The sequence below is a fragment of the Nicotiana tomentosiformis genome, chromosome 10 (genome assembly GCF_000390325.3).
Source record: "Nicotiana tomentosiformis chromosome 10, ASM39032v3, whole genome shotgun sequence".
NCBI classification, from domain to species: domain Eukaryota; kingdom Viridiplantae; phylum Streptophyta; class Magnoliopsida; order Solanales; family Solanaceae; genus Nicotiana; species Nicotiana tomentosiformis.
In genome coordinates this window covers 78,981,866-79,090,479 of record NC_090821.1, presented here as the reverse complement: position 1 = coordinate 79,090,479, position 108,614 = coordinate 78,981,866, and the positions used below count along the sequence as shown (strand labels likewise).

The 108,614-nt window shown below is 38.4% G+C and overlaps 3 protein-coding genes, 1 non-coding gene and 2 pseudogenes across 8 annotated transcripts; 5 read left to right on the top strand and 1 right to left on the bottom strand.

Moving 5' to 3' along the window:
* The first annotated feature begins 20,086 nt into the window (after positions 1-20,086).
* LOC117278066 (small nucleolar RNA R71) lies at positions 20,087-20,193 on the top strand. Its single transcript, XR_004508370.1, has one exon. It is a non-coding gene; the product is annotated as a small nucleolar RNA R71 (small nucleolar RNA).
* A 9,936-nt stretch (positions 20,194-30,129) lies between these two features.
* LOC104101636 (serine carboxypeptidase-like 50) lies at positions 30,130-31,509 on the top strand. Its single transcript, XM_009609116.1, has one exon. The coding sequence runs from the start codon at positions 30,130-30,132 to the stop codon at positions 31,507-31,509; it is 1,380 nt and encodes a 459-aa protein (XP_009607411.1).
* A 3,021-nt stretch (positions 31,510-34,530) lies between these two features.
* LOC104101635 (serine carboxypeptidase-like 50) lies at positions 34,531-36,444 on the top strand (annotated as a pseudogene).
* A 2,709-nt stretch (positions 36,445-39,153) lies between these two features.
* LOC138900444 (uncharacterized) lies at positions 39,154-43,496 on the bottom strand. Its single transcript, XM_070187188.1, has 6 exons — positions 43,375-43,496; positions 43,243-43,284; positions 41,765-42,010; positions 41,490-41,701; positions 40,729-41,329; positions 39,154-39,865 (listed from the first exon to the last, which is right to left on the bottom strand). The coding sequence occupies exons 1-6, from the start codon at positions 43,494-43,496 to the stop codon at positions 39,154-39,156; spliced, it is 1,935 nt and encodes a 644-aa protein (XP_070043289.1).
* Positions 43,343-45,804, top strand: LOC104101634 (serine carboxypeptidase-like 50; annotated as a pseudogene).
* A 12,142-nt stretch (positions 45,805-57,946) lies between these two features.
* LOC104092979 (ATP-dependent DNA helicase homolog RECG, chloroplastic) lies at positions 57,947-100,401 on the top strand. 5 transcript variants are annotated; one of them, XM_070187634.1, is made up of 18 exons: positions 57,947-58,046; positions 58,131-58,304; positions 59,235-59,317; positions 59,404-59,539; positions 60,846-61,373; positions 61,453-61,565; positions 63,196-63,451; positions 70,187-70,350; positions 72,348-72,429; positions 75,266-75,355; positions 76,801-77,034; positions 80,876-80,947; positions 81,175-81,327; positions 82,895-83,038; positions 84,288-84,446; positions 85,123-85,206; positions 85,582-86,154; positions 100,012-100,401. In XM_070187634.1, the coding sequence occupies exons 2-18, from the start codon at positions 58,263-58,265 to the stop codon at positions 100,102-100,104; spliced, it is 3,006 nt and encodes a 1,001-aa protein (XP_070043735.1). In that variant the 5' UTR covers positions 57,947-58,046; positions 58,131-58,262; the 3' UTR covers positions 100,105-100,401. The 5 variants fall into 5 exon arrangements, with proteins under 5 accessions (XP_070043735.1, XP_070043736.1, XP_070043734.1 ...); XM_070187635.1 differs by lacking the exon at positions 57,947-58,046 and having other exon boundaries at positions 58,066-58,304; positions 60,846-61,095; positions 61,204-61,373; XM_070187633.1 differs by lacking the exon at positions 57,947-58,046 and having other exon boundaries at positions 58,066-58,304.
* The last annotated feature ends 8,213 nt before the right edge of the window (positions 100,402-108,614 follow it).

Sequence of the window (108,614 nt, the reverse complement as noted above, 5' to 3'; positions counted from 1 at the left end):
CATCAACTACCTCAACTAGCGAACAATTTGCAAATTCTTTGGGCCTCTTCATAGATTGATGAACGTTAAATATTATTTATTCATTATTCAACCTCATTTTCAACTCTCTAGTCTCACAGTCAATATATGCTCTCCCAGCAGCTAAAAATGGCCTTCCCAAAATTATGGGCATTTCTTCGTCAACCTGGCAGTCAAGAATAACAAAATCAGAAGGAAATATAAACTTTCCCACTTGAACGAGTACATCATCCAAAATTCATGTTGGACTTTTCACTATGCGATCAGCCAGTTACAGCAACATTGAGGCTAGTCTAGCTCTACCAATGCCTAACTTTGTGTAGATTTCTAAGGGCATCAAGTTAATACCGGCTCCCAAGTCACACAATACTTTAGCAAAAGCATAACTTCAAATTATGCATGGGATAGTGAAACTACCAAGATCAGGCAACTTTTGAGCCATAAGCCTTATCACTACAACACTACAAGTTTGAGTTAGAGTCACAGTAGACAAATCCTGGAAGTCAAACTTTCGAGATATCAAATCCTTCATCATCTTAGCGTAGCCTGGCATTTCTCTCAAATCATCCATCAGAGGAATATTTAATTGAATCTACCTTAGCATTTCCATAAATTTCCTGTATTAATCATCTTTCTTTTGCTTTGCAAACCTTTGAGGGAATGGTGCTAGAGGTCGCTTCTGCCCGCTGCTCTGTGTTCTTTCCTGATTAGAAGTATTTTCTACTACTTGTTCTGGGAACTATTCAATTTCTTTCTCCTTACCTTTGTCAACTTGTACTTGTTCAATTACAACCTCTGTGAGCTTCGTCGACTCATCGATCTCAAATGGCACTGGGGTAGGTGGCACTGTCTCACTATTAGATTGAGCAAATCCTTTCTCTCTGCCCAAATCCCTTAGACCTACTGCCATTAACTCGTTCTGGTTCTGCTCTTTTGGATTGATGTGTGTGTCTGCAGGCAATGTTCCTTGTGGGTGATTGTTCAAAGCCATGGACAACTGTCCTAACTGAGTTTCAATGCATTTAATAGCCGAGTCATGTGCCACTAACTTTTCTTGCATCTTTCCATTAGTCCCAATGATTTGTTGCAGCATGCGCTTTATTTCTATCATATTGCTATCTTCCTGTCAAGTCACCTGATGTTGATGAGGTTGTTGGTAAGCCAATTGTTGTTGGTGCTGCTGATTGTAACCCGGTTGCCTTTGATAGGGCATAACTTGGCCATGTGGTCGTGCTCCACCAGGATTGGTATTGTGCTATTGCTGGGCTGGTCTGTACTGCTAATTCTGAGGTCCCCATTACTATCCACCTTGCTTCTGACCCCCAAAATTATTTACGTAATTCATATCTTCTCTGAAGCCTTGTTTATCATTTTCTCCACTCCATGAGCAAACATACGGTTGATTGATGCAGGGAGTGCATAGGCGGAGTACATAGGCCTCTATTTTTGTGTCAACAATATGAACCTGTTTTGTGTCCATCTCGTCAATCTTCTTTGTCAACAAACTCATCTGGGTCATTAGATTGGCTATGTTTTCTGCATTTGAATTGTTTGGGTCAAGAGAAACAGAATTCACTATTGGAGTGAGTGTTGTATCCCTCATCATCCAGTCTGAATTTTGAGCCTTCTTGTCAAGAAGAATATTACACTCTGTGAATGATTTGCTCAAGAATGCACTCCTGGCTGAAGCATCTATATTAGCCTTCAGACTGTCAGCCAAACCCATATAGAACCTCTATCCTAGCATCTGATCTGGGATGCCATGGTGTGGACACTTCACCAACATACCCTTAAACCTCTCTCAGGTTTCTTGTAAAGTTTCAGTTGGTTAAACTGCAATATCTCATCAATTTGCCTTGCAGTCTTGTTGGGTAGATAAAACTTGTTTAAGAACTGCTTGACTAGTTCATCCCAAGTAGCAATGGAGTTTATTGGGAGTGAATTCAGTCAAGTTTGAGCCTCCCCGGTCACTGAGAATGGAAACAGTAACAATCTGATTGCTTCGGTTGTCACATTCGGTTGTCTTTGAGTAACACAAATTGATAGAAAATTCTTCAGATGTTGTTGTGAGTCTTCGATGTAAGATGCGTAGAACATTCCTTTGTTCTGCAGCAGCAACATGTTATTTGTAATTTGAAAAGCTTTCGCTTGTATCGGAGGGACAGCATGAAGCTAAATGCAGACAAATAAAAGTAAACTTAATGAAGCTAACGTAAAAATCTGATTTAATAAAGATAAACAATCCCAAATCCCCATCCCCTTGAGTTTCTCACCTCACGTTGCACACACACAACACTCCTCACGTCCCAACCTCAATCCCTCATTTCCCTAACTCCCTCACTTCCACTCTCCCTCACATCTCCCTTCAAAAATCTTCCCACGTACCCACTATTCCTCTCCATCAACATTCAACACACACACACACAGACATGATCAGATTCTAGGATTTTAATATAAAAAGCACAAACTTTGAACAGAAGAAAGGGGACGAAAAAGAAAGGCTAGCAATTGTCTTCTTCTTCTTCAATACAGAGCCACATCAAGAGGAAGATTTCTGTATTTTTCTCTATTTTTACGCTAAAAATTAGCAAACCAATTCTATTTTTTTTACCCACGTAAATAATATGAATATCAGTTGATACAAAGTCTTCTTCTAAGAACAAAGACAGCCATGAACCACCTCCAAAAATACCATTTTTTGCACCTTTTAACCACCAAAATTAGAAGCAAAAGCACCCCAAAAACAAGACCTGAGATAGCTATCGTAAACGCTGCTCAATCACCCTCAAACCACCAGCGAGAACCAGCCCTAGATCCACCCTAAACTACCTCATTTTCTTCCAAAAAATGCAACCTAAAGATGCTGCAATAAATAGCACTAACATCACCCATAAACCCAACTTCCAAACATCACATAAGGTCACAAAAGGCCACTAATTTCACGCTCGAAAATATGTCAGAGTCGAGCTAAGGAATACGCGGAGTTACGAGATTTCCAACAAAGTTTCCTTTAGAGAGGTCCGTTGAAGTTTCCGATCTAGTTTCAGTCAAAGTTGTCATCTTTCTCGGTTCGAGCTCATCCGCCGTTGATTTTAGATGCTGTAAATTTTAAATCAATTGAAAGAATTTTCGCTCGAAGGTTCATTTTCTTCCCCTTATGCTATGAATTTCTATTTCTTAATTGTTGTTATTTCTCTTTAGTTAGATATTTTCTTTTGTGATTTGTTAAAATATTGTTTCTCTGGTTATTCTCCTTGAATTGCTTTGTTTGTCCTTTTGATTTACTTAGTTTATTTGAAGCTAGATTAATGAATGCTTAAAAATGTGAGTTGTTCACTTACACGCTAAATATGAGCATGATATTTTGATAGCTTAATAAGTCTCTTTTCTAACCCATTTGATGTTATCTTGTCTTATCTAGGGGTGGGCATAAAATTCGAAAAATCGAATTCCGAATCCGACCGAATTAATTCGATATTTCGGTATCGGTTTATTTGGTATTTCGGTTCTACTTCGGTATAAAATTTTCAGTTTTTCGGTATTTAGATACGGTCCTCGGTATTAAAGTTTGGATATTTCGGTATACCGAATACCGAATTATTTAAGTACACCTTCCTTCACTGCTAGCCCAAGTTATCAATTTTCAACCCAACATTTCTAACTTGTTAGCTCTTACCTTTAGCCTGTAACCCACTGAAACTAAGCCCAACTCACCAACCTAACATTAGAAAATATTAGAAAAGTAAAGGAACGTCTCACATCTGTTGCTGCTGTTATGCTCATTTATCACTTCATTAGAAATTTTCTAATGATGTGATTTCTAGTATAAATTATTAGAAGTAAAGAAATTAAGAAACTACTCACATTCTACTGTTATGCTCATGTAGTGATTTCTATTAGAAATTATTAGAAGAAGTGAAAGTACTGCTCACATTTTGTTGTTGTTATACTCATTATCACGTAATTAGAAATTTTTAATGAATTAGCTTAGCACTGTTTAGTTAACAAAGATATGGTATGATACCGAACCGTACCGAACCAAACAAAAAAATACCGAACTGTACCGAACTATTTTAGTATGGTATTTGATATTCACAATTGATATACCGAAATACCGAATTGAAATTTTTAAATACCGAACGCCCACCCTAGTCTGATCAATTGTGTTGATAGGGCTACTATGTTATTTTGATATTTGGGAGAAAATAATAATGGGGGATTTTCATTTAGTTTGGGAAATAGGATGGGTTGTACTCTTTTAAGACAATCTGTTAGGTTTTAGGTAAATTAGAAAAGGATTTGAGCTTAAGTCACTTTAGTTGGTTAACGTTTACATGGGCTTCTAGGCATGGACTTTTAAATTAAAAACTAGTCCCTTTCCTCCATAACAAATAAGTAGTTCCAAATAGCTAAAGGGAAAAAAACATAAATAGCCATCCGGCTGTCTCCCTTTTCCCTGTTTAGCCGTAAACTTTCATCCACAAAAAATAGCCAATCGGTTGATGCCCTCTTCTATCATCAACTAAAATAAATAAAAAAATAAAAAAATAACCTTCCTTTTATACGTTGCCTTATCTTCTGCAAATATCCATCAGAAAATTATCATAATCTCGTCCTTATTTGCCCAAAATGTATTTCGATCTACATTCGGTAATAATTACTGAAAAAGAATCTCCATCAACAACCAACAAAATTAGAAAATACAGATTATCATCAGAAGGTGGAAGAAAAAACAAATATACCAATTGCAACTCTTAAATACCATTATCTTTGCCGCCCTCATTAACCACTAGTGTATAAACTATGTAATCATTGTATGCTCATTGCTTACTTGGTGTATATGTCACGACTCAAAAATCTAACCTGTCGTGATGGCGCCTATCGTGAGACTAGGTAAACCGACTCATTCCAAAACAAACCGATATTTTCATTTCAAGGATAATTTCAAGGCTATTTAGCGTAAAAACCTTCGTAAATGAGTTCAAATCAAAACAAAAGTACGGAAAAGAGAAGCCCGGCATCGGGGTGTCACTAGTCATGAGCATCTACTATAATCTGTCTAACAATATCAAGACTAACTTAGCCTGAAAAATAGCTAAATACAGCTAAAGAAAGATAAGAGGGAGAAGAGTAAGAATGCGATTGCCAGGCAGCTACCTTGCTATCCCCGGGAAAATCTGTAACCGGAATAGTCAACAGCTGCTACCGTGTCCAAATAAGTCTGAATCAGCACACAAGGTACAGGGAGTAACGTGAGTACGCCAACTCAGTAAGTAGCAATAGTAAATAAAGACTGAGCAGTAGTGACGAGCAATAAGCATATAAAGTTCATATCATGAAATCTCAGTAAAATACCACATGCTTTAAAAATCAGGGTTTGAATCACAATATCTCATTTAAATCTAGTTCCAGTAAAATCATTTAAAGATATTTTTCAAAAAATTTCAAACAAAGTCTCAATGCAAGGTAAGCAAAAAAATGATGAAATCATAAACAACTCCTCGGCAAAACATCACTCATATACATCCCCTCGGGCAAACCTCACAGTCACTCGTATACAGCCCCTCCGGCATACCTCACAATCACTCGTAAACAGCCCCTCAGGCATACCTCACCATCGTGCATGCCTCCTAGTCACTAGACACTCGCACTCAGTAGCTACATGCGCTCACTAGGGGTGTGTACAGACTCCGGAGAGGCTCCTTCATCCCAAGCGCTATAATCTGCATGGACAACTCACGTGCTATAATATCATATCAGAATCCACACGGACAGCTCACGTTCCATAATAAGCCAATAAGGTCTGCTGCAGGCGGGCAGCCCCGATCCATATAATAGTAATGATATATATAAAGCTAATATGGCCTACTGCGGCGTGCAGTCCGATCCCAAAAATATCCTCACAACCAGGCCCTCGGCCTCACTCAGTCATAAACCTCTCAAGCTACTCGGGCTCTCAGTAAAACAGGGTATTCAACCCAAAACAACTTTTATATGCATCAAAACAGAGTAATGAAAACTGAGTTATGCAGTAAACAGGTATAACCATGACTGAGTATAGATTTTCAATCGAAAACAGTGAGAGAATAGTAAGAAAAGGCCTCTAATGGTCCAAACAGCGCTGTCACAAGGCCCAAATATAGCATTCGGCCCAATTTACAGAAACTCTTTCTAGAACACATAAGTATCATATAGTTTCAACAAAATATACAACTTTACAGTTGCTAGGGGACGGACCAAGTCACAATCCCCAACGATGCACGCCCACACGCCCGTCACCTAGCATGTGCATCACCTCAAAATAGTAAAATAATACGAAATTTGGGGTTTCATACCCTCAAGACTAGATTTACAATCGTTACTTGCCTCAAACCGGTCAAATCTCTACCCCGCGATACTCTTGTCTCTCCACTCGGCCTCGAAATGATCTAAATCTATTCACAATCTGTACAATACCATCAATATACGCTAATGGAATAAATTCCACAAGAAAAACTACCAATTCTGATCTCCCACTTCGCGGTCAGCGAAATTTTGAGCGCGGTCGCGCCCCGGGTCCCGCAGTCGCGAAAATATGGTGCGGTCCGCAAACTTCTTGGGGTTGCACTGCTAGGCTTTAGTTTTTTAGGCATAGCCCTTTCTACAGATGTCCAAATGATGATTTTTTTACCTTTCTGGAAACTAGACACGAAGGGCTACAACTTTCGAATTATCTCAAAATTCCTTGTAGATCAAAAGATATAGGCTTACGAAGTCGGACCAGTGGATCTGCAGAACCTTCCCCGGAGTGCGGCCACGGCAGAATTATGCGGTCCGCAAAATTCCAAGCGCGGCCGCGAAATTCTGCTCAGGTCTGCGAAATTTAAAGCACCAGAACTATACCTGAGTTCCGGAAATGCTCAGACTCGCTCAAAACTCACCTTGAAACACACCTGAGGCCCCCGGGACCTCAACCAAACATACAAACCAATCCTAAAATACCATACAAACTTAGTCGAACCTTCGAATCACTCAAAACAACATCAAAACATCAAATTACCCTCGGATTCAAGCCTAAGAACTTCTAAACTTACGAATTCTACAACTGATGCCGAAACATATCAAACCACGTCCGAATGACCTCACATTTTGCACAAACATCAAAAATGACACTACGAACCTACTCCAACTTTCGGAATTCCATTCCGACCCCGATATCAAATTTTCCACTGTCGACCGAAATCGCTGAATTTCTAACTTTCGTCAATTCAAGCCTAATTCCACTACGACCTCCAAATCACATTCCGGACGTGCTCCTAAGTCCAAAAGCACCTAACGGAGCTAATGGAACCATCAGAATTCCAATCCGAGGTCAAATGCTAAAAAGTCAAACTTGGTCAACTCTCCCAATTTAAAGCTTCAATAATAAAATTCTTTCTTCCAATTCGATTTCGAAATACCCGCAAACTAAAAACGACGATTCACACAAGTTAAAGTATATCATACGGAACTACTCATGCACTCAAACAACCGAGTGAAGTACAAATGTTCAAAATGACCGGTCGGGTCGTTACAGTATATTCCTAAATTATGCACTGAATATATGTTACTTATAATTATACACATGTTATACAAAGTGTATACATAAGTACATCATTGATATACAATGTTAATTTCACTGTTACACAATGTTTATTTTACTGTTGTACAATGTATAAACAATTTCTATACAAAAATTCTTACTCACAAGCACCATTAGGACGAGAAAAGAGAAAAAAAATCGGTTTGAGGCGAGATAAAGGAGGGAAGAAACGGGTGGATTTTAGGAAGGAAGAGAGAGACGAAAGAGAAAGAAAAAAAAAAGGCCAGCAAAATTGTGAAGAAGAGAGAAGATGGGGACGATGCTGAGAGAGAGAGAGAGGAGAGATGTGGGGAGCGATTATGTTTACTGGGGAAAGTGAGAGTAGGGTTAAAAAAAAAAGTAAAATACGGCTATTTAAAGTTTTTATCTTATATGGGCTGCTATTTCAGTTACAAATTCATAGCTAAATCACATTGTGGCCTCCAACTATACCATGTCCATAATTTGAACCTCCACATGCAATCCCAAACATAGAAAAATAAACCTTTTATGAACATAAGCTAGTTGCTTTAAGCGCGACTAATAATAAATCACTGTGACTATGGGTACGATTTTCATGGCATAGTCATAATAAATAATCCCAAACTCAAGTGCATGTCTGCGTGCTTTGACCCCAATTTCAAAGTAATAAATAATAATAAATATTTTGTAGATCGCGGGTGCATTTCACGTGACGCGTTTTGCAATGTGTACAAAACGACAAGTGTACGACATCGTAACTTGTTTTAAATAAATTCCATAGGTGTTTGAAATATAGAATCAAAAGTGGTAAAAGGTAAAAAGCACATAAGTCTTAAAACACGTGATAATCGGATAATTATGCCAGGTGTAATTGTAAAGAGACAGTGCTACAACCACGGAATCCGGGAGTGCCTCACACCTTCTCCTGGGTTAACAGAATTCCTTACCCAGGTCGTCTATGTTTCGCAGACTTATACGGAGTCAAACTTTCCTAATTTGGGATTCATAAATAATTGGTGACTCGGAAATCCATTAATTATATAATTCTGAGTGACACTCTTAAAATTAATCCATTTTCAATAATGTTACTTTCATTGGAAAAAACTCTTTTCCCCATAAAAATGAAGTGCGACACCCGTTGATGTTCTCAACGTCACCCATTTCAATTTTGATTTGTTCATTCTGTTTTAGTTGTTTGCCCTTCTTGTTAGCCCGATAAAATGTCCTGAATGCTTTCTCGGGATCTGAGATACCTTCAAATAGCTCACCAATTTTCAAGGAGCTTCTAGGCATGCACCAGAGTCACAGAAGAGTTCAAACGTAAGAATTTCAATGGAAATATTTTTAGCATCACGAAAAATTGATCTAAACTAAAACTCTTAGCAATTCTTTCAAGTTGTAATGAATAACACCATTAGTTTCCCGGCAACGGCGCCAAAATTTGATCACCCCAACTATGCCTTATAAAAAGGACTAAGCGGTCGCTACAAAAATAATCTGGTTCTAGAGTCCAGAGTCGAATCCCATAGAGAACCAACTTATTTGCTACAACTTTTTAGTATCACTAATGATAAGCTCAGACAACTTTCAGAGTTTATGACTTGATTTATGAATTAACTAAAATTACTTAACTAAGAAAACAAAATTTTAAAAAATAATAAAAACTATCAAATAGCAAGAATGAGTTTGAATCAAGGATAAAAAGTCTAGGGTTTATGATTTTCCCAATTGTCAGATTAATTCCTGACACGCTAGCTATAATCTCGATGCATCGCTCTCTAAAGATGATGAGTTCTTGTTTATCGCAATTATCTCTCGATCAATTACGATAATTTACTAGAAGTATTCTCTCGAATTACTCTAGCCGACAATTCCTACAACTCATAAAGATCACGCCAAAGCTTTGTTATCTTTAATCTCGCTTTTAAGTCCAAGTAATTAATCTCTTAACTTACTCGAAAGTGGCGTTGTTCAACAACAATCCAATAAAGTGTTCTCTCTCAAGCAACACAAGATAACTAGATACGATTAATCAATGTCCCTTCAATTAACCACAAGAAGCACATAGTTGAACAATTAGAGAGTAAATCCGGCTCAATTATATCAATACGCAATTAAGAATTCATCCAACAATTGGTTTCATGAACCCTAGATGACGGATTTAGCTACTCATAATACTACTCAAAAATACATAAACTATTGTCAAACCAATATTCATAGAAATAAAGATAGAAAAGTAGAGAGAAACTCGTCGATTCGTCTTCTTGAATGAACTTGAGATCTTTCGGGCACAACTTTGCTTCAACAATGGTGTTTTTTGCCTTCTTAGATCAAGTGTGTCGCTTAAATAAGGGTTGGAAGCTTTTATATCACGTCCCTAAGCCAATTGACTAAGTTTCCCATCAAGATAAAATGCAGGCAAATTTGCCCTTGTGCTACAGTTGTGCTTCGCACAGGGCCTGGTTGTGTTTTCCAGATTTTTCTGTGCTTTTCGAAGTTACTTCACTGCCTGGTTCAATTTTTCTTTCTTCAAAAATTGTCTTTTAGCTTCATTATTACTCAAATCACCTCTATCCTTCACTCTTGGTTTCCTTCATAACAAACTTCAACAATTAAGCTCAATCGGTCATCTTTCAACATTCAAAACACACACCAAAGTAGGGGTAAAATATATCCAATTACATGTAATTCTAGCATATTATTAGGAACTTTTGGATAATTTCTTAACTTGGTGTAGATTTAGACAATTCGTATTTGTGACTTGTGAGTTACTTAGTATTAATTTCATGTTATACCATTTATTATTTAAGCTTTGGATGTTCAAATAATCGTGTAAGTAGTCTCCTTAAAACTTGTTTTGGACAGTTTGGTCTGTCTTAACTTTTTCAATCTCTCACTCTCTCTCTCTCTCTCTCTCTCTCTCTCTCTCTCTCTCTCTCTCTCTCATATATATATATATATATATATATATATATATATATATAATTTGTTTTGATTTCCTTCATCTGCCACATCATTTTGTAACACTGAACGTTCAGCTTCCAATTTCCTTATTTGGAATTAAGCCCTTAGCTAATTTGATGGCTGAAACTTACTTTGCCCTTACTTGTATTAGTTATTTTCTATGTTATTTTTTTCCTATCAACTATTTATATAAGTCTTTATATATATATATATATATATATATATATATATATATCAATATAACTGACACTTCTTACTCAATGAATAAATATTTTATTAAAAGGATTAATCACAATATGTATTTCATTACTCATTAACATAATTATATGAGAATAAAATAATATCGTCCGCAAAAAGCAGGTGTGAGATGGGTGATCCAGATCTGCTAATCTTGACTGCGTCCAGTCTCCGTTGACTGTTGCATGGTCAATTAGGTAGGATAAAGACTGCATACATATGATGAAGATATAGGGAGAGAGGGGATCTCCTTGGCGTATTCCTCTCGATGGTTCAAAGAATTTTGTGGGCTTGCCATTTATCATGATAGAAATGGAGGAAGAAGAGATACAATTCATGATTAGGTTGATAAAGTTGGTGGGGAAGCCTAAGTTGTGGAGTGATTTGCGGATGAAGGGGCATTCAAGTCTTTCAAAAGTTTTTTCTAGATCTAGTTTGACCATCATGTTGCCCATGCGACCGGACATGCGTTTGAAAGAGTGTATTTCTTCTTGCACTATGATTTCATTATCAACAGCCCTTCTTCCTGGAAGGAAACTACACTGGTTAGACTAATTAGATGTTTAAGGACTGGACGAATCATATTAACAATAATCTTCGTTATGATTTTATAAACAGTATTGCAGAGGCTAATTGGTCTATATTGAGATATGTGCTCAGGGTTTTTATATTTTGGAATGAGCGTGATAAATATGGTATTTATCTCATATAGAATAACTGAGGATTCAAAATCATTTTACAAATTTGAATTACAGCAGACCTAATGGCATTCCAGTATTTTTGAAAGAATATTGGATGTAACCCATATGTCCCAGGGACTTTAAGAGGTTTGAAGGAGTTAATGGCCCGATTTATTTCTACTTCTAAAATGGGCGTGGATAGTTGAATCTTGTCTTGTTCTGAGCATTCTCATAACGTTCGTGATCTATATTGTTGCTATAAGTAAGCTCAGTTGAGTAAATAGCATTGTAGTGATTTAAAATTATTGAATTTATTTTTTTGATGTCGTAAGTCTAGTTACCTACATAATTATTTAATCCTAGTATCCTATTACGTCTTTTCCTCTGGATAGTAGAAGTGTGGAAGAACTTAGTGTTAGTGTCGCCCTCATTTAGCCATTTCACGCGAGATTTTAGTTTCTAAAAATCTTCTTCATTTTTCAGGACTAAACTATATTAGGCGCGAAGGTCATTTTCTAGATTTTGGTGGAAGTACAATTTGGTGGTATTGTCCATTTTTTGAAGACCTACTAGCCTTGCTAGTAGTACTTTTTTGTGTGTAATATATTTTTAAAAGTAGACTTGTTCCATTCCTTGACGTGATTTGTAAATTTTTTAGAGCGTTATAGTATATGGAGGAATGGTACCAGTGGTGGTTAACAATGTTATTAAAATCCGGGCGGCTAAACCACATGGTTTCCAGCCTAAATAAATTATTAGGTCTGGTTGTTTTTGAAAGGGATAGCAATAGTGGACAATGATCTGAATGAGTTTGAGGGAAGTGTGTGATTGTGGAGTCGGGGTGTAGGCTAAGCCATAAGGGGTTTGCACAGAAGCGGCCTAATCTTTCCAGAATTAAGTTGCTTCTAATGCTCCTTAGATTTGACCAGGTGAATCTGTATCCCGTAAAGCCACGATCAACCATATTGATATTTTGGAGGTAAGTTAACAGTGCATTGGCAGGATTATTATTAATAGGGTTACCACCGAATTTGTCAGCGGCAGAAATTATTTCATTAAAATTCCCACATAAAATTCAAGGTTATGGATGGGAAACAGATAGTAGCTCTAAAATTTCCCACAATATTTTCCTATTGTTAAACCTAGTACTATCATAAACCATTGAAAGAATCTAGGGTTGGCTTGATGGATTTACTTGGACATTTGCATGTATCTCCTAGTTGGTGATAGCAATGGAGTCCACTAGAGCAATTTCATGTTCCCTCCACACCATAATCATTCCACCTGAGTAGGCAATAACATCTACATGGAGCATGTTAGTGAACTCTAACTCCAGTATTAGTGCCTCGTGGGATGGCTCCATAATTTTTATCTCAGTGAGATAGACTATAGTTGGGTTGTTCCATGAGAGGACTGCTTTGAGCTTTCTCCGAAAGTTATCTCCATTAGCTCCTCTATAATTCCATAAGAGTATCTTCATTAAAGGACTACTTTAGGTTGTTGATCTCTCTCTATGAGGCCTCATAGGGTTCAGAGCAAGAGATAATTCCTGGCATTTAGGGTCTTCTGGTGGTGGTGTTTCCTCCCTCATGGTTGGAACCATCACAATCGAGTAAGATAAGGGATCTATGGGATAGATCCTCATGTTTATACCCAGCTTCATAACCAGTGGTGGAACACTTACGAGGAATTTTATTTCGGAGTTTTGGGGCAGGCTGAGAGTCAGAGGCTCCATTATTGTGATGTTTAGGATAACTTGATCGAGGATGCTTGCCTGAAAGGGGCCTATACATGTTGTCCCCGATGGTGGTTGTGGTGTTTTCAGTCATTGTAACTCCTCTAGGAGAAACTGTGGGAAGAGTATCATAACTTGTTTTTCCTCATGTGGTTGTTGGAGGACCTTAGTTGGTGATGATCTCCAAGAGTTGGGTAGTGGGAGTGTACTCTATCATTGTGGCAGATATGTTGCATGTTGGGTGGTCGTCGCTACTTGCATGTCTAGAATATGGTTATTGAGTTCCAGGGCAATAATATCTTGGACTTGCAGTAGTTGGTGTGCATGTTGCATCCTCATATTGGAATGTAGCCCTTGGGATACATAGTGGGACAAGGTGGTCGTGTTCTCCATCAACAATGTCACTTGTTGTATCATGAAGTCGTAGTTCTAGTGTTGTGGGAGGTTTTGAGGTGGGGCTTCCTCCTGTGGTTAGGGTAGTGGTGCTTGAAGTGTTTGGTTGTAGTACTGCTGGTGGAGTAGGTGGAGATTATTTTAGTAGGCCAGTGGGAATTGATAGGGGTTGTAATAGTTGCTCAGAAGGTGGTTGTACCCCATCGAAACAAATAGGGCTTGAAGGCAAAACGTTTGAGTGACAGAGTGAATTTGGGTGTCCGTTGTACGAGGGAGGTGATGAGTTGGGAAGGGTTCCTGCTGGTAATTAGCTCCGTTCCTGAAATTTCTCATGTTGGATTCCCCATAGCTCCGGCGTGCTTTGTTTCTTAGCGGTGAGCGAGGCAATTTTCTAGTTAGGGGGTTGAAGAATTTCTGCTTTGGTTTGTGGTATGAGGTGGTTTGAAGTAATGGTGATATAGTGGAGGTGGGATGAGGGTTTGAGTATAGGCAATGGTAGGGGGTCATCATTTTGATGGGGGTTGATGGAAGTTTACCGACCTGCGTTTGAGTGTTGTGAATCCAAATGGAGCAGAGGTAGATTTGGAGTTACAGTAGGCACTTGCTGTGCATTTAATGCACTGGTAGTGGTGATCATTCTTGCCCTAGTTGGGGAGCGGGTATTTATTATCTAGGTTTGAATTCTTTGGGTAGATTTATCCGGGTTGGATATATTTGAAAGAGTTATTTCACTAATATTCTGTGGGGTTAGGTGTATTGTTTTGGAGAAATCTTTTGGTGAAACTTTAGTTTCAATAGGGATATTTATTTCAGGTGGTGTCGTAATAGTAGTTGGGCCATTTGAATTTTATTTGCGGGAAAGGTGGTTTTGGATTGTAGGGGTGATTGGATTGTTTGGGGGGTGTAGGTGTGCGTATAGGGTTTACTTGATTTGGGAGTCTGATAGGTGTGGTTTAGGGTAAGTTCAAAGGTTAGTGGGTCTGATAGGATAATAAAGGGGTTGTGTGAGGGGATGTGAAATGTGGTCTGTGTTTTGGTGGTGCTTTTTCCATATTTGTTTGTTGAGTCATCTCCAGCCACGTCAGGGGATGACGTGGATCCCTTACTTACAGGTGTATTCCTGTACTCGTTTTGTGGAGGTGTAGATTCCACATGGCTATTTGGACTTAAATGGCGTGACTTGAAATTAAAGGGAGATATTGACTGAGGTGTCTGGTTACTGTGTAATTATTTTGGGGACTGGGATTGAGTAATCACGTTAGTTAATTGTGTTGGTGTTGTAGATGTATATTCTACTCCGATGGTTTGATTTTCCCGATCTTTCTTGGCTGTAGAGTTTTCTTCTTCACATTTTTTGATGATGTTGGTAGGAGTATTGGTGTTTGGCTTTTTTCTTTTTTTCTGTTTCCTCGTTTTCATCGTTTCTGTTATTTTCTCTTTCTTCATTGTAGTCGACGACTGGTACTGGGAAGGGTTGTTGATGGCCGACCTGCTCTTTTCCCTTTTTGGGGGTATACCACTATTTTTCAAGGTCTTTCTTATGTGCCTGGTTGTGTGCTTTCTACATTTCTTGGGGTTGTTGCTTGTGTTCCCTTCTTTGTTGTACATTAATTTTGTTTATGCCCTAAGCATCCACACAGTGTGCATAGTGAGTTTTGTGTTTTCATAGTGTATTTGTTGGAGATGGGTGCCCAGTAGCACTGATGTTGGTAGCGTTTGGCCTATAGGTGCCAGGATACAGAGCCTTGCATACCGACCTCTGCTAGCTTGGGTCGTGCAGTTATTGATTTTTAGGAGTGTTCCCAGCATCTGACCAATTCTTATTAGAATTGTTATGTCATAAAACTCAGTCGGTAAGTTTTGAAATCATATCCATATTGTGGCAATAAGTGGTTTTGCCTCGTATGGGTTGAATTTTGGCTCTCATTGTCTTATCGATAAATATTGCGAACCAATAAACCATGGCCCCTATTTCAGAGCTTTAGTGAAATTATCTTGTGAACTTAATTTTATAAGATAGAAATCATTACCCATATCTATTAGATTTAAAGCTTCAAATGACCTCCATAGCCTATGTATTTTGTCCTTTAGTTGATCATATCCTAACCTTCTCCCAAGCAACTTAATGATAATGGATTGCTTCCATGGTTGATATAGTCTTTCTTTGTCCTGTGCTGAAATGGGAATGAAGTTTGGGTGATTTTTCGGATTTGTGTTTTCATCATCAAGAGATATGTTGCTGAAAGACTTGTAGTCAAAGTCCAATGGTGTACTAGTGTTAACATAAGAGATCAATTTTTCCTTGAAGCTGTCTTTTCCGTTTGTCTCTTCCTTTGGCTTGTTTATGTTGCGTAGTAGTTGGTCTGCTTCTTCATCATTCATAACTGTATCGTTCATTTCTTGGGAGAAATTCAAAAATAGTCAGATTTACAAGTGGTAATTAAAAAATAATCACAGTTTCAAAAGTAATAAAAATTTAGCCATTTTTCATATAAAGATAAATCTGAACGAAAATATTGTTCAAAATTCGGAAAATATTCCAACATAATATACTGAAGTTCCAGTATAATATACCGGTCCACCATAATATGTTGAAAGTTCATACACAAGTGCTCCAATCTCGAGTATATTATGCTGGAACTTTCCGCGTATTCGAGTTCTAGCATAATATGCTGGAAGTTCATACACAGGTGCACCAATCTCCAGTATATTATGTTGGACCGGTCCGGGTTGTAGCAAAATAGTGATTATTTTTTAATGACTTTGCAAACGCTGGATATTTTTGAATTACCAGCCCGAAAACTAGCTAGCCCGTTCTATTTTTACTCATTTCTTCCATTTGATTTTATTTGTTTATCTCTCTCTACTTTTTTAGAGAGAAGGCAGAGAAAATAAACTGCATAACAAACTTACATTCGTAGTGCATTACATTGATCGATAATGTGCTGACCTACATAAAGCCAGCACTATTATAAATATATTCAATTCCCTACACCTCCAGTCAGGGCAAAAAATTAACTTCTCTAAATCCAAAGTATTCTTCTCCAAATATGTTCCCATAAACACATAAGATTGTTTAACTAGTGCTCTAAACATCTGCCAGTCCACCAATTTTGGTAAATAGCTTGGCTTTCACCTATCAAACCACTTCCCCAAAGGCAAGGATTACCAATTCATCATCAATAAAATGAACAACAAACTATCAGGCTGGAAAGAAAAAACTCTCAACAGAAGAAATACCTTTATACACTCAGTCCTGGCCACCATCTCTAACTAATCCATGCAAAACAATCTCCTACCAACCTCCACTAGGAATCACATAAACCGTATCCAACGAAATTTTCTTTGGGGATCAACTCCGGAAAAAAGAAAATCCACCTTGTTAACTGGGAGATAGTAACCATACCAGAATTACTTGGGGGACTGGGACTATATAAAACTAATGATAAAAATTATGCAATGCTAGCAGGGTTACTATGGCGTTTCCATATGAGTGCAAACTCCTTGTGGACAAAAATTCTTCAAGAAAAATATGCATAGACGACTAGGGTGCCATCTAATTCATACTTATGGAAAAGTATGACCAAAGCCACTAGCCTCTTCCAATCAAGCTTCTCTTGGAACATATGAGATGGAACAAACATCAAACTTTGGAATGATAATTGGATGCCAAATCATAACTGTCTCCGCAACTCGATTAAGGGTCTCTTACACCACATAGAGGAACAATTAACAATATCATCAATTATATCTAACCATTCCCGGTTTCTCGACAGATTATGTTTGTCCTTACATCCTGATACAATAGAACAAATTAACCATATTTACATCCCATTCTTAACCCACAAACCAGACCAATCATTCTGAAACCAAAGACGACCCGAAGACTGAAAATTCATCCATGAACATCTCCACAAATTTCCCCATCATGTCAGTGAAGATGGCCATCATACACGTTTGAAAAGTCGTTTGTGCATTACATAACCCGAATGGCATCCTTTTAAAGGCAAAGGTGCCACAGACGCAAGTAAATGTAGTATTTTCCTGGTCTTCTAGCGCTATCACTATCTGATTTTAACCGGAGTAACCATCAAGAAAGCAATTATGGTCATGCTCGGCTAGCCTGTCCAACATCTGATCAATGAGAGGGAGGGGGAAGTGGTCATTGCGTGCAGCCTTGTTGAGTTTCATGTAATCAATGCATACCCTACAACCCGTCACCGTTATGGTAGGTATCAACTCATTTTGCTCGTTTTCCACAACTGCCATGCCTCCTCTTCTCAGCACGCACTGCACAGGACTCACCCAATTACTGTCAGAAATAGGTAATATGATCCTCGCGTCCAGCCATTTGATAATCTCCCTTTTTACCACCTCCTTCATAATAGGATTCAATCATCTATGTTGCTCCACACTTGGTCTGTGTCCATCCTCCATGAATATTTTATGCATGCAAAATGATAGACTAATTCCCTTGATATCGGCAATAGTCCAACCAATGGCTCTTTTGAGTTCCCTCAGAACCCGCAATAACTTGTCCTCTTGCACATGTGATAATAAAGATGAGATGATCACATGTAAGGATTCTGACACACCTAAGTATGCGTATCGCAGATGAGAAGGTAAAGGCTTGATATCCAACCTTGGAGCCTCCTCAATCGATGGTTTAGGTGGTGTCAATGTCAATGGCCTGTCGATTTCCTCAAATGTCGTCAACCCCTTGACGTATTGGCATGTCATGTTCAAAACTTGTACAATTTCTTCCACTAGCTCATCCTACTTTTCTTCTTCGTCAATTAAAACGCTTCCCAAAGGATCTTCAGATACCAAGTATGGTGTTGTGCCTGCCAATTCATCATCTACAACAGTGATAATTGCCAAATCTTCCTAGTGTGCTGGAAATTTTAAGTGCTCGGTATACATTGAAGACCTTCATATTGTCACCCACTCTCAGGGTTATTTGTCATTCACATACATGATTAATTGCGCGCCCATGGCTAGAAATGGTCGTACCAAAATAAATAGGACTTCCTGATCAGGCTCGTAATCCAGGATGACAAAATCATCTGGGAATATGAGTGTGCCCAATTGGACCGGAACATCTTCAATGACGCCCTCGGGGTTGACTAATGATCTATCGGCCAATAGCAATACCATCATAGTCGGTCGAGGATCTCCCAACCCTAGCTGTCGAAATACAGACAACGACATCAGGTTTATGCTTGCTCCAAGATCACACATGCTCGCCCAACCACATGTTTCATAATTGAAATTTGAATTGTGAAGCTTCATGGGTCCTTCAATTTAGGAGGCAACTTATTCTGAATTCTGGAACTACACTCCTTAGTAAGTGCTACAGTCTCGAACTCAGTTAGTTTGCGCTTGTTTGCCACAATTTCCTTGATATACTTTGCATACTTTGGGACTTCTTGCAGAATATCCACCAATGGAATGTTAATCTGTACTTGTTTCAAAATATCAAGGAACTTCTTGTACACTGCATTATCTTTCACTTTCTGCAATCTCTGAGGGAATGGAAGGGGTGGCTTCGCAACTATTGGTTGTGGTTGCTTTGCCATGGCCTCTTCAATTGGCTTCCCTAACTCCTTTGCAGTTTCCGATTCGACTTCTGTGGTGGGCTGTTTTTCACTAAATGTCATTTGCTTTCTCTTCTTCAATGGGACGTCTTATAATTCTCTCTCATTCCTCAATGACACAACATTAATAGTGGCAGTAGGATTAGCCGCAGTGTCGCTGGGTAATGCTCTCACTGGTCTGGTGTTCTAGGCACTGGCGAGTTGCCCTATCTGTCGCTCTAAATTCTGAATAGCAGTAGCTTGATTCTGATTATCAGCCATAATCTTCTTTAGCATCTCCTCAATATTACCCATCGGATTTGCGAACTAATCTGCTTTTGATGGGCGAAACTGCTGGTATTGGCCCTGTGGTTTGAACTGATTCTGATTACCCTGATTTCCTCCCCATGAGAAATTTGGGTGGTTCCTCCAATTTGGATTATAAGTATTACCATACTGATTCTGATTATCTTGGCCTCTATTTGCATTCCCCATAAAGTATACTGACTTTGGATTCGCTGGACAGGCATCACTGGTATGACCCTCGCCGCAGACATCACAAAACACCTACACTTGTTGTACTAGTTGGACATGTTGCATTGGTGTGGACTATTGTTGGTTCTGGGTCACATTCATCTTGCTGATTTGATTTGCTAAAGATTCTACTTGTGTAGATAGTACTGATACAACATCCAATTCAAGTACCCCGGCAGCTTTATGGGTTGTGTGTCTACTTGCTTCCCCTTGCCAATCTGCGTTGCTTTTGGAAAACTTGTTCAACGGCGCGTAAATATCATCAAAGCTCTTTTCCAATTCTTGACCACCAGCTACTGCGTCTACCACTATTTTTGTTTCAGGGTGCAGACCTTCAATAAAGGTGTGAGCTAGTACTTCGTTGGTTTGGTTATCATGTGGACAGTCTCTTAGTAGCCCCTTCAATCGCTCCCAAGTTGCATAAAGTGATTCACCTTCTCTTTGTTTGAATGCAACTATCTCACTTCTTATCTTTGCGATTTTACCAGAGGGAAAGAACCTAGCTAGGAATTTGCGAGCCAAATCATTCCACGATGTAATAAAGTTAGCTGGCTTAGACTTCAGCCATCTCTTGGCCCCTCCCAACAGAGAAAAAGGAAATAATGTGAGCCTGCCATAATCAGATGTGACCCCGTTAGTGATATAGGTATCACTAATCTCCAGAAAATTCAGAATATGTTGTTGGGGGTCTTCGTGTGGCAGTCCTATGAACTGTCCATTTGCATGAAGTAGCTGGATCATGCTCTGCTTAAACTCAAAATACCCAGTGATCCTAGGCTTAACAATACTTGAGGTGACATTAGCAATGTTGGGCATAACTACCTCTTGTACCTCCAATGGGTGTTCTTCCGCCATTTCCACAGGAAGTTGGATGAGTGCTTGTAGATTATTTGTTTCTCGAGCTTCTCTCAACTTTTTACGAAATGCTCTCTCAAGTTCTGGGTCAAAATCTTGTAGTCTATCATGACTTCTAACTCGTCGCATTCAAGCAAAGTACCTGAGATCGAACACCCAGTCAAAAAGAAGATTAAAAAAATACTAAACTCGATGAGTAGTAAAATTTTAATGAAGTAAGATAATCAATTTCTAAGTCCTTGGCAACGGCGCCAAATATTTGTTGCCCAAAATCGCACACGCAAGTATACACGGTCAATCAAGTAATAAAGAGTGAGAAGAGTATCGTTCCCACGATGACTTGTAATTAATTATCAACTAAATCAAGCGAATTCTAATTTATCGAGTCAAGAACAATTTCAAGGTGGTTTTTGTTTGATTAATTCTACTAATTATAATTGCAAGTAAACGAAAAACTAATGAACTGGCACACTCAACACGAAGGATTTTAATTCAATGAGAAATAATATTCCAGGGTCATGGTTATGTAAAAATCCTGTTGAATTCTTCAATCAACTCGACTTATTAATTTATCTGGGTTATTAACCTGCAAGAAAAATAATACTTGTACAAATTTGATAACTTCTACTCGCCTATTCAATTTATTCTAAACCCTATATTTCTATGAGATTAGAGATAAAAAAAAACGCTTTAACAATCTCTTGCACAATTGGCTAAACACGGCAAATAGGTATAGTTCTATTTGTATTCGTAAATCAATTCCCCAATGACCAGGTTCAAGATCGCGCTCTATTCACTCCTATTGTAATCAAGAATTACCTCTTTCAAGTTCGACTCAAGATTCATATATAGTATTTCACTGTTAGCTGCGCAGTAAAATAATTAAACTTAAGATATGAATAAACAATCCAATATGATAAATTAACTTGTCAAATCAATATTCGAATATCAACATTCATGTAAAACCATAACCCCAGAACAAACGAGTTTAGCCACGCATAGTCATGGTAGCAATCTCAATTAATTCCCAAGAATACATAAAAATTAATAAAAGAAGAGAAAAGTAAGAACTCAAGACGAATTTTGTGGTTTCCAAACTTTGTGATGGCTTTTCTCCGCTTTCTCGTGTGTTAGATGACCAAAAAGAGATGTTTTGACTTATATATTGCGTACAAAAGTCGTGGGCCAAAGTTTTTCTTTTCCTAGTCCAAATCAGCTTCAGGGATTGATGTTGGGATGGATGCTTCGCGTCCGCCTCAGCTTCAACTTCTCATCATCGCATGCTAGGGTGGATGTTTCGCATCCACCCGTTGTTCCTTCATCTCTGTTGTGCCTGGGTGCGGATGCCTTAGCCCGACTTCACTGCTAAGGGTGCACCAAATATAATTTTTCTTAGGTTGGATACAACGCATCCACCCTCTTCTCATATAGCTGGAGCATATTTTCTTTATATTTTTGCACTCCAAACACCCTAAATCATCACATACAACTCAATTAGTCATAAAACCAATAATTAATACATGTTGGCATTTTTAACACCAAATAGCACCAAAAATTAGTTAAAACATGGGTAAAATAATATTAAAATATATAGAAATATGCCCAACATCAATACCCATTAATAATTAATTACTATTGCAACACCTAGTCCGCTTAAGAACTCTGTGAGATCAAGATAGAGCCCGCAATATGGGACTAAGTTTGAAAATGTAGTAGTGCTTGATATTACATAGTACTTTTTTTTTTTTGAATAATAATAGTATAGTAATTTTACTTTTGAATGTACTTGTCATTTGGGAAAAATGCTCTAGGAAAAAAAATGTAGAAAAGAGCTCGCATTTTTGTGATGAATTTCAAAAATAGCAATAAGTTATGTAAATGGAACCAAGAAATAATATAACCACTTTTAATAAATGTTTCTCAAACACAGTGTAATGTACCATTGCTTGCTTCATTAATGCAAACTAAATCTCCTAGTCAAAATCACACGATAATTATACATATCCTAGCAAAAAAAAACTTTATTATAGTATAATTTCTTTGATTTAAAAGCAATATATTTAAAATATTAGAACTCTACAGTACCAAGAATACCAATGAGAGTATGAGGTATAGAACTAATTACGGGACTTGCTCCCGATAATGAGTCTAGTAAAACATCTAATATTAAGCTTGATATCTGTTTAGCATGACGGAACTAATTCTACGAAAAATATTATCCTCGAGAAATAAATCATTTTCTTGAAAATATTCATGAGAAAATATTTTCAGGTGTTGGTTGGTGAATTAAACATATCCATCTAACCCGTGTTTATCTTTGTATTTTACGCGTATTATTTGCATAAGATTATTAATTATAGACTCCTCATGCCTTAGAATATTTTGCATGTAAAGGTTAAGGAATTATATTGCAAGATTAGCAAACAAAGCATTTCCATTCACAAAAACTTGTTCCAAAAAATTCATCGCACAGACTAGCTGAACTATTAGTGCTTCTGTAAAATAACAATTAGTATTAGCGAGGAGGGAAAGATGATTAATGTAAATGCGAAGCAAATGAATTAATTCTCACGTGAAATGCTTTCAATATTCTCACATGCATTATTTTGAAAATAACTTGCCGCGTTTACCTTTAATTAAACTTGTGTAACTTTATTACCCAAGCTTGTAGAATAAGTAATTAACAAGTGGTTATCTCATTAATTGAATCATGTGCCAGTAGGAATATAACAAGAAGAATAATGTTAGGATTTCCATGGTATCAGCTACGACGAAGCAACAATATAAAGATAAACCACAATAGTGTTCAAAAATGTACATTTCAAACATTAATTCAACACATAGAATACTAATGAGAAAATTTACAAAGTTCAACTAAAGCTTTATTTGATTGTAAATCCTAGCTACTAGCCAGCTGAAATCCTAACAACTTGAGAAAGTGTACAATTAAAAAGAAAATATGTGCTGATTTTTCAAGAAGTGAACTATTATATTTCAAATACTATTGATCAGGTTGACATTCTTATATCACATGCATCTTACGAAAATATTAGTGGATCCAAAATCAGGTGCAATTTTATTTAGAACAACTAGCGAGCACAATTCATGATATGGTACTATCTTATGGCAAGATATTTGAGTAAACAAAAAAAAAAGGCAGTCTAATACACAAGGTATCCCGTGTTCATGTAAGGCTAGGGAAAGGGCCACACCCCAAAGAGTACGATGTAGACAACTTACCTTAATAAAAATATTAATCGTTAATTCTACGGTTTGACCCCACTAATAGTTGCATTAGGATATTTGAGTGCATTCAAGAGTTTAGGGAGGTGTGGGGGTGAAAGGAACTTTAAATAGGTTGTATTATTTAAGAAAAGGTCAACAGCAGCAAGCCTTGAACATAAAAAATAAATTACTGTAAAATTTAATAAAGGAGAAAAACAAAAGAAAAAACAACTACAGCACATGTTGGAGAGGAGTTCACAATTAATGTGAGGCCTATAAATTATGGCTATTGGAAAGCAAAGAAATGTTCACACACAAAAATTCTGAAAGCGAAGGATTATTCCTATTATGGCGTTGCTTAAGCTTTGTTCTATCTTCGCTATTCTTTTCATGGCAATCACTAGTTAGTATCTATTTCTACTTGTTTCTAAATTCTTATTCTACATTATTATGCTTGCAATTATGTGTTTATATACATACATATAGAATGAAAATAACGTCACGTGTTTTTTTTTATGTTATACCAGTCATAATTTGATAATTATTATTATGATGATGACATATTTCAGTCAATATGTCGTGGATCTCAAAGACACAAGTCCTAGCTACACTGGATATTAATCATGAGCTCAAGAGGAGACTATTCCCTAAAATTAATAGTATTCTGACTTGCTATAGTCGTTGTACTTTGGATAGTGATTGCAGTGATTGTTGGGTGTGTTGTAGTTGTGCATATGACATTGTGGATAATATATATATATATATATATATATATATATATATATATATATATGTGTGTGTGTGTGTGTGTGTGTGTGTGTGTGTGTGTGTAAGATACGCGTGTGATTTCGTCTTTGCTTATTTCTTCGTCAACATACTTTGTACGAATAATGAAGAAAAACTAGCTAGTAAGTAGCTTTCTATTCAAGAACACTAATGTATTCCACTGCAAAGGCTGGTTGGACTGCCTTTTTTGTACTTGTATGATTCATCATACATTTACTGAATTTATTTATCAAAACTTATCTATGTTAAGTTCCTTCTCCTTGCTCCTTATTACGTATTATACTGAGTCCTTTTAAATTATCAGCTGAATTAAGCAAATTTAGTCGATTTATGCTGAGTCAATTAAACAGACTAATTCAGCAATTGCACAGAGTTGGTAATGCAGATTTAAACAAGTGTAAAGTACAAAAAATAATAAATTGCATTTAATGTTAATAAGGATAAATTTTTATAATCGGCAAGCCAGTGTCTGAGTCTTCTTAAATTACAAGGGAGTTGTATTATGAGCTCCCAGCGTTGGAATCAGGACTTTCACTGAAAGGGTCATGATATAAAGAAGTAAATTCATGAAAAAGTTAATGGATGTCAATACATAGTATATGTATACATTGCAAAAAAGAATTACCTACATATACAGTGAAATTTTTCAAAGAAGGAATGTCGGTTGAGTGTTTGACTCCCCTTGAATACATGTGGCTCCGCCACTGACTATAGCTGATGGTTTTCTAGAGTTCACCACTAACACTTCGGTGTTGGTCTTTCCTCTCACCAATTACAAGGATCAAATTAGTTTTCACTCATCCACCAACAACGATTTTGCACAGTTGTTTTTCCCTCGTTATATATCAGCAATAATACCACAATTCTTCTTCCTTATAACTTGTTCTAACAAAGAGGTAAACTCTTACTTGAATATAGTACAATGAAGTAATTTTTGAGAGCTGTGTTTGAGTCTTGGGTTCTTTACTTTCTAAGATATTTGTGAGGAAGGATAAAAGTTTGGTAGACAAATGATTGCAAAACATATGCAAAAAGGCAAAAGGTTATGAACATCATTCTTCATACCCAATTCCTTACATGCCAAAAGTAGCCACTCTAATTTCCATGGAGACTTGTTTAATTTCATTGTCTTTCAAGTTCAGAAAGCAAAAAAAAACTATTTTTAGGTTCAAGATAGGAGAGTATAATCCAGCCTTGAGTTCACATTACTGCAACAATAAATAAATAACTAAATAATTGTCCAATAAATAGTTCACGCGGATTAATGTAGCTAGTATGACTCTATAAATGAGTAGCAAATGCATCAATTCTCGAATAAAATGCTTTCGAAAATAACATGCCGTGTTTACCTCTAATGTAACTTTATTATCCAGACTTGTAGAATAAGTGAAACAAGAGTGAGTTGCTCTAGTGATGAGCATCCTCAACTTTCAACCAAGAGGTTGAGTTCGAGTCACTCAAAGAGCAAGGTGGGAGTTCTTGGACGGAGGGAGCCGAGTTTCTATTGAAAATAGTCTTTCTACCCCAGAGCATGGGTAAAGATTAACAAGTAGTTAATTCATTAATTGAATCATGTGCAAATTGTGATTAGGAACTAACAATCATATGTATACTATATACAATATATATATATATATGTTCTAGAAAATTCTCAACATTATTATACTGAATTACTGATGCAGCTAGTTCACAATTAAAGGAGGGGGTGGGGTGGGGGCTATAAATTATATGACCATTGGAAAGCAAAGAGATGTTCAAAAAAAAAAAAAGGCAAATAGTTTACCCACTGACCTCTCCACCACAGATAACTGTTTATGCACCCAACTTTTATAGAGTGTGTCTAAGACACACCACTTTACCCGTGTGGTCAGTGTGTATCTTTACCGTTAAATGAAGCCTGTGAGCAAGAGAATTTTTGTATCAGATTTTAATTTTTTAGTCTTTTTTTAAAATTTTAAATAGGGTCACTTCTTCCTTGTTTAAAAATCACTACCAAACCTACCATGGCTGCTCCTTGACACTTAGACTCACTTCTCTCCGCCCGATCTACTCTTCTCAAATAGATCTACCAAGATTTTTCATATCTCTTCTTGTTGATCATTAGTATTTAGTTTTGTAGATTTTTTTGTTAAGAAATTTGAATTAGAATTCAACAATTAAAACTCATTGTAGCTCCACCAACCATTAAAGCATGGCTCAAGAGTATGTACAGAAAATTATTTTCTTTTCTAGAAAAGCTTAGCTTGAGCTTTTGTCATGGCTAAGTTAAATTTTTCCAAAGGGTGAATTTTTCGAAAATATCCTCAGTCATTAAAGCTTGCTTACCTCAAGCTTTTGCAGATAAGCATATTCTTTAAATTTGTTAATGGGTAAATTTACAAATAATTAAATTGTAAAATTCTTAATCTTCTTCGCAAAGAAATGCACATTCCTCTTTATTATTATGTACTACCACGTTGCTTCAGTTGAGGAAATCAAAAGAGAACGAACAAAAATTGAAAGCATGGTGATGGCAGTTATGGTGGACATGGCGGACAGGATGAAGAAGATATGGATATAATTGTAATTGTATATGCTATCTTTTTAATATTAGTCAGTGACACGTGTCACGGTTTTATTAGGACGTGACAATACACATGCTTTGAAAATCTTGTGAAGAAAAAAGTAGTGTGTCTTAGACACACTCGATAAAGGTTGGGTGTGTAAAAGGTTGTCCGTGGTGAAGAGGTGTGTAACAGGGATTTGGATGCAAGGTCGATGGGTAAACTATATATTTTGACAACAAAAAAAAAAACTTTTCTAACGTGTGGAGTATCATTCCTATTATGGCATCCCTAAAGCTTTGTTTTGTTCTCACTATTCTCCTTATGGCAATCACTTGTCAGCATCTATTTAGACATATCTCTAGATTCTAATCATACACTATTGTGCTTGCCTTACATTATAATCTGGTAGTGTGTTTTTATAATGTTGCATTAATCAGAATTTGATTTTTATAATTATAATGATGAAATGTTTCAGTCAATGTGCCGTGGATTTCAAAGACACAAGTCATAACTTCACTGGATGTAGATCATGATCTCTTTATAATCAAGAAGAGGCTATTCCCTCAAATTAGTTGGTGTTTTAGTGCTTGTACTTCCGATAGTGACTAATGGATATGTTGTACTCGTTCGTACAACATTGTATACGATCAATCTTCATATAGAATTTAAGATTTTTGTTGGATTTTCACGTGATTCGTTAATCGTTACGCTTCACTCTTTGATACATTATGTAGAGTGAGGCCATATAAGAGGCTTTCTTTGCCTGCAAACCAAGAGAGAAGGCAACGCGAATGAGGGAACTAATGACTATAACAATTATGCAATAAACAATAGTCATTTTAACTACAAGAAAAAAAGTCTTAATATAGTCAAAATCATACATTTGTATGTTTACGCTTACTACAAGTCTAACGTCGAACCTTTCAATAGAAACTTATCCAACAAATACATCATATTCAATAAGGTAATAAATTGAACGCTACAACTAAGGCTTTACACTAGCAAAGGCCTAAAATATGTTCACAATAGCTAAAAAGCAACTTGAAGTGAGTACCTTTTTTATAATAGTATCATTCATCTTCTTCATTTCATTTGAATCACGAACATAATGATACTACCTCCCCTCAAGAGTAATACACTATAGTTTAAAGTGACAAAAAATAGTTTATTGACTTTTGTACAAATAATTACAAGTTGAATGACGATCATTTGAAAAATTAGCCTTGCGTTCCTACTCCTTTTAAATTTTAATAAAATACAGATTACGCTAATCCTACTAGCTTAGGATTTTTGCCTGAAACCTGGAAAAGTTTTTGCATCCTGAACCTTATGAGCATCTCTTACACACACAAGAAAAATAAAGAATAAAAAAAATAAGCATAAATACAAACAAAAATAAACGAAGGGAAAAACTTTAGTTTGTGAAAGCAACGTTTCAAAGAAATACATCAAACTGAACAGAAGCAAAATGACAATCGTTTCCATTAACCCAGCGAAATCTTGTATTTTGAATTATAGAAGAGAATGTAATGATGCAAGTGTTAATTAGTGCATGAAGCGGCAAAAGAGAGGGAGAAGGAAGAGGGGGTGGGAATTTAATAGGGAAAATTGGATGAGACGTACAAAATTGTGACTTATAAATCACATTTAATGAGACTTATAAATCTCTGAAAATGATATTGCTGGATGAGACTTATAAATTTCACTGATGAATACGACTTATAAGTCGCATTAAGTGACTTCAATTATAAGTCGCATTGGCAGAATGCGACTTATATAACGCATTCATCTATTGCGATTTCTTTATCAAATTAATAGTCCTTCAAGTTTCAGCATTGGATCAAAATCATCATTTATGTTTACATAGAGAATTAATAGTCCACTTACTATTTAAAACAGGCGCACATGCAATCCAAATGCGATTTTATATTTCACTGACTTAATCAATTGTAATTTGAATAACATTGATTTTATGGAAAAGTGAGTGAATGAAGAATAAAGACAAAAATAAAAGCGAACTATGGTTGTTATTTCTATTTTTGATTTTTCTGTTATGCTTATCGACATATATTGGACAAGGTCTAATTTTCTCAGCTTTACAAGTGTTTTTAGGAACAAAGCTTGATTTACATCTCAATTATGTCAACTCAACAATCTTAACAAATACAGATTTTTTATGACTTTCATAAATTAAAAACAAAGAAAAGAAAGAGATTAATTCGTTCAAATTTGTATGTGATGTTTATGTAGTATTAATATAATGTGTTTTGTCCCGTCCAAACAAGAGAAAATATTTTCTTGTTTAACCCAAAAGCAGAATTGCTCTCTTGACTCAAGATTCAACTTTGGGATTCTCAACATGTGCACTGATTGGCAATTTTATTTCCTGCAGCTGCAAGTTCTGCTACCACGTTTGGAACTCTCAACATGTGCACTCATTTAAGAAATGGTAGTAAAATACTTTGTACTCTACTCCTTCACTATCGGTATACTTTTGAAGGATATTCATACTAGTGCGCATTTGGATTGATTTACCATATATTTTCTACATTTCCGCTAATACACGTAGCTAAATAGATGAAAAGACTTTGGCCAGTGTGTCTTTTGCTGGATTCAAACCTTAGTGCTAAACAAGTTTTACTTAGACTTAGAAAGATAAAAAGAATTTGCCTCGAAACAGCATCATTATCTTTGAGTACACTGCTCTACTCAAACCTCACTTTGTGAGATTATACTGGCTTCTTGTTGTTGTATTCTATTGTAATTTCAACCTTAGTTTAAAAAATAAATGTTACTTTAGCCCTTGAAGGGGAGTCAGGAGTCTTGGCGTAACTGGTAAAAATGATGCTCTGTGATCGGGAGGCTACGGGTTCGAGCAGTAAAAACAGTAGACCGGGTACGATAGACCTTTGTTATGTAGCTCATTCCCAATTACTTTAGCCTACTTCATCACTCAATACTGGTGAATGCCTTCTAGTTTCATTTCCATCTACCACTAATGGAGTGCAGACTAGGACAATGTCTCCTCCTTTTGCTCCTCTTATTCAACATCTTCTATTGCTTCCTCCCCTGCTCATCAGCAGCAATTCTACACTCTTCATTTCCTAAAGAAGCCCTCCCTACCAACTCTGGCTACCTCACTGTCAACTCGACCACCGGCTCCGCCATTTTCTACACTTACTATGAAGCTCAGAAGCCTATCAACCCTCTTTCTCAAACCCCAATTGTTATTTGGCTCCAAGGTGGTCCTGGCTGCTCTTCCATGCTCGGAAACTTTTACGAGCTTGGCCCTTGGCGTGTGTCCTCTTCTCTGAGACATAACGTCGAACACATTTCACTTGAGCCCAATCCGGGCTCTTGGAATCGGATTTTTGGCCTCCTGTTTCTTGATAATCCTATAGGAACTGGATTTAGCATTGCTGCAAGTCCAGAAGAGATCCCTAGGAACCAAAATGACATTGCCAAACACCTTTTTGTAGCAACAAGGAAATTTCTTTCGCTGGATCGGTCGTTCAAAACTCGGCCTATTTACTTCACTGGTGAGAGTTATGCTGGCAAATATGTACCAGCATTTGGATATTATATACTGAAAAGGAATGCGTGTTTGCCTGAATCAAGCCGGGTGAATTTAGCTGGTATTGCCATTGGAAATGGACTGACTGATCCAGTAACTCAAGTGGGGACTCATGCTCTGAATGCTTACTATTCTGGTTTGATCAATGAAAAGGAAAAGATACAATTGGAGAAACTTCAAGATGAGGCTATTATGCTAACCAAAAATGATAATTGGAGTGAGGCGACAGAAGCTAGATCAAGGGTCTTGAGGACATTGGTGAACATGACAGGACTCGCGGATATACATGACTTTAGGAGGCTCAAACCATATGAAGATGAATTGATAGTAAAATTTCTAAGCAATGTAGATTTTAAGAAGGTTTTAAAAGCAAAGGAAACGATAGTTTTCGACGAGTGTAGTGAGTTGGTAGGCAATGTGTTGCATGATGATATGATGAAGAGTGTGAAATACATGGTCGAATTCTTGGTTAAGAACACTAGAGTGTTGTTGTACCAGGGGCAGTGTGATTTTCAAGACGGAGTGGTGTCAACTGAGGCGTGGATGAAGAAGATGAAGTGGGAAGGAATTGGCAAGTTTTTGGAGGCGAAACGTAAGGTTTGGAGAGTGAATGAAGAGTTAGCTGGATATGTGCAGAAATGGGGGAGTTTGAGCCATGTTGTTGTGTCAAATGCTGGACATCTTGTAGCTACTGATCAGGCAGTGAATTCTCAGATAATGATTGAAGATTGGATATCAGAAAGGGGACTATTTGCCACTGATCAGATTAAGCAAAAGCCAACTACTTTGAGGAATGTACTATGAGTTCTTTGTTCTATATGCTATTCGGCGGTTGTACTCTGAATATTCAATTTTTCGACTAGTTGGATATATGCCATGTACACAAAGGTTGCCAATTTACTCCTAGGAATACGATTTAAGAAAAGATTCCGATAGCTGCAAGTGAATTTGATCATTGACTGGTATTTCTTGTCTCCCTCAGTAATTCTTTCTTCATCTGCTACTTTGTATCCCAAAACTTAGCAGCAGAATACCTCAGAGGAAATAAGAGGCTTATAGAGAAGAGTTTTCTGTGTTAGCTACTTCTATTGAAGTTGTCAAAGAGAGTTAATAGGATAGTGCTCTTTCCCAACTTCTTTTACTCCTTCTCCAGACCAAACAAACAAAAACTTTAGTTTTGCTCCTAACCAAAATAAAATAAAAGACAAAACAAGGAAAACAAAGCTAAGGTACTTTCTTGTTTAATTTTATACCATCTTTATGTTGTCATTTTTCCGTATTCAAAACGAGAACGTTAGTTTAAGGAAAAAACAAAGCAGAGAAAATTCTGACCCCACAAGTTTCTTATATTTTTTTAAGGAATTTAATCCTCTCACAATGCCCAAGGTTGCGGATTAATTCCTCCCATGATAAAACAGAATAACTATTCTGTGATAGCGGCACTTCAAATTACAGAATTTGGGCGAACTCAAATGGCGGAGCAAATCACACAAAATGCTTATATTTTGCTTTTGAATAACCAATGCAGTATGCAAAAAATTAAGGGGAGAGATTTCAGATTTTTCAGTTGTGGAAAATGAGGCTAAGCCTCTCTATTTATAGACAATGAAAGGGTGAGATGAAGAGGTGCAATCCAAGAGGTGCCTCTTCCATTTCCCATTCACACCTCATGAAAGGGTGAAATGAAGAAGTGTAATCCAAGAGGTGTCTCTTCCATTTCTCATTCACACCCAAGAGGTGCCTCTTCCATTTCTCATTCATACCCCTTAATAAAAATGCAACAATCCCCCACATGAATGGGTAATGTACATATGTGGAAAAACATGCATGAACATACTGTGTGATTCGCAATTAAGGATTAATCGCATCTGGATAAGTAGGTTTTCCTTTGAACTTTTCGCAGTGAGCTTATGTCGGATATACTCGGTCAATCGGTAGATTTGATATCTTTGAACCGTCGAACTTTGTTATATACCTAGACAACTATAAGTCACACAATCAACCCTTAACCGTCTTTGGTCCTCATTGTTGTGTTCGTTTCAGCCATGAACACCACCTGGTTCATAAGTGTGTAGAGAACTGCCTTACAGAATTCTCCTTGAAGCGGCTTACACTTCACACTTACATAGGTGATTCCTAAGCGTGTTATCCCGTAGATACACTATTTGATATACCCCGTATCAAATTTAGAAACTATTAAAAAGCCTTAACGTTTTATCCTTGGTACTGAACATTATCTCATCACGAGAATGGACCAAAAAGAAATTTTATTTTACAATATTGAACCGTCATTAATGACTTTGTTTGATCTCCTAGAACCTAAATCTTGGGATCTCCAGTCTTCTAGGTAGAGTTACCACCACAGTGACTTGTCCTCGTCCATAGTCCCATTCCCTTTGATGACTTCTCAACCACCTCCCTAGGTAAGCCTTTTGTAAGCGGATCCGATACATTATCTTTTGACTTTACATAGTCAATTGTGATAATTCCACTAGAGAGTAGTTGTCTAACGGTATCATGCCTTCGTCGAATATGATGAGATTTCCTGTTATACATAACGCTCCCAGCCCTTCCTATTGTTGCTTGATTGTCGTAATGTATGCATACAGGTGCCACAGGTTTGGGCCAAAATGGAATGTCTCCTAAGAAATTCCGGAGCCATTCAGCTTCTTCACCGGCCTTGTCTAAAGCTATAAACTCAGACTCTATTGTAGAGCGAGCGATGCATGTCTGTTTGGACGACTTCCAAGACACTGCTCCTCCACCAATGGTAAACACGTATCCACTTGTGGATTTTGATTCCGTTGATCCGGTGATCCAATTTTTATCACTATATCCCTCAGCAGCTGCGGGATAATTATTGTAATGCAATGCATAGTCTTGGGTATATTTCAAATATCCCAAAACTCGTTTCATTGCTATCCAATGAGCTTGGTTGGGATTACTTGTGTATCGACTAAGCTTACTTATCGCACAAGCTATATCAGGTCATGTACAATTCATAATGTACATCAAATTTCCCAACACTCGAGCATATTCCAATTGAGACTTGCTTTGACCTTTATTCTTTACAAGAGAATGGTTTTAATCAATTGGCGTTTTTGCTTCTTTAAAGTCCAAATATTTGAACTTTTCAAGTACCATTTTAATATAAAGAGATTGAGACAAAGCTAGACCTTGAGGAGTTTGAAGGATCTTAATTCCCAAAATTAAATCGGCTACTCCTAAGTCTTTCATATCAAACTTACTAGTAAGCATGCGCTTAGTAGCATTTATGTTAGCGATGTCGTTACTCATTATCAACATATCATCCACATATAAACAAACAATGACTATTTGATTTGGAGTATTCTTAATGTAAACACATTTGTCACACCCAATGATCTTGAAACCATTTGACAACATTGTTTGGTCAAATTTCGCATGCCATTATTTTGGTGCTTGTTTTAGTCCGTAAAATGACTTAACAAGTCGACACACCTTCTTCTTCTTTTTCGGAAACTACAAACCCTTCAGGTTGTTACATATAGATTTCTTCCTCTAAATCTCTATTTAAGAAGGTTGTCTTTACATTCATCTAGGATTTGAAGGTCATACACGGCGGCTAACGCTATTAACTCCCAGATAGATGTAATCCTTGTTACCGGTGAGTATGTGTCAAAGTTATCAAGACCTTCTCGTTGTCTAAACCATTTAACAACTAATCTTACCTTATATTTGTCAATAGTATCATCAGCTTTTATTTTTATTTTGAAAATCCATTTAGAACCCAAAGGTTTATTTCCCGGAGGAAGATCAACCAATTCCTAAGTTTGGTTACTTAATATGGATCATATCTCACTATTGACTGCCTCTTTCCAATATTGTGCTTCCGAGGAAGACATTGATTCTTTGAACGTTTGAGGCTCATTTTCCAACAAAAATGTCAGAAAATTTGATCCAAAGGAAGTAGTTGTCCTTTGACGTTTACTACGTCTTGGATTTTCCTCATTAAACGTACTTTCCTTTTCTTCTTCTCGAGGTCGCTTAGATTTTTTACTCGACGACTCATATTCATTTTTATATGGATAAATATTCTCAAAGAATTCAGCATTATCGGATTCGATTACTGTATTAATATGAATGTCGGGATTTTCTGATTTATGAACCAGAAAATGATATGCTTTACTATTTCTTGAATATCCTATGAAAACGTAATCAACCGTTTTAGGTCCAATCTTCACCCTTTTGGGTATAGGAATGTGCACTTTAGCCAAACACCCCCACACTTTAAAATATTTTAAGTTGGGTTTCCTACCTTTCCATTTTTCATATGGAATAGATTGTGTTTTGTTATGGGGAACTCGGTTGAGTATTTGATTTGCTGTAAGAATAGCTTCCCCCCACAAGTTCTGGGGTAAACCCGAACTTATCAATAAGGCATTCATCATCTCTTTTAACGTTCTATTCTTTCTTTCCGCATTTCCTAAAGAAGCCCTCCCTACCAACTCTGGCTACCTCACTGTCAACTCGACCACCGGCTCCGCCATTTTCTACACTTACTATGAAGCTCAGAAGCCTATCAACCCTCTTTCTCAAACCCCAATTGTTATATGGCTCCAAGGTGGTCCTGGCTACTCTTCCATGCTCGGAAACTTTTACGAGCTTGGCCCTTGGCGTGTGTCCTCTTCTCTGAGACATAACGTCGAACACATTTCACTTGAGCCCAATCCGGGCTCTTGGAATCGGATTTTTGGCCTCCTGTTTCTTGATAATCCTATAGGAACTGGATTTAGCATTGCTGCAAGTCCAGAAGAGATTCCTAGGAACCAAAATGACGTTGCCAAACACCTTTTTGTAGCAACAAGGAAATTTCTTTCGCTGGATCGGTCGTTCAAAACTTGGCCTATTTACTTCACTGGTGAGAGTTATGCTGGCAAATATGTACCAGCATTTGGATATTATACACTTAAAAGGAATGCGCGTTTGCCTGAATCAAGCCGGGTGAATTTAGCTGGTATTGCCATTGGAAATGGACTGACTGATCCAGTAACTCAAGTGGGGACTCATGCTCTGAATGCTTACTATTCTGGTTTGATCAATGAAAAGGAAAAGACACAATTGGAGAAACTTCAAGATGAGGCTATTATGCTAACCAAAAATGATAAGTGGAGTGAGGCGACGGAAGCTAGATCAAGGGTCTTGAGGACATTGGTGAACATGACAGGACTCGCGGATATACATGACTTTAGGAGGCTCAAACCATATGAAGATGAATTGGTAGTAAAATTTCTAAGCAATGTAGATTTTAAGAAGGTTTTAAAAGCAAAGGAAACGATAGTTTTCGACGAGTGTAGTGAGTTGGTAGGCAATGTGTTGCATGATGATATGATGAAGAGTGTGAAATACATGGTCGAATTCTTGGTTAAGAACACTAGAGTGTTGTTGTACCAGGGGCAGTGTGATTTTCAAGACAAAGTGGTGTCGACTGAGGCGTGGATGAAGAAGATGAAGTGGGAAGGAATTGGCAAGTTTTTGGAGGCGAAACGTAAGGTTTGGAGAGTGAATGAAGAGTTAGCTGGATATGTGCAAAAATGGGGGAGTTTAAGCCATGTTTTTGTGTCAAATGCTGGACATCTTGTAGCTACTGATCAGGCAGTGAATTCTCAGATAATGATTGAAGATTGAATATCAGAAAGGGGACTATTTGCCACTGATCAGATTAAGCAAAAGCCAACTACTTTGAGGAATGTACTATGAGTTCTTTGTTCTATATGCTATTCGGCGGTTGTACTCTGAATATTCAATTTTTTGACTAGTTGGATATGTGCCATGTACACAAAGGTTGCCAATTTACTCCTAGGAATATGATTTAAGAAAAGATTCCGATAGCTACAAGTGAATTTGATCATTGACTGGTATTTCTTGTCTCCCTCAGTAATTCTTTCTTCATCTGCTACTTTGTATCCCAAAACTTAGCAACAGAACACCTCAGAGGAAATAAGAGGCTTATAGAGAAGAGTTTTCTTGTGTTAGCTACTTCTATTGAAGTTGTCAAAGAGAGTTAATAGGATAGTGCTCTTTCCCAACTTCTTTTGCTTCTTCTCCAGACCAAACAAACAAAAACTTTAGTTTTGCTCCTAACCAAAATAAAATAAAAGACAAAACAAGGAAAATAAAGCTAAGGTACTTTCTTGTTTAATTTTATACCATCTTTATGTTGTCATTTTTCCGTATTCAAAACGAGAACGTTAGTTTAAGGAAAAAACAAAGCAGAGAAAATTCTGACCCCACAAGTTTCTTATATTTTTTTAAGGAATTTAATCCTCTCACAATGCCCAAGGTTGCGGATTAATTCCTCCCATGATAAAACAGAATAACTATTCTGTGATAGCGGCACTTCAAATTACAGAATTTGGGCGAACTCAAATGGCGGAGCAAATCACACAAAATGCTTACATTTTGCTTTTGAATAACCAATGCAGTATGCAAAAAATTAAGGGGAGAGATTTCAGATTTTTCAGTTGTGGAAAATGAGGCTAAGCCTCTCTATTTATAGACAATGAAAGGGTGAGATGAAGAGGTGCAATCCAAGAGGTGCCTCTTCCATTTCCCATTCACACCTCATGAAAGGGTGAAATGAAGAAGTGTAATCCAAGAGGTGTCTCTTCCATTTCCCATTCACACCCAAGAGGTGCCTCTTCCATTTCTCATTCACACCCCTTAATAAAAATGCAACAATCCCCCACATGAATGGGTAATGGACATATGTGGAAAAACATGCATGAACATACTGTGTGATTCGCAATTAAGGATTAATCGCATCTGGATAAGTAGGTTTTCCTTTGAACTTTCCGCAGTAAGCTTATGTCGGATATACTCGGTCAATCGGTAGATTTGATATCTTTGAACCGTCGAACTTTGTTATATACCTAGACAACTATAAGTCACACAATCAACCCTTAACCGTCTTTGGTTCTCATTGTTGTGTTCGTTTCAGCCATGAACACCACCTGGTTCATAAGTGTGTAGAGAACTGCCTTACAGAATTCTCCTTGAAGCGGCTTACACTTCACACTTACATAGGTGATTCCTAAGCGTATTATCCCGTAGATACACTATTTGATATACCCCGTATCAAATTTAGAAACTATTAAAAAGCCTTAACGTTTTATCCTTGGTACTGAACATTGTCTCATCACGAGAATGGACCAAAAAGAAATTTTATTTTACAATGTTGAACCGTCATTAATGACTTTATTTGATCTCCTAGAACCTAAATCTTGGGATCTCCAGTCTTCTAGGTAGAGTTACCGCCACAGTGACTTGTCCTCGTCCATAGTCCCATTCCCTTTGATGACTTCTCAACCACCTCCCTAGGTAAGCCTTTTGTAAGCGGATCCGATATATTATCTTTTGACTTTACATAGTCAATTGTGATAATTCCACTAGAGAGTAGTTGTCTAACGGTATCATGCCTTCGTCGAATATGATGAGATTTCCTGTTATACATAACGCTCCCAGCCCTTCCTATTGTTGCTTGATTGTCGTAATGTATGCATACAGGTGCCACAGGTTTGGGCCAAAATGGAATGTCTCCTAAGAAATTCCGGAGCCATTCAGCTTCTTCACCGGCCTTGTCTAAAGCTATAAACTCAGACTCTATTGTAGAGCGAGCGATGCATGTCTGTTTGGACGACTTCCAAGACACTGCTCCTCCACCAATGGTAAACACGTATCCACTTGTGGATTTTGATTCCGTTGATCCGGTGATCCAATTTTCATCACTATATCCCTCAGTAGCTGCGGGATAATTATTGTAATGCAATGCATAGTCTTGGGTATATTTCAAATATCCCAAAACTAGTTTCATTGCTATCCAATGAGCTTGGTTGGGATTACTTGTGTATCGACTAAGCTTACTTATCGCACAAGCTATATCAGGTCATGTACAATTCATAATGTACATCAAATTTCCCAACACTCGAGCATATTCCAATTGAGACTTGCTTTGACCTTTATTCTTTACAAGAGAATGGTTTTAATCAATTGGCGTTTTTGCTTCTTTAAAGTCCAAATATTTGAACTTTTCAAGTACCATTTTAATATAAAGAGATTGAGACAAAGCTAGACCTTGAGGAGTTTGAAGGATCTTAATTCCCAAAATTAAATCGGCTACTCCTAAGTCTTTCATATCAAACTTACTAGTAAGCATGCGCTTAGTAGCATTTATGTTAGCGATGTTGTTACTCATTATCAACATATCATCCACATATAAACAAACAATGACTATTTGATTTGGAGTATTCTTAATGTAAACACATTTGTCACACCCAATGATCTTGAAACCATTTGACAACATTGTTTGGTCAAATTTCGCATGCCATTGTTTTGGTGCTTGTTTTAGTCCGTAAAATGACTTAACAAGTCGACACACCTTCTTCTTTTTTTTCGGAAACTACAAACCCTTCAGGTTGTTACATATAGATTTCTTCCTCTAAATCTCCATTTAAGAAGGTTGTCTTTACATTCATCTAGGATTTGAAGGTCATACACGGCGGCTAACGCTATTAACTCCCAGATAGATGTAATCCTTGTTACCGGTGAGTATGTGTCAAAGTTATCAAGACCTTCTCGTTGTCTAAACCATTTAACAACTAATCGTACCTTATATTTGTCAATAGTATCATCAGCTTTCATTTTTATTTTGAAAATCCATTTAGAACCCAAAGGTTTATTTCCCGGAGGAAGATCAACCAATTCCCAAGTATGGTTACTTAATATGGATCCTATCTCACTATTGACTGCCTCTTTCCAATATTGTGCTTCCGAGGAAGACATTGATTCTTTGAACGTTTGAGGCTCATTTTCCAACAAAAATGTCAGAAAATTTGATCCAAAGGAAGTAGTTGTCCTTTGACGTTTACTACGTCTTGGATTTTCCTCATTAAACGTACTTTCCTTTTCTTCTTCTCGAGGTCGCTTAGATTTTTTACTAGACGACTCATATTCATTTTTATATGGATAAATATTCTCAAAGAATTCAGCATTATCGGATTCGATTACCGTATTAATATGAATATGGGAATTTTCTGATTTATGAACCAGAAAACGATATGCTTTACTATTTCTTGAATATCCTATGAAAACGTAATCAACCGTTTTCGGTCCAATCTTCACCCTTTTGGGTTTAGGAATGTGCACTTTAGCCAAATACCCCCACACTTTAAAATATTTTAAGTTGGGTTTCCAACCTTTCCATTTTTCATATGGAATAGATTGTGTTTTTTTTATGGGGAACTCGGTTGAGTATTTGATTCGCTGTAAGAATAGCTTCCCCCCACAAGTTCTGGGGTAAACCCGAACTTATCAATAAGGCATTCATCATCTCCTTTAATGTTCTATTCTTTCTTTCTGCAATCCCATTAGATTGCGGTGAGTAAGGGGCAGTTGTTTGGTGAATAATACTATATTCCAATCATATTTCTTCAAAAGGAGATTTATATTCACTACCCCTATCACTTCTTATCATTTTGATCTTTTTGTTTAGTTGCGTTTCAACTTCATTTTTGTATAGCTTGAATACCTCAATTGCTTCATCTTTACTATTAAGTAAGTAAATATAGCAATATCTAGTACTATCGTCAATAAGAGTTATGAAATACTTTTTCCCAACGCGAGATGATATTGACTTCAATGTCGCAAATATCTGTGTGAATTAAGTCTAAAGGATTTGAATTCCTTTCAACTGACTTATAAGGATGTTTAACATACTTTGATTCCACACATATTTGACATTTCGAGTTATTGCATTCAAACTTAGGCAATACTTTCAAATTAATTATTTTTCGCAAAGTTTTGAAGTTGACGTGGCCTAAACGTTCATGCCATAAATTATTTGACTCAAGTAAGTAAGAAGAAGCTGAAATTTTATTCATATCAATGGCAATTACATTGAGTTTGAAAAGTCCCTGCGTAAGGTAGCCTTTTCCTACATACATTTCAATCTTACTAACTACAACTTTGTCTCAAACAAAAACACACTTAAAGCCATTCTTGACTAGAAGTGATGTCGATACTAAATTCTTCCGCATTTCAAGAACATGAAGGACATCATTTAGAGTCACAATCTTGCCAGAAGTCATCTTCAAAGTTATCTTGCCCGTTCCTTCAATTTTTGTAGTAGCGAAATTTGCCATAAAAACTGTCCCGTTGGGTCCAGCAGGAGCATAAGAAGTAAACAACTCCTTGTTAGCACAAACATGACGAGTTGCCCCCGAATCAATCCACCGTTCTCTAGGATTTCTGACTAGGTTGCACTCCGAAAGCGTGGCACATAAATCGTCTATTTTATCATTCTTCTCAATCATGTTTGCTTGAATTTTCTTCTTGTCCTTCTTTGGTGCACGACATTCAGCAGCCTTATGTCCAACCATTCCACAGTTGTGGCAATTACCTTTGAACTTCTTTTTGCTTGGGTAATTCTTTGGACCAGACGACTTCTTTCTCTTTTTGCTCGTTGAAGCTTCCTCGACAATATTTGCACCCATAATTATTGAATTTCCACGAGACTTCTTCTCAGCAGCCTTGTTGTCCTCTTCAAGCTGTAGACGAACAATAAGGTCTTCAAGCGTCATCTCCTGCGCTTATATTTCAAGTAATTCTTAAAGTCCTTCCACAGCTGAGGCAGCTTTTCAATAAATGCGCAACTTGAAACGCTTCATTTATGACTATACCTTCAATCATAAATTTATAATTAGTAAAATAATTAATATCTTGAATAAAAATATTGACTCGGTTTATACCTTCAGCTAGGAGGTCATGAACAATAACTTGCAATTCTTGGACTTGCGTTATGACAGATTTACCGTCAACCATTTTGAAATCCAAAAATTTGGCGGCCACAAACTTCTTTAGTCCAGCATCTTCAGTATTGTACTTCTTTTCAAGAGCATTCCACAATTCTCTTGATGTTTTCATGATGCTATAAACATTGTACAAGCCGTCTTCCAAGCAACTTAAAATATAGTTTTTGCATAAGAAGTCAGAATGATTTCATGCCTCGGTGACCACAAATCACTCATTTTCAGGAGTTTCTTCTCCCAGAACTGGAACGTCGTCGTTGATAAAGCGCTGTAAACTGGGTGTGGTCATGTAGAAGAACATTTTCTGCTGCCAACGCTTAAAGTCCACACCGAAAAACTTTTCGGGTTTTTCTGTCGGTGCCATCGCCGGTGCAGGAGTTGTGCAACTTGAAGACGTAGTTGTCATTGCAGCAGTAGTCCCAACAGAACTATTTTGTTGTTCCGCACTTGTTGTTATTTTTCTGTAAAGGAAATTGACAAACAGAATTAGTATCTCGGTGAAGTTTTTATATCTTCAAACTGAATAAAAGCAACCGAGTTTTTATATATCAGATTGAGTAGAAAGTCACAAAGACTTTAATCTCAAACGGGAGTAGAAAAAATAGAAGTAGAAAATCAATAAGATTTTAGTCTCCCAAGACAGAATGTAAGATGAATATAGAAATAAATTTTAAATTCCTTAAGCTTGTTGTCATTTGTCTGTATTCAAAACCAGTAAATCAATAAATGTTAATTTAAGGAAAAAACAAAGCAGAGAAAATTCCGAGCCCACAAGTTTCTTGTGTTTCCTTAAGGAATTAAATCCCCTCACAATATCCAAGGTGGCGGATTAATTCCTCCCAGGATAGATCGGAATAACTATTCTGTGATAGCGGCACTTCAAATCACAGAATTTCAGCGAACTCAAATGGCGGAGCAAATCACACAAAATGCTTACGTTTTGCTTTTGAATAACCAATGTAGTATGCAGAAAATTGAGGGGAGAGATTTCAGATTTTTCAGTTGTGGAAAATGAGGCTAAACCTCTCTATTTATAGACAATGAAAGGGTGAGATGAAGAGGTGCAATCCAAGAGATGCCTCTTCCATTTTCCATTCACACCCTAATGAAAGAGAGATGAAGAGATGCAATCCAAGAGGTGCCTCTTCCATTTACCATTCACACCCCTTAATAAAAACGCAACACTTTATTCAAAATTGAGTGAGTAATAGTTGCTCATGACTTAGACAATGTTTATCTAGTTTAAAACATCTCTATCGGCCTTTTGACTAAAATCAATGTTATGGTTATCTAATCCAAGAGAAAGTAAAAATGTTCTCAAGATGAAAAAATGCAGCACTTCTCTTTGTTTTTAAGAATGAACAGAATAAATGCCATCATCTAATTCAGTTTTTTCCGGTAACCTTTTCTTTATATTTTCTTCAATCAGTTAACATATTATTTTATTAACATTAGAGTGATAGTCAAATTTTAACCTCATATGCATGCGCATGATAAGTATCATTTAATTCATTAGATGTTATCGCATCCTTTTTCCCAGCTTTCAGAATGCCGAAAAAACTGCTCTAAAGCTGGTAAAAACTGGCTAATGATTGGGTTGGTAATTTATCTATAAAGAAGAAAAACAATACTGTAATATAGACATCTTATGTTCTGAGCTTTTGGAATCTTGCTAAATAACTCAAAACACAACCTTAAGATGGTGTAAAATTTCTCCATGTAGTGGCACTGTACCCTTCAACTCCAGCACAATATTTAATTCATATAAACTATCTTTTAAGTTGTTATACCTTTTCTTTTCTTTTTTCTATTTTGGAACCTTTACCACAGGAATCTTTCTTTGCTCAGTGCATTAGTGCTCATTCCATCAAGATTTCCCATAGATGGATTCAAAAAAAGTAGCACCAGAAACAATCCCAGCTTCCTCAAGCTCCTCTTCTTTCTCATCTTCAACTACTTCCTAATCAATTCGCCAACCTATGCATCTCTTCCACTCCCAAAGAAGATCTCCCAACCAAGTCCGGCTATCTCATCGTCAATTCCACCACCAACTCCGTCATTTTCCTCAAGCTCCTCTTCTTTCTCATCTTCAACTACTTCCTAATCAATTCATCAACCTATGCATCTCTTCTACTCCCAAAGAAGATCTCCCAACCAAGTCCGGTTACCTCATCGTCAATTCCACCACCAACTCGGCCATTTTCTACACCTTCTATGAAGCCCGAAATCTTACCATACAGCTCCCTAAAACGCCAATTCTCATTTGGCTCCAAGGTGGCCCTAGATGCTCCTTTATGCTTGGCAACTTCTATGAGCTAGGCCCTTGGTGCGCGACATCTTCTCACGGGCAAAACGTCAAACATATCTCACTCAAGCCTAATCTTACATCTTGGAATCGGATTTTTGGCCTCCTTTTTCTTGATAATTCCATTGGTGTTGGATTTAGCATTGCTTCAACACCTGAATAAATCCCGAGGAACCAAAAAGATGTGGCTAAACACCTATATATCGCGATCAAGCAGTTTCTCGAGCTAAATGCGTCATTTAAGAATCGGCCTAATTATATCACGGGTGAGATTTATGTTGGCAAATATGTTCCAGCAATTGGATATCATGTGTTGAAAAAAAAATGCTCACTTGTCTGTTCATAGTAAGGTGAATTTGGTAAGGCGAATGTATAAAATTTATTAATAAATATAAAATTCAAATGAAATAATAATTAATCTAATATTCTATATATATTTTAAAATATAGTAGTTGCTGGTGGTGATGGATAACGGTGGTGCTTGAGAATGTCGACTAGAGGCGGTGGTTGGTGGTAGGTTTGTTTGATGGTGGTGGTTCAGGGTAGTAGCTAGTGGTGATTATGATTGAGGATGGTGGTGGTCAGTGGTGATAGTTAATAATGGAGGGTGGTGGTAGTAGTTATGATTGAGGAAGGTGGTGGTAGGTGGGTGGTAGTTTATAACGATGGGCAATATTGGTTATGGTTATTGATGGTGATGGGGTGGTTAGTTGTGGTAGTTGAGGTGGATGAGTGTTGTTTGTGGTTGAGAATGATAGTGGTGGGAGTGGTGCGAATGGCGGGTGTTGGTAGTCGATTATGGTGGTGGCTATGATTGAGGATGATGATGGTGGTGGTGGTGGCATGGTGGTAGTTGATAATGGTAGGCAGTGGTGACAATTAATAATGAATATGGATGATAGCATCTTAATGAAATTAAGTCTCTGTTATGGATCTTAATCATGCAGACCTATTCAAACTCATTAAGTGGTTGTGAATTAAAAAATAATAAACACACTTTTGATTAAGATCTGAATAATTAAGATTCAAAATTTAAAAACAAACGCACTTAATATTTGAGATCTGAATGATTCCATTAAGTGCAAACAAATGAGGCCTAACTGATCCAGTTAGCCAAGTGGCCACTCATGCTGCAAATGCATATTACATTGGATTAATTAATGACAAGCGAAAGAGCGAATTAGAGTCACTTCAAGCAAAGGCCATTTCATTGGCACAGAATGGCAGTTGGAGTGAAGAAACAAATGCTAGAAGTAAAGTCTTGAACATATTACAAAACATGACTGGAATGGCAACTTTGTATAATATCAGAAGGCAAAAGCCATACCAAAACCAACTGGTAGTCAAGTTTTTGAACAACGTCGACATAAAAAGGCGTTAGGAGTGAACGAAACTATGATTTTCGAGGTGTGCAGTAAGGTGGTGGGGGAAGCATTACATGAAGATTTGATGAAAAGTGTGAAGTACATGGTGGAGTATCTTGTCAAGAATATCAAAGTTTTGTTGTGTGAAGGGCAGTTGGATTTGAGGCTTGAGTGACGAGAATGAAGTGGGAGGGAATTGACAAGTTCTTGGAAGAAGATAGAAAAAAATGGAGAGTAAATGGTGAGCTAGCAGGGTATGTGCAAACATGGGGGAGAGTAAGCCATGTTGTGGTATTAGGTGCTGGGCATTTGGTTCCTCATGATCAGCCATTGAATTCTCAAGCCATGATTGAAGATTGGGTTCTTGAAAAGGGTCATTTTGCTAATGATCAAATTGAGAACTTGTCTACTACTTTGGTTGAAGTGCTTTAAGATCTAACATGGTATTTCTCTATACTGTGCGAACTCTTCAAAATGTTGATGCTCGTGTGTCGGATCCAAAATATACTAGATGACATTTTCGGAGAGTCCGAGCAATATAGGAATTTGTTATAGTAACTTGTAAGAGATCATAGTGTGTATTGGTATATTCCTATTTCAGGGATGCAAAGCGTTAAAAACGTAATTTCATTGTGTTCTTTTGATTTCATTAATCATTTATCTTATTCTCATGATCATATCTCACTAGCTCCTTCATTTCATTTTGATATTTCTTGAATTAACGCAATTGGGATTACAGGTTCATGTGTCTTTTGTGTTTCTTTTTCTGTATTATTTCAACTGTCTTTGTTAGTACTTCATTTTCCTTTGTTTATTCTATTGAGCCAAATTGATTAAGAGTAATTTTATTTGCCTAAATCATTTATCGAGTACAATTTTCTTTAGGAGAAGATATATTAAGGAGTAATTTGTAGTTCGGGGGACACAAAAAGAAATTCTGTTTGTACTATAAAATTATTTTAATACTCTAGCAAAAAATATATAGTCCATCGCCATGTTGACAATTTATCGTCATTCCAAAATTATTTGCAAAACCAATAGCAATTATGCATTTAGAAAGTAGAATATTTAATTTCTTAATAAGATCAACATTACAGCTTTTAAGAACGGTTGGAAAAAAATATAAATGTATCCACAACCATTTAATAGTTTTTCCTTTTAATTTTCTGCTCCCATTTTAATCAAAAATATCTGTTACCAATTTAACATTAACAAACTAATTCTTCAAAAGTTAAAAGAAAAGTAAAAGAAAAGCGAAAATGATAAATAAAATGTAATGGCGTTTGGAGAGAAAAATGTTGGGATGGGCTTTTATGGTTATGTCATATGTGAGTGGACTTGAGCCCATTGCATTTAGGGTGTGTTTGGTATGAAATATTTTCCCATTTTTTACTATTTTGTTGCAAAAAATAGTTTGAAAAAATATTTTTCTAGATATCATATTTTACTGAAATTGGAGGAAAATGACTTCCCTGGAAAAAGTTAGGAAAACATTTTCTAAAAACTCCACCTACTTTCACATCTAACCCCAACCCCCTCCAACTTCAATTTTCTGTTTTTTTCGTTTTTCTTATCTAGAAATTTACTTAGTTACCACTCACCCCCTGCAAAAATATTTTTTTAAAATTTTTTTTTTATATTTTCAATTTTCTGTTTTTTCGTTTTTCTAAACCACCCCCTGTATAAGATAAAATATGATATGACATGTGGCTGACTAAAAGGAGGACACATGTAATCCAAGATGGGATGGTTGAGGACCGAACGCAGCCACTACACTTGTCACCGGAACGGATAACTTTCATAAAAGTATATTAAAAGCTTTGGGACCGGTAGCATTTACTAAGGAATATTCCACAACATTAAGAGCGACAGTCCGTTACAGAGAATTTGGCATCTATACTCAATGTTACATCTCAATCAATGACCCTCATAATTGCCATTAAAGGGGGCATGATCCTAGGGCCTTTTATTCTAGGCGTAACTATAAATAGTGAGCTCAGTTACCACTGTAAAATGATACGAATTTTCTGGCAAGAACATATATTATGTTCTATACAAAGTTTTGTACAATTTTACTTTCTTGCTTTTAGATCTCATCATTGCTGTATTCGGGAACCATATTCACGGAATCGTCGTCTTTGTTGTTTCATCTACTTTCTAAGGCTAAGTATTGTGTATTTCTTTAATTATTATATTATTTCATGATCAAATTAGTTCACTTGTCTAGAAACCACATATAAATTTAACTGTATTATTTTACGGGTAAATAATTTGGCGTTCACCGCGGGGCCTAGACAGTCGTGCAATTTAATTGATCCTTGCCTTTTTACTAACGTGTTTTGACTATTTTTATCTTAGAAAAAATCGCAAAAAATGGCAGACAACATGGTTAACGATGCACACAACCCTAAAATTCGAGGGGATCAACCTCATTTCGAGGACCAATCAGTGACACCCGCAATGAGGGGAACTCTCGATGATGCTGACGAGGAGTAAGTAGAGGATGCTGTGAGGATTCTGCAAGAGCAATAAGCAATCATTCTAGGTCATCTCACTCGGCAGGATCATGTTATGACGGAACTGAAGCAGGCGCTATCAGGTGCTTTGAATAATGCGAGCAGGCGTGAACCGATTCCTCCCGTTGTTCCTGCAGACCAAACAACATAGAGAATCGATAACAACACTCCCATGAGTGAAGTTGGCTTCGATGTGCCTGGGGGGAGCAGATCAAGTCTTAATAACGAGAACGATTCATTTAAAGATGAGCTTTTATGGTTCATGAGGGAAGTGAACGCCCGCATGGATCAAATTCCGGGTGCACCACTAGTATTGAAAGGCCGGAACTCGAAGAAGTATGTTCAATTACCGTACAAGCCAAGTGTAGCACTAGTACTGATCCCGAAGCGTTTCAAAATGCCTGAAGTTCCAAAGTATGATGGAACTTCAGACCCATAGGAACATATTACCACTTACACAATGGTGGTGAAAGGAAACGATCTAGCTCCTCGCGAAATTGAATTTGTTTTGCTAAAGAAATTCAGTGAAACCCTCACGAGGGGAGCCCTAACATGGTATTCATTATTGCCCGAGCATTCCATAGATTCCTTTGAGATACTTGCGGATTCTTTCATTAAATCTCATGTCGGGGCTAGAAAGGTACAAGCCTGGAAGGCCGGCATATTCAGAATCACACAAGGAGAATCGTAATTGTTACGAGAGTTTGTCAACCGTCCAAAAAGAAAGAATGTTGCTCTCGGGCGTCCCGGATGAATGGGGAGCTGAATCATTCAACAAAGGATTGAATCCGAGAAGTTCATACATTTTTCGGAAGCTGAAGGAGAGCATGCTTGAGTTTCAAGAAACAACTTGGGCAGATATTCACAACCGATACGAGTCAAAGATAAGGATCGAAGATGACCAGGTCGGTTTTACATCATCAGCCAAAGGATGGGAGAAGAACAAAGAAAAATGAAAGGATGAATACGACGCAGATAGGCGGACTACGAGGGGTCAGTTTTTGCCCTACGAGCATACCGAAGGCCGTGGCAAAAATTTTCGAGCAACAAATAAGTTCACCGTTGATGGGGGGACTACCGTGGTCGAAATAATAGATCATTTCAAGATAAACAAACGTCGGGGTCTCGAGATCTTTCTTACCCCGGTTATCAGAATATAACTTCAATGTTAGTGTATTGGAACAGGTGTCAGCCATGAGGAATATTAAAGAAGCACGATTCCCAAGACCTATGAGATCTGATTCCAGCCAGAGGGATCCCAATTTATGGTGCAAATACCACGGGACGAACGGTCACCGGACAGGGGACTGCCGACATCTTCGGGATGAGGTGGCAATGCTATTAAAGAATGGTCATCTCCGAGAATTCTTGAGTGATCGATCTAAGAACAATTACGGTCGCAACAACGCAGAATCTTTGAAAGTAGGAGAATAAACTCTACGCCAGATGATCAACATAATATTTGGGGGGAATGAAATTAATGGGGTCACCTTTTCGGTGGCAAAGAAGACTAAAATGTCGATAATTCACAGCAAAAAACTCTGGGAGGATGATATCACTTTCACGGAGGAGGACGCAGACGGATTACTGTTACCACACAATGACGCACTGGTAATCTCTTTAAATGTGTTAGATTTTAAAATTAAGCATGTTATAGTGGATCCAGGAAGTTCGACTAATATCATACAATAGAGGGTATTGGAACAAGCTAAACTCACCAAAAGCATTATTCCGGCAACAAAACTCCTCGCAGGATTCAACCTTGCGAGTGTGACGACCCGGGGAGAGATCCTGCTGCCCACGAACGTTGAAGAAGTAATGAAAACAACTCTTTTCGAAGTAGTGAATGGTGATATGGGATACAACATTATCTTGGGGAGGCCATGGCTACACAAGATGAAAGCCATACCTTCGACGTATCACTAATTACTGAAGTATAAAATGCCGAAAGGAATCAAGCAGATAAGAGGTGACCAACCGGCAACAAGGGAGATGAACACAATCTTAGTTTCCAGTAGCAAAGGAAAGGAGCGCACGGCAAAGCAATTACAGGAACTGATGCCTACTCCCGAGTTAGAAGAGGTTATCCCAGAGACAAAATCGTCAGAACAATATCAGGTGCCGAGATATTTCCAAGTACCGGAAGAAACGGACGTAACGAAATCCACGACAGAGGAACTAGAACAAGTATCATTATTTGAAGAATTCTTAGAAAGAAATTTTCGCTTGGGAATAGGACTGCACCCCGAGCTCAAGTCTGTTTTTATTGAATTCCTTAAAATTAACGTTGATTATTTTGCATGGTTGCACGAGGATATGACAGGTATCCAGATGGAAATAGCCGTACACAAGTTGAGTTTGGATCCCAACGTACCACCGATACGATAGAAGAAGCACCCTATTATCAAGGCCAGGAATAAATTCGTCAAATAAAAGGTAACTCGTTTTCTTAAAATTGGTTTGGTTAGAGAGGTAAGATATCCAGACTGGCTAGCCAATGTAATATTAGTTCCTAAGAAGAACAATAAATTTCCGATGTGTGTAGACTATAAAGATCTTAATAAGGCATGCCCGAAAGATTCGTTTTCGCTACCAAATATCGATCAAATGATCGATGCCACGTCCGGGCACGAGTTAATGAGTTTCCTTGATGCTTATTCCTGTTACAACCAAATTAATATAAACACGAGAGATCAGGACAAGACTTCATTTATAATAAATTTCAGTAAATATTATTACAATGTAATGCCTTTCGGATTAAAAAATGTCGGAGCCACTTATCAACGGCTCGTAAATAAAATATTTGAAAAGCAAATAGGAAAAACCATGAAAGTTTATATAAACGATATGCTCATTAAATCTCTGAATGCAGGTGACCACCTTAAGCATTTGCAAGAATTATTCGATATCCTAAGGAAGCATAACATGAAACTCAACCCCGAAAAGTGCGCATTCAGGGTCAACTCCGATAAGTTCCTAGGGTTTCTGGTCTCACAAAGGGGAATTGAGGTAAACCCCAACAAAATCAAGGCCATATACGATATCCATGATCAATTATCAAACGTGAAGGAAGTCCAAAGACTCACAAGAAGGTTAGCAGCCTTGAGCAAGTTCATTTCCCTGTCATCGGAAAAGTGTCATCGCTTCTTTACATTGCTAAAAAAGAAGAACAATTTCGAATGGACGTCGGAGTGCCAGTCGGTTTTGAGGGACCTGAAGAAGTACTTATCAAGCCCTCCATTGCTCTTGAAACCAAAAGAAGGCAAAACATTGTTGATCTACCTCGCGGCTTAAGAAGTTGCGGGAAGTGCGGTTTTAGTCTGAGAGGACGAATGTATGCAGTTTCCTATTTACTATGTTAGCAAAATTTTAACGGGAGCAAAAATCGCTACCCATATTTGGAAAAACTGGCATTAGCTCTCGTAGTCGCCGCTCGAAAGCTGATGCCTTATTTCCAATGCCACCCAATATCTATGGTGACTACCTTTCCTTTGCAGAACATCTTTTATAAACTCGAACTCTTGGGCAGATCGGCCAAATGGGATGTCGAAATGAGTGAATTCGACATAGAATATAAACCGTGGATTGCAATTAAGTCACAAGTCTTGGCTGACTTGGTGGCCAATTTTAGTCCAGGACTGCTACCTTTGGCAACCAAGGAGGCAATCATGGTGTCAGAATCGACATTAGGGGTTTGGACCTTATTTACGGATGGAGCCTCGAATATAAAAGGGTCCGGGCTCTGAATAGTTTTAATTATGCCTTCGGGGAAAACGTTAAGGCAACCTATCAAAACAATTCCTTTAACTAACGATGAAGCAGAATATGAAGCTTTGATTGCAGGGCTCTAATTGGACCGGGGATTTGATTCTGAGGTTATCAAAATCAAATATGACTTGCAACTGGTGGTAAATCAGGTTTACGGGATCTTTGATACCAAAGAAGAACGTATGCAGCAATACGTGATAAAGGTCCAGGCTCTTTTGGGACAATTCCGTGAGTGGTCAATCACTCATATCTCGATAGAGGATAACGCAGAAGCGGGTGCATTAGCAAACTTAGGTTCAACAATAAAAATAAAGGATCAGAGTCTGGAATGGTGGTACAACTAATGAGTTCAGTCCTTGATACAAATGGTTACTATGAAGTAAATTCGGCTAGTCTGGTCTGGGACTAGACAAACGAAATAATCAACTACCTCGAGCACGGAAAGTTTCCCGACGATCCCAAAGCATCACGAGCGTTAAAGCTGCACGTTATAGCTTTAGGGAAGGCCAATTGTATAGAAAATCTTTCCAAGGCCCGCTGGCCCGATGTTTAGGAGCATCAGAAACTGACTATGTCATGAGAGAAATCCACGAAGGGATATGCGGCAATCACTCAGGCGCAGAGTCTTTGGTGCTGAAATTGATACGAGCAGGATATTACTGGCCCCGCATGGAATAAGACGCCAAAGATTTCGTACGAAAATATAATAAGTGCCAACGCTACGCATCACTTGTACATCGATCGGTAGAACCCTTACATTCGGTTTTGTCCCCATGGCCATTCATGAAATGGGGGATGGACATCGTCGTACTGCTGCCATCGGCTCCCGGAAAGTAAGGTTTCTTTTAATTTTGACTGATTATTTTTCTAAATGGGTGGAAGCAGGTTCTTATCAGAAGATCGGAGAATACGAAGTGGTCGATTTCCTGTGGGAAAATATAATTTACAGGATCGGAATACCAAAAGAGATAGCATGCAATAATGGGCCACAGTTTATCGGTGCAAAAGTTACAAAGTTTCTCGAAGACTTGAAAATAAAGAGAATCATATCTCCGCCTTATCATCGGAGCGCAAAAGGTCAAGTGGAGTCAAAAAACAAAGTAATCATTCAAAACCTCAAGAAAATGCTAGAAGCAGCAAAAGGCAAATGGCCCGAAGAGTTGCCCGGAGTTCTATGGGCCTACCGAACAACGGCCAAATCAAGTACAGGAGAAACTCATTTTTTTCCTCGTATACGGTGTTGAAGCATTGGGCGAACCCACTTTGAGATATTCTCAGAAAAATGGAGAATCGAATAACGAAGCAATGCTAGTCAACTTGGAACTTCAAGGATACAAGACTTCCAGTATTCCAATTTGCATTTTTCGCATTCAAACACTGGGGGTATGATATGAGGATACGGAAACAATGGCTGCTACGTCAACCAGGAATGAAAATCTGGAAACAAAATGCATCATTGGGACTGGGGACTATGCAGCCAACCCCGTAAAAACAAGTTGTACAAAATAGCCACAAGTAATGGCGATTTCTTTTCTGTATAGCAAAATGCTTATGTAATTCCTGAAAATAGAAGGAATAAAATGAAATCATTTTGCTTTTATCTTGTTTCTAGTCTGAGCGATAAGCTGATTTTATCGTTTGAAAGTTAAACAAGTACTTCAAATGTTAGTACCGTAATGAACAAGAGATGTCCTCTTCAAGAGCACCGTAAACATAAGAGGGTCCTCTCTTATAAAAATCCTCACGTTAAAGGGTTGGTTCCGGAAGAATCAATGCCCGAAATCCAAAATGTCATCGGGAAAAATACACCCAAAGTCACATATGAAAAGGACACAAAAAGTAGACTTGCGCAAATATTCATAGAAACCCTCATGTAAAAGGGAAACTTGCGCAAAGATTCATGAAAACCATCACGTAAAAGGGATAATACTCAGAACCGAAATGCTTCGAAGAAAAGGCATCCGAGATTACACATAGTAAAGCGCAAATTGAACAACATGCGTGGAATACTTGAGCAAATGTAAAAGTTAAAAGCTTGCATGGATACTCAAATGAAAGTAAGACTCAAATGATATTTGAACAAAAAGTATGTCTTTATCCATAAGAACGGGCCAAAACGTTATAAGTACAAAATGAGAAAATAAAGGAAAAGCTAAACTGCAACGTCTCCAGGACCATGAGGAAGAGAAGTATCCGCATTGCCGGAAAGAGTAATTGGTTCCGCCGATGGCTCAGCGCTTTCCCTAGTTTGGCCTTCGGACTCATCGCCTTTCGATCCTTCTTCAGTTTTCGAAAACTCGGAATCATAATCGTAAGAACCTGGAGCATCAGACTGTGCCGGGAGTCCATTTTTTGTAGCCAACTCAAGCTCTCGGGCCTTAGCAATCTCGGCATCAACATCAATGATACTAGCTTTGTCTTCTTCCAAGGTTTTTCTCCTCATGCTATACATGGAATAAGTTTTTTCAACAATAAGGGAAGCCGCTCGGTGCTTAAGTTCTTATTTTAGTTGAGTGACCTTGGCGGAAAGGTTTTCCCGGGTGAATCTAGCAGATTAGAGGCTGATATCGAGCTCACATACAGTTGAACTAAAGAGCCTATTATGCTCGATAGTTTTCCTGTACTTCTCTTCCAGCTGAGCATGTTTTGCCTCCATGGGCAACAAGCTCTTCACTTTTGGAGTTCAAGGCTGATTCCAAGTTAATCACTCGTTTAGCAGAGGCAACCTCGCGGTCGGTTGCAGCAAGAACGACGCTCTGGACTTCTGCCCATTTGGCTTTGGCCTCATCAAATCTAACCCTCAACGGTCCAATTTCTTGGCTGAGGGTTATCACTTCTTACTCGCTTTGCTGCAAACGAGCCTCCAAAACAATGGCATCATCAACTCTAGTTTCCAGTTTCATGAGGTGGAGAACAATCTGGTCCCGTTCCGCCAAAAGCTGACCCCATTCAGAGGTAACTTCTTCCTTCTCACGAATCAACCTTTGAAGGCCCTCAGAAGCAAGAAAGTTGGCCTATAAAATAAGAAGAGGTAAAATTTAGAATAGATTCGTTCAAAGTAAAAGAAATAACATTGGAAGGAAGGAACGTACGACTGCGGCATTGTGCATGGCATTATTCAACAAGCACTCCTCTGAGAGTGCCTGAATCTTTTCCCATTCCTTTTCTGAAGCCAAAGGCTTTAGATAATTAGCAAGCTCCACCGGCCGAGACAACAAGTTGTACCCGGTAAAGACTAAAAGAGTAACGTTCCTCTTCTTTTGTAGATCTTCAGAAGGGGCGGCATAATTTTGCCCCAAATTCCCATGAACTGAGGACTATGGAAGATGAAAACCTTCTTTACGGTCAGGTGCGGCCGATGGATGTGATATAGCAACTGCTGGTGGAAGAGTGGATGAAGATGAAAATGATGTAGCAATTGCTGGTGTTGGTGAATGTGGAGATGGAGTTGAAGAGTGAGAAGCAGCTGCATCTAATGCAGTGTTGGTTGTTTGATGCTCGCCAACCAAAGACGACAGGGACCAGATACTCAACCTCGCAGCACCGGTTACAGTAATTGGGGTCCGGAAGCGGGAGTTGGCATATTCTACTAAATCAGATTCTCTCCAAAGTGCTGAGACGTTGTCTTCAGTTGGTGCAACTATCTCAACAGGTTGAGCATCTTGTTGAGATGATGAAGATCATTGCCTTATGTGTAAAGAAGCTCCTTCATCAACAACTTCTTCATCATCATCAATCATCACGGTGTCTACGACCGGCCCAGAAGGAGGACCAGTCATCATCGCCATCGGAGACGATTCGGAGACATCCGTCATTGCCCTTTTGTTCTTTTCCCCAGCCACGGATGAGCATTTTCTCTTTGTTTGTTTATCCTCCGGCCGGGGACTCCGTAAAGAAATATTTGCACCCAAAACAGGCCCGGAGATACATGTTCGAGTAAGTGCTTGCTGAAGCAGCCTCACTGCATTAGCAGGATCAGCCAGGACGTCCATCTCGGGGACAACAACAGAGCCCGCAGGTAGACCTAATTTCATGAACAAAGCCAGAAGGGTTCAACCAAGTTCTTCATATACAAAAATGGAAGCAAGGTAAATTAGAGTTACTATGATTTTTGGCCTTCCACCCGTACTTAAGGGCTTGTTCTTTTCGCAAATGAGTTTCGGGCATTGTAACGTCCAAAATCTTCTGAACCTATTGGTTCAAACCTTCCACCACAGGTGGGAGCCATCGAGTTGCTGAAGCATGCGGAGGGTGAAAATATGATACAACCATAAAAGAATATCTAGTAATAGGAATATTATACAAAGAATTTACGACTGCGGTTCCAAGCAACCAGAAAGGATGAAACCATTATCAGAATGATGTCGTTGGTGGCAATTGCAACGAACCGCTCCATCCACCCACGATCGTTGTCATCATCCATGCTAGACAACAAAGCATGGTGGCTACGCTTGCAAAGGTTTATCATCCCCCCGCGGAAGATTTTGGGGGAATAGAGATTCATCACATGAGCTAAGGTTAGATCCTCTCCAGTTTCTTTGCACAAGCGTCATAGGCAGGTGATCGTCCTCCACACTAAAGGACTTTCATGTGCCAAACTCACCTGGTAGCGAAGGCAAAACTCCGCAATCACAGAATCAAGCTCTCCGCTCAAAGAAAATGCACCCAAAGTAAAGGGATACATGAAAAAGTATGTAAAACCTTCCTTGTGAAGGGTCACTCGCTCCGATAGATCAAGAGCAATGATTTCCAACTCATTGCATCGGTAGTCCTCCTTTACAGCAGGGATACTGGAAGGACGAATGGAAGAATGGTACCTACTAATAGCCAATGTACGAGGGTTAGCAGTAAGGATTTTCTCTTCAAAATCCTTCGAAGTACTAAGCCTCATTGGGATGATGGAATCCATTGTTGGAGAAATGGAGTCCTCGGTTTTGTTCTTATTCTTTGAAGAACCACCACGTTTGGAAGAAAAAGCCATTGGAAAAAAAGAAGGCAAAGAGTTTGTGTTTGAAGAAAAATATGAAAAGGATGAAAACAAGGATGCAAATCAGAAACTCAAGCAATTGTGAAGCGTAAATGAAAAGAAAGTTGCGTATACGTAAAATTCTGGCGGCTAAATTCATGGCCATGATTATCTCGATAATCAGCAAAAGCTGTGCTGAATCATGGGATGACGCGTGTTCGGAGCATTAAATGCGGAGAGACGTGCGTCTAATCAATTGTCAGAGACATTCAAAGGGAGTTATAGTAATTCCCGCCAAAAAGGTGTTTCTACCAACTTCCCGGTAACACAAAGGTATGTCACCGGAAAGCAGGGGGACTATCTGTATATGGTAAAATATGATATGACACGTGGCTGACTAAAAAAGGAGGACACGTGGAATACAAGATGGGATGGTTGAGGACCGAACGCAGCCACTACGCTTGTCACATGAACGGATAACGTTCATAAAAGTGTATTAAAAGCTTTGCGCCCGGTAGCATTTACTAAGGAATATTCTACAACATTAAAAGCGACGGTCCGTTATAGATAATTTGGCATTTATACTCAACGTTACATCTCAATCAATGACCCTCATAATTGACATTAAAGGAGGGCATGATCCTAGGACCTTTTCCCTAGGCATAACTATAAATAGTGAGCTCAGTTACCATTGTAAAGGACATGAATTTTCCGGCAAGAGCATATACTATATTCTATACAAAGCTTTGTACAATTTTACTTTCTTGCTTTTAGATCTCATCATTGCTGTGTTCGGGAACTGTATTCACGAAATCGTCGTCTTTGTTGTTTCATCTACTTTTAAGACTAAATATTGTGTATTTTTTCAATTATTATATTATTTCAGGATCAAATTAGTTCACTTGTCTAGAAATCACATATAAATTCAACTGTACCATTTTACGGGTAAAGCCTCCCACACCCGCAATTTTTTTTTTGATTTTTTTTTTTTTTGTATTTTCAATTTTTTGTTTTCTGCTTTTTCGTTTTTATGCACCACCCACCCTCCCCCTCCCCCTCTTCGCGCATTTTTTTTATTTATATTTTCAGTTCTGGTTCTTTTATATTTCAGTTTACAGGTTCAAAATTTTACGAGTTCCAAAGTTATGAGTTCAGAGATTTATGTGTTTGGAAGTTTGCGTATTTAGAAATTATAGAGTTTACGGGTTCGAAAGTTTAGCAGTTCAGAAATTTATGATATTAATGGGTTCGGAAGGTTGTTGATTCGAAAGTTTATGGCTTCATGTTATTGTATCTAAATTATAATTTATGAATAATTTTGAGAAGTTATTTTTCTTAATTTACATACCAAACACCAAAAAATAATAAGATTAGTACTTGTTTTCCAAGAAAATTTTCCACGAAAATACTCTGTTATACCAAACACACCCTTAATCTTGGGTTTGTCCAAAGGCGAGCTTGTTCAGCCCATTTAGGAAACGCAGTACCTCGTATAAAAAAATACAAGGTGTTTCGGTCAGCAAAAATAAGTTCCGGTCAGCAAATGCGAAGTCGCGGTCACACATAAGTCGCAAAAGAGTATCCCTTTAACTATATCTCCTTTTTTGTGCTCGAGTCTCGCTCCTTTGTATGGTTTTACATATTTTTTTTGAATTCTCACAGTTTTGGGGAAAACAATTTCTCAAATTATACTCGCCTAGAGATTGCTCCGGCAGTTTAATCCTCGTGACAGTTTAATTTTGGAGAGAATTTTGATGTCTATACTATTCAGTCTTCCTTCATTTGTTAAAGCACATGGCAGTCTCAACCTTGGCTGTGCAATCACGTACTACTATGGTACGCTTCTTCCATTTCTATTCCTTTCATTTGTAGCCGTATGATTTTATTCTTTCATTTTGTCTATTGGGCATATCTGCTTAATTACACAGAAGATAGTAGAATTGGAAATTTCTTTTCTACTTTCTAGTAATTAGCAAAGCTGCTATCTTGAATTGGGATGTGCCCCGTTTTGTTAGTTGCTTTCCTGTAACTGTTAAAGGATAATTTGACAAGCATACGTAAACTTAATTGCTAAGAAGTAAGACTGTGCAAAGGGCAGCCCGGCGCACACTAAGCTCCACCTATGCGGGGAGGGGTGGGAGGACCGAGGAAGGGTCGGACCCCATTGGGTTTTATGTACGCAGCCTTACCTTGCATTTTTGCAAGAGGTTGTTTACACGGCTTTGACCTGACCCCCTGGTCCTGGGGTGGAGCCGCGAAGCTAGTGTGTAAGATACGCCTTCTGCCGAACCCAGTAACTTTCGTTCAAACTTTATATTTATCTGAAGAAATCTATTTAATATGTACACATTATTAATTTAGAACCCAACAACATAAAAGGGCTAGAACGTCGAACCCATAAGCTTCTAATCCTGGCTCTGCTTCTTGCCTGGTCACGCTTCGGCAACTTAATTACTAAGAAGCAAGACTGAGTGTCCTACCTAATTCAATGCCAGGTAACCAAGTTAGTGTTCTAGGGGGAGGGGGACATCTTAATGAATGAGTATGAAAACTGACCTGGTTGCTCATATAGAGATTTGAGAACTTTAGTAGTTTCCAGGAATGCTAAGTGAAGTGGTTATGCAGTAGCATAGCTCAAGACATAGGCTTCTTTCATTTAATTTTTTTGCTGTTCTTCCAAGTTTCCTTATGTGGAACATGTCAATAGTACAAGCTTTTTTGGTCACCTGCTCCACTCCTTGTGATATGTGGCTTTACCTTTTCCAGTGTTCAAGTGAGAAGTGCTTGAGAAGTGCATTAATATTTGAAGCTCAGAGAGGATATAGGAACTTTGTGAGTAAAGATATGAGGTACTCACATTGGTAGTTTTATCGTTACATAAATTCTTCCGATTTGTGACTTGAATACTATATTTAACCCCTCTACTGTCATGCAGGTTGAACAATTTTCTTTCTTCCAAGATGTCAACTGTATTTTCTAGGTCGAAGCATAAGCTTGCAGAAAAGCTGTTGAAGGAAGTAGACGTTCATGGCCGTGCTAGTGTCAGCGATAGGTCTAAGTTGCTAAATAAGGTCAAACTCAGCTAGCATCACCAACATGTATCTTGTTGCTTCAGAGAATCTGTCTAAATTCTTGATGAATGGGAAATATGTATTGTGTTTTTTCTTAGTTACTCCCCCGGCCTCCTCCTCAAGATGGTTTCTTATCCTTCTCTCTGCTTTTCTTTTTGTTGATTAATGTTTGTGCTATCTGGCAAATGATTGAATGTGGCTCAAGCTTGCAGTAAAGAGGAAACAATTAAGACTTTATTAAAAGAAAACAATCAGTAAAATGAGAAACAAGTGTAGAAGAACTTGAAATATCAAGTCTCATGTTTGATAATCTGTCATCATAATGTATCTTAAGACTTGAACCAAGCATAGTGTTGGTTTATACATAAAACTTATACCTTTAACGATAAAATATGCCTTCAATGATGAAGTACGATATGATATGATTTTGGGTAAAGATGAGCATATTGTTTCTTTCACTGTTACACGAGGGATAAACTTGCTCCAAATTTGAATAAACAATGATACAGATATGTACATATACCGGAGGAGCTCGAAAATGGTAGCTCAAGTACACATGTCAAGCATATCATTTATAGGTGCCCATAAGACAACAGATACCTTTTCTGTTAATTTGGCATTACTAAGAAATGAGCTTGTGTGGTACCTACAATCTTTTGCTCTATTCGATTGTCCTTTATCCATTTAAGTTAATTATACTAGACGATGAGATGTTCTATAAGTGTGATCTTTGATGGATTATAGATGCGTTTATGTTGGAGTCGTTTTTCCTTTTGATATGTCTTAGAATCTTGGGTGATCTGGGTAAAAGTGTAGGGTGAATGTCTGCAAATGCGTTTTCTCTTCTTAATGATTCAATATGCATGGTGTAATGCAGATATTATCAGTTTGTTTCGGTATATGGGGAAGGTGCCTAAATCGTAGTCAATTAGTATCATCAATGGATTGCACCTTTGTATCCGTACTTAGAGGATTTGTCAAAATTTTTCTATATTTACTCTGGCCATCAACATGCCGCAACCCTTCTTTCTTCAGAAGGTTCCTCAACTGATTGCATGCGTTTCTTCTATTTGCTTATCTCATGCTTGAGCTACCTCAATGTTGTTTAACCCAATTGAATGAACTATTTTGGTTCCTTGTTTATACTTTATTTTCTTTCCTTTGGGAGGTTGTGGTGGTTTTCTTGAATAGCAATGTAGACGAGAAGATGTTCTCCAACTTGTTAAATTTTCTAATTGTTTCTTGTGCATCTTCCTTTCCCAGAAAGTTCCCCTCAACGAGTGATAGTTATTTGAATTTCTCCTAGGTTTCTATGGTGATGGGTTATGATGGTTTGGATGACCTAATTGATGATAAAGGAGCTGAAAACCAATCTGATCTTCATCCTGATGGAGGAGCAGATGATTTTGATATCTCCTTAATGTGTAAACAGTTCTCGTCAATCACTTTAGGTTCTTCTCCACCTATAGAATTATACGATGGGGCACCATCCAACCATGGAGACAGTGGGCTTTGGGCCACTAAAATTTGTAAAGAGTTTCTCTCTAGCTCTGCGGGTAAACAATTGGTCAGTCCTGATTCCCTGTTTGAAACATGGCAGATTTTGTATTCGGGGGCTGCTGATATGGTTTCCAGCACTTATATTCCTGATACTTTTGAGACAGAAACAAGACAAGACTTGCAGTTCAATGTGGATAAACCTTCTACCCTGCCTCAGCATAGGGTCAAACAGAATGATGGATTGGTTGAAGTAATGCTCGATCAATCTATTAGCTTTATTCCTGGGCTCAGCAAACGGCATTCTCGTCAGCTGGAAAACTGTGGCTTTCACACAGTGAGACTTGGAACTATTTAGACTACTATCATTTTGCTCGCAAACTCACAACTCTAATGATCATCTGGTATATGTGTAGTTGCGCAAATTGCTGCAGCATTTTCCTCGGACATATGCTGATCTACAAAATGCACAGATTGGAATTGAGGATGGGCAATACTTGATTTTTGTTGGAAAAATCTTATCCTCGAGGTGAATTACCTTTTCAGAAGTTCTTACCTTAGCGTTTATGATTTGCACGAGGACTCATGCTTCGTTATTGATTCTAATAAGTTATGAATGTAAGATTATTTCAATTTCTCTTTGGAATGTGGAATAGTTAGCACCATTATTTTGGATTGAGAAATCCGTTTTTCAGCTTTGAAACTTGGGTATAATGAGCCCGCTACTCTTCTCCACTTAAATACCGGATCTGGTTCACAGTTTGGACTTGTAGCATGCGCCTACCACATATTCCCTACTATACTCCCTTTGCTGTTGAACTAAAGCCCTGGAGGCTGGTTAGCACTATCCTAAAGCCATTGAGGCCGGTTAGCTCTATCATTTATATGCCATGATCATGGATCTCCAATGAATATCCGGCACTCATTCAACTTTTTGCTAATTTATTTCATTAGATTTGGTAAGAAGAAACAGAGTGGATGAGTCTTTTGCTTACTCAGATAAAAAAAGAAAATAATAGTGGATATTCGAATATGATGTGGATTGTTTCCATTTTCCAGTATACCACGGATTGTTTTACGGCAAGTGGGTTCGTAACTAAGGCGACATTTCCTTTTTATTTATTTTGATGCTGGGAGTGCAAAAGTGGGAATTGCTAAACTTTCACTGTGCGAATGATGAGGCACTATGTTCTAGGTAGGTGGATATCAAGTTTGCCGTAGCTGAAAGAAATAAATCTAAGCATCCTACTGTAGATTAAACTTTTCTTTTGGGGAGGGTGGGTGGATGGGTTGGGACAATCTTCAGTCAATTTATCATAAGTGGTTTCCATCTAAGTTGCTCTGACATGGCAATTTAGGTGCCGCACCCGTGTCGACACGACACTAGTATGGGTGTGGGTATGGGATCCGTACCGGATCTGATCAAATAATTTTGGGTACTTTGATCACAACGGACGGAAATATTTGACACGAGATACAATTTGATTCCCAAAATCAGAACCAAAACTAGGATAAATTTGAAGAAAATAGCATACCTTATCTAAGAAATCAATCCTTTATTTATCTATAACTTGAGAATAAAAAGAAATCGACACTTTACAAGCTATACTTAAATATTCCACAAAATTTATCATAATTTAAAGATATTTTTATATTTTCTTTTGAATTATTTTTAGTCGGATCCCTGTACCCGTATCCGTACTAGGATCCGTATCCCCGAATCTTAGAATTTACATCTCGAAGGATCCGACCTCTAGATCCGCACCCGTGTCGGACACCCGCACCCGTGTCCGAGCAACTTAGGTTTCCATATATCATATGGCAGGATGTAACTTTTAGTTTTATTTTCTTCTTCTATTTTTCCTTTTCAAATTAAGTACAACCTATTTGCTGTTTCCAATAGGTTCTTATTGAATAAATATCAAGTTTGTCTGGAATTTGTTGTTCCTGTATTTTGACTGAAGTATAATTATATAGTACCTGATGAAACAGTGATATGATTTTAGCAAACAGCTCCTAATGTGTAAGTAGATTCTCTTTCTTTCATTGGTGTATATGCTTTCAAAACAGTGTTAAGTCATCTAATACTTCTTACGTCAAATATACAAAACAATTTTTGTTAAGTTGAATAAATTTTCTTTTCGTATTTTTCCATGCAGGGGAGTAAGAGCTAGTTATTCTTTGTCATTCCTTGAGGTGGTTGTCGCTTGTGATGTTGTAGATAGTGAGTCACCATCCACTTCTAGGGATGATGGTGCTGCTTTAGAGAGTGATAAAGCTGATAGTGGAAGGAAGAAAACAGTATTTTTACACTTGAAAAAGTTTTTCCGAGGCACTCGTTTCACATATCTACCTTTTCTCAAGAGCATAGAGGAGAAGCAAAAGGTGGGAGACATTGTATGTGTCAGTGGTAAGGTGAGTTGATCAATCTTTAATCCATCATTGGAATGTATCTCGGTGTTTTCTTCTAGCAATTTTAACTTTAATGCTAATGATAACAAATTTTTAGTACTCATTGTACAAGTGATCTCTTGAGCTAAACTGAAGCTGTTATGGTCTATTACGTGATCTGGAAACAATTGGTTACTTTTCTTAGTTAAATGTTTTTTCAGTTTCTAATATTTCCCAAACTTAATAATGTGTTTATTTTTTTTGATAAGGTAAATTGTATTAATCAAAAGGGAGGGAACTCCCGTGTACACAAAGTATACCAAAGACGTAGAGAATTTACATCAGAACATGATTCTCTACAAAAGACGCCCAATCTTCTATACAAGTAGGGGCTAAGTGAGTGCACCAAAAAGCAATCAAAGATAAAAGACTATTCTTAAGTTGTGAAAAAGGAGACTCAATCTCCTCAAAAGCTCTCCTATTTCTCTCCCCCCATACTACCCACATGAGAGCTAACGGAGAAAATTTCCACGCCTTTTGCTTTCTTCTTCTACGAAAACCGCCCCAGCTATATAACATTTCCTTTACCGTGCTTGGCATCACCCATTGAACACCAAAGAGATTCAGGATTGCCCTCCACAAGGCTGAGGACACAGGGCAATGCAACATAAGGTGATCAACTTCTTCTCCTGAGCTTTTACACATGTAGCACCAACTAACAAGTGTAATTCCCCTCTTTCGGAGATTTTCAGTAGTCAAGATCACTCCCCTTGCCGCTAGCCATGCAAAAAAGCACACCTTCGTGGGCGCCCTAGGAATCCAGATCGAGGAGTATGGAAAAGTGGTCTCCTCTCTCACCAACATGCTCTGGTAGAAAGACTTTACGGTGAACAAACCATCGCCACGCAAGCCCCATCTCCAAGAGTCGCAGGATGGCTGGAGCATGTCTTGCCCGTATAGCAGTGCCATCAAAGCTTGAAGCTCCGCAATTTCCCAATCTTGCATGTTCCTCCTGAATGAGAGGTCCCATACTACCTCCCCTTCATGCTCCTTGCGAATCTGTTGGACCATCAGTTCCTTCTGGTTTGATACTCTGAAGACGTGGGGGAAGGAGACCCTCAAAGGATCCTCTCCACACCACCTATGATTCCAAAAGCTGATTCTCCTTCCATCCCCCACCCTGTAAGTGATGTTGCCACTGAATGCTTCCCAATTCTTCATGATACTCCTCCACATGCCACACCCGAAAGGTGTTGTGATCGCCTTGGTCCTCCAACCCCCTCCCGTTGAATCATACTTTTCTGCTATGACCTCCTTCCATAGAGCATGCTCTTCTACCCCGAATCTCCACAGCCACTTTCCCATTAAAGCTCTGTTAAATACCCTTAGATCTTTCACTCCAAGTCCACCCCACTTTTTTGGGGAAGTGACTGTTTGCCAATTCACTAGATGAAACTTTCTAGTTCCATCCGCCGCATCCCATAGAAAGTTCCTTTGGAGTCGCTCCAGTTTTTCTGTGATGCTCACCGGTGCTTGCAACAGGGATAAGTAATAGGTTGGCATACTCGATAAAGTGCTTTTGATAAGCACTTCCTTACCTCCTTTTGACAAATACCGTTTCTGCCACCCTGCTAATCTTTTTTCAACCCGCTCGATCACTGGATTCCAAACCGTAGTATCCTTATATGAAGCTCCCAAAGGGAGGCCCAGGTAAGTAGTGGGAAGGGAGCCCACCTTGCATCTGAGAACACCAGACAAGGCATCAAAATTAGTAACCTCACCTACCGGGAAAATCTCACACTTGCCGATGTTGATTTTGAGTCCTGATACTAACTGGAACCACTGCAGGACCTGCTTCAGGTAGGTCAGCTGATCCATACCGGCATCACACAAAACCAATGTGTCATCCGCAAAAAGCAAGTGTGAGACTCTTCGGGCACTGAGCACCCCAATCGGAGCTGAGAATCCTCTCAAGAAGCCTCCGCCAGCCGCACGATCCATCATTTTGCTCAGAGCATCCATCACTAGAATGAATAACATGGGGGATAAGGGGTCACCTTGCCTGAGACCCCTGGAGCTGCCAAAGAAACCACACGGGCTACCATTTACCAGGACAGAGAATCTGACTGAGGAAATGCAAAACTTTATCCATCCCCTCCATCTTTCCCCAAACCCCATCCGCTTCATAATGAAGTCCAGGAATTCCCAATTGACATGGTCGAAAGCCTTCTCAAGATCTAACTTGCATAGTAAGCCGGGTTCTCTATTTTTCCTTCTGGAGTCTACAAGTTCATTTGCCACCAAGGCAGCATCCAGGATCTGCCTACCTTCCACAAACGCATTCTGGGAGGACGAAACAGTCGTGTCAAGAACCTTCTTGAGTCTGTTGGAAAGCACTTTAGAAATAATCTTGTAAATGCTCCCCACGAGACTAATAGGCCTGTAGTCTCTGATACAAGATGCACCTTCTTTCTTAGGCACAATAGTAATAAAGGAAGTATTGATACTTCTCTCGAAAACACCATTCGCATGGAAGTATTCAATGGCTTCCATCAACTCCCCCTTGATGGTGTCCCAAAAGAGCTGAAAGAAAGCCAAGGAGAAACCATTAGGCCCGGGGGCCTTATCACCAGCACAAGACGACACAGCCTCGTGCACCTCCTTCTCCTCGAAAGCCCTTTCTAGCCACTCGTTGTCTCCCTCCCCTATATGGTTGAACTCTATTCCCCCCAAAGTCGGCCTCCAACTAACTTCTTCTTTATATAAGTTCTCATAAAACCCCACTATCGCCTCTTTTACTTCCTCCTCTCCCTCAATCCTCACCCCATCCACAACTAAGGACTCTATGAAGTTTCTCCTTCGATTTGCGACCGCCACCCTATGAAAGAACTTGGAATTCGAATCCCCCTCCTTTAGCCAGAGCGCCCTCGATTTTTGCCGCCAACTAGTCTCCTGAGCTATTGCTAACTCGACTATTTCCCTCTTAACCTCCCCCAATCGCTCTTTCTCAGATTCGTCTAACTCCCCCGCTCCTTCCCCTCTTTCTAAATCCCCCAATTCATGCATAAGCTCCCTCATTTTAACCTCTACCCTCCCAAAAACCTTCTTATTCCACCTAATGATATCTCCCTTGAGCAATTTGAGTTTCTTCGAAAGACGGTGTGAAGGTGTCCCTGATACCCCATAGCTTGTCCACCATTCTTTCACCTTGTCGCTGAAACCAGGCACCTTCAACCACATATTTTCGAATCGGAAGGGAGCACGCACCCCTCTCCCTCTGCATCCATCTAACAAAATAGGCAAATGATCTGAAGTCAACCTAGGTAAAGGAATCTGCAGTGCATTCGACACCAGCTCATCCCATGAGGGAGATATCAGGAATCTATCAATTCTAGACCTTGAGTTGGAATCCTCCGTCCTGGCCCAAGTAAACCTTTCCCCTGACAGAGGAAGGTCAATGAGAAGGTGATCATTGATGAACTCAGAAAACTCCTCCATTGCCCTCGAAAACACACTACACCCTAATCTCTCCTCCGGGAATCTAATAGTGTTAAAGTCTCCCCCTAGAACCCATGGAATGTCCCATTCCCCCAAAATATTGGCCAGTTCCTCCCAGAAAGACACCTTGGACCCTTCCCCTACCGGCCCATACACTCCCCCAAATCCCCACTCCACCCCACTCACTCTATCTTTGACGCGAGCTGCCAAAAAGGAAGCTCCCTTCCTAATCTCCTTTACTTCCAAGCTTCTGTCATCCCACATAAGTAGGATGCCCCCCGCACTTCCCGCTGCTGGAACCCAGTCATATTTCACCCAACTACCTCCCCAGACACTTCTCACGATTGCATCCGACAAAACCTCCATTTTGGTCTCCTGAAAACAAACTAGGTTGGCACCCCACTCCCTAACTCCCACTTTGATGATGGCCCTTTTGTTTGGGTCATTCATCCCCCTCACATTCCATGAAAGGATCTTAACTTCCATAAGCGACAATAGCCCCCATTTCCCCACCTCCCCTAGCCGAGGTCCCTTTCTCTTTGTCACACACTCGCCCCCTTCTCTGATACACCACTACATCCCCTAGGTTATTTTTCTTAACAAATTTACCCAACTCCCTCCCTGCACCATCGTAAAGAGATTGTTGCTCAATCTCCCTCAACAGTTCTAACACCCTATCTTCCTTCCCTGCAACAGATACACCTAGAAACTTCCCAAAGTTTAAGAGTTTGTCCTCCATCCAAAAGGACATATCCCCTCCTCCGGTCCTTGACGAAATTGGACAGGCTTCTTCTGCATGTGCCCTTTCCTTGCTACTACCAGAGGAATACAAGACCATAGCATTGCTAGCACTAGGAGTTTTAACCTTCGAAAGGGTCTCACTATTTCCTGGGGGGTCAACAACCTCTGAAAATAACACCCCGCTGCTATAGGAATGTCCAGAACCATCAGTAGGGTAGCATGGCGGAGGATAGAATGGAACCCTTGGTGGCATATTAACTGAAGATACTGGTCCGACCCTAACATCAATTGGGACATGCTCACCAATCTCCCCAGAAAAAGAAGAAACTATGAGTGTGTCCTCTGCACAACTAAGCCCAGGAGCAATTGAGTGGTTGATGGGACCGGGCCCGACAGAGGTAGGGGGTCGTGGGTTAACATCACCATCCTTTGTCGGTTCTGCCCCTGCAGCGGCGGCCATCGTAGAGGGGCACATGTCACTAGGGCTCGGTGAATGAGTGTCACTGTGTGAAGCACCATGGCAAGAGGAAGGAGGAACCAATGTTCCCATATGCTTAGGAGCCTTATCATGCGCAACTTGAAATAAGTTGGGCCCCTTAGGATCAATACTAATGGAATTGGGGAAAGTTGCTGGGCCCATGTGAGGAGGCCCAGGCCTATACTTGTTGAAAACATGTCCGGCCCTATGATAGGTAGATGGGGACCGTCCCATTTTGCCTTTCCAGCCCGCATCACTGACCCATTCACGTCTTTTCCTGTTATAATTTTGTCTTCCTCCCCCAATTTCAAACCTCCCGTCTCTTCTAGATCTAACGTTTGATTTCGGCTTAATCCAGTGATCCTGTGAACCCTCCCCTCCCTTCAGAGACTGATTTCCCCTCCCTTTTCTTCTGTTTGACCTTCCCTTTTCTTCCGTCACTATCACAGGCATAAAGATAGGGCGAAATTCAGGGCTCAGCCAAACCCTATAACTCAAGTAGCCATCTTCCACCACAGTGGAGACAGGGATTCTGCCCCCTTTCCTCACCACAATCCTCACTCGCGAGAGATCGTGTAGACTGCAAGTGACATCAATAAAGCCCCCACAGATTTCCCCTATCTTCTTGAATAGGTCAAGACACCAAAGATGCACCGGGAGACCCACCATGTTGACCACCAAAGTGTCGCCAGTGAAGCGAGGGTCAAGACACCCATCATGCTCCACCCATCTGTCTAGATTTAAAAAGTTCCCATCGAACCACCTGTTTCCTCTGACAAGAATTTCTGAAGCTTGAGACTTGTCAACAAAACGAAAGAGATATTGAGTGTCCCCCAATTGCGATATTTTCAGCCCATCCTTGACGTTCCATGCCTCTGCTGCCCAGTTTCTAACAGCCTCCGGAGAACCAACCCATTTGGAGAAAGACCCAATGAGACTAGATTCCAAGAAACCCTTGCGTCTGAGAGTGTGCTCCTCGGACAGCGCGAAGTGCGGCTCCTGTCCTACGTCGAGCTTTCGATGGCATCTTCCCCCAAGTTCTAGGGATGGCCAAGAGACAGCTTTCATAAACGACATGTTTTCCAGTTTTCTGGATTCTACAGAGAAAAAAGAGCTTCTCTCTGTACAATCCATCATATTCTAAATGCGGCTGTCCCGGAAAAGCTGGCCGGAGAACCTCAATTGTTGGAATAACAGTATTCGCAGTGGTCGGAGACAGAAGGGAGGAATGTTTCCTCGTACTGCTGTCTGAAAGAGAAAAAGAGTTGGGGTTTAAAGGCCGGAAAAAGAAAAAGTCGTCGGAATTTGGTGAAACTGCACGGGATGGCTCGGAAATGCCTCGCGAAGAGGCTGTCTGAAGGAAAAAATTTGAAAAGTTGCCTGGAAAAGCCTCACGCGCCGGCGCGTGGCAGTGACTCGCCGGAAATTCAGGCGCATGGGTGGCGCGTGGGAGATCGGTTGCCGGAGAAATTTACTGGGGTTTGGTCGCGGGATGCTTGGCTCTTGGTGGGTGTGGTTGGAATTTAGGAAGAAGAAGAGATGGAAGAGGGTTGGCCATTTCTATGGGTGTTCTGTCCTATCTTTAGCTACTGGAACAGAGAAAGAAACAAGCATTTTCTTATTAGCATAATGTGTTTATTATGCCGTGTGCGATTTGATGAGCTTTGTCATGGGAAACTCCTTGCTATGGTTGCAACTTGAATCTTAAATGTCAAATAGCAGCTTTCGACATTCAGGCATTCGTTTTTGATACAAGTACAAGTCAATAGGGGCAGGGCAGAGTTTTTAGATTTCTCAGTTTTCTAATTGTTAATAATGAGACAAATGATAGGTTCACTATTCCTTTTTAGTGTCTCAGTCTTTTGAGTGGATGAGCACATGGCGATCTACAAGGGTTGCACATAATTGTAGGCCGTTATGTGGAGTAATCTATGGTTTATTGTCTTTATGAAAACATGGAGTTGTTATCATTGTGGCACTGCATCTTATTTTGTTTTTCTTAATTTCTTACATACTGTAATCTCTATGTTACTATTTGAAAGGTGCGGATTATGCGGTCGAAAAATCATTATGAGATGAGGGAATACAATATGGATGTGCTACAAGATGAAAAGGATCCATCATTTTGTGCACAAGGGAGGCCGTATCCTATATATCCTTCAAAAGGAGGTTTAAGTCCTAACTTCCTTAGGGATGTGATTTCAAGGTCAGATCTCAAATGATGCTTTCTGGTAGTATGTGCATAGTGTAATCTTTAAGAAGCCATTTCTTGCCATTTAGTCATGAGAAGCTTATTTGTTTACATTCTCAATTTTTACTTTCTTAATCTTCAGGTATCTGTTTTTTTTGTTCTAGTTTTACATGTATTTATGTTGTATGTTATCAGTAAGGCATTGTCTAAATAAGGACAACTACTTTATTTAAGGCACATGATATACGTTGTTGATTCCATTGAACTTGCGTTAGTTTCTTGAAATTGCTCAAGAAGCACTAAACTTCGTATCAAATTACTCCAAAATTTTCATAGGCTGCATGACGTAGCAGGAAGAAATGCATATGCATATTTTTTGATGATCTCATTAACCTACCTTAGTTGTTTGAAATTGCACAAGCATTTTATCTTAATAAAAGAACTCTAAACTTTTCATAGGCTGCATGAACAAGAGGGTTAAAGACAAGCTTGAACTTGTCACGAGATGTTATGAATTAGTAGTCAATTTGATAATGGAATCAGTGGACAACCTAAAAGAACAGAAACTAAGGCTTGGAAAAGAGCCAAGATCTCGTTGTTGTACTAATATCTTATTAAGGTCAGGTAAAAATGTAGAGGAAGTGCCGGAATTTTTTTCATTTAGGGATCTTACCAAATGGAGTAAAATGATGATTCCTAGTCATTGTTCCACCAAGTAATTAATTAGAAGGAAATATCCAAGGAAGAACCTAAAATACCTAGGGAAGTGTCAAGACCCAAAACTAGAGGGGTGCGACTGACAAAGGATTACTGTTTGAGGATCGAGGTCATGAGCAGATCGTTGGATACTCAGATGCTGATTGGGCAGGATCACCTTCTAATAGACGTAGAGGATATTGTGTTTTAGTAGGAGAAAATTTGGTATCTTGGAAGAGCAAGAAACCGAATGTAGTTGCTCGGTCTAGTGCGGAAGCAGAATATCGAGCAATGGCTATGGCAACATGTGAGCTAGTCTAGACCAAACAATTGCTCAAGGAGTTGAAATTTGGTGAAATCAGTCGGATGGAACTTGTGTGTGATAATCAAGCTGCCCTTCATATTGTATCAAATCCGGTGTTCCATGAGAGAATTAAACACATTGAGATTTATTGTCACTTCGTCAGAGAAAAGATACTTTTAGGAGAAATTGCTACAAAGTTTGTGAGTTCGAATGATCAGCTTGCAGATATTTTCACCAAGTCTCTCACTGGTCCTCGTATTGGGTATATATGTAACAAGCTCGGTACATATGATTTGTATGCACCAGCTTGAGCAGGAGTGTTAGTTTACAAATATGTATAATATGTAGTCTTGTCTCACATTGGAATATGAGTAATATGTCCTTGTAGTGTATAGCTATAAATAAGGATCTCTTGTATTGTATTCTTCATCTAATATCAATAATATATTTTCTCCCGTGCTTTCTCACAAAGAATATTGTGAATTGAGATTTAGCATTACTACTTATTCCTCTGTCAAAAGCTCTAACTGAACTGTCCTAAATGATGGAATGTAACTAAATAATGCCTCTAATACCAGTATTAGCACCTGTACTCTCTGTGGTGGTCTGACAACTTCATTTTCTTTTGAAGTTAAAACATACATAAGTTGATGATATAAGAGTAATGAAAGTACAAAGCTGAACAGTAATCATGTACCAAATGTGGAGTCTGGCTTCTTTTAACTTGGTCTTAGGGTTCCAAATTTATCATTTTCAGCACCCGTTCTCTGCACGAACTCTTTTGTAGTGTCTGCCTGTAGCAAATATTCCAGCTGATCCCTTTATGTTATCTTGAGATTTGATTGTTTTCCTAATTGAAACATGGACATAGTTTCTAGGTGGTAGTTGTACAAAGAATGTGTTTTGTCATATTGCGTGGTTTATTTGTTTATTGCTGTTTGTAATTTTGATTTTAACTCTGTGTTACCATTCTTCTGAAGTACTATATGTCTTTCTTTTAATATTTAAATAGAGCCTTAAAGGTGCTTCCATCCAATATCGATCCCATACCTGAAGATCTCGCTCATGATTTTGGACTCCTAAGCCTTCGTGACGTAAGTTATTGCTTGCCTCCTCCTCAGCTTTACGTCGTCTTCTCTAGTTTTATACTGCACCGTGTATACTGGAAAAGGAAATGACGTGTATGGTGTTGAGTTTTTACATCTTTTTTGTTGCAAAGAATTGCTTGCTTCATTTCAATGGCCCTGTGACTAACAATGAAAATGAGATCTTTCAGGAAATATACATTAAATGCTGAGTTTGCACATTGGGTTTCTTGTATTAGAATTTAATCCATAGTAAAAGTGCCTCTGGTTCCAGAGGAAATGAAACAAAAGATATCGTGGAGTGAGGGTGGTAATTATATGATAACTACTCAGTGCTAGATGCAGAGACATAACAGATCATGAGTTGTCTCGTAATAAATCCAGTTGTTGCTAATGCCTTCTTCCACAACCAGCGCTCCGATAGGAAGAGATAAGAGACCACTTGAAGAATCTGGTCTGAAATCCAGTTACTGCAATACTGACCTTATGAAAGAAGGCTTCAGCAACAATTGGATCAAATTTCGCTGTTTCATTTTCTTCTTTTTGGTTCTCATTCCTCTTCCGTCCAATTTTACAGACCCCCCTCTATGAAACTATTAATTTCTAATTGCTTTATGTAAAGCAATGAGATTTACATTTAGAACTTTGTTGTGCTGCTGGTGGTTGAACTGATTTTTAGTGAATAAGTACCCATCAAAGATGTTATTCAAAACTTCAACGATTGGGTTGTCGATAGACTTTTCTCTGTATACCTTCGTAAATCTTCTCTATGGAAACACTTAAGGAGGGTGTTTATCCTGTAATTCACTCTTCACACCTCAGGATTTGTTGGAGATTACTTGGTGATTTTCGACAAAATTTTTGGTGGGGAGGTATTGAAAGGGAGAAAGTGAAGATTACACATCAGGCTTTATGGCATCTTACTCTATGATTGTGCATAAATATCTTTTAATTCTTCGAACTTTTTGTCTTATGTTAGAAGAGTCCACATTGGCCATGGAGGGATAGGTAGGTCTCTTTATATGGTTTCGGGCAATCCTCACCACATGAGTTAACTTTTGGGGTTGAGTTAGGCCCAAGATCCATTTCTTCACATGGTATCAGAGCCAGACCCGTCCCAACTCTTGGTTTCCCAATGTTGGAACCCCATGTTATTTTGTCTACGCTCCAAATGTCCAGACTTGGGCATGTGGGGGTTGTTAGAAGAGTCCCCCATCAGTTGCGGAGGGATGTGTAGGTCTCTTTATATGGTTTTGGGCAATTCTCACCTCATGAGCTAGCTTTTGGAGTTGAGTTAGGTTTGGAGTTGAGTTAGGCCCAAGATCCATTTCTTCACATCTTAAAATAAGCTCCTTATCTTTCCACTAATAAAATTCCTTGAAGTATATTGTTTTTCATAAATTACCCTCCATACTAGCTTAAAAACCTTAATACTATTGCTACCAAATTAGGCTAGTGAACTCTTCATTTGTCCAACTTCACATTCCCCCTTTCCTTTATCTCTTTTGTTTTCTGGTTGTCCTATTTTCTGTTTCTGCAAAGATGCAACATGTTGCGTAACATTCTTTTGAGTGAAACAATGATAAAGCTGAGGAGGATCTGGAAAAAAAAGAACACGAGTTTTCATGTTATTTTCTGTACAACTGAATTTCAACTAACTAAGAAATAAAACATATGGCATACTTCTTAATGCTATTCTCGTATTATCCTATTCTGCATTTTTTTATATTACCTGTTGGTTCCTTTGCGTAGGCTATCTTATTATTTTGTTGTTATTACTGTTTCTTTTCTCCATTATTTTCAACATGACCTCTTCACTACTGTTTTTTTTCTCAAACTTGGTTTGGTTTTTCTTTGAGCCGAGGGTCTATCAGAAACAACCTCTCTACCTCACACAAGGTAGAGGTGACGTCTGGTACACACTACCCTCCCCAGACCCTACTTGTGGGATTGCACTGGGTATGTTGTTGTTGTTGTTCGCGCACTTCTTAATGCTTTTTCAGTTACTTAAAGAAAAACTTTTATAAGTACTTATCAAATTTTCTTTAATAATTACTTGTGCTTTTTCTTTCTCCTTCACATAAAATGACCGGTCTTTTCTGAGAGAAAGTTAGGTTAATTGGTTAAGCATATAGTGATACAATCAATCTTTTCCGGAGAAAATACATGAACTGTCCAATAGCTGATGAAGTTATGAAGTATCTACGATCTTACTTAATGATACCTAAAGATCTCACTCTCAGATCTCTATAACAGACTTGATATTTCTTGCGACGTGCCTTTCCTCTCCCATCGATGATGGATAGTCTCATTCATGGTTGAGTATTTTACACACCTAAATCATCGTCCCATACTTGTGGTGTTAGAAACTTACCGCTGAGTCTTTCTTCTTTTATTTACCTATTGACTTACAAAATTCAGAATTTAGCTCACTCTTCTTCACAGTGTCTATGGATCTCTCTCTGCCATATTCTCCATTCCTCCTCCTTTAGTACCCGTCTCCTAATAGTAATTTAGAGATTCTCCAGTTCCCTTTCTCTGATGTTTGTATCATGTGCGAGAATAATAATGAGACCGCTGAAGACTTTTTGTTGGGCCCGATTCATTTCGCCAAGCACATGAAAAATGTTTTGTTAATGGGTGACGGTGGGACTCAGACCTAGAACTTTTGTTTGCTCTGGTATTATGTTGACCTGTGTGAACGACCTTATTGAAAGCCTAATCGTTAAAGAGGAGACACTTTTATTAATTTTTTCTATGTCAATGACAGGCCATTTTACTCCCAGTGTGCATCTTTGGTGAGACTGATTTTTTCTTTTTCCTCTTGTGGCTTTATGATAAGCAGGCATATGCACGAATTCACCAGCCAAAAAGTCTAAAAGAGGCTGAGTTAGCTCGCAAAAGGCTTGTATTTGATGAATTCTTTTATCTCCAGGTAATCATAGTCTTGGATCTAAGAGGAGCTAAATAGTTTCTTAGTTGTTAAATTTCTTGCTTTCTTTTCCTTCTTCAATTTCTGCATAAAGGAAGAACTAAAATATCATAAGACGTCTGATTTTTGTTTTCTTGTGAATTGGATTCTAAGCTGCACTTGGTTTTTCTTCTTCCTCTGTTTTTTCCTTTTTGCATTTATTCTTTAATTATATGCACGTGATGCTGGAACAGTTACGCTCTTGTTTTGATAAGCATCGTTCTTGTGCCTTTATTTTACTGTAATGATGGGAGGTTTTAAACCTCCTCCAAAATCATACTTTGCAAGTTGCAAAGCTCCAAAACATTATAGTTCTTCATTTGTTGTTTTTTGGGGATATCATGCTGTTCTAAGTTTCTAAAAACAAATGCTTTAGTTTTTGGGACCATCCTGGCACCAATTGACTGAAGAAAATAAGAGCGAGAGCATCGCTCTTTAGGATTTCAATCTGTTCTAAGTATTTAACAGCAAAATGCTTTTGTTTTCTGGACCATCCTTCCAGCCAATGACTGAAGGAGAACAGACATCATTCCCTGTTACATACACTACTAGGAAGGATTATGGTATTCAGCTAACATCTTCTCTGTTAAGCTGCTTCATCTTGTGCTCTCATCCTTTCTGTCATCATTAAGTCCTGCAGTCTAACTGTAAGTTTTTATTTGGGTTAAAGCCTTTTCGAAGGTAGCTATGCCTTTGTTATGACAAGGTGTTAGTCTCCCTTAGTTTATCAGAGAGGAAGGTGCAGCAAATCTGCACCAGATTTTCTTTCCGTGTTTGATTATGGTTTCTTGTAGAACTTTGTTTGCAAGCAGCTACTCCTCCATCATTCCATATAATATAAATCTAATTTACCTTTTAAAATAGAGGGATGGGTATGGAGGTCGATTACATCACAAAAAAGACTTCAGTCGAAAAAAGAGATTCCATCTTTGGGTAATATGGCAAGAGCGCTGTTTCTGCACCAGATGTCTATAGGTAACATGTAGTACGAAGTCTCTGATTTTTATCAAAAACCTCTATGTGGGACCAGTAGTATTGCTGTTTCCACTTTCTGGATGCTTATAAGATGATCAACTCTGTCAAGGTGCTGTTGAGCCCAACTGGGGTACCCATTAGCCATTATGATTGGGTCTGAAGTTTTCCTCTCTCCTCCCTCTAGACTTGATTTGATTGCTTCAGTGGGACTTGTTGATCTACCGTAGAGTTCGAGGGGGATGAGCTTGAGTATGTATGTTGATTTTAACAGAAGTGACCTTTTGACGGTCAATTGGCTGCTGGAGAATTTAATCACATGAAATAGAGGCACAATAAGAGACTTTCAGATTTTGACCCGAGTCATGGATGCTTGTCAATGATCCGTGAGGCTTGAGATGCTTTTAATATCACCCACTGTTTTTGTTGTCTTTCAGCTAGGGCGGTTATTCCAAATGCTTGAAGGTCTTGGCACAGAAGTAGAGAAAGATGGATTGCTGGATAAGTATCGGAAATCTGAATTCAATTTGGTCAATATAGATGGATGGTCCATGCTGACTAAGAAATTTCTGAAGGCTCTTCCGTATTCTCTTACATCCAGTCAACTGCGAGCTGCTTCAGAAATTATTTGGGATCTAAAGCAACCTGTCCCGATGAATCGTCTATTACAGGTAGTGGGATCTGCTTTACTGTTTACTTGCAAGTTGTTTTTGGGGTGGGGGAAGGGGGAATTATCTTTGGTATTTGTCCATTTCTTCTAAAATCACACTTTTCATTCTTATTACAAGCCATTGGCTTTTATTCTTTAGACATTTAACTGAGAGATTAACTAATTCTTTATTCTATTAATAGTTTGATTATAAATTTCATCCATTCAGGACGTTGTAATCTGGTGGATCCTTACTGTATGAGTCTTCAATCTTAATCTGCATATTCCATTTCTTTTGTTTCTGTCATTGCCTTAGTGAATACTCGTTTGGAAGTCATGTTGTTGGCTTGCATTGAATTGGGACTCAAGCTTTTAGTTGAAGGCACTCCTATGTTATTATATGATATTAATACACACACGCATGCACACACACACGCACACACACACATTATATACATACACAAACATACATAACATACATATACATACGTATAATGTGTATATGTGTGCTACGATGTGTGTCTGTGTGTAATGATTCTTGTAAGCTCTTCTATTCATAAGTTTAAGATTCTAAATAAGTTTCTCCCATCTTCCTACATAACTTTTCTTATCATTGAATATCATTAAATTCTATAAGGAATGAGTGTCGGTTAAGATTTGAATGGAAAATTTGTCATCGCAACTCTTCCACAACAACAACAACAACAAATCCAGTGAAATCCCACAAGTGGGGTCTGGGGAGGGTAGTGTGTACGTAGACCTTACCCCTATCTTGGGAGGGTAGAGAAGCTGTTTCCGATAAATCCCACAAGTAGACCAAAGATCACAATATTTTGAATATCTAAATGGATAGGTTCATCAGTTTCCAGCGATTAATCCTTAATAGGGCTAGGATACCACAGCTATATTTTCAAGAACCCTTCGTTTTGTTTAACGGCCAAAGATTTATTGCATTAAGAGAACTGCATTGTGAGAATAAGGTTGGTAAAACAGTTGTCCTTGCCGATATCACTCTAAATTGTGGTAGAAACTAATATTAAGTGAATGAACTATCTAAACTAGAGGAGAGGTGCTTCTCCTTATTTAGACTACAGAAAAAATCTTGAGCCTTAACCAACTAGAAAGAAAACTCTCTGTAATTAACCCAAAAATTAGGCACATCTACATAAAATTTTATTCGCCTAAGATCACTCAAAAATCCATGTAAATTCTACAACACTCAATAAACAAATTTGGAAAGCACGATAGACTTTTTTTTTTTAAGTGCAAAAAATATTTCTCAAAGAACAACTCGCACTTTCACCTTTTCTAGCTCACATCTAGACACTTGCATTTCTGCAGGCGCACAACACGTTAGAACAATAATACATTCAAAATGGCCTGGTAAACGGAAGAAAAAAGTCCACGCAAAGACCACCATTCGCCACGAACCCTCGAGGAGAAAAAAAATGAACAAGAAGAAGGCAAAACCTTTCCAATGTTAATCATAATGGAAATTTTAAACTTGAAAAAACAAACCTGGGGAGTAATATTAACCCAAATTAGCAATCCCGTCTATTCTTCCTAGAAAAGGATTAAAGCATAGTGAGAAGAAGTAGCATACCATGAAGATATAATGATACTGCGTAAACTAGCATTGCAGAGCATAACAGAAGGAAAAAGAAAAAGAAAAAACTGGAGAATGAATGTGGTGGCCTAGGACAAGAAAGAAGAAAAGGTCAATTTATGGGGTAAAACGAGTTGCAGAATGAGCATTTCAATGCTAAGAGAAAATAAGAGCAAGGAAAAAGGTATGAGACTTGTTGGAAAGTGAAAGGATAAGACTAGTTGTTTCAATAGGTAGCAAGCCACATCTAAAGAGATTTTTTTTTCTTTTTTCTATGTGAAATAATTATAGCAAGAAGTTAACCTTCTCAAAAAAAATTATAGCAAGAAGTTAAGGAAAAGGAAAAAAATTATAGCAAGAAGTGCCTCTTGCTTACTAGGCTTTTTTGCTATATAACATTATTTTGTCTTGCAATGACCTTCGTTGAAGTACCTATAGGATTGTGTAAGATGAAGGAAAGCCGTTATACCTTTTTTCATTATCAATGTTTGTTACTTGATTCTTCTACGACGAGTGAAATTAAAAAGAACTTTTTATACTATGCATTGTACTACCAGGTAAAATAATGACTAAATATAGATGAAATTATTGGTATCTTTTTCATTTTTTTCCCGGCTAAATTAAACTTGTGCAAATGCGCCAGTCATTTGCTCGTGGCAAATGTGATGGACATCTTTTTATTTTTTATGATGGTGATGTCCAAGCCACCTTGCATGCACCTTGACTATTCCACCGGGTACTTGGTACTTCCCACCCTAAGTTGCTCGGACACGGGTGCGGGTGTCCGACACGGGTGCGGATCTAGAGGTCGGATCCTTCGAGATGTAAATTCTAAGATTCGGGGATACGGATCCTAGTACGGATACGGGTACATGGATCCGACTAAAAATAATTCAAAAGAAAATATAAAAATATCTTTAAATTATGATAAATTTTGTGGAATATTTAAGTATAGCTTGTAAAGTGTCGATTTCTTTTTATTCTCAAGTTATAGATAAATAAAGGATTGATTTCTTAGATAATGTATGCTATTTTCTTCAAATTTATCCTAGTTTTGGTTCTGATTTTGGGAATCAAATTGTATCTCGTGTCAAATATTTCCGTCCGTTGTGATCAAAGTACCCAAAATTATTTGACCAGATCCGGTACGGATCCCATACCCACACCCATACTAGTGTCGTGTCGACACGGGTGCGGCACCTAAATTGCCATGTCAGAGCAACTTAGTTCCCACCAACACAGGTACATGGTAATTCTGTCCACAAAAGGCTTAGGCAAAGATAGAAAGAAAACGCTAGAGCGTTTTTTGTCTCCGCTAAGATTTGATGGTGGATATTTTTTATGCAGTTTTTCAAATTTAAGCGAGGATGTTGGGGAGGGGTAGAATTATGAGTAACCAAGGCTTTTAATCATCTGTCTTTTTTCTCCAAAGTTTAACTTATGGAGATGACATGTAAACCTTCCATTGAAGAAAGACACAATTGATTTTTAGTGGAAGGTTAACATGTCATCTGCATAAGTTAAATACAACATTTTCCTAGAATTTGACTTTTTAAAATAAAATTCCAAATCTACTTTGACAATTTAAAATTTGTTGTGCCGGTTGGATATTTTACTCTTAAGTAGCTCCGACACGGCAGTTTAGGTGCCGCACCTGTGTTGGCACGACACTAGTATGAGTGTGGGTATAGGATCCGTACTAGATCTGGTCAAACAATTTTGGGTACTTTGACCACGACGGACGAAAAAAATTCGAGATGAGATACAATTTGATTCCTGAAATCAGAGCCAAAACTAGGGTAAATTGAAGAAAATAACATATATTAGCTAGGAAATCAATCCTTTATTTTTCTACAACTTGAGAATTAAAAAAAAAATCACACTTTACAAGCTATACGTAAGTATTCCAAAAGTTTTTCTTAATTTAGAGATTTTTTATTTTTTAAAATTATTTTTAGCCGGATCCCCGCACATGTATCCGTACTAGGATCCATATCCCCGAATCTTAGAATTTAAATCTCGAAGGATCCGCCCTCTAAATCCGCACCCATGTCGGACACTCGCACCCCTGTCCGAGCAATTTTTACCTGTCTTCTCTCAATAAATGATTTTTCTTTTAACTTCTTTTTTCTCAGATATGGGCTCAGAAATGATAATCTTGCTTCTAGAGTAGAATTACTCGGCTTTCTTTTGGGAGACTAGAGAGGTTCTTTGCTGATTTGATGTGTGTGTTTTGCAAATTTGCACTCTTTTTCAGGGTGATGTTGGATGCGGGAAAACTGTGGTTGCTTTTTTAGCATGTTTGGAGGTTATTGGTTTAGGTTACCAGGTTAGTCCACACCAATATTTCTTGCTGCATGAACATGTAATTTCTCTGTGGCTATATTTTAGTTTGTTTTATTAACTATATTATGATTGTTAATACAAGTATCACAATTTTTTTCGCATACATCCTTTATATAAATGCAAGCTTGGTGGCTTGGTGCTATAAACTCTTTCAACCTTCTGTATACCCGGTGCCACATGTAATAATTGCTAAGTTGTTCTCATCTTTAGGCAGCTTTTATGGTCCCAACCGAGTTGCTTGCTGTTCAGCATTATGAGCAAATTCAGAACCTATTAGCAAACATGGAAGAGGTAGAATGCAAGCCATCAGTTGCTTTATTGACAGGCTCAACATCTACAAGGGAATCACGGTTGATTCGCCAGGTAAGAAATCTTTAGGCAGCACTTCATCTTTTCCTTGTTACATGGTTCGTGTTACCATTGATGTGGTATATCTTTAAGCAAAAGCTGCTTTGCTGACTTTGAAATTTAGGCTTCAAATTGGGAGAGAAGGTACTCATTAGCACATTATTGCTTAAAAGAAATAGAGAATTTCATTTGATTGTAGTCTAAACTTTGCAGCACTTAAATGTACTTAAAGGAGAAAGAAAACAAGAACGAAGAGTTGAAGGGAAAAAAGGTTTCTGGAATCTACATGAGTTTCTCTATGAAACCCTATCAATATTTAAAGCATAATTAATTTTAACAAACACGATATATTAATTCTAACTGTTATACTACTTTTTCATGAGTAAATTGTAACCTTTGGTGGTTGATAACTACATATCTCGAACAATATCTTGCTAACAGACTTCTGAAAACAAATCCTGCTAACAGTTGGCATAAGCTAATTTATGTTGCAGGCAATTTCATCTCCTTATTTAATAATGTTGAATTGTGTGAACCATCTCATCTCAAAATTTAAGTTGTTAGAGAGGAGATACTTTTATTTATCTTAGGTCTGTGACATTGTGACATTACGTGCAAGCCTGATTCTTTTTCTCGAGTCAGGAGATTACCGAAGATATTTTGTTGACCAGTGACGGGGAGGCCAAGACCTTTTCTTTCACTCGTATCATGTTGAAATTATGTGAATCCCCTACCTAAAAGTTTTAAACTGTTAGAGATGAGACACTTTGTTTTATTTTATTTCGGTAAGTAACAGTTACTCATCTCCTTTATCCATGTTCACCTCTTTCACCAATGAAACCAATAGTTACTTTAACTTCTAGGGAAGTGACATAATGGCAAGTTGATAGCACCTAGATGATGTAACTTATACTTCTATCCAAAATACTTGAATCTATTTTGATTGTGGAGATCACAAGCAAAATGTTCGAATAGATAATTAGATAAAGTTGGATTGGGAGGCACCGAATGGTGTGGCCTCACGGTTGATGAATTTGGAATGAGAATCATGGAAGACTAGATTTTAGAATTAGAGGTAAAAAATTGTGAAACTACTAGAATTTTTTGTGATCGCTTCTCAACTTTTATGTGGTGTATTATTGGACATGGTTGGCTTTTTGTCCACATCATTAATTACCGATGGATTATAGGTAAAGTAGGCCAATTCTTTTACCCTTTTGAATTCGAAACCCATTGTACTTCATTCTATATGTATATGGAACATTCTTTCATCAATAAAGAGTTCAGGGTATTCTTTCGGCAATGAAGGACTAAACTGGAGAATTCTCCCTCTTAGTATCACAATCAACTATAACTGGCATGTTTTTGGATTTGATCAGCTCCTTGACTTTTTAGATAGGACTTCAAGGTATTTACAGGAGCTTACCTCTCTTTTTATACTCAGCTGCATCCCTTGGATGCTTGTTATGAATGAAATTTTACTTTACCTGATGAAAAATCACCTATAACTGGTGTGCTTTATGTATCAGTGGTTTTATGTTTCTCTTTCCGGTTTATTTTATTGTTTGCCATCTGTTGGCAGGGTCTCCAAACTGGAGATATCTCTTTGGTCATTGGGACTCACAGCTTAATCGCTGAAAAAGTAGAATTTTCAGCTTTACGCATTGCTGTTGTGGATGAGCAACATAGGTTTGGAGTTATCCAGAGAGGACGATTTAACAGCAAGGTAATGTGCTTGACCTGCCTTGCGCTGATTGGTGATTGTGCTTCTAGAAGCTTCTGGGGATTGCGCACTTTGCAATCACGATGAAACCAAACAAGGAATAATAACAAATCATTTACTTATTTCTAGTGTCTAATGTTTTGATGGCATTTCAACTCCTATTCACTTTTTGAAATCTAGATATCTAGTGTATCTTTTTAGTTGGAGTAATACCTCCGCTGTAAATAATGTTATTCCCTTTCTAGACTTTATTGGCTCAATGAGCCTAGCCTGATGGCCCATTTTTTTGTGGTTAGCTCCCTATGACTAGAATAGCACATTCTTTTGTACTTATTGCATCTTCCTGATGCCAGCAATACAACACCTTACTTCATAAAAAAAAAACAAATCATTTACTTATTCGTCATCTGACTTTTTATGTGTGAGTGTCAGGTTGCTAGTTCTCTTTTTGCATGTAACGCGGTGGAGTTTGCTTTTTTTGGGTCAATTGTGCTCTTCTTGTTTCTCTAGCTGTTGATGAGATTTTGAAGGAAAGGAGCAATCCTTTGCACTAATGCAAAGCATGATATTGTAGTATACTTAAATTTGTGGAGTACTGAAGATATATGCTGTTTAGATGATTGGTTAAATTTTATTGGTGATAACTTGTTACTGATGAAAACTTACACTGCTTTTATGTGGGGCTGCCTGATTTTGACTTTGGTGAATCAATATGATATCATAAACTTGTCAAAAACTTTTTTCTCCAGCAAAGTCAAACTTGATAGTATACTGCCAAGCAACAGAATACTGCTGCATTTATTTGCGACAGTTTTTCTTCAATGAGTAGGAATCGCCTTGCATCCTGGTTAAGTATGTCCTTACTTCAGTTATGTTGAAAAAGCTTTTTACTACAACTAACCAGATTTTTGTAGTTAAGTGAGCAGCTTCACGTTTTTTTTTTTTTTTGGGGTGTAAACCTATTGTGATTAATATGATCAGTTTGCAGTTATGCTATAATGCAGAAGCTCCAATCTGGTGAATGGTGATCTCTTTTTATGTGAATAGACCATAACACTTGAATCTGAGATTGTCTTTAATTTCAAGGATCTGTAACAATCTTCATGCATCATTGTCAATGCACTAATTTAAGTTGATGAGATCTCTTTATAACAAGGAAGGAAGCCTATAAACTCGTGAATGTGGGGCACATGTTCGGTTCCACTTGGTGTCGGTCTTTCACCCGGAATTGATGAAAACTGTGGTCTTGCAGTTATATTACAACTCAATAAGTTCCAAGCTCTCTTCGAGTATCTCGGACGATTCCTCCAAGGACAGTGTAATTATGGCTCCACATGTCCTAGCTATGTCAGCCACTCCAATCCCAAGGTCATTGGCTCTGGCTTTGTATGGAGACATGTCTTTGACACAGGTATGTTAAGAGTTTGTATACTTTGTTATGTTTATATGCTACTGCCAGTTTACTGAGATCATTTTAGATTATTAGTGAGTGCCTTTTAGTATTGAGACTGGAGTAAAGTACTTTCAAGTTGCTTTTGCTCAAAGCCTATCTCCATATATTCAATTTGACTTTCAATTCTCATTTTTCACTCACTTATATACTTCTAAGGAAGTTACTTTAAGTAAATGTGTAAGGAAAGGACCCATTATCCACTGAGTTTCGAACCGTGCGCCACTGGCCTCGGGGATTTCTCGGTTATTTAAATGTGCAAGGTAATGAAGCAGAAAAAAAAAAGGGAACAATAACAGTGGTAATCTTGGGTTTTCATAACTTTACTTCTTTATTGTTCTATTTTAATTTGCGATACTCTTTCGTGAATTATGTTGCATGCAAAGTTTTGTTAAATCTAAATTTGAGCTTCTAGCGAGTTATTCAACTGGTGGGATTACATGATTTAGTTAGGCATATTGTCAAAAGTTTGGGCAATGAAAGCCTTTTGCTCTTTGAACTCTGTTTACCTGCTTTTCTTGATTTGTTGGTAATTCAACAGTGACTTGGTTGCTATAAGTTTTAGTTTCTTGTTGTAACTTCAGAATAATCACCTTTTTCTATCTGCCGCTTTTTTTGCTATTTCTTTTAACAACAGATCACTGATTTGCCTCCTGGAAGAATTCCTGTTGAAACATTTTTGATTGAAGGAAATGAACCTGGATTTGAGAAGGTCTATCAGGTCGTATCTTTTCTTTTCCCTTCGTCTCAGGCACAATTATATTTTGTATTTCTTTGAAGTTTGGCAATAGTGACATATACAGCTCTCTGTTCCATCTTGACAGAATAATCAGCTTTTTGTTGTGTGTAATCATGAACCTAGAGAAATGAGACTTTTGAAGTCCAAAATGTTATTATTGTTACTCCACTAAATAAGAATACAGTCAATTTGTACTTGTCGTTCACAAGCTTCCTTTAAAGCCTTCTTTTGCTGTAACTGTGTATCTTCTAAGAGAGCTAGTCCTACAACTCTTGCATTCTGCTCTCTCATTTATAGGATCTTGCTTTCGACTTATTTTCTTTGTCTAACTTTCTGTAGCACTATTTTGTGGTACAGATGATGCTTGATGAGTTAGAAGCAGGCGGTAAAATATATCTTGTCTATCCAGTGATTGAACAATCTGAGCAATTGCCTCAGCTTCGTGCAGCTTCTGCTGATCTTGAGACCATATCTCAAAAGTTTTCAGGGTACAAATGTGGTCTCTTACATGGAAAAATGAAGAGTGATGATAAAAGTGAAGCATTAGGCCTGTTTAGATCTGGAGAAACCAATATCTTGCTCTCAACACAAGTTATTGAGATTGGTGTTGACATTCCAGATGCATCTATGATGGTTGTTATGAATGCTGAGAGATTTGGAATTGCTCAATTGCATCAACTTAGAGGACGAGTTGGACGTGGAGGAAGGAAGTCCAAGTGTATATTGGTGGCGTCCACCGACAGCAGCCTAAGTCGCTTGAAGGTGCTTGAGAAATCATCTGATGGTTTTTACCTTGCAAACATGGATCTTGTAATGCGGGGACCTGGAGATTTACTTGGGAGGAAGCAGTCAGGACATCTTCCAGAGTTTCCTATTGCTCGGTTAGAGATAGATGGAAATATCATACAAGAGGCACATCTTGCTGCTCTGGTGAGTATCATTCCTGCAAATGACTTCAATATCTAATTCATAAGTTTCTGGATCTTTATGAGTAATTCAGGTTGGATAAATTTAAGCATTTTTTTACGCGCAAGATGTCTCATTTTCTTTTAATCAGCTTGGTATTAGTACTGAGGACATGGACCGTCATTAAAATACAAAATTTTAGAAACTACAGGGACTCGACGTGAGCTGGATATGAAATCACATTCTATGACATGATGTGAGTTGACTCAAAATCATATTCTCTGTATGCAAGAAGCAGTAGTTATAGCCAAAAGTAAAAGAAAGAAAAATATAGCAAAATATGATATCTGATAAACAAGCAAAACATACTAGAACAACTAAGGATAAAAGTAGCTACAAAGGAAAAGGATGATAACTACAGCAAATCTAGAGGGCAGTAAAGTTGGAATCAAGGTCTTTTTCTTCTTCTTTTACCTCGAATAGCGATTAAGAAAAAGAATACATGCATGCCCCAAAAAACAAAGAAAAAGAAGGAAAACTGAAAATAGTGCCCAACACGTGTCTGACACAGAGGCGGATGCAGCCTTATGGCATGGGGTTCATATTGTGAGAAGGCACGGGAGAAAATATGTTATTGATATTGGATGATAAATACAATACAAGAGGTCCCTATTTATAGCTATACACTACAAGGAGATATTACTCCCCTTCCAATGTGGGACAAGACTACACTAAACATTTTTTTTTGATAAGGTAAATTGTATTAATCAAAAGGGAGAAAAAACTCCCGCATACAAGAAGTATACAAAAAGTAGAGAATTTACATTAGAACATGATTCCCTACAAATGACGCCCAATCTTCTACACTAGTAGGAGCTACATGTGTGCACCAAAAAGCGATCAGAGATAAAAAACTATTCTTAAGATGTGAAAACGAAGACTCAATCCCCTCAAAAACTCTCCTATTTCTCTCTCCCCAGACTAACCACATGAGAGCTAACGGGGCGAACTTCCACGCTTTTTGCTTGCTTCTTCTACGGAAACCGGCCCAGCTATATAGCATTTCCTTTACAGTGTTTGGCATCACCCATTGAACACCAAAAAGATTCAGGATTGCCCTCCATAGACCCCAGGACACAGGGCAATGCAGCATAAGATGATCAACTTCTTCCCCTGAGCTTTTACACATGTAGCACCAACTAACATGTGTAATTCCTCTCTTTCGCAGATTTTCAGATGTCAAGATCACTCCCCTCGCTGCTAGCCACGCGAAGAAGCACACCTTCGTGGGCGCCTTAGGAATCCAGATCGATGAGTATGGGAAAGTAACCTCCTGTCTCACCAACATATTCTGGTAGAAGGACTTTACGGTGAACAAGGCATCATCACGCAACCCCCATCTCCAAGAGTCATAAGATGGATGGGGCATATCTTGCCCGTATAGCAGTGCCAATAAGTTTAGGAGCTCCGCAATCTCCCAATCTTGCATGTTCCTTCTAAAAAAGAGGTCCCATACTATCCTCCCTTCATGCTCCTTGCGTATTTGTTGGACCATCAATTCTTTCTGGTTTGAAGCTCTGTAGACGTGTGGGAAAGAGACCCTCAGAGTAGCCTCTCCACACCACTTGTGATTCCAAAAGCTGATTCTCCTTCCATCTCCCACCTTGTAAGTGATGCTGCCATAGAAGGCTTCCCAGTTCTTCATGATGTTCCTCCACATGCCACACCCGAACGGTGTTGTGATTGCCTTGGTCCTCCAACCCCTCCCGTGGAATCATACTTTTCTGCTATGACCTCCCTCCATAGAGCATGCTCTTCTACCCCGAATCTCCACAGCCACTTCCCCAGCAAAGCTCTGTTGAATACCCTGAGATCTTTTACTCCAAGTCCACCCCACTTCTTTGGGGAAGTGACTGTCTGCCAATTCACTAGATGAAACTTTCTAGTTCCATCTGCCGCGTCCCAGAGAAAATTCCTTTGAAGTCGCTCTAGTTTTTCTGTGATGCTCACAGGTGCTTGCAACATGGATAAGTAATAGGTAGGGATACTTGACAAAGTGCTTTTAATAAGCACTTCCTTACCGCCTTTTGACAAATACCGTTTCTGCCAGCCTGCTAATCGTTTTTCAACCCTTTCAATGACTGGGTTCCAAACAGTAGTATCCTTTTTCAAAGCACCCAACGGTAGACCCAGGTAAGTAGTGGGGAGAGAGCCCATCTTGCATCCGAGAACATGCGACAAAGCATCAATGTTAGCAACCTCACCCACCGGGAAAATCTCACACTTGCCGAGGTTGATTTTGAGTCCTGATATTATCTGAAACCACTGCAGTACTTGCTTCAGGCAGGTCAACTGATCCATATCGGCATCACAGAAAACTAGGGTGTCATCCGCAAAAAGCAAATGAGAGACCCTTCGGGCACTGAGCACCCCGATCGGAGCTGAGAAACCTCTCAAGTAGCCTCCACTCGCCGCACGATCCATCATTTTACTCAGAGCATCCATCACTAAAATGAATAGCATGGGGGATAGGGGGTCACCTTGCCTGAGCCCCCTGGAGCTGCCAAAGAAACCACACGGGCTACCATTAACCAGGACAAAGAATCTGACTGTTGAAATGCAAAACTTGATCCATCCCCTCCATCTTTCCCCAAACCCCATCCGTTTCATAATGAAGTCCAGGAACTCCCAATTGACATGATCGAAAGCCTTCTCAAGGTCCAACTTGCACAGTAATCCGGATTCTCTATTTTTCCTTCTGGAGTCTACAAGTTCGTTTGCCACAAGAGCAGCATCTAGGATCTGCCTACCTTCCACAAACGCATTCTGGGAGGACGAAACGGAAACGTCAAGAACCTTCTTTAGTCTGTTGGAAAGCACTTTAGAAATAATCTTGTAAATGCTCCCCACTAGACTGATGGGCCTATAGTCTCTGATACAAGATGCGCCTTCTTTCTTAGGCACAATGGTAATAAAAGAAGCATTGATGCTTCTCTCGAAAGCATCATTCACGTGGAAGTATTCAATGGTTTCCATCAACTCCCCCTTAACAGTGTCCCAACAGAGCTGGAAGAAAGCCAAGGAGAAACCATCAGGCCCAGGGGCCTTATCACCAGCACAACTCGATACAACATCGTGCACCTCCTCCTCCTCGAAAGCTCTTTCTAGCCACTCATTGTCTCTCTCCCCTATGTGGTTGAACTCTATTCCCCCCAAAGTAGGCCTCCAGGTAACTTCCTCTTTGTATAAGTTCTCATAAAACCCCACTATCGCCCCTTTTACCTCTTCCTCTCCCTCAATCCTTACCCCATCTACAACTAAGGACTCTATGAAGTTTCTCCTTCGATTTGCAATCGCAACCCTGTGGAAAAACTTAGTATTCGAATCCCCCTCCTTTAACCAGAGCGCCCTTGATTTTTGTCGCCAACTAGTCTCCTGAGCTATTGCTAGCTCGACTATTTCACTTTTAACCTCCCCCAATCTCACTTTTTCAGTTTCATCTAGCTCCTTCGCCCCTTCCCCTCTCTTTAATTCCCCCAATTCATGCATAAGCTCCCTCATTTTGACCTCCACCCTCCCGAAGACCTCTTTGTTCCACCTAATAATATCTCCCTTGAGCAATTTGAGTTTCTTCGACAGACGGAATGAGGGTGACCCTGATACCCCGTAGTTGGTCCACCATTCTTTCACTTTGTCGCAAAATCCTGGCACTTTCAACCACATGTTCTCGAACCGGAAGGGAGCACGGACCCCCTGCATCCATCTAGCAAGATAGGCAAGTGATCCGAAGTCAGCCTAGGTAAAGGGATCTGCAACACATTCGGCACCAGCTCATCCCAAAAGGACGATATCAGGAATCTATCGAGTCTGGACCTTGAGTTTGAATCCTCCGCCCTCGCCCAAGTAAACCTTTCCCCTGACAGAGGAAGATCAATGAGAAAGTGATCATTGATGAAGTCAGAAAACTCCTCCATGGCCCTCGAAATCACATTGCACCTTAATCTCTCCTCCGGGAATCTAATTGTGTTAAAGTCTCCACCTATAACCCATGGGATGTCCCATTCCCCCATAATGTTAGCAAGTTCCTCCCAGAAAGACACTTTGGACCCTTCCCCTACCGGCCCATACACTCCCCCAAATCCCCACTCCATTCCACTCACTCTATCTTTGACGAGAGCTGCCAAAGAGAAAGCTCCCTTCCTAATCTCCTTTACCTCCAAACTTCTATCATCCCACATAAGTAGAATACCCCCGGCACTTCCCGCTGCAGGGACCCAGTCATATTTCACCCAACTACCTCCCCAGAGACTTCTCACGATCGCATCCGACAAAACTTCCATTTTGGTCTCCTGAAAACAAACTAGGTTGGCACCCCACTCCCTAACTCCCACTTTGATGATGGCCCTTTTGTTCGGGTCATTCATCCCCCTGACATTCCATGAAAGGATCTTAACTTCCATAAGCAACAATAGCCCCCATTTCCCCACCCCCCTAGACGAGGTCCCTTTCTCCGTGTCACCCACTCGACCCCTTCTCTGATACACCACTACATCACCTGTTTTATTTTGATTAACACATTTACCCAACTCCCTCCCCGCGCCTTCGTAACATGGTTGTTGCTCAAACTCCCTCAACAGTTCCAGCACCCTATCTTCCTTCCCTTCAAAAGAAACACCTAAGAACTTCCCAAAGTTTAATAGTTTATCCTCCATCCATAAGGACATGTCCACTTCTCCGATCCGTGACGAAATTGTACATGCGTCTTCTGTAATTACCTTTTCCTTGCCCCTACCGGAGGAATGCAAGACCATAGCATTGCTAGTAGTAGGAACTCTGTGTGCCGGGTGGATCACGTCGTTTCGTTGAGAGGCACCAACCTCGGGAAATAATGCCTCTCTTGGAGGAGATTGTATTGTAGCCTCAGCACATCTAAGCACAGTGGGAGATGAAGGGGCGATGGAGCTGGGTCCATCACAGGCGGGGGGCCGTGGAATAACACCGCCAGCTTTTGCCGGTGCTGCCCCTGGAACAGTGGCCGAAGAGGAGCACAAGCCCCTAGTGTTTGGTACAGCACTGTTTGAGGCATCATTGGCAGAAAGAGGAGTGACTACTCCCATATGATTAGGAGCCTTATCGGACGCTGCTTGATATAATTTGGGCCCCTTTGGATCGATTCTAATAGAATTGGGATAAGTTGCTGGGCCCATGTGTAGAGGCCCAGACATATGCTTGCTGAGATCTTGCCTGACCCTATGATAGTTAAAAGAGGACCGACTCATTCTACCTTTCCAGCCCGCATCACTAACCCATTCACGTTTTGCCCTCCTGTTAGGATTTTGTCTTCTTCTCCCAAGTTCAAACTTCCCATCACTTCTCGATCTACCGTCTGATTCCAGCTTAGTCCGCTGGTCCGGTGAGCCCTTCCCTCCTCTCAGAAACTGGTTTCCCCTTCCCTCCCTTCTATTTGACCTTTCCCTTTCTTCCGCCAAAATCGCAGGCATAAAGACCGGGCGAAATTCAGGGCTCAACCAAACCCTGTAGCTCAAGTAGCCATCTTCCACAACAGTGGAGACAGGGATTCGGCCCCCTTTCCTCACCACAATCCTTACTCGCGAGAGATCGTGCAAGCTGCAAGTGACATCAATGAAACCCCCACAGATTTCCCCAACCTTCTTGAATAGGTCAAGACACCAGAGATGCACCGGGAGACCCACCATGTTGACCACCAATGTTTCGGCAGGGAAACGAGGATCGAGACACCCATCGTGCTCCACCCATCTGTCTAACTTTAAGAAATTCCCATCAAACCACTTGTTTCCTCTTACGAGAATTTCTGAAGCTTGAGACTCGGTGACAAATCGAAAGAGATATTGCGTGTCACCCAATTTCGATATTTTCAGCCCGTCCTTTACGTTCCATGCCTCTGCTGCCCAGTTCCTAACAGCTTCTGGGGAACCAACCCATTTGGAGAAAGAGCCAATCAAACAAGAGTCCAAGAAACCTTTGCGCCTGAAAGTGTGCTCCTCGGACAGCGAGAAGTGTGGCTCCTGCCCTACGTCAAGCTTTCGCTGGCATCTTCCCCCAAGTTCGAGGGCTGGCCAAGATGCAGCTTTGCTAAAAGACATGTTTTCTAATTTTCTAGATTCTAGGAAGAAGTAGGAGCTTCTCTCTGTAGAGTCCGTCATAGCTAAACCAAGAGCATCGCAAGGTGACTGATTGAAGAAGGGAAAGTGAGAGGGAGTGAAATCTGGCCGGAAAAAGACACCTCTGTCCCCGGAAAATAGCAAAAGTGGTCGGAAGTTGGAGGTTGATGGATGGGTGAGGTCGGAATAGCCCCTCGAAGAGGCTGTCCGAAGGAAAAAAGTCGGGATCTTGCCTGAAAAGGCGTCACGCACCGGCGCGTGGGCTAGGGGTCGTCGGAGATCTGTCGCGCGTGACGGCGCGTGGGGTGTCAGATCCCGGCGATTCTTTCTGGGGTAGAGTCGCGGAAGGGTTGGCTCTCGGATGGTGGTGATGGAATCCTAGGATTCATGGTTCATGGTGGTGGTGAAGGGGTGGGTTAGTATGTCTGTGTGCTACAGTGCTTTCGGAGCTACAATGTTTTCTAACTAACCTCTGATTCTTTTCATCTGATGAGCTCCAATCATCAATGCATCAGCAGTGAGAGGGTTGTAAGATTTGTAAATTACATACAAGATAACTGATTTTCAGGACTTTGATGAGTTGATCTAGCTTGAGAAATGTCTGGCCTCCAGATGAAGATGAGGAACTCAGAGCTCTTACCGGTTGGAGACGTGAACACCAATGCATTGGCAAGTGAGAGGGTTGTAAGTTTTGTAAATTACCTACAAGATATACCTTAGTCTTCACACTAGGAGGAAATACAAGGAAGTGGAACTCTAGGAACCGGGGATGCAAATATTTGAAGAGTAGATCTACACTAAACATATCTGTAAACTAACACTCCCCCTCAAACCGGTGCATACACATCATATGTACCGAGCTTGTTACACATGTAACTAATACGAGAACCAGAAAGAGACTTGGTGAAAATATCTGCTAGTTGATCATTCAACTTTACAAACTTTGTAACAATATCTCCTGAAAGTATTTTTTCTCTGACAAAGTGACAGTCGATCTCAATGTGTTTAGTCCTCTCATGGAACACTGGATTTGACGCAATATGAAGAGCAGCTTGGTTATCACACACTAGTTCCATCTTGCTGATTTTTCCGAACTTTAACTCCTTGAGCAACTGCTTGACCCAAACTAACTCACACGTCGCCATAGCCATAGCCCGATATTCGGCTTCAGCGCTAGATCGAGCAACTGCATTCTGTTTCTTGCTCTTCCACGAGACCAAATTACCTCCTACTAGAACACAATATCCAGACGTAGAACGTCTATCAAAAGGTGATCCTGCCCAATCAGAATCTGTGTACCCAACAATCTGCTCGTGGCCTCGATCCTCAAATAGTAATCATTTGCCTGGAGCTGACTTTATATATCGAAGAATGCGAACAACTGCATCCCAGTGACTATCACATGGAGAATCCATAAAGTGACTTACAACACTCACCGGAAAAAAAATGTCAGGTCTAGTCACTGTGAGGTAATTCAATTTGCCAACCAACCTCCTATATCTCGTAGGGTCTCTAAGAGGCTCCCTCTGTCCACGAAGAAGTTTAGCATTCGGATCCATAGGAGAGTCAATAGGTCTGCAACCCATCATTCCAGTCTCCTCAAGAATGTCTAAGGCATACTTCCGTTGTGAAATAACAATACCTGAGCTAGACTGAGCGACCTCAATACCTAGAAAATACTTCAATCTGCCCAGATCCTTAGTCTGGAAGTGTTGAAAGAGATGTTGCTTCAGATTAGTAATAACATCCTGATCATTACCAGTAATAACAATATCATCAACATAAACCACTAAATAAATACACATATTAGGAGCAACATGCCGATGCAACACAAAGTGATCAGCCTCACTACGAGTCATACCGAACTCCTGAATAATTGTGCTGAACTTACCAAACCAAGTTCGAGGGGACTGTTTCAAACCATATAGTGACCTTCGCAATCTGCACACACAACCATTAAACTCCCCCTGAGCAACAAAACCAGGTGGTTGCTCCGTATAAACTTCTTCCTCAAGATCACCGTGGAAAAAAGCATTCTTAATGTCTAACTGATAAAGAGGCCAATGACGTACAACAGCCATGGACAAAAAGAGACGAACATATGCTACTTTAGCCACAAAAGAGAAAGTATCACTATAATCAAGCCCAAAAATCTGAGTATATCCTTTTGCAACAAGACGAGCCTTAAGCCGATCAACCTGGCCATCCGGGCCGACTTTGACTGCATAAACCCAACGATAACCAACAGTAGACTTACCTGCAGGAAGAGGAACAAGCTCCCAAGTGTCACTGGCATGTAAAGCAGACATCTCGTCAATCATAGCATGTCGCCATCCTGGATGAGATAGTGCCTCACCTGTAGACTTAGGGATAGAAACAGTGGACAAAGAAGATATAAAAGCATAATGAGGTGACGACAGACGATGATAATTTAAACCGACATAGTGGGGATTAGGATTAACTATGGATCGTACACCTATGCGGAGTGCAATTGGTTGACTAAGAGGAGACAAGTCCGCAGTAGGTGCAGAATCTGATGTGGGGCGTGAATCACCTGGGCCTGATGCTGGATCTGGACGACGATGATAAGTCAAGAGTGGTGGAGCTGCAGAAGGTTGAAATGGACTATGTGGAGAAATTGGAGCTATAGGTGATGGAGCTACAACCGGAGCTGTAGGTGGTGGAACTGGAGCTATAGGTGGTGGAGCTACAACTGGAGCTATAGGTGGTGAAGCTACAACTGGAGCTGTAGGTGGTGGAGCTGGAGTGACTGAATCTCCAAAAGATGAAACTGGTAGTACCTCAGAAATATCTAAGTGATAACATGAACCTGTGAAGTATGATTGAGTTTCAAAGAAGGTAACATCAACGCACATAAGGTACCGCTGAAGGTTAGGAGAGTAGCATCGATACCCCTTTTGTGTTCTCGAAAAACCCAGAAATACGCACTTAAGAGCACGGGGAACTAACTTATCTGTTCCTGGAGTAAGGTTATGGACAAAACAAGTGCTTCCAAAGATACGGGGTGGAAGAGAGAACAAAAGTAAGCGGGGAAACATGACAGAGAATGGAACTTGGTTCTGGATAGCTGAAGATGGCATACGATTAATAAGATAGCAAGATGTAAGAACTGCATCCCCCCAAAAACGCAACGGAGCATGAGATTGTATGAGTAGGGTACGAGCAGTTTCAATAAGATGTCTATTCTTTCTTTCAGCTACCCCATTTTGTTGAGATGTGTACGAACTAGATGTTTGATGAATAATCCCATGAGATTTCATAAACTGTTGAAATGAGGAAGACAAATACTCTCGGGCATTATCACTACGAAATGTGCGAATAGAAACCTCAAATTGATTTTGAATTTCAGTGTGAAAGGTCTGAAAAATAGAAAACAACTCAGATCGATTTTTTATCAAAAATATCCAAGTGCACCTGAAATAATCATCAATGAAACTGACAAAGTAGCGGAATCCCAAGGTGGAACTGACCCGACTAGGACCCCAAACATCTAAATGGACTAAAGTAAAAGGTGACTCTGCTCGATTATCAAGACGTCGAGGGAAATGGGAGCGGGTATGCTTACCGAGCTAACATGACTCACACTCTAGAGCTGACAAGTGAGATAAACCAGATACCATTTTCTGAAGTTTTGACAAACTGGGATGTCCCAACCGTTTATGTAATAAATCTGGTGAATCAGTAACAGAACAAGTTGTAGAAGGAGGACAAGATGTGAGTCCATGTGATTTAGCAAGGGTAAGGTAATAAAGTCTGTTTGATTCACGCCCGGTACCAATGATCCGCCCCGTACTGCGTTCCTGTATAAAAACATGGTCATCAAGAAATAAAACAGCGCATTTAAGTGATTTGGCTAAGCGACTAACATCTATGAGATTAAAAGGACTATTGAGAACATAAAGGACTGAATCTAAAGGTAAGGAAGGAAGTGGGCTTGCTTGACCTATTGCAGTTGCCATGGTTTGAGACCCATTGGCCATTGTGACTTTTGGAAGAGATTGAGAATACGAAATAGTAGTGAAAAGAGATTTGTTACTAGAAATATGATCTGATGCACCTGATTCAATGAACCAAGACTCAGAGGATGAAGATTGGGAGAAACAAGTCACGCTATTACCTGTTTGAACAAAAGAAGCTATCTCAGAAGATGTTTGCTTACATGTTTTATACTGAAGGAACTCAATATACTCTGCTAAAGAAACCATCCGACTATTCAAAGCATCGGTTCCCATGTCGCTACAATTTGTAGTAGTAGGGTTAACTTGAAATAGTGGAAATAAGTAACTCCTGTGAGAAAACTGAAGAAATAGCTTGAAAAACACTGTTTACAGCAGGAAAACAGAACACTGTTCTGTGACGGATGGATAGACTCGAAATTCCTTTGCGAGCAAGCTGTCCTGAAGAAATATTTTCAAAAAATCGCCGGAAAGGTCACTGTTCACGCCGGAAAAATATAAAAAGTGGTCGGAATTTGATTTGAATTAGATGGGTAGGCTCGGAATTTTGAGGAGAGCACACTGTCCTGAAGAAGCTTCGCGAAAAAATGGCCGGAACCCTCGCCGGAAAAGTTGTTGCCGGCACGTGGAGGAGCGTGGCGGCTTTTCTGCCGGATAAAATTTCAGGGGTTGGTCGTCGTCGGATGCTCTACCTCTTGGTGGTGTTGGTTTTAGCACAACACCGACAGAAAGTGACTTTCACTTAGACAAGCCTTAGGTTACCGGAAAAATTGCACGATGACTAAGTTCTTTCTTCCCGGTTAACGCTGGAATGACGGACAACGATCTTTTCTCACTAATATTCTGATACCATGTGAGAAGGCACAAGAGAAAATATGTTATTGATATTGGATGATAAATACAATACAAGAGATCCCTATTTATAGCTATACACTACAAGGAGATATTACTCCTCTTCCAATGTGGGATAAGACTACACTATACATATCTATAAACTAACACATATGAATCCAGTCCTTTCGACGGAGTATAGTTTATGCGTAAAAATTCACTAAGATTGCAACAAATAGTAGGTTTGAACTCATAATTTTAAAAATATAATAGGTTCACTGCTTAGAACATAAAGCTTGAATCAAATAGAGTATAAATCCTGAATCTACCTCTGGTCTGTCACTATTACGTAGCACTAACTTTTGCGGTGCTTCCTAGATCTCAAAAACATGTCATATTCATGATACATCTTCAAATCTACTATCTGGTTCCATACTTAAGCAACATTGTCGTATTTTGCTTTTTTGTTCTTTTCTTAACCATGTACTTTCTTCTCTAGATTACATGTTATAAGGTATGGTATGCCTATTAAAATTTCTAGAATTTTTCGATAAATGTGTCGGTTTTATCTTTTATTCTTCTGTATCACTTTATTAAGCATGTGAGAAACAAATTAATCTGCATAATGTTTTGTCTCAACAACTTAATATACCGTGATAATATTCCACACAGTGAAATCATTTACTTAATCCTCAAACTGAATTGAGGAAGCATTTATGTATTTTTCTCAAAATTTGCAGCATAGATTCTTTAACATTTGAAAATTGTTGCCACTGAGGTTTCGAAATTTGGGTCTTCATTTTTTATTAAAAAATTAAATATTGATTCCATATTATCTATGATGGATCCAATAATGTTTATGTTGGGTTGTTGTTCATATTTTATATGATCAAGTCTAACGTTGGGAGAAATTTGAAGATCAAGATATATTTTAACTTGTTTCTACTTATGTTGCTTGGATTGTCCAAAATGTCTCTGCATCCGTATCGGATCCTTCAAAACATTTTGGAGGATACTATATGGGTGCAGTTGCATTTTCTAAGGATCTGCGTAACATAAATTACCACTAGTTATGATAATCCTAACTAATTCACTAAATTGTAGGAAGATATTGTTTGTTTGTATTTTGAAAAAGATTTCAGTAGGGATTTTTGAAGTCTGAAGTAGATGGTAGTTGATAAGGAGCTCTCCAGCAATTACATATAATGCGACCAAGGACTAGTATTCGGTAGACATGATTTAATACTGTGATGTTTGTACCTGAATTAAACGTGCTACCAACCCCAGTTATATTGCACTTGCAAGTTCCCCAACAAATGGCTCAAGTGGCAACGACCTTTTTCTTTTCTACATGGTTATTTCCTCTATCAATATATACAAATTTCTTCTCATTTCATCTTATTGGTGTTGTTTATGTATCCCATATTGTTGAGAGAATATGTTTTATCTCCGTATATGGTTTTGGGCAATTCTCAACTTATGAGCTAACTTTAGGTTGAGTTAGGCCCAAAGTCCATTTCTTATGGCAATTATCCGTTCCTTGTAAATATGGAGAAGGTTTAGACTCCTGTAATTGTATTATTAGGAGTAGAAATTGCTTTTCTTTCATTTCATGGATTACTTCTAAACACTATTTAAATCCCAACATGTTTGAGGGAATAATCAAGAATACCTTCTCCAATTCTCTTCTTTCTTCACATTTTTCACATAGTATTAGAGTTAGACCCATCATGATTCTTGGTTTACCTAATGTTAGGTCCCATGTTATGTTGTCCATTCTCCAAATCTTTTCTTTCTTCACATTTTTCACATAGTATTAAATGTCTCACTTTGGTTGAGGGAATGTGGTGTTGTCTCTTTATTTAGTTTTGGTTAATCTTCACTCCATGAACTTGCTTTGGTGGTTGAGGTAGAGCGAATGTCAAGCATTCTTCTTATCATTTAATGTATAATAGTGAAAGGAAGAGACTTATTTTATAGATTATGTAGAATTACAAATGTACAAAATATTTAAATACAAAACCAATTTTAAAAATAAAGTATTTTTGAAAAATTATTGTAAGAAAGAGCTAATGGAGATTAATTTGTTGTTGAAAAAAAAAATCCTATTTATTATTACTATATAAACTATCAACTGAATTTTCCGTTGAGAATTGAACAGTATAACATAGGAGGTTCTTAGATTGATACTGCCTCAAACTTGGACTCCTGAATCAATCCAAAATTATCATTTTCTTATCAGTCTTTTTTTTTCCTTCTCTAATCTATCTAGTTTCTTCTTCGATGACGAATTATCTTAATGTACCTCTTTTAGTTCATTGTGACTTAGTTACAAACACAAACAAAAACTAAAAGTTAATTGGAATAAGGAAGAAGTTTCGGAATAAACTATTTTTGACTTGGAAAATGAAGTCTGACAAAGATGAGACCATATGGGATAGATTATGTTGCGCTGCTTATTGACCTAGTGGTTGCAAGTGAGATAGTTTCTTCATGGACGTTAGCTGTGTGATGGAAGTGAGAGAATTTCATGCTTTGCAGCTTATGGTAACAGAGATTTATATTCCTAGTTAGATGCCTTGATTAGGCTATTAGTGGTGCTCGCTGGAGATGGTGAATTGGTAATTTGGTGACTAATAGGTTTTGATGTTAAAACTAATTTGCTATTCTGACTATTAAATTCGATACCCTTCTCTTTCATTTACCCATTTCCCACCTGACTCTGGCTTTATCATATTATTATTGTTAAAAGGAAGTAAATGATTGTGAAATGTGGGATTAAGAAGTTATGATGGATGTGCCACTTATTCAGAGCTTCTGGTCTTAAGTTCTATTTTGTTTACTAGACATCTCTGTATATTCTGTTGATCCCCTCATTTTATCTTTTTTTCTGCCAAACAAAACTAAGATATTCTTGATCATGCTTGCAGAAAATCTTGGGTGATTCTCTTGATCTGGAGAAATATCCAAACCTCAAGGCTGAACTTAGCATGAGGCAGCCGCTATGTCTTCTAGGCGACTAATCTCCAGCTATAACGAGGCATAAAGATTTCTACCACTTCACTGTTTCTGGGAAAGCATTGTAGTTCCAATTTTACAGATGTTGCATAGTCTTTGCCAATCCCTGTGCAAAACTAACATATGTATAAAATTTGAAGAACTTGATGTACATCAATTAAAAACTTCATTTTTGTGCATGTTGTAAAAGGGTTGTTTATCATTGTATATCCAATTTTTTAAGACTCTTGTAAGCTGCTACAGCTATGTCTTTAGAAGTTCATTTCTGCTTCTTAATATAGAGGACCTATTTCACATGTACATAGCAGGTTTTAATATGTCAGAGAGATGATCCTATATGCTTTGGTACTGAAGTGAAGACTATTGTAGTAGCAGTTACACCTCACAGTTTTTTTAATCTTCTTATCTTACTTTGTTACCTATCATCAGAAAATAAAAAGTACTTGCTTAATTCAAAGCTAGAACTTTTGTACAACTGTCATCTTATTGTACAAAAGTCACCAAATTTGATTTTGTAACAAAAAAGTTGCTCAACCTTACTTAAGTATTACAAAAATTATTAAATTATTTCTTGTAATGAAGAAGTCACTCAACTTCGCATAAGTATCACAAACAGACACTAGGCTTGATGTTCCAAGATAACGGTAATAATAAATGAAGATGTTGCACATTATCAAACTAGGATGGTCGAAATGGAGAAGTGCAATCGAGATGTTTGGTAGAAGGATATCTTTGAAAGTAAAAGGTAAGTTTTGTTGAATAATTATATAACATATAGGAGTGAATGCTGGGCTAAAGTCATGCATATTCACAATATGAGTATCCCTGAGTTATGCTCGTTTAGATTGATGTGCGACCATATAATATTATACAAGATTAGAGATGACCAAATTCGACCGAAGGTCCAGGTAGCACACATCACAAATAAAATGAGATGTTGTTTGAGATGGTTTGATCATGTTCCCGAGTTTAATTTTAAATATAACGATTTATAAAATGCAAAACAGCCTAAAAAAAAGTTGTCTAAAGATTTACAATATCTTGAAATTTACATGGACTTAGCGAAAAGTAGGACCACAATGAAAAAAAATCTATATATACTTTACACGTCAACTAAAATTATGTTAGCATGTTCACATAATCGACCCAATTTGTTAAACGTACTTCTTGTGGTAAAAACTGAGATGGGTAATAATGGAGTGTCAATGGACATTCACTAAGTATAAGACAAGCTGCAGACAGGTTGGCCCCTATTGTACCCTTTCCAATCATCAATTTAAGTGCATATTTCTGTGTGGGTTCCAACCTAATCATCAACCCTGGCCCCATATATTGTGTCTTTTGGGAGCCCTTTCAAGTTTCAATTCTACTTTTTATGCAGATTAGGTTTTCCTTTCCAACCGTGTGCGTGTTGTTTGTGATTTCCATTGTGTTTACTTTTAACAATGAGGTGCCGACTAAATGATCAAAACGACAATTCAGTATTCCCCATTGACGCAAAATCTCGAGAAGAGCCGCATTCAAGAAGTATGATGTATATAATCTACTATAATACAATTATTAATAGATGCTTCAAGGAGTGTACTGACTAAGGGGTCATTTGGTACAATGGTGAGATATCTCGAGATATTCTTCTCATGAAATAAAGTTAATCCCAAACTTTATCCCGAGATTATTATCCTTATCTTATGTACCAAACGACCTAAGTGATCAGACTTGCCTATACGTATGGCGGGGGAGATTAAACACCAACCCCTCTATACTATGACTTGGTTAATTTACAATTAGAAGTCAACATCTCACCATCTCAAGATGGATTATTTGCGAGAAAAAAAGAATTTAGATGTAAAATATAATTTTATCGTCAAAATACCCCCTTTTGCACGTATTGTTGACCATAGTGCCATATGATAAACTTAAGACTTTTTGAAACCTTCTTATAATTTACATATGTAGTTCATCCATGCTTTGGACGCAAAAGATGATATATATGACTAAATATAAGTCAAGCATTGAAAAACTAGACTACAATTATATTAGCATGAAATTATATATGCTTTGACTTCTAAGTCCAGATTTACTTTCATTTTTTCTCTGTCTACGTTTTACAAATAAAGATTTATTTCTTTTATGATGTCTTCTTGATGAAAATAATAAGAGTGGATTTGTGGTTTTATATAAGAGCAATAGACAGAAAAGTAACTTCTTAACCTTTATACGTCAACTTTTGAGAGTGAAAATAACAGTGTACGTAATTTAATTCTGTCATTGCATACGATTCATTCAAAACATACTTTCATGATTCTTTTTTCTCTCACTCGATGTCCTTATCTGCATTGTGAATCGACTAAATTTAAATTCGCGTCGAAAAATTCCTATATTGGGGTAAAGCATTTCTTAACAGAGGTCACTTCACCTCCAAAGACTCTAAACTGAGACTTATAACTAAGGATGACAAGTCTTCGAGATGAAAGTTAATGGAAACCGCACTTAGTAGAAAACAACTTTGGTAGTTGAATGAGTTGAATGAGTCTAATGTAATTTATCAAATTTATAAGTTTTGCTGCAATATTTATTTTTCATGTAAATATAATATTATTGTACAACGCGGAGAGTGGGGTGGAACCTGACATAGATCCCATTGACAAATATATCCCAACCCATTTCCCTTTTATTTATTGAGAGTACGTAATTCTTCATGTTTTATTTTAATTTCAACTTTAACTATAATTTCTGAACTTTGAAATTTGATCAGCATTAGTTTCATATACTGATCAAGACTCATCAAATGGCCCATCGTACTAATGAATTCATTTTTTCACAATCATTCATGTAAATGGAAAGACATATCAAGAGCATATATATATATATATATATATATATATATATATATATATATATATATATATATATGGCCATTAATTTGGCTTCTTCTCAATTGGGGGCCATGGGCCAAATTTTCATGATATTTGTCATGATGTAATATCCACTATAACAAAATTTGTGGATCATGACATTTGTCATGACATAATATCCTCATTTGTAAACATACCAATTCAAGAGTTTTTCACTCTTGTCTTTCTTTCTCCTCCTTTATTTCATTATAGAGTATTTTGTAAGAGAGTGAGTGTTGGGAAACACATGTGTGAACACTTTCTTTGGAGTGATCTTGTGAGGTTATTCTCTTGGGGTATTTGAGACTAATTAAAGTATTTACTCTAATTTTGTACTCTTGATTGATATAGTGAAATTACTCATCTCCGCTTGTGAACGTAGGTCACCTTGACCGAACTACGTTAAATTTGTGTTTTCTTTATCTTCTTTAATTGCCGTTATTATCAACTTGCATTGTATTTTTTATTGTCAATATAACATTGTTTGGCTAAATTTCGCACTACCCGGTTTACCGATTCTAACAAATTGGTATTAGAGCCAGATCTAACTGGTTAGTTTAAATAGCCAAAATGACTCTAACAAAGTCTTATGTTGAGAAATTTGACCGAAGTGCAAACTTTGGAATGTGGCAATTAAAGATGGAAGCTATCCTAATTCAGGATAGCTTAGATTTGGCACTGCAAGGAAATGAGAAGATGCCGGATAAAATGACGGACGAGGAGTATGCCGTCATAGAAAAAAAAAAGGCAAAAACAAGTATTATTTTAAATCTTTCAAATGAGGTTTTGCGTGAAGTTGCAGCAGAAAGCTCAGCCAAAGGCATATGGGAAAAGCTTAAAACCCTATATATGAAAATAAAAATAAAAATAGTAGAAAACAGGCTTTACCTAAAGCAAAAACTCTACACTTTTCATATGGCTGAAGATACCTCTATACTTTCACATCTTGATACTTTTGATTCTCTTCTTATGGATTTAAGTAACATAGATGCTGAAATCAAAGATGAGGATCAAGTTGTGTTATTGCTTGTTTCCTTACCCTAGTCGTTTAAACATATAAGAGATATTATGCTTTATGGAAAGAATAATATCTCTTATAAAGATATCAAATCTATTTTGAAATGAAAAGAACAAATAGATAGAGATATTACTGGAAAAACTAGTGGGAACCAAGGGGAAAGCTTATTCATAAGAGGTAGATCCAATAAGAAGGATTCAAGTAGTGAGAAACCTAAATCAACGTCAAAATCCAGATACACAAATGTCATGTGCAAATATTGTCATAAGAAAGGTCACATTATTTCTGAATGCTTTAAATTATTTAGCAACTAATAATAGTTTCAAATCTAACAATGAGTGGATTTTAGATTCGGGTTGTTCTTATTATATGTGTCCCAATCGAGGTTTATTTACCACATATGAATCTATTAGAGGTGGAGTTGTCTTGATGGACAACAATACTGCCCGCAAAGTTATTGGAAAAATTATAGTCCGAATCAAAATGCACGATGGTGTGGTGAGAAATCTCACCAATGTTAGACATGTTCCTGACTTGAAGAAAAATCTCATCTTTTTGGGCACTCTAGAATCTCTTGGGTGCAAGTACACAGGTGAAGGTGAAGTTCTGAAAATTTCTCATGGTGCTCTTGTAATCATGAAAGCACGCAGATCTAGTACGTTATATACTCTTTTGAGATCTACTGTTATAGGTGTTGCTGCATTTTCAATATCATATAAATCAGATCCTAACATCACCAAATTGTGACATATGCGATTGGGGTATATGAGTAAAAAAGGTATTACCATCCTCAGCAAAAGAGGTCTCTTATGTGGCTAAAGTACCAGAAATATGGAGTTCTATGAACATTGTGTGTTCGAGAAGTAGAAAAGAGTCAGCTTCAAATCTCCAGCAATTCATAGAATAAAAGGTACTTTGGATTACATTCATTCAGATCTTTGGGGTCCTTCAGGTACCCCATCAAGAGGTGGTGCCAGGTATATGTTAACTTTCATTGATGATTATTCAAGGAAAGTTTGGGTTTATTTTCTGAAAAATAAAAGTGATGTTTTCTTAAATTTCAAACAATGGAAAGTTTTGATTAAGAAGCAAACATGAAAACAGGTTAAGCGGCTTAGAACAGATAATGGCTTAGAATTTTGTAATGATGAATTCAACGAATTTTGCAAGAATGATAGAATTGCTCGATATCGTACTGTGAGAATGGAACCTCAGTAAAATGGTGTGGCAGAAAGGATGAATATAACTCTTTTGGAAAGGGCTCGTTGTATGATTTCAAATGCTGGGTTGACAAACGCCTTTTGGGCAGAAGCTATCCCTACAGCTTGTTATATTGTCAACCGAGCTCCTTCTGCACCTTTGAACTTTAAGACTCCAGAGGAAATCTGGTCAGGTACTCCTGCTAATTATTCCGATTTAAAGATATTAGGTTGCCCTCCATACATGCATATAAATGATGGAAAATTAGAGCCAAGGTCTAAAAAGTGCATTTTCCTTGGGTATGCATCTGGAGTGAAAGGATACCGACTATGGTATCCTGATCCCACGACACTAAAATTTATAATTAGCAGAGATGTAACCTTTGATGAATCCTCTATGTTACATTCTAGAAAAGAGTCTTCCAGTTCTTGTAATACAGATAAAGAAAAGAGTACACAGAACCAGGTGGAGATTGAGATTGGCATTCTTTCTGAGCCAAGCTCATCAACTTTGGAGCAAAATACAGTTGAAACTCCTGAAGTTGAGCCAGAAGCTGAAATTCCTGAAGTTGAGACTCCTGAAGTTGAACCAGAAGAAGAGGAGTATTCTATAGCCAAACATAGACCAAGAAGAGAAGGTAAACAACCATTAAGGTTTGGAGATTATGTTGCATTTGCTTTTTCAGTTGCACAGGAAACTGAAGAAATTGGAGAACCATCAAAATATTCAGAAGCAGTTTCTGGTGCTGACTCAGCCAAGTGGCTGATTGCAATGAATGAAGAAATTGAGTCTCTCCACAAGAATGGTACTTGGTCTCTTGTGAAGCCGCCATCAGGAAAAAGAATTGTTGGTTGCAAATGGGTCTTCAAGAAAAAGGATGGCATTCCAGGGGTTGAATATGCAAGGTATAAGATACGATTAGTTGCAAAGGGCTATAGTCAGGTATGAGGAGTTGATTTTAATGAAATTTTCTCACCTGTTGTTAAACATAGCTCTATTCGTGTCTTGCTTGCCTTCGTTGCCATGTATAATTTGAAATTAGAACAACTTGATGTTAAGACAACTTTCTTACATGGAGAACTAGAGGAACAAATATACATGCATCAACCCAAAGGATTTGAAATTGAAGGAAAATAAGATCATGTTTGCTTGTTGAAGAAATTCTTGTACGGATTAAAACAGTCTCCAAGACAATGGTATAAAAGGTTTGATTTCTTTATGTTGGGTCATGGTAATTCGAGGAGCATGTATGATAGTTGTGTTTACTTCCGAAAGTTAAATGATGGTTTATTTGTGTACCTATTATTATATGTTGATGACATGCTCATTGCTGCTAAGGATTTAACAGAAATTCACAATTTAAAAAGTCAGCTGAAAAGTGAATTTGAGATGAAAGATTTGGGAGCAGCTAAGAAAATCCTTGGCATGGAAATCAAAAGAGATCGAAAAGCCAACAGGCTATTTCTGACTCAGAAGAAGTACTTGGAGAAAGTCTTGGAAAGGTTTGGCATGAAAGATGCTAAACTAGTTAGTACCCCTCTTGCTGCTCATTTTAAGTTATCAGTTGATCAATCCCCGCAGTCAGAGGAAGAAGAGAGGTACATGGCACATGTTCCTTATTCCAGTGCAGTCGGCAGTATTATGTATGCAATGGTTTGTACACGTCCAAACATTTCACAAGTAATGAACGTGGTAAACAGGTATATGGCTTGCCCTGGTAAAGCACATTGGCAGGCTGTGAAATGGATTCTCAGATACTTGCGAGGTACTTCAAACACACGTTTGGAGTTTGGGAGAAATACTAACACTTTGGTTAGTTTTGTAGACTCAGATTATGCAGGTGATCTTGACAAAAGAAGATCACTGACAAGCTATGTATTTTGCATTGGTGGTTGCGCTATTAGTTGGAAAGCTACATTATAACATATAGTAGCTTTATCTACTACCGAAGCAGAATATATGGCAGTGACCGAGGCAATCAAAGAAGCCTTATAGTTGAATGGTCTATTTGCGGAACTCAGTTCACACTAAGGTGGCCTTACCATTTTTTGTGATAGTCAAAGTGCCATTCACTTGACTAGAGATCAGATGTATCATGAAAGGACGAAGTACATTGATATAAAATAGCATTTCATCTGAGAAACCATTGTTGAAGGAAAAGTCTCTGTTCAGAAGATCAACACTAGAGACAATCCTGCTGACATGTTCACAAAACCTTTTCTAGTGTCTAAGTTCAAGCTTTGCCTGAACTTGATTGGCATTTATGAAGAATGATTTTGCCCATTGAGGGGGGAGGGGGAGGGATTGCAGAGAAGGTAGAGCAAATTTACTATATATAAGCCGAAATTAGGCCAATGTGGAGATTTGTAATATGGCCATTAATTTGGCTTCTTCTCAGGTGGGGGCCAAATTTTCATGACATCTGCCATGACATAATATCCACTATAACAAAATTTGTGGATCATGATATTTGCCATGACTTAATATCCACTATTAGGCCAAGAATTTCTTGCTATAAATAGAGGAGCTTCTCCTCATTTGTAAGCACACCAATTCAAGAGCTTTTCACTCTTGTCTTTCTTGCTCCTCCTTTATTTTATTATAGAGTATTTTGTAAGAGAGTGAGTGTTGGGAAACACTTGTGTGAACCCTTTCTTTGGAGTGATCTTGTGAGGTTATTCTCTGAGAGTATTTTGGACTAATTAGAGTATTTACTCTAATTTTGTACTTTCTTTTGTACCCTTGATTGGTATAGTGAAATTGCTCCTCTCCGATTGTGGACGTAGGTCACCTATATATATATATATATATATATATATTTTGGAATTAAAAATGATTGAGTCGTAGGAAAATAATTCATTTAGAGAAGAAACTGTTTAGTGTGAATACTAGAGTGCCCTCTCTTGTCTTGACGTTATGTGAATTTGTTTAATTATTCTAGTAGAAAGTTCTTTGATTCCGTACTGAATTTTTCATACGAAAATAATCCAGTTGTATTTTTCACATGAAAAAAAAATAGTAGTCACAATATATATATATATATATATATATATATGTGTGTGTGTGTAATTTCTTTTACCTATTTACACAGTTGAATTTTCCAGGAAAAGAGTCAAAACTCGAGACCTGACTACTATATTTTTTTCATGTGGAAAATACAACTGGATTATTTTCGTATGAAAAATTCAGTACGGAATCAAAGAACTTTCTACTAGAATAATTAAACAAATTCACATAACGTCAAGACAAGAGAGGGCACTCTAGTATTCACACTAAACAGTTTCTTCTCTAAATGAATTATTTTCCTACGACTCAATCATTTTTAATTCCAAAATGTTCCTCCCAACATGGAAACATAGATAAATTTTGACTTTGTTGAAATCTTAGCCGTGTTTCCAACCAA

Excerpts from the sequence above, each read along its gene's own strand:
- LOC104101636 (XM_009609116.1), top strand. The coding sequence starts at position 30,130 with ATGGAGTGCAGACTAGGACAATGTCTCCTCCTTTTGCTCCTCTTATTC.
- LOC104092979 (XM_070187634.1), top strand. The coding sequence starts at position 58,263 with ATGGCAGTCTCAACCTTGGCTGTGCAATCACGTACTACTATG. Across the intron at positions 84,447-85,122 it reads GAGACATGTCTTTGACACAG|ATCACTGATTTGCCTCCTGG; the intron begins GTATGTTAAGAG and ends TTTTAACAACAG. Across the intron at positions 86,155-100,011 it reads AGGCACATCTTGCTGCTCTG|AAAATCTTGGGTGATTCTCT; the intron begins GTGAGTATCATT and ends TCATGCTTGCAG.
- LOC138900444 (XM_070187188.1), bottom strand. The coding sequence starts at position 43,496 with ATGAGAAAGAAGAGGAGCTTGAGGAAGCTGGGATTGTTTCTGGTGCTA. Across the intron at positions 42,011-43,242 it reads AAATTTTACACCATCTTAAG|AAAAATAACAACAAGTGCGG; the intron begins GTTGTGTTTTGA and ends TTTCCTTTACAG. Across the intron at positions 39,866-40,728 it reads CTAGTCAAGAATGGCTTTAA|GGTGAAGATTGGACCGAAAA; the intron begins GTGTGTTTTTGT and ends TAAACCCAAAAG.